This window comes from Diabrotica virgifera, chromosome 5, assembly GCF_917563875.1.
Source record: "Diabrotica virgifera virgifera chromosome 5, PGI_DIABVI_V3a".
Lineage (NCBI taxonomy): Eukaryota > Metazoa > Arthropoda > Insecta > Coleoptera > Chrysomelidae > Diabrotica > Diabrotica virgifera.
In genome coordinates this window covers 251,030,682-251,174,609 of record NC_065447.1, presented here as the reverse complement: position 1 = coordinate 251,174,609, position 143,928 = coordinate 251,030,682, and the positions used below count along the sequence as shown (strand labels likewise).

Below are 143,928 nucleotides of genomic sequence, written 5' to 3'. Positions count from 1 at the left end.
GTGTATAAATAGCCGTTTTTTGCCGTTTTTGCGGTTGTGCAGCATTGTAATATAATTTTTCCTCTAGAAACCATTCTAAAGCATAAGTCTTAATCTTTTAAATATCGTTGAGTTTTTATAGATATATTATTTTTTATATGATTGTATGATTATATGTATGTTACAATGAAAAACCTAAATTCGGAAATCCCAAATTCATAAAACCTTATTCCAACAACCTCAAACCTTACAAACCAAATCAAATAAGTCCGAATCTATCAAGCTCACAAACCGACATATTCCAAACCTAAGCAATCCCCAGAAACCACCCCTTTAGTTCAGAAACGGGCGAACCTTCCTAATATTGGAAACCGTAAGATTAATAATTGATTATTGTATCTTATCAAAATAATCACATGTAGTAATTGTGGTTAGTCAGCTTTGGGTTTTACTACTCTTCGTGAGTCTTTGCTGCGTGTTTGCTGCGTTTACTATTGTCTTCCATTGGTTCCGATCCTGTACTACTATTTCCCATGGTCTCACTTCCATCTTCTCCAGGTATCCTCTGACTGCATTTTCCACTTTTTTCTAGGCCGTCTGGTCTTTCCCAAAACACATTGCTAATCAGTCTGTCGTCATCACTGCGTACTACGTGGCCTGCCCATCTTAGTCTATTGGCTTTTAAAAATATCTCACGATGTTTCCCTGCTCGATGAGAGTCTAATTTATTGTTGTATCTGCTCCTCCATTAAATACTTATACTTTAAGGTGTTATGCGTACTATTTTAAGATAGAAAAAACTAACGGTTCTACATAACCCCAAAAATGATTAAAAATCGCTGTTGGGTTAGAATATCATAGAAACCAGAGCCAATTGAGCACTGTATAGCTCAGTTTCATATTCAGCACACCAAAAACCTCCGGAAAAGAAGTATACTTACTGTGTTTTCTGGATCACAATCTTGTCGGCCTGCGTAGGAATCTATACCATGCTTTTAGATGCGATATTTTTTAAATGTGGAACAATAAATTACTTTTTATACCGCTAGAGTACAAGAAAAATTAAAACTTCTTCTTGTTTTTATTTTAAGCCAATTTCCGTTTTCTTTTTCAAAACTGTAGCCTTAGTTGGGATTCCGATATCCAACTTTCATACCAGCGTTTGTAGAATCTTCCGAAGAATTAAAACTTGATACAATACCTATCTTGCCTCTTGGTATCTCTAAAATAATGCCAAAGTCACCATATTTAGAACTATAAATTTAGAATTGGCAGTTTTGTTCTCCTTCTTCTTCCCTTTTCAGGTGTCGTTGCTTCCTCCTTTGCTACTTCGTATGTATTCGTATCTTAGTCTCTTCGTAGTAACTTTTCCTCAAAGTCTTTCAGCACTCAATTCTTAAACACTCTTACCGATTCCTTATCCTTTAACTTCTACTACTTTATTTTCTTATGCCCTACTTGCTTTTCTTTTCGTCACCTTTTTCTTTTATCTTCGCACACACTATCACCGGTCGTTGTTCGTTGTTGACCAGCTACACACTCACCCTATCAATCACCTTACAATTGGTTACTTTTTTAGCTGGCTTCTTCTACACAGCACAAAATTGATCTTACTTTCCCTTTCACAGCTATAATAGATAACATACTGGTTTTTAGTCTTAAAGAACGTATTAATGCAAAGAAAATCACCCTATTCCTTTCATCTTTTCTTATATCCATCCCCCAAAATCCATAAACTCTTTTTCTACCAATATGTCCATACAAATTTTATACCATACATGATAAATTATAAATCTATCTAGTTTTAGGGGAAAAACTCCTAGTAGCATTTTGAAAACTCAATACGACTAGCTTCGAGAGTACCTACATGATTTCAAAGAACAAATTTATAATAATAATAGATATAATAGATGTGTAGTAGCTTTTTTACATTTAGAATATTAAATATCATTTTGGTAAAATTAAGTGTATATAGTATATGGTCTTGATAGTAGTGCGCCGAAATAAAAATATCCTGCAATATTTTGAAATTGATATGTCATTTTATTAAAACCAGAGTAAATGAAAGTAACTGCTCTCGGGAAAAGATAGTCGGGTTTATGAGGCAAAACCATACCATTTATAACGCTTTGGCAAATTTAAAATTAGAAAAAAGCTCCAAAATTATACGTATTTTTCTTTCAGGTATTTATTTTTGATCGGAAGGAACCTATGCAACTTTATCTTAAGTGATTTCATGCAACAAACTTCAAAGTGCAATTCCTATTAAGTATAAAATGTCATTTCCTCATTTCAATAATGAAATTCAAACAACAGTTTCACTTGAATAAAACCTATTAACCAGCGTGTAATTCTCTACGGACACACGCTACCGGATTTTTAACCCGATAGTTCAAAGTTTCCGGCATTACACAAAACTTCACAAATTTCCGTGAAGGTTAAAGACACTTGGGAAAACGGTTGTTCCATGCTACGGCTCTTTCTCTATATCAATAAGAAATAAGGCGGTTGAAAGTAATTGAGATGATGTATGTTAGACCAGGGCGCATCTGTAAAAATATTACTACATTTGGACGTTGAGAGGTGACTCAAATTTTTTTGCAGAAATTGCTTGAAAATAAATCAAATAATAATATTTGAGTTATCCTCCCTCTCAAAAAGGTCCGGAACATTGTTTAAATAATCAAAATGTCATAAAATTAAGGAAAAATTCGATTTTTTTCTTCGTTTTTTGATTATAACTTTAAAAGTATTCATTTTCGAGAAAAGTTGCGCTGATATAACAGTTGCGTAATTAAATTTCCTACAACATAGCATTAGTTAAAATTTTTAAAAACTGTCACCCTTGTTGCAAAATAGCAATAATTGCGAAAAAAACAACATAAAAAGAAGTATTCGCATAGGACCTTCATGTTTTAACCAGAAAAACTATATGATATAATAAAACAACACTGTGAATTTCATTAAGATCGGTTTTATAGATTTTAATTTTGTAATCCAGCTTTCGCAAAAAATATTTATTTTTTCAAAATGTTGCAGGACTGAAAATAAAGCAGACAGCAAATTGATTTTTTTGCATATAGAAGAATACTGTTCCATTCATTTGTAATTTGCAGAATTAAAATCGGTTAACTATCACGGCGTCAGGAATTTTTTTAAATAAACATTAATTTTTGGTGCCACGCGCAGGATAGCGGATAGTTTGCTCTGATTGGGCATTCCAATGACCTTTGATAATGATTGATAAATTTTAATTTTTAGTACATTTTGATATAAATAAATAAATTTGTTTATTGCAAAATAAAAACACATACTCGCTTCTTTGAAATAACACTTTTTTTAGCAAAACCTTTCTTTGTTCATATATTTTAACTTAGAGAATAAAAGTTTATTATTTTTAAACACATGCAATTGTTTAACAATATTTCACAAACAATAATCAAATTAGTTTGATTTTTGTGGAATTAAAATATTAAAATACAACAAAATATAGAGTATGAAAATAATATATTAGATAAAGATTGGCAAAAATTTTGGCGGAAATCAACTTGTGTGAATCAAACACCGCTGTTATGCGCATAGCACCAAAAATTAATGTTTATTTAAAAAAATTCCTGACGCCGTGGTAGTTAATCGATTTTAATTTTGCAAATTGCAAATGAAAGGTACTGTATTCTTCTATATGTAAAAAAATCTTCTTTTTTCATATATTTTAACTTAGAGAATAAAAGTTTATTATTTTTAAACACATGCAATTGTTTAAACAATATTTCACAAACAATAATTAAATTAGTTTGATTTTTGTGGAACTAAAATATTAAAATACAACAAAATATAGAGTAAGAAAATAATACATTAGATAAGGATTGGCAAACATTTTGGTGGAAATCAACTTGTGTGAATCAAACACCGCTGTCCTGCGCATAGCACCAAAAATTAATGTTTTCCGCAAATCGCCAGGAAATTTTGACATTCCTGTCAAAATTTCTTGAAGAAAAAGTCAGGACTTCCTTACTGTAAGGAAATGTCATTTCCTTACTGTAAGGAAATGATATTTCCGTACAGTTGTTAGTGTTAAATTTATAAGCGTCAAGTTTGACAATTCAACCTCAATACGTTTCCATAGTAACCCAAGTAATTTTATTAGGAACTTCAAAGCACCATTTATTTGGGAATAAAATTATCGCGTTTTTTTTAAATCAATCAATATCTGTCGAATTTTAAACGATTTGCGGAAAAATAGTATGTTTACCTCGTAGGAAAAGCCACATTCCTGGACTCTGTGTTGCTAAGTCTCGGCTTGCGCCTCGACTTAGCAATCTTCACAGTCGTCCAGGAATGTTAAGCTTTTCCTACCCTGTAAACAATGTACTATTATTTAAAAAAATTCCTGACGCCGTGGTAGTTAATCTATTTTAATTTTGCAAATTGCAAATGAAAGGTACTGTACTCTTCTATATGTTAAAAAATTTCAACTTGCTGTCTGCTGTATTTTCAGTCCTGCAACATTTTGAAAAATAGTACATTGTTTACCGGGTAGGAAAAGCTTAACATTCCTGGACGACTGTGAAGATTGCTAAGTCGAGGCGCAAGCCGAGACTTAGCAACACAGAGTCCAGGAATGTGGCTTTTCCTACGAGGTAAACATACTATTTTTCCGCAAATCGTTTAAAATTCGACAGATATTGATTGATTTAAAAAAAACGCGATAATTTTATTCCCAAATAAATGGTGCTTTGAAATTCCTAATAAAATTACTTGGGTTACTATGGAAACGTATTGAGGTTGAATTGTCAAACTTGACGCTTATAAATAGAACACTAACAACTGTACGGAAATATCATTTCCTTACAGTAAGGAAATGACATTTCCTTACAGTAAGGAAGTCCTGACTTTTTCTTCAAGAAATTTTGACAGGAATGTCAAAATTTCCTGGCGATTTGCGGAAAATGAATTTTTCCGCAAATCGCCAGGAAATTTTGACATTCCTGTCAAAATTTCTTGAAGAAAAAGTCAGGACTTCCTTACTGTAAGGAAATGTCATTTCCTTACTGTAAGGAAATGATATTTCCGTACAGTTGTTAGTGTTCTACATAAATGATAGAAAAAACTACAAAAAACCTCAATACGTTTCCATAGTAACCCAAGTAATTTTATTAGGAATTTCAAAGGACCATTTATTTGGGAATAAAATTATCGCATTTTTTTTAAATCAATCAATATCTGTCGAATTTTAAACGATTTGCGGAAAATAGTATGTTTACCTCGTAGGAAAAGCCACATTCCTGGACTCTGTGTTGCTAAGTCTCGGCTTGCGCCTCGACTTAGCAATCTTCACAGTCGTCCAGGAATGTTAAGCTTTTCCTACCCGGTAAACAATGTACTATTTTTGCGAAAGCTGGATTGCATAATTTATTTTGCAAAATCTATTGAATCGATCTTAATGAAAGATACAGTATTGTTTTATTATGTCATAAAGTTTTTCTGGGTAAAATATGAAGATCCTAAGTGTAGCATAAATGGTTGAAAAGCGTAAAATGCGAATACTTGTTTTTTTTTATGGTTTTTTTTCGCAATTATTGCTATTTTGCAACAAGGGTGACAATTTAAAAAAAATTTAACTAAGCTTATATTGTAAGAAATTTAATTATGCAACTTTTATGTTAGTGCAACTTTTCTCGGAAGTGAATACTTTGAAAGTTATAATCAAAAAACGAAGAAAATAGTCGAATTTTTCCTTCATTTTTTGACATTTTGATTATTTAAACAATGTTCCGGACCTTTTTGAGTGGGAGGATAACTCAATTATTATTATATGAGTTAATTTCAAGCAATTTGTGCAAAAAAATATGAGTCACCTCTCAACGTCCATCTCAAAACAGATGCGCCCTGGACTATGTAGGTAATAGGTCGATACGTCGAATTCTATATTGGAGCAGTATTGAATTGTGTTTATTTACTATATATGTTAAAATAACATAATAAGGTATAAATAAGTGAATAAGGTAAAAAAGTGAAATTCCTGATAAATTGGCAAAAACTGATGAAATATATGTGAAGTAGATAATTAGTCTTCTTCAACCTCTTTGCATCCATTCCTGGACAAAGGCTTCCCCCTGAGTTTTCCACTCCACTGTCTTTTGTGCTATTTGATCCTAGTTTATCCCCACTTTTCCTATGATGTCGTCTAGCCATCGCTTTTGTGGTCTTCATCTACTACGATTGTGTTCGCGTGGTCTCCAATGTGCAATTTTTCTCATCCAGGTTTCGTTGTTATGCCGTGCTGCGTACCCAATTCCATTTCATTCGAATTCTTCTATTCTAAATTCAAAAGATGCAGTAGAAATAAACAAACCAAGACACTTTAAATGCTACTAGGAGCACTCCGAATCATAACTTACAATGTATATACATTGTAAATCCCAAATCATGATTTTCAAAGTTTATACATTCTAAATTATGATTCGGGAGTGCTCCTAAGAGCATTTAAAGCGTCTTGGTTTGTTTATTTCTACTGCATCTTGATTTTAAATTTAGATAGGTTATTTCTGCCGTTTGATTCTGTTTGCCTAGCTTGATCTCGTGACCTAGGTATATTTACTCTTCGACACTTTCGATCTCATTTCAATCTAAGTCGATGGTTATATTTTGATTTGTCGTCACTTTTGTTTTATTTAAATTCATTTTTAAACCGATTTCCTCAGATTCTTGTTTAAGCTTAATTTGAATACCGCATTGTTCCCTATTTAACTGCTTGAACACATCTAATGCAAGGGTAAATAATTTTACTGTCTCTCTGTCTAACTCCTCTCTCCGGTCTTATTTTGCTTGTTGTTAGATCTTCTGCTATATTTATTTGGATAATAGCAGTGTCGTATATGCATTTTAGGAGTACTGTCCAATACCAAATATTCAGAATTAATATCCGATATTAAACAGTATATTTTTATCACCCCATACATCACACGAACCAATTTGTTATCATATTTAAACATGTGCGGGATATTTCATTTGTTTAATTGTTGCAATTTATAAACAATATTTTGGCAATGAACATTTAATTTAGCTGACTAAGTAAAACCTTTGTTCTTTTGTCGTGTGGGCTATCACCCAATTCATGTTGCCAACAAGAGATAATACATTTTAGAATCATTCTCAAGAATCACTTCAACCAGGCCAGAAGTGCCTTTAACTTCAATCACTAGAATCAATATGTAGCATCAAATAGAGTCTTCAACTAATTCGCGTACAAGCAACATACCAGTACACCAAACGGTCTTTCGGGGTTGTAGGGTTTACTACCCTGGTGTCAGTCGATATCAATAAAATTGCTAAGTGCTATTGGTGTTTCAATTAACTGAAGATCATCCTCCACTGAGCCCGAAGATTAGACAAGTACTCTATATCTGGAATTAATCGTTGCGTTATTCATTTCTTCTAATATGGCCCAGAGTTCTATGGAATCGAATCATCATCATCATCATCATCATCATCATCATTCAACCCGGATCTATCCACTACTGGATATAGGTCTCCCTCAGTATTTTTCATGCATTTCTGTTTTGTGCTCTTTGCATCGAGTGGAATCGAATGCCTTATTGTAATTCACAAATGTCAAATGAACAGGTTCATTGTATTCGTTACACTTTTCGAAAGTGTCCTTATTGTCTATGGTACTGTAACCTTTACGAAATATCACTTGTTCAACAGGCTGGTAACTATCGAATTTATTTGATAGTCTGTTGGAAATTATATATTTTGGTAAGCAGTTTAAACAGATGTGTTAACAGGCTTATTTGTCTTTAATTTTCAGGCCTGTGTTTGTCTCCTTTCTTGTGTAGTTAAATTACCTGTACATTTTATCAAGAGGTTGAAATAGTACTCCCAAAGAGGCAACTGTTGATTAAAATTTTAACTGCATCCAAAGTAGTTTGACCACCAGCTGTAATCATCTCTTTTGTTATTGCGTTGTCTGCAGGGGTTTTCCATTTTTCTTCTGTCTTAAGACATTTATAACTTCCTCGTTAGTAATTTCTGGTAGTGTTTCAGATCCCACATTTAGTATTCTTCGTTCCGTACCGAGGGTTTCCTCGTTTTGCTACACTACAGTTTTGCGTGGGCAGATCATCTTATAAGAATTAATAATAACAAAACACCTATCAGAACGCTTAGTGGAACTATGGTTGCCAGTTGGAACACCCAGGAATCAGTGGGTAGACGAAGTGAGAACAGATGCTAAAGAGATATTAAGGATGGATAAATTTAGGAGAGCAGCCAAGGAAATAGATGCTTGGTGACGGATGCTGGGAAAAGCCAGAGCCGGACTTGGAGACAGGAGAGAGAGAGAGAGAGAGAGAGAGAGAGAGAGAGAGAGAGAGTCTTTATTTATGTCATTGTTTTTTCCAATTTTTGCTGTGTTATTATGTTTAGGGATTGTTTGCAGTCTTCATCAAATTAGTTTTCCCTCTTTTTAATATGTTGAGCTGTTGTATACCGATGCTCTAAAATTAATTCTTTGAAATATAGATCACTAGGTATGGTAAAACGTGAAAACTTGAAACTCCGTTATTTACTAAAACTTGAAGAAAAAAATCTTCTGTGTAAAAGGTACATTAGTTTACACAGAAGATCTTTTTCTTAAATTTTTGATAATTAATGGTATACAGCCAGCTACAGGAAAATATTTCCTTATGGATGTTATTTACTATTCTTTATGTTGTACTGAAGCTTTTTCCTTGTGGCATTTTTATAATTAACTATTTATGTGTTATATGTTTATATGTTTTAACAACACCCGATTTGGGCGTCGAAACGTTAATAAAATTATTTTTTTCAATTTAATTGTGGCTTATTTCCTATCTAAATATTTAATTACTATTCTTTATATTCCATTGGCTATTCTCTATGCCATCACAAAACACATTCCGAAATATCAATTTTGATCATCTAATTGTAAAAAACGGTACCTTTTTCCAAGTATTAACATATCAGTTTCTTATATAGCCCGCAAGGTACAAAGTAAGCTGAATTAAGATTATGATGATGGTGAGGGATGGTAATCTGACAAATTAATATTTATAGTTTCACAGATATTACGAAGAAAAGTAAAATATATCAGATTCATGCTAATCAACTGTTCAAAGATCCCCTTGAAATTAGTTAACTCACTTCCTTCACTTGAATGTGATGATATCTGTGAAATTGCCATTACCGAAAACCTTCTCTTTCCATTTACATTAATCAGTTTTATATACTTGTTAATTAAAAGTCGACGTTCTCTAGTGAACACGCTTTAACGTGACTGCATACGGCTTTTATCGATTTGCCAAATAATAAACGTTGAATTTTCCAAATCAATACCCTGTCAAATCAACAATGGAATGCCAGTTCGGCACCTCTATAAAATTGAATAGACGTTGTTGAACATCTCATTTACCTGCAAATCATTTTACACCGATTTTTTCATTCTCTACCGAAGAGAAAAATGTTAAAGTTTTTAATTTTTATTGTTTGTGTTACAGTTTTAAGCTTGTATGAAGTGCATGGACAACAAATGATGTTGGGGCGCTTAGGTATGGGAATGCAACCATTGGGTATGATGAACATGGGCTCAGGTGGTATGGGAATGCAGAAGATAAGGATGAGTCGTTCTGGATCAGGAGCACCTATGATGGGAATGGGATTTTCAAGCATGGGACTGACTGGCATGCGTGGGGGTGGTGCTGTGATGTCAAGAACTGGGTTTTCTAAAGTTGGGATCATGATTTAAAATAAAAAGTAGGAAGTTAATATGTACGGTTTTGTGATAATATATAATGTTCTATTTATTTTTTCAGTAACAAATGAAATATACAAGTATAAATTGATAAACTATATTACATATTTAAATTACATTATTGTTATAATTTATTATTTCTAATATTTTTTTATTAAATTGTTCGTGAGTGTATTTGATTTTTATTTTATGTCTAAAGTCGGGCCGGCCTAAAAAGCGGTAAAGTCAGACTTAAAAGGGGTGGAAGTAGAAAGGTAGAAATAAAAAGTAGAAAGAAAGAAAATTAAAACATAAAACGTAGGCATGTAAATATGTATTTTCACTTATATTTGGTAAACCATATTGATATTCGTCGGCTTACTGCCAAAATATGCTAACTCCACTAAACCTTTGAAAAATATATGTATTAAATTTTAGTTTGAAATGAAAAATCGTCTGAAATTAAAAATGATTTAATACCTAACTGAAAAATACTAAAGTAAATAACATTGCAAACGAAGAACTTTGTAAAAAAATTGTTAAAATTAGGCGAAAATTAAAAAAAAAAACACGAAAAATATTTCTTGCGACACTTGATCAGTTTTGACTGTACAAATTACAGAGCTTTATAGTCCCTGTGTTCTTTTAACTGATGAGCAGAGGTTTGAGATGTTTTTTGAGTCTATGGGACGATCTTTATCCAAAAATCTTCCTCTGCTTCTAAGTTTCTGGTTATTGCCAACTCATACACCGTTAAGTTTTGGTACAAATCTTACTTACATCACTACTTGGAATCTGCAATACGCATTGAAGAACAAAGCTTCAGCACATCAATTTACTCTCTCTATGGAATCTTCCTCTATCTTGAATTTTGGCCCTGTAACAATCGTCATTTCGCATAATGTGACTTTTGTAATTCTATTCCAATTGGTTCTTTTTCTCCAAATCACCTGTCTTATATTTAACACATATCGAACATCTAACAAGAAATAAACCATCTTCTCCCGTAAAAGACATGAAGGCAAAAGTTCAACTTCTTTGCATACACAAGTTGATTTTATAAAAAAAAGTCCCTACAAAAACTCTTATTCTATTATTTGTAAATTCAAGAAAATTTAGTTTAGAGTCTGCTTATTGGTTCTTAACATTTCCTGCTTTTGCTCTTCCGCGTTCAGGAATATGAAATTACATCTATACAAATTATTATCTTCACATGCGAGAAGAGCAGATCGTACAAGATGGACATCAAAGATTCCGGATTGGAGCCCAATAGGAAAGAGAAGAAGAGGTAGACCCGAAGATCATGGAGAGATGAAGTGGACGAGGTCATGGAAAGACGAGACAGGACAGAGATGGAGAATGGCAGAACAGAAAGGACTAGAGACGTTGGCTGAAAGAAGGAAATATGCGACAGCTGTAAAGATCCTTATATAGATAGACAAATTATTATTTACGCACAATATCGTAATACGCTAGCGACAGTAATCATATAAAATGTGTGCATTTATTTATACAGATATACAGTGAGCACGTAAAGGTTGGAATAAATTCATTTTCTCGAGAATGGACGATTTTGAAAAAAAAATCCCGAAACAGGTCAATTTTTATTTTTAAATTGCGACTTTTTGGCATATACAGAGTGGGCCAAATAAAAGGAGCCACCCCGATATTTGGCAGTATTTATTAGATTTTAAGAAAATAAAAAAACAGGTCAATTTTTGATCTAAGGGAGACACATTTTTACGATACAAACATCTGTCATTTGCCAACTCCCTCCCTTCCACTTCCCCCACCCCTTATTTTTAAATAGGGAATAGGGGTCTTGTGCTAGCTCATTTGAAAGGTTATTCAATTCTCTATTCAGTAATATCAACATCGACTTAAAAATGTATACAGGGTGTCCAAGAAAAATTATTTTGAATTAAATTAATTGACACAAAAAGAAGAATGTATGTAATTTATTTAACTCAGAACACATTCTACTGCTGACAGAAAGCAGAAAAAAATGTTTTTTGATAAATAGACACTGCTTTTTGCTTAATTTTAATGTTCAAGCTTCCACCCATCTGCCTCTTGGTAGGTTGAATATTGAATTTAAGCAACAAACAGTGTTTATCAAATAAACATTGTTTTCTGTTTTTTATCAGCAGTAGAATGTATTCTGAGTTAAATAAATTACATAAATTCTTCTTTTTGTGTCAATTAATTTAATTTAAAATAATTTTTCTTGGACACCCTGTATACATTTTTATGTCAATGTTGATATTACTGAATAGAGAATTGAATAACCTTTCAAATGAGCTAGCACACGCCCCTATTCCCTATTTAAAAATAAGGGGTGGGGGAAGTGGAAGGGAGGGAGTTGACAAATGACAGATGTTTGTACCGTAAAAATGTGTCCCCCTTAGATCAAAAATTGACCTGTTTTTTATTTTCTTAAAATCCAATAAATACTGCCAAATATCGGGGTGGCTCCTTTTATTTGGCCCACTCTGTATATCATATTAGTAACGTCACCCTTTTGGGCGTGATGACGTCATCGATGATTTTTTTAAATGAGAATAGGGGTCGTGTAATAGCTCATTTAAAAGGTAATTCAATGCTCTACTCAGTAGTATAAACATTAATATAATTATTTATACAGGGTGTCCAAAAAATTTTTTTTTAATTAAATTTAATGATATAAAAAGAAGAATCTGAGTAATTTATTTTTGTTCAAAATACATTTTACTGCTATCAGAAAACAGGAAAAAAATGTTTATTTGACAAATAAATATTGTTTTTTGCTTAAATTCAATATTAAAGCAGCCACCCATCTGCCTTTTGAAAGTTTGAACATTAATTTAAGCGAAAAACAATGATAATTTTTCAAATAGACATTTTTTCTGATATTTGAGAGCAGTAAAATGTATTTTGAATTAAATAAATTGCTCAGATTCTTCTTTTTATACCAATAAATTTAATTCAAAAAATTTTTTTTCGACACCGTGTATAAATAATTCTGTTAATGTTTATACTACTGAATATAGAATTGAACCTTTCAAATGAGCTATCACACGATCCCTATTCTCATTTAAAAAAAATCATCGATGACGTCATCACGACCAAATGGATGACGCCACTAGTATGATATATATGCCAAAAAGTTGTAATTTAAAAATAAAAATTGACCTGTTTCGGTATTTTTTTCTAAAATCGTCCAATCTCGAGAAAATTAATTTATTCCAACCATTACGTGCTCACTGTATGTACAGTCTACATGTAGTAGGTACAGCGAAAATAATCTAACTGGCACTTGTCTTGTTTTGGCAGAACGAGAATATTGTAAAAGATAAAATATTAGACACACAAAGAGGTGTCAGGCAGGGTTGTATACTGTCCCCACTGTTGTTCAATTTGTATTCAGATAGAATATTTAAGGAAGCGCTGCATAATTTGGAATGGGGTGTGAAGCTTAATGGAATTCTGATAAATACAATCAGATATGCAGACGATACAGTTATTTTAAGTGATGATATGAATGGATTACAGCACCTTTTAGATGCCATTGACACAGTGGGAAGAGAGTTTGGCCTAAATATAAACTGTTCAAAAACAAAATACATGGTATTTAGCCGTTTGGCCCATCAAGATTCACGTTTATATGTTGATGGTCATATAATTCACAGAGTACCCAGTTTTAAATATCTTGGTTGCCATATTACTGAACAACTAGATCCAGATAAAGAGATAAAATGTAGAATCGAGATAGCCCGCACGACATTTTTAAAAATGAGGTCATTCTTCTGTAATGATACCTTGCAACTTCAACTTCGAAAGCGCATGATTAAATGCTACATTTGGTCAGTCCTCTTGTATGGTGTCGAAGTATGGACATTAAAAATATCCACCATTAACCGTTTGGAGGCCTTTGAAATGTGGCTGCACAGACGTATACTGAAAATACCATGGACGGCTATGCTGACAAATGTGGCAGTCCTTAAGAGAGCAAATGCTACCCGCGAGCTGCTTGATAACATAAAATATAGAAAGATGGCCTATTTTGGACACGTAGTAAGGGGAGACCGGTATAATATTCTTCAACTTATTATGATGGGTGGTAAAATCGAAGGACGCAGAGGAATTGGTAGAAAGCAGGCCTCTTGGTTGAAGAATATCCGGGAGTGGACAGGGATAAAGAAAGCAGAACACCTATTTAGAATAGCTCGAGACAGAGACAGTTTCGCCATGTTAATCGCCAACGTCAAGGGGACTTGATAGGGCACGTTAAGAAGAAGAAGAATAAAATATTATTTTATTGTATTAAAATCTGTTTGTACTTATCTTGTTTTGTCAGTCCATTCTTTGAGAATTTTATGAACAAAGGCGTACTTAACTAAGAATCGACAAAAGGTGGAGTTATCTTGTTTTGACAAAGACCCGACAATATTTTAATGTACTGAAAAATACATGTTAACAAATAGTAATATTGTGATCTTGTCGAACATTCAAAATATACTTACAGTATTGATTGATCCTTGAAATTTATAACTTATCAGTAGTAATTACTAAATTATCGATTTGTTTCCCGAGTGACACTTTGACAGTTTTAATTAAGTGACACTTTGACAGTGACAGTTTTTTTAGTTTTTAATTATGTCAAAGTGTCACGAGGGCAACAAGTCGATAATAATTTTAGAGATCGAGTGTAATTCGCTAAGATTATTTCATAAATGAAACTGTCCTTTTAAATCATTTTAACTAATATTATATTGATATCTTCACCTGAATATTTGCTAAACCTGTTTCTTGGTGTTCTCTGTGACAAGTTGTAAAACATTAATTGTCATTATTGTCACTGAATATATTTTTGCGTAGAAACGAAGGACATCTGACGTAAAATACTTGACGATGGGAAATTATCAAAAATTATCGGGTATAATATCACAAGAGAGTGAGAATAAATTGAAAATAATGCGACAGCTTTTCGAAAATTTGTTGTCTGGCAATAGACACGACGAGTAGTCTAAGAGCTAGAGCCGAAAAATCATCGTCATAAGTAATATGGAGTTTGGCATGTGAAATGTGTGTATTGTTTATTGATAATTATGACCCCTTTCAGGCTGACACCTCAGTGGATACAGGAAGTAGCAATAAGGGATGAAAGGGGAAAGTTAGTGTAGTCATTAAAGGATTTCACCTCCTATTTTGTTAAACCTCCATCGATTTGCATGAAAATTGGTGACTAGTTAGAGCATACCCCAAGAAATAAAAATGATTTGGTGCCAACTTGCACTTTTACCCTGCGGGTGGATACCACCCCATCTCGGAGGTAAAAACTATTTTATTAAAAATAACCCCACAAATCGATAGAGGGACAAATTATAAGTAAAATTTGTTATATCATGTTATTAAAATAAATCAATACTGTTTGAGTTATTAAAGATCAAAGATTTGTCTGTTTAAAGAGCACATGCGTGAAGTTACGGATGATAAAAAGAACATATTAATTCATTGTATGTTACTAAAATATTATTTTTATATTATTTCGATATTATAAATTTAGCAAAAGTGTATTCGAATATGTCAAATGTACCCATTATTGGACACCCCCCCGTTTCTGGACATTTTCAGTTTATATTGATAGAAAAAATTTCATTAAATATCGAAATATTATGAAAATAATATTTTACTAACATACAATTAATTAATATGTTCTTTTTATCATCCGTAACTTCACGCATATGCTCTTAATTAGGCAAATCTTTGATCATTAATAACTCAAAAAGTATTGATTTATTTTAATAACATGATATAACAAATTTTACTTAAAATTTGCCCCTCTATCGATTTGTGGGGTTATTTTTAATAAAATTGTTTTTATCCACGGGAAGGGGTGGTATTCACCATCAGGGTAAAAGTGCAAGTTGACATCAAATCAGTTTAATTTCTTGAGGTATGCTCTAACTAGTCATTAATTTTCATGCAAATCATGGAGGTTTAACAAAATAGGAGGTGAAAACCTTTAATGACTGCACTAACTTTCCCCTTTCATCCCTTATTGCTACTTCCTGTATCCACTGAGGTATCAGCCTGAAAGGGGTCATAATTGTCAATATACAATGGACACATTTCACATGCCAAACTCCATATTACTTATGACGATGATTTTTCGGCTCTAGCTCTCCGTCTAGAGAGTCCGCAGGGCTCGAGTGGCTATTGCCCAATGACAACAAATTTTAGTAAAAATGAAGCATTATTTTCTTATTTATTCTTACTGTCGTGTGATATTCGTAAGATTATTTTTTAATACGTATATTATGGATATTTTCTTAAATGTGACAGTTGTCAAAACTAGGAAACTGGTTGTCATTAAACAGAAACAATCTACTTAAAAAATTCTATCGGTAATTTTCTACAGTAGATAATTCTCAGTATAATTTTAATCTGATTGGACAGAATTAAGCACGTGATCAAATATCTTACTCTACGATTGGAAGTTAAAATCATTTTAACAATCATTAAAAATAATCGCTGTAATTTTTATTTCTTTTGCTTTCTATTGGACAAAATCTCCTATAAATGAAATCATCAAGAATATTATTTAATATAATTAAAATACTTTATATTTTGTCGTATCCTGTTATTATAGGTCTGGATCTCGCGTATGAAAAAAAAGTTGATTAGTAGCAAGCTGAAAATTTGTTAAAAGCTTAAGGGTGTCTAGTCGGATAAACTTTGATATATGGGAACACTGGAACATGGGCAGTTCTAATTGTGGAACAGGTAAAAAATTTGGAACGGTCCAACCACGAAAACGGCACATTTATTTTGTCCGACAGAGTAGGCTTAAACTCTCCGAACAGAGATTAAACTCTCATGCAAAAATCAGACTGCTATTTATCACCTGTCATAATTCCTGTCATTTGACATATTCTACATGTTCCACTCATTAAAACGCCCATTTGGTGATAAATAGCAGTCTGATTTTTGCATGAGAGTTTAATCTCTATTCGGAGAGTTTAAGTCTGTTCTGTCGGACAAAATACATGTGCCGTTTTCGTGGTCTGACCGTTCCAAATTTTTAACCTGTTTCACAATTAAAACTTCCTCTGTTCCAGTGTTCTCATATATCAAAGTTTGTCCGACTAGACACCCTTAAGCTATTAACAAATTTTCAGCTTGCTATTAATCAACTTTTTTTTCATACGCGGGATCCAGACCTATTAAGTTTAATTATAAAATGTAGGAACATCATAAATATTTTATTAGATAATTCGAAATTGATTACTCCGTCTAATCCAATTCCAGCAGCCGAATCTTGAAGGTGTAAGAAACGAGTTAACCTTTTCGGCCGTAATCCAGTTACTCCAAGACCCTTATAATATAAAATATGCAAACAGTGCGAGAGACCTCAATTAATGGGAGTAAGGAGCAAGAACACACTTGTTAGAGTTCCTGAGCAGAGTGAGTGCGCCGAAGAGGTCCTGCGTTGTGATCTTCCTGCGAGTCCTGCGACTGGAACAGCAGGAGAACAATATCAACCCAATAGTGTGCATGACACTTATTACGCCCTTTAATATAGAGATGGAAATTTACTGCTATTCAAAATGAGAAAAACAAAGAATCTTTCTAGACAGTTAATACAAAAAGAAACAAATTAGTATCCAGTTTGCAATTAGTCTTATATATTCCGCTTATTCTGTCTTTATTAGGCCGTGTATTCTTCTGAAAATTTTTCTTTAACTTATCCATAGTTTTTCCTCCTTTTATTCATAAGAGACGTATTCGTTCATAAGGACGAAATAAATAGAAGGCTGGAAAATCCAATAAAACAGGAAATAGAAGAAGGATGTCAGACCCCCAGACAGTCACATCGGAAACAGCGGAAAAGTGTACAGGAACAAAAAGAAAATAATCGTTTCGTTTTGATTCAATTCGAGTCTCCTCATCCTCTGACACCTGATGTTTCGGAATCTATTCCTTGTCAAAGAGGCTTTACAAGAAGACTGAATTGAACCACAACGAAACGAAGAGGAAGTGCAAATATTAAAATATTTGTACCGGAGTATGGTTAGACTATCCTCTAACGGGGAATGATGAAATTAGTGAAATAGGAACAGTGCATATAAAGGGACGTCAAGACAAAATAGGGCAAAACTATAACGACACAAAGAAAATACCCACAATACGATCGAAAACTAATAAAACTATGGCCAGAAGAAGGGAAGTTAAAATAATTTGCAGAAAGAAGGAAAGGTAACAGCTAGAAAACCAATTGAAAAACATAGAAGAAACCTGCATAAACAAGTAAAAAATTTCTAACAAGAAGTTAAGAAATCCAGAGAAACTAAAAATGATAATACAAAGTATAGCATAAACAAAGAAGTTTAAATCTAGGAGAAACAACAGAAAAATTAAACTGATAAGCAGAATCCTTAGAACATCTCTTAAATACAAACCAGCAGAAGGACTAGAGGTACATAAGAAAGGACACGAAGATGAAGGGACATGCGAAGAACCAACTTCAAAAATATAATAATATCAAAAATACCAAAAAGGCAGGAGAAAGTTGTATCCTAGTTAGGATTTTTAAGGAAGGCGGCGAAAGACTGAAAGAAAAAATATTTCGTTTGACATCAGCAGGTTGGCAAAAGGAAGAAATGCCCAATAAATGGAGTAGCGGTCTTATATGGTCTATACCTATATAAAAAAAGACGAGAAAAAAACCGGAGTGCGAAAACTATAGAGATATAGCTATTAGAAGTAGTCTATAAAATACTTGCGAAAATTATTAAAAAAAAATAATGAAATATGATAACAAAGTAATCGAAGAAAGAATACCAGAGAGGGTTTAAAGCAGGAAGAACAACTACTAATCAAATAAGTATGTAAAAATTAATGCAAAATAATAGCTATAAAAAAATGAACAAAACTTAGGATTATAGTTATTTATGTACCAAGTCAGTAAAATGACTCTTTATCGAACGAGTCTGATATTACGAGAAGAGCGAGCGTAACGAGCGAGGCGAGTAACAGACGAGTTCGATAATTTTATCGCCATCATATATTTTTTAAATTTAATGTCGTCCGAACCACTGGGGTTATAAACGACAACAATGGAAAATACATATTAAAAATAAAAAGAGATTGTAATATTAAGTAAATACATATATGTACTAACAAAAAGTATACCTGAAAAATTTGTGATACAATTAAATGTCTTTTATTCCTATTTCCGTTAAAAACTGTATGATATTGTTGATATTTGTATTGTTTCTAAAAAGCTCAGATATGTCCCTGGGAAGGTTGAGTTTACTTCTCGTTTGCTGGTATATTTGACAAATCGGTTAAGATATGTTTTATTGATATAAAATAATATTTGCCAACATAATTTGATATTGGTTTTAACACTTACTTGCAATTTACAATTTAAGAACTTTTTAAATTTTAGAAGTCATAATAATTTCATGACAGTGGTGACAGATTACTTGCAAGATGGCCGCTTTCGATTTCTAATAGATAGTTATCAATATTGAATAATTTCTAAATTGGTAAAGTTTTAATTTATTTTATATGAATATAATTACAAAATACTACAGAAGTTCACTTTTTGACACAAATTTAATTGATAATATCGCAAATAGCTTACAATATTTTTAATAATTAAAGTAAATAAATTGTAAGTCCTCTCAAATACTCGCCATTCGATTACTGCCATCGACCACTTACATTCAATCTCGGTTACACCTTTATATTTATAATAATAAATTTATCTTTTTCTATGATATTTGTAAAATTGATTTTGTAGTTCGTATTATCTTTTTTTAATTAATAAAAAGATATCCGAGAAATCTAAAATATATAATAATTACTCCAATATTTTGAGGCACAACACCATGGGTATCGTCAGGTCACGTGATATTGCCCGTGCAAATCGCTGCGAAAGGGGGCGCAAACAGCTATCGCTCTTTATCACACCGCAGCTTACCTATGGCGCTTTTCATTCACATGCACGTGTATTTTTTTTTTATTACCTTACAGGTAGAAAATCTCTGAAAAACCTGTCTTTTTTAGAATATTTATTTTTATTATTAAAAATACCCTGGCAAAATAGCAATTGCACCCCCCTGTCCGGAAAGAAAGTACATAGCTATAGATGTATAGTTGTGTATTTTATACTGGTTAATAAATAGTATGTATAGATTCAGATGCAATCCCCTGAAGTTCAGATGCACCCCCTAAAAATAATCCATGCAAGCATCTTACATAGTTAAAACCACTAGAAAATCGCCTGACTTGTTTATTTTCTTTATACTTGAATATTTAAGTTTACTTTAAAGTCAGCTCAAAGATATTTTTTTTTAATAACAAGTTTTACCTTTTTTTAAATTTGGGGGAATTTTTGGGGAAAATAACCGCTACCCTTCAGCCAGACCGGCATTTTTGTATTAGGCTATCATGGAAGAGTTACCTGAAAATTTTTCAGATTGCCTAAAATACCTACTCAAAAATGTCTCACAGCTCTCATGCTATATGTTGCGCATAGATTTGTAAATGCTTCTCAACAATGCATTGATGGCTGTCAACTTGTGACATTTTTGCTGTCATTAAGAAACGAAATATATAAGAAAATGGCAGAAAGAAGGCATGTATATATACATGTAATTGTACTAAATTACCATTGTAAAATATTATAAAAAGAATGTAATATAATGTAAATATTCTACAGTCCATTATTAATAAAACCAGCGAACACACATATCTATAAACATATATAATCAGACTACACATATAAACGGGCATACGACTCGTTAACTTAAAGGATGCTATATGAGGGTATGAGAACATTAGAAATACCAGAAAAGCTTGTAATACTAGTGAGAATAACGCTTAGGAACACGATAAATAGATTAACAATTATTTAAAACAAAAGAAGGAAAAAATAGACAAAAGATTAATGTAAGAGAGCAGAGCGATACTGAAAGCAAAAAATGTGTCAAGATCAGCTAAACTGCGAGTGTACGAGATAGTAATCAGGCAGTGATGTATTGTATGCAAGGCAAACGAGGATGATGAATCTGCAGAAAGAAAAGAAAGTAGAGATTTGAGAAAGAAAGGTGCCCAGAAAATTTTTCGGAGGAATATAGATGGCAGACAATATTTGGAGAAACCGAACAAATTAGTAAAAAAGATGATATATGTCAGGGCTGGCCAAATTGTGGCTCGCGAGCCACATGTGGCTCTTTGAAGGATTATTTGTGGCTCGCAATAAATGTACCTGATTTCCTTTTAATTTTTTTAGTTGCAAAATGTCTTAAATTACTGACAACAAATATAAAAGACTGAGTGTAAGATTAGGACTTGGACAAGGAGAACCCTTATGATTGTTGTTATTCAATTTGGCCTTAGACTATGTAATAAGTAAAATATCATCTGAGCTTACAGGAGGATTTGCGAATCCAGAATAAAAACAATTTTTGGCCTTTGCTGAAGATATACGGAATGGGACGTTTCGATGCCGCCGGTTCATCGCCGGCCGTTTCGATGCCGCCGGTTCATCGCCAGTCCATTTCATCGCCGTCATATCTCGCATTTCCTAGAATTCCTCATTAATACTAAAAATAACTAATAATTGTAACTGTCGAAAATTCGGAAATATATCAGATAGCGATTAATTGACTGGCAATGAATCGGCCGGCATCGGCATCGAACTGGCGGCATCGAAACGGCGGCGATGAAACGTCCTAGACCCGAAGATATAGAGGTGCAGTCGCTCATTCTACAAGAGACGTGAGAGAGGTGTTTTCACAACTCGAGGAAGAAAAACGTAGTCTGAGCCTTCGAATAAATGAAGAGAAGACGAAATACATGCTAGTAACCAAAAATCCAAGACCAAGAGTTAGGCAAAACATACCTATTAATGACCACAACTTCGAAGTAGTAAAAGAGTTTAAATATCTAGGGGACATTATCATCTGTAATAACAGATGGCAAGCACATATAAAAAAGTCTCAGCAAGAATAGCTGCGTGGAATAGAGCATTGTATTCCCTATCGTCATTATTAAGACCTAAGCTGTTAAAAAGATAACCTAAATAACGACTGTACAGCCAAAATTATTCGCCCTACATGGACTCTACATCAGCGGCAAATAAATAACCTGCTGGTATTTGAAAGCGAAGTTCTCAGAATGATATTTGGCCCTCAAAGAGATGAATTGACAGAAGAGTGGAGAAGGCGCCGCAAAGCTGAATTGCGGACTGTGTATGGTACTAAAAATATCGTCAGACACATATAAATGCTAAGATAAGATAAGATGGGTAGGTGATGTGGTAGATCAGAGGAAGACAGAGTGTTAAAGACAGTGTTTTTGAGAGACGATAGAAGTTCAGTAGGCCGTCCCGAAAAAAATTGAAGGATGATGAAGAATCGAACTATCCTTATCCTGAATTAGTAAAGGCTGCTTGTAGAATTATTTGCGTATTTGAAACAACGATGTGAAGCATTTTATTTCATTTTAAAAATCGTGAAATCCAAACAGCGAGAGAAAAATTTATTACCTTTTTACACTTTTAGATAATTGTTTAATTGCGGCTCGCGAAAAATTTCAAATTTTAAAAATGGCTCGGACTATCAAGGTGCTTGGCCACGTAAAACTAATAACTACAGCAAAAATACGCGTCCAAAGAGCTAGATGGTTTTGTCACGTTATGCGACTGCCAGAGAACCGAAATTTTACAACAATACTGAAAGAGGGAGAAATGGAGAAAAAATAAGAGGGCGTCTAATGAAGAAATGGTTGGAAGCAGTAAAGCAAGACTTGTCAGAAATTTTCGTGAGAGATTGAAGAGAATAACCAAGTTTTTGGAATCCAGGGGTCTACAAGTTCTGTAGCGCTGCTGTATATACAGATTGTTTAGTCGTATTCACTATTGATTCATCCAGTCATTCGTCTTTCTACAGTGGAAATGCAGCTCACTCATTCTCGTAAGCAATGTTCTCATTCAGTCGCCTATACCTAATCGAAAACTAAACGTATTGTATCTTATCATCTAATACTTGCTAAAGATTACTTTTTAATGGTACCAATTAGATGTCTAATTAAGGTATACTTTTTCGACCATCTAGTTGTATTTTTTTTTCATTCCACGACGCCACGTTATTATTTTGTAACAATAATTAATTATTGTAAGTAACAATTTTTCATTTATTATTTGTTCCTATTTCTAATTTGTTTGGTTTTAATTTTTTGGAATATCCGTAATAAGCTAGAACTAGTTAATAACCTACTATAATTTAATTGTTATTTGAATGTATATTTAATGCAATTATATAAAAAAAAAGTAGATAATATTTTATCGAAAACCACAACCCCTTTATTGTATAACTGCGGTAAAACTATACTAATAATAACATAATCAATTGATTAGAGTGTTCGTAATGTCTTTGTTTGCGTCTGTTGCAAAAACATTACCTAATCGAAAGCATTTAACGACAACAATGAAATCTTATCTGTTTTGCAATATGTACTGTAATCAAAAATGATTCACCTAATCCACAGGAGTGGCGCATATCCTCTCTATTATTATTGGAGTAAAAAACCCGACAGTTCCAAAATACCCATCCCTATTTCCCCATCTCTAGCCGTTCAGTGTGGTCGATCGTAGTGGAAGGAGACGCACCCTTCTAGTTTATCTTTAGTTAAATAAAAAAATGTCTATTAGATTTTGTTAAAAATACCCTTCTAAACGGACTTTGTTAGTTCCCTTTCTAGTGACCATCCTTGTAAGTGTTTGTTTTTCAGGATTTCTCTCAAGATGTCGATATCAGAGGAGGAAAGAGACGAGTGAGTAGAAAAGTCCTTTACATATGTTAAATGTAAATAAATGTTGTATCCTGATACTCCCTCAGGAATATATTGATTAAAAGTTATAAAATTTTATTAAAAAATTATCCTAGTACTTATTTATTATTAATAGAAAATATATATTATTTATTATATACCAAAATTAATTATAAGGGCTCATAATATTAATAATATTATATCAATGCTGTCTCCCCCTATTTGGAGGTTTTTTTTATCGCAAAGATACAAAAAATCTCAGTAGTTTGTTGATCACTGTTGTATTATAGGTGTAAACTCTTTTATATCATATTAATTAATTTTTTGTTCTCCTTTGGACGCACATTCGTTGCCAAATATTGTCAATGAATCTGAGTTGAGGTAATTGATTCGCTACTCTAATCTTTTTGTCACGTTTTCTTTGCACCATGAGGACATTTTTTTGTTGTATTTTGTCTGGTTAACCGCGAATGTGTATCCACTCCTCTCCCATCTTTTCCATTGTTTCTTCTTTCGCGGTCCTTTATCTACCTTATTTTCCTTCATTATATAACTTACTTCGAGACGTAATCTACTTCAGTTCGAGAATCCAATAGAGGAATCAGATGTAAAGGCAAGTGGCATCTGGGTAATTGATGTATAGGTTTTGTGTTTCTATTCCATCATTTTGATATTACCTAACTTGATCCACGTTTCTTCTTTAGATGCTTTCCTAACTTATTAAATTGATCTCTATCTTTTGCGGTTCGTAGTAATGGATATGTGTCCATGTCTTCCAATTTCTTATATTTCTTTCCTTGATCTTCTTCTTCTTTTTGTGTAGACATGACTCTGTCTGGTTTTCAATGTGCCTCCAGTAATTTGTCATTCCTACGTTTTCGTGGTCTTCTCACTGATCGGTAACCATCTCTCCTGATTCCTATTAGGGAACCGTCTCTCGCCGTCCTTACTACTATATTTGTTGTCATTCGACTTATCTGGTCATTCCATTCTACTCTTCTATTTTTCACCCAGTTATTAATGTTGTCCACCTTGCATCTCCGTCGTGTATCTGCACTTCTAGCTCTATTCCATAGTATTTACCATCGAATTTTCGAAGTGTTTTATCTCTGCTGATTCTAGCATTATTATTCTAGCATTCTTACCTTCTTTGCTCCTTGATCTTTACCTTCATAATGGGACGTATGTCATACTGCTATTATATGTCGGTTTAGACCGTTCTCCGTTTTCCAACTTCCAATCGCCACTTCGTCCAGTCGTTCCATAGGTACTATCTATATTCCTTTTATCAGCTCTTTCTGTACCTATTCCTTGTTTCCAACTTGTTCTCGGTCTACCTTGTTTTCTCTTTCCTTTTAATTTCTATGTTAGTATTTCCTTTGGTACTCGTTCCATATCCATTCTTTGTATATGTCCGAACCAACTAAGTGGTTTTGTTGATAAATCATCTGTGATTGTTCGTTTGATTCCCATTCTGCTAGTTTATCTATGATGTTTTTGTTAAAATTAACCTTCTAAACGGATTTTCTTCGTTCCCTTTCTAGTGACCATCCTATAAAAGTGTTTGTTTTTCATGATTTCTCTCAAGATGTCGATATCAGAGGAGGAAAGAGTATCCTGACACTCCCAGAGGAATATAATGATTAAAAATTTTATTAAAAGTATATCCCAGTATTTATGATTATTACAAATTATCTAATATATTATGGTAGATATATTTTATTTTTTATTATACACCAAAATTAATTATTAGAGCTAATAATATAATATATCAATGCTTTCCTCCCCATTTGGAGGTTTTTTTGTGATCGCAAATAAACAAAATTTCTGAAAACTTTGTTTACCGATTCGTTTTTTAAAATATTTGTAAACTCTGTTTTAGCATAATCATTAAAATTTTGTTCTTCTTTGGTTGCCAAATATTGGCGATCAACTTAGTCGTGGTAAATGATTAGCTGCAAATCTTTTGTTAACACGTTTTCTTTGGAAATTTGTTTTGTTGTGATTTTTGTGGTTCTTAACCGTGAATGTTTATCCATTCCTCTCGAATCTTTTACATTGTGTTAACCACGAACAGTTTCTTCTTCCAGGATCCTTTTCTCCCAATATTTCCCTCCTTTATATGACTTTAGAGACGTAAACTACTACAGTTCGAGAATCCAATAGACGAAGAAGACATTCTACTGACAGATCCAGTTACAGCTATTATTTCTCGGTCATTTTCATAATTGTTCTTATCCCCCTCCCTTTTTAAGTATAGTATTGAGATATGGTGTTTTCCATTCCATAGGAATATTTCTCTATTCCGTATTCTTCTTCTATTCCGTAGGTATTTATGAATTCTTTGTACGTTCGTGTGTATTTGTTCGTACAATTTGTTCGGTCCGTACTTAAAAAATTCTCAAGGTACCTATATCCGCTGTTTCGGGGGTTTGTTCTTCTTCAGCTGTTCACATACGTTTTTAATTTCTTCTGACTTTTATTAAAATTTCTTTGAAATACTCTTACTAGTCTTCAGAATTTAGATGATGTCTTTATTATTTTCTTTTCTCAAATATTTTATCAATATCTAGCTTTCTGTGCGTCTTGTTCCTCCTAGATATAGATTGACAGTTTCTTTCCCAATTCTCGCCTTTTTCTTATGCTGGGGTCACAGTAACTTCTAATGCCCTTAATTAACGCATTATCTGCATTACAGAGATGGCAAATAATGCGTTTATTAACGACATTAGACGTTATTGTGGCCCCAGCATTAGAAATTTTGCTTCGTACGTCTGCTTGTTATTCTGTATATGTTATTTTGGTACAAAGGTCATAAAGTTTGACAATCCAGTAATTTAGAAACATATAAACATATTTCTGCTTAATTGAAAACTATGTATTATTAAACAATAAGTACCCTTTTTGAGGATCAGTCATTGTATAGTCACACATTAACATCATCATTCTCTTTGCCTTATCCCTAGGCGGGGTCGGCTTCCCTAATTGCATTTCTCCACACAATTCTATCTTGGGTCATATCAATGTTAATCCCCTTTACCAACATGTCCTGCCTTATCGTCTCCCCCCAGGTCTTCTTTGGTTTTCCTTTCCTACCCCTTCCAGAAATCTGCACTTCAGCTATTCTTCGTATTGGGTAATTAACGTCTCGACGTTAAACATGACCAAACCATCTTAACCTATGCTCTCTCATTTTGGCATCAATTGGTGCCACACCTAGACTTCCCCTAATATACTCATTTCTAATTTTATCCTTCTTTGTCACTCCACTCATCCATCTAAGCATTCTTATTTCCGCCACATGCATTCGTTGTTCCTATTTCTTTTTCACTGCCCAACATTCAGTTCCGTACATCATAGCCGGTCTTATGGCTGTTTTATAGAATTTTCCCTTCAGCTTCATTGGAATTTTTCTGTCACACCACTCGCTTCTTTCCGCTTCATCCATCCAGCCCTAATTCTACTGCATGCATCTCCATCTATTTCTCCATTACTCTGTAATACCGATCCTAGGTACTTAAAACTATTGCTTTTCACAATCATTTCACCATCCAAAGATACCATTTTATTTGTAGTAACTCCATCTTTAAATGGACATTCCAAATACTCTGTTTTTGTCCTACTAAGTTTTAAACCTTTTTCCTACAGAGCTTGTCTCCACTGTTCCAATTTTTGTTCTAAGTCTCTTTCACTATTTACTATTAACACTACATCATCAGCATACATTAGGCACCATGGAATGCTACCTTGCAGTTTCGCTGTTATCTGGTCCAAAATGCATAGTGTGTAGTCACACATTAACAATCTACAATATCGATGATATAATCTATAATCTATAATCTATAATCTACTGTTGGTATGAAGGTCAGTTACACCACCCTTTTCAAAAAACTTCTGCTGACATTATAAATTATATAAACCGTTTTTGTTATATTTCAACGAAGAATTAGTACCAGCAACCTTGATTTGAGTCGCTGTGACCACAAACCTTAACGAGGCGTGAAGTTTAATACGACACACAGTATAAACTTTCATACATTTTACTTTACTTGAACGGGTACTTCTTGATCAGTTCCGGAGTTTTCTAAGTAAATATGCTTATTTAATGCGGTTTGGTCAGTTGGCCAATAATCACATTTTAATGAGACCTTGGCAATAATAACTTTGCGGATTATGTATTGATTTAATAGAGAAACCATGGTGTTGAAAGTGATTAACTGTTTTTAATTATTCAGTTGTTGAGACAGAAAATTATATAACGGGATGTTCACTTTGTAGTACAACAATTAATAGCGTAATCTGTTATTATCGTTATAAGCTAGACTGATGTGTCTTTGATGTAGAAATAATATTGATTCCACAGCAATGAAAAAAACTTGAAGATAATCGTATTGCATCGCGGTAAATAAGCTTATTTTTCTTAGATACTGTATTGTCGTGCTGGAGCCGCAGGACTCTTTATGCGTTGGGAGTCAAGTACTACCCTAACGCTATCCCCTTAGCAGCTTCCTGCTCAACCTTCGCGCAATTCGCTTCGCTCATTCTGCAAACCTTCACAAGCGTGCCTCAAAATTGTACTTTTAACACTTATCTTATTGCGTCAGTTTAACTTTCAGGACATAATATTTCCTTAATTAAGTTTTTTCCTTTTCGTCCAAAAATTCATCGTAAATCTCAATAGCACCTCTGAATGCTTTAATCGAATCTTATATAGGGTGTCCCAAAAGTAGCGGAACGGTCGAATATTTCGCAAAATAAACATCGGATTGAAAAACTGAAAAATACGTGTTCAATCATTTTCAAAAATCTATCCAATGACACCAAACACCAACCCCCACTACACCCCCTGGAGGTGGGGTGGGGGGTAACTTTAAAATCTCAAATGGAAACCCCCAGTTTTTCTTGCAGATTTGGATTCGTTACGTAAAAGTAAGCAACTTTTATTCAAGACATTTTTTCGAACTGTGGATAGATGGCGCTATAATTAGGAAAAACGATTTATCCTGATACCATAGGTAAATTATAGAAACGGTCTAATATCTCGAGAAATACACTTTCAAATGAGAAACTAAAAGAGAGGTTTTTAATATTTTTCGAAAACCTATCGATAAACACCAAACATGACAATCCAACCCACCCCCTGGAGGTGGAGTGGGGGGTAACTTTAAAATCTTAAATAGCAACCCCCACTTTTTATTGTAAATTCGAATTCGTCATGAAAAATTAAGCAACATTTATTCGAAACATTTTTAAAAATTGCTGATAGATGGCGCTAATAAATCGTATTTGTCCAATTAAAGCGCCATCTATCAACAATTCTAAAAAATGTTTCGAATAAATGTTGCTCAATTTTTCAGGACCAATCCGAATCTGCAATAAAAAGTAGGGGTTGCTATTTAATATTTTAAAATTACCCCCCATCCCACCTCCGGGGGGTGGGCTGGAGGGTCATGTTTGATGTTATTCGATAGGTTTTCGAAAAGTATTAAAAACCTTTTTTTTTGGTTTCTCATTTGGTAGTGTATTTCTCGAGATATTAGACCGTTTCTATAATTTACCTATGGTATCAGGATAAATCGTTTTTCCCAATTATAGCGCCATCTATCCACAGTTCGAAAAAATGTCATGAATTAAACTTGCTTACTTTTACGTAACGAATCCAAATCTGCAAGAAAAACTGGGGGTTTCCATTTGAGATTTTAAAGTTACCCCCCCACCCCACCTCCAGGGGGTGTAGTGGGGGTTGCTGTTTGGTGTCATTGGATAGATTTTTGAAAATGATTGAACACGTATTTTTCAGTTTTTCGATCCGATGTTTAGTTCGCGAAATATTCGATCGTTCCACTACTTTTGGGACACCTTGTATATTCTCTATGTGTGTCGTGGAACGAATCTTATGTATTCTCTTCCATAGTGTCGTTATTATATTCCTCATTTCTAGCTTGTTGTTTCTTTGTCATCGGTGAAGAGACTGGCTTATAATCATCTAAATGAAACACAAAATAAAAAAATATGAAAAAAATATTTTTAAGAAACGCTTTTCTTTAGTTACGAGTGACTAAAATTAAACATATTATAAAAAAATCAAATAAAAAGCAAAAAATAAAGAAAATTGAAAAAATCTAACACATTCGTCAAAGAAAAGCCTGGCGCGTCTTCATCAAATGAACGGTTTTCGTACCACGCTTTTCTTTAACGAATTTGTTAGATTTTTTTTTATTTTTTGTTTTTTATTTGATTTTTTTGATAAAATGTTTAATTTTAGTCACTCGTAAATAAAGAAAAGCGTTTCTTAAAAATATTTTTTTCATATTTTTTTATTTTTTACTTTTTAGTCTTACACTTTTCAAACATTAAAATATATCGTCATGTTTATTAAAATATATATAAAACATATGATGTACAAACATGAAAAGTAGTCGGAATCGGCAAAAAATTTGAAACTTTATTGTTTATTTATGAAGCATAACGTAAACAATTAACGTAAAAAGTGAAATTATGTATAGTTCATATAATTAGCTACAATCTGTAAAAGTTTCAAGTTTCTTTTTTATCTTTTTTTTTATTTAAACAATTAATAAACAAAAAAATGTTTATTAATTATTCGTGTATTGTTTCCGCGAATGCATATGTCTGCAAATTTTTAGTAATTTGCATTGAAGAAAAGGCAGTCAAATTAACGTCCAAAGATTTGACCCAAATGATTAAACTAAAGAAAATCGTTTAATTAATTAATACGACAAAACGAATTCTAATGTTAATTGTAGCACAAAACGTCTCTACCGGTGGTTTTTCTAAGACAACGATAAAAACACGAATTTTTTGAATTCGAGTTTTGGTTGAAGTTTTGTTTCGTATCGTATTGAAACTTGACACGAATAAACGCTGATTTATATAGGGTGTCCCGAAAAGATTGGTCATAAATTATACCACAGATTCTGGGGTCAAAAATAGGTTGATTGAACCTCACTTACCTATATACAATAGTGCACACAAAAAAAGTTACAGTCCTTTGAAGTTACAAAACGAAAAACAATTTTTTTTTCATATACATATCGAAGACTCTTTTTCATTGAAAATGGACATGTGGCATTCTTATGGCAGCAGCATCTTAAATAAAAATTAAAGTGAAATGTGTGTACCCCATAAAAATTTTGTGAGGGTTTGGTTCCCCTAAACCCCCCCAAACCTTTGGTGCGTTCCAATTGAATTATTAGTGTGGCACCATTAGTTAAACACACTGTTTTTAAAACATTTTTGCCTCTTAGGACTTTTTCGATAAGCCATTGTTCACGAGATATTTTGAATATTTATCGAATCATATCGAACCATAAAAATTTTGTGAGGGTTTGGTTCCCCTAAACCCCCCCAAACCTTTGGTGCGTTCCAATTGAATTATTAGTGTGGCACCATTAGTTAAACACACTGTTTTTAAAACATTTTTGCCTCTTAGGACTTTTTCGATAAGCCATTGTTCACGAGATATTTTGAATATTTATCGAATCCGCCACATATTTGTATATGTGGTGGATTCATCTACTACTACTTCTACTATACACAATTCATCATCCCATCCTACACAACACAAATTAGCAGCCTACCATAGCATGATACATAGACTGACAGAAATTCCCATGACAAAAAATAACTTCGAGATAGAACTAAACATCATTAAACAAATAGCAGTAAACAACGGCTATACCGAACAAACAGTTAACAAAATTTTAAACCAAAAACTCCATAAGAAAGCCCTGAAATTAGTGTATCCACCACCACAGAAAGAACCCAGTACCTTCTGCTCTCTCACATATACTGGCAAGATAACACCAAAAATAGCCAGATACATAAAAAAGAAAGGAATAACACCAGCTTTCAGAACTAGCAACAACTTAAGCAAATATATTAAGAACAATAAAAGCCGAAAGAGAAAGCAACTACAGAGTGGTGTATACAAACTAACTTGTGGTGACTGTCCGAAAACGTACATCGGTCAAACTGGCAGAACTTTTGACAAACGGATAGCAGAACACAAAAGGGCTTTCAACAATAGAAAAACAGACACTTCTACTTACGCACTTCACCTTTTAGATCATAATCATTCTTTCAATGAAGAGTTTCAAATTCTGCATATTCAAAATAAAGGCCTTAGCTATCTTTTTTAGAATCTATGGAAATTAATAAACTGAAAAATACAGATATGATTCTGAATGACTAACTCGAGACAAACAGCTCCCCACTCCTCAACCTCTTCAGTTAAAGACTTAAAAAGGCAAGCACATTGTAAACTATATCACTTGAGAAAGGCACTCTGCCGAAACAGCTGTAGTCACTTAGTTGTAATAAATTTTGTGGAAGTATAGAAAACAAACGTTTTTAGTGATTTATTGCTAGTTAAAATGAACTTCCATCAAGTAACGGTCGAATCCATCAAATATTTGTATATGGTTACGTACGATTATAGAGATCTGTTGTTAATAATCTGAAAATGTATTATTTATAATTTACATTTTTAGGTATATTTTGAAAAAGAAGCCACAACTCGATAAAAGGTGACTTATCAAAAAAAGACTAAGAGGCAAAAAACTTAAAAAAACACTGTGTTTAACTAATGGTACCACACTAATAGTTTAATTGGAACGTACACAAACATTCGGGGGGTTTAAAGGAACAAAACTCCCTTAAAATTTTTATGTAAATATATTAAAAAAGAAGCCGCATCTCGATAAAAACTCGCTTATCGAAAAAATACTAAGAGGCAAAAAAGTTTTAAAACCGTTGTGCCTAACTAATGGTACCACAATAATGCATTTAATTGGAACGTACACAAAAATTTTGGGGGGGTTTAAGGGATCAAAACACCCATAAAATTTGTATGGGGTGGAGAAATTTCACTATAATTTTTTTTAAGATGATGCGCGCGGCTGATTTTTCTCGCGCGCGGGTATGGTAACACAGTGAAGACGGGTAAAAGCGAGAGAGATCGTTCAAATCTGGCAGTTGCGTCTACTACTTGTAGCAAAATGTCGTCTTCCGATGATGATATAATTGCGTTAGATTCTGTTTTGACTAAACTGAAAAGAAAGAGAGTTGATGTACATCCTATTAATCGAGAAAGATTAATTTATGGAGAATATCATCATCTATTTAAAAAATTAAAAGATAATGAACGATTCTTCCAGTATATGAGAATGACTCAAGAGACTTTTAAATATATTTTGGAGAAAGTGAAGTATCGTTAAAAACAATATTAAACGCTCAACTTACAGTCAACCAACAGAATATCGAAAGAGTTGAGAATATACATATCTGGGTACGAATTTAAATAGCGAATGGGACTACTCAGAAATTAAACAGCGAATAATAAAAGCGAAAGCAGCATACTTTAGAATGAGACCCATTTTCAACAGTCGAGACATATCATTAAAAACAAAATACCGTCTGTTGAAATGCTATATATTCACAGTTCTGCTCTACGGAATGGAAGCTTGGACACTAACTGTTACATCTATGAATCGGCTCGAAGCTTTCGAAATGTGGTGTTATAGGAGCATCTTACGTATATCCTGCGTTGACCGAATTACTAACGTGGAATTCCTGCGTAGAATGGGGAAAGAGTGTGAATTTCTCATAACCATCAAAACAAAAAAATTAGAATATCTAGGACGTGTAATGAGAAATCAAGAACGTTACGGCCTTCTCCAACTGATTCTCCAAGGGAAGGTATGTAAATGGTAAAAGAGGACCGGGAAGAAGACGCATTTCCTGGCTTCAAAATTTACAAAAGTGGTATAATACCACTACCACTGAACTGTTCCGCGCTGCGGTAGACAAAGTCAAGATAGCCATGATGATCGCCAACATCCGGAACGGATAGGAACTTTAAGAAGAAGAAGGAGTATCGTTAATTAAAAACTGGTGTAATTTACATAAGCAGGCTATCCTTCCGGAAGAAAGGCTTGTTATAACATTGAGGTACGTAGTTTTGTTGTAAATTTATTTTTCAAGTACTGATTTAGTTAATAGTTAATACTGGAATGGTTTTAGAAATACCTAAGTCACACAAAATTACGGTTTCAATAAGATTGCCTTTATTACTTTTGTTTATTATAATGTACAATTATTTATAAAATTAATCCATGGAGAACTATTAATTCTTATTATAAAAGAGCGAATAAACTAAATTATCATTGCAGAAAACATTAAAACCGCGAGGAAAAACTAAATTCTCATTCTAGCAAAAGCGGTCAGGCGGTTGGCCCGCGCGGACCTGCTTTGACTATGTTCGTGTACATTTAAAGACGTGCATTCTTTTTGAAAACGTTTAAAAGCGGGTCCCGCTAGCGTTGCCCGCTAGCGGAAACCGCCTCCACTGTGTGCGCCGACTAAGAATGATACATGTCCATTTTCAATAAAAAATCGTTAATAGTTTTCGATATATTGAAAAAAATCTATTTTCATTTTGTAACTTCAAAGGGCTGTAACTTTTTTATGAGCACATTTGTACTAAGGTGAGTTAGGTTCAATCGAACTATTTTTGACTCCAAAATGTGTGGTATAATTTATGACCAATCTTTTCGGGACACCCTGTATAGAAACAAATATATGAACGTTCAAAATTTAAAACTTTATTGTTTATTTATGAAGCATAACGTAAACAATTAACGTAAAAAGTAATATTATGTATAGTTCATATCATTAGCTACAATCCGTAAAAGTGTCAAGTTCCTTCATTGTAAAAAATAAGAGAATTTAAGCATTTTCCGTTAAAATCGTTTTTTTATTTAAACAATTAATAAACAAAAAAAAAATTATTGACTATTCGTATATTGTTCGCGCGAATGCATATGTCTGCAAATTTTCATTCATTTGCATTGAAGAAAAGTCAGTCAAATTAACGTCTAAAGATTTGATGCAAACTATTGAAGTAAAGAAAGGCGTTTAACAAAGGAGAAATTGGAAGAAAATATAAAACTCAGTAATATTTTTTTCATTTCTAATAAAACATATTTTTGCATAAAATATACTCTTAAATACTAATTCAGTCGAACACTTAGGGACATCACAGGTAATGGCACATTTTTTACTATATCATAGTATTATCAGTATAACAAATATCTATAAAAAATAATAGAAAATATATAATTTTAAATAATAACGCCTTAAACTCTTGATGGTAATCCGAACATCTCTGGTTCAAAATGCTCAAATGATTCTAGAACTTGGGTAGCTTTGCTTCTAATAGGATGGTCTGGATGCAGGTCTGGGTTTGGTACCATAACAACTTGCATACCTGCGTTCAGCGCAGCTTGTACTCCATTGGGAGAATCTTCGAAAACAAGACACTAAAACAAAAATGTTCTATTTACTATATTAATTAACTTAAACCCAAACAAAATTAGTATAATTTAATAGGTATTTTCAATACGAATTCTGGGACAGAAAATGCCATGAGATCGACAGATTATTAGGGAGCTCAACATCTAGAGAAGCCTGGAAAACTGTAAGAACCCTCAAAACTAATAGAAACGAAAAAGTAACGATATACCCAATTGGACAAGAATCGTGGAAAAACTATTATGCAGACTTACTAACTGAGAAAAGAGAGAAATTTAAGAATGTTAATTACGACCTCCAAATGACTCAGAATAACTGTGATCCATTTACACTGAAGGAAATAAAACAAGCATTATCGAAAATGAAGAACAATAAAGCTCCTGGGCAGTGGGCCCGAATGTATATCCGTGGAACTCTTTAAATTTTCCCCGGATGTAGTATTGGAAAACTTGACGATAATATTTAGTAAATACCTGAATGGAGAAAAGATACCATTACAGAGGACTCAGTGTTATAGCTTCCGCAGGTAGACTGTATGGCAGAATACTACGAGATAGAATAGAAAGTCAATATGCGGACTGGGAGGAGCAGAGTGGTTTTAGACCAAGAAGATCGTGTATTGATAACCTGTTTTGTATAAAACAATTAATTGAAAAATCACTAGCATATGGGAGTCAGCTACATCTAGTATTTATAGATTTGAGGAAAGCCTATGACAGTATCCGATAAATAGACTTTGGGAATCTCTAATAGAGAACAATGCACACCCACAGTACATTAATGCGGTGAAAAGTTTTTACCAAGAAACAGTAGTTATATAAAAACGAGAGATGGACACTTAGAATACTTTCAGGTTAACAAGGGTCTAAGACAGGGATGCTGCCTGTCCCCTACCCTCTTCAAAATTTATATAAACACGGCTCTGAAGAAATGGTTCAGAAAATGTAAGAAAATGGGAGTACAAATAGAAGAGGGTAATCTGACTACTTTGTTGTTTGCTGACGATCAGGTGGTTCTAGCGGAGGATACAGAGGACGCTGCTTATATGGTTCCAAAACTGATAGAGGAGTATGAAGATTGGGGTCTGGAAATAAATACAAACAACACAGAATATATGACAATTGGCTGCACAGGCGAAGACCTAGACTTAGAAGGTAAAATTAATAAAAAACACTAAAGAATATAGATACATACCTGGGAGTTACATTGACGGAAGATGGAAACGACGAAACAGATATACAACAAAAGTTAGGTAGAGGAAGAGCTATCACAAGTCAGATAAACTCATTACTATGGAGTAAAGATATACGAGAAAGTACATAAAAACAACTATATAAAACGTTTATTGAAAGTACAGTTACATATGGCTCAGAAATCTGGACAATAAATAAGAAAATGCAGAACCGAATAAACGCAGTAGAGAACAATTTTTGGCGAAGATGCTGTAGATTAACATTACACGATCATGTAAGAACAGATAGAATAAAAGAAATTATGAAGATTAACATTACACGATCATGTAAGAACAGATAGAATAAAAGAAATGATGAAGGTGGAAACAACATTAACGGATACGATAGAGAGAAAACAACTATCCTGGTACGGACACATGAGAAGAATGAATGATGAGAGATTAACGATTAAAACCTGGAGGTGGATCCCAAAAAGAAGAAGGAAAAAAGGAAGACCAAAAAAGTTTGTGAAAAAGGGATCAATATAGCCATGAACAGAAGAAATATAGAAATAAATTCATGGCAAAACAGAAAACAATGGCGTTCGAATTGCGATAAACGGCCTATGATGATGTAAAACAGTCGCTATATATAATATATTTTCAATACTTTTCAAACGAGATATCACTTGCTATAAGGTCCCATTTAAAGTTATCGGTCAAAGTGGCTCTGTAACATCATATGTCACTATTACGTCACCTGTTATGACTATTTGAGAAGCCTATGTCCGTTTATTTCCTCCCTCCAAATTTCATGATTATAAGTACCTACCTTTAACCGTTCAAAAGATACCAGAGGGGAGGGGACCTTTTGACTAACACTGTATAATGAAAATTAACTGCTGCAAAGTTTGTTAAAGTGAAACTAGAGATCTAAATCGTGCAGAAAAAGTGAACACAACGCTTTAAATGGTCCCAGTAGGACAATTCCACAAATGTCCTTTATATTACCTGGAGATACATTAAAACTTTTTATTACCTGTGAGGGATGTGGTTTATCTGGGAATCGTGATGCACACACTAAGAATATATCTGGAGCAGGCTTGTTGTTTTTGACTTCTGGGTCTGAACTGCCACAAACGACATGGCGGAATAGATTTATTAATTCCCTATGAGGTTTTGTCTTCATTTTCATTATTGGCTGAAACAAAATAAAATAATATTAGAAATACAGTAAAAGCACGGTTTGTTTACTCGATATAAAGGAATAGATTTATCATCATCACAAACCGTGTGGTGTCTACTGTTGGACATAGATCTTCCTCAGTTGCCTCTAGTGCTACTAATAGAAGGTCTTCCTCAATCTACATTTGCCTTAAATCTAGGTTGCTACTTCATTTCGCGTTTAGTCCAACTACCGCTATTCATTTTCGCCACGTGTATGTACATATAGCTTAATTTTGCTTTATATGTATCCTTCTTCAGCATTTATAATTCAACCTCTTAACCTCTATAATCCCTATTCTGATTCTTATAATGATTTGCTTGATCTGGATTTTGAATCTGCCAAAGATCCAGCAACTTTCAAGCTTTTCAAAGGTAGTATAAAGATAGGTATGTCGTCTAAAGTATGACTTACAGTTGTTGATGGTCTGTCTGTTCCTTGAAAATTTACTGACTCTAGTAAACTAACAACTAATTCAATTATTACTAAAGATAAAAATGTAGGAAATTATTTAAGCGATTGATTTACTATTATTTTAACTATATATTCTAAATAGAAACAATTGTATTAAGATTACTGCACTAGATCAAATTCGAACAAGATCGCAAGAGAAAGGGTATTTTCTCCAAGACAGCCATACCAGAAGTATTTATTTTTGAAGTTATACTTCTTTACCGGCGATAGAGGGTGATTTTTTTATATGTTAAAACCTATCAGCCCGGCGCATGCGCATTATAACTTTGTTCTGATTGGACGTTCAAATGACATGTCAAAAATTATCCGATATGGCAGCTGTGGTTTGGAGGTAAAGGTAAAGGTAAACAAATGTATAATATATTAGTTTTATTGTTGTGAGGACAGAAACAAAAAAGTTTATAATATTGTAGTGACTTTTAAATAGTTTTTAAAAGCAACAGGTACGTAATAATTGTTAATGTATCATGGATATAAACCTACCTATTTGATCTGCCAAAATACATAGTATGTAATACTTTTATTTATATAATTTGATTACCATCAAAATTTCTATCAATATTCACCTAATATATTGTTTTTTTACTCTATGTTTTGTTGTATTTTTTCAATTCTAAATCATTTCAATTCAAAATTAAAATAATTTGATCAATTTTCAAAATATCAAAATAAAACAAGTTTAATCCGTTTAGTTAGTCGATCTTCGTAAATAATGACACATAGAGTCCGTGGCTAAGCGGAGAAGGCGAATGAATTCCAATACCAACCGCTCTTATCAGCGCTGGTTCGAGTCCCAATAGAAACTTTCTTTTTTGTTTTTTTTTAATACATTTTATGATTGTAAGTATATTTATTATATAATTGTATTTTCAGAAAATACGTATTTAGTTAAAAAAATTTTCGACAATTAATGTTCAGACATCATTTTGTGTTTGTGTGTGTTTTATTCTTTTATTATTTTAATTTTTGGCACTGTTCTAATAAAAATGTTTGAGAAGTAGTAAGTATAAATTAGTTTAATATTTAAACAAAATATAAATAAAAAGTATATTAATTTCGTTTAAATCGTATAATAGAAGTATAACTTCTTACGTGCGTACAAAGTACACACACATTCTTTTTTTCTTAAGAAAATTACCGGCTCTTCCAAGAAATTCCCAGTGACATATGGTCAAGCTTTCTCTTCCCATCGAAATATATAAATTTAAAAAGAGCCTAAAGAAGCTTTCGATCTACCCCCGGTGTAAAAGGGTGAACTTTTCTATACATTTTCTATCAATTTCTTAAGCTGCGACTTTCACGAGTTAGCGAAAAGTAGATAGTTTAAGAGAGCAAATACTGCTTGCGAGCTGCTTGATAACATCAAATGTAGAAAGATGACTTATTTTGGACACGTAGTAAGGGGAGCCCAATATAATATTCTCCAACTTATTATGATGGATAAAATCGAAGGACACAGAGGAATTGGTAGAAAACAGGTCTCTTGGTTGAAGAATGTCATATAGTACAGTGGTTCCCAACCTTTTTTTTCTGGCGACCCACCTTCTCATGTTTTTTTATATTCGCGACCCATCCCCCACCCATTATGATATATATGTACGTTATTCAGTTACTGTAAGAGCCACGCCGCGACCCACCTGCAATCCGCCCGCGACCCACTAGTGGGTCGCGACCCACCGGTTGGGAAACGCTGATATAGTAGACAGGAATAAAGAAAGCAAAGCAACTATTTAGAAAAGCTCGAGACATAGACAGTTAGACCATGTTAATCGCCAACGTCAAGGGACCTTGATACGGCACGTTAAGAAGATGAAGATAAACGTTGTAAACATATGAACTTACCTCCCTGGAAGATGTAGCAATAGCAATAGGTACATCATGTTTGTGGAAAAGTTTCACAACATCTTTAACTCCAGGCAACAACTCAGGCCTCTGTAGCTCTATCCATACTTTATCTTCATATTTCTTTAGAAATTCTGCTGGAGTCAGAGGCAAATTTAGATCTGTTACTATTATTCGACAGGTTTCAAACTCTGGGGTGCCCATCACTTTAGATTTCAGATCTTTCGTGTATGTTTTTCCGTATTCTCGACAGATATCAGCAGAGATCTTTTCGTATATCGATTCTGATTCTAAAATGTAAAAATTAATAATTAATTATAATAAATAAATTAATTAAATATGTACGAGTAAATTTAATCAATTTCTAGTAATTATTTAAATGTTAATTTTGTAATGGAAATTGTAGATACGTAGTTTATTGTAGTCAATGTAAATTAATGGATGAATGAATTAAATTATAATGAATTCATAATTACGGATCAATTCCGATGGTTTTGTTCTACTTTTATATTGGTAAATTGCTGTACGGTAGGAGGTTCGAAGTCGCCTCCTACCGTAGTGGAATATTATTATTACATATTTTCCTACTATTCTTCTTCTTCAATTTGGCGACTTATCCCGGGCCGTTATAACAACCCGTTTTTCTTCGTTCCGTCCATTGTCTTTTTCTTCGTTACATCTCCATTCGCTACTATAGTGTTAACTTTTTGTGTCATATTTTTGCTATTTTTCCTTTTCCTTTTTCTTAGACGATTGTTTATACAGGGTGTCCAGAAACTCTACCGACAAACGAAGACAGGAGGTTCCTCATATAATTTTAAGACAATTTAACCCATTTCACGTGGTCCAAAAATGCTTCCTAAGGGAGCTAGAGTTCTTTGAAGATGGCGTCATGTAATTAGTTTTTCTTAAATACCTCCAGAACGCTTCTATTTAGAAAAACATAAATTTGTATACTTATTTACTTTCCAGAAATAAATCGATTCCATCCATTGAGAATTTCTAGTACCGGTCATAGGCGTCCGTTTTGGGTAGGGCAACGGTTATTTTATCGCATAACTTTTTTATCTTTAACTTTTATGCATTTCTGACACTGGATTATTAAATTGTGAAGTATTCTAGTACTAAAAGGTACTCTTGTTTTAAATCGGTAGGACACACCGTTTTCTAGAAAAATCGATTTAAAAGTTTTTAGTTTTGGGAATTTGAAAAAAAAAATTTAAAATAATTAAAAAGAAAAACAATGTATTTTACCAACTTAAAGGAAGACTAACTTTTAGTACTCGAATATCTTATAATTATCTATAATCTGAATAATCTAGTGTCAAAAATACTTAAAAAATTAAAGACAATAACTGTTATCCTATAAAATAACTGTTGACCTACCCAAAACGGACGCCTATGACCGATACTAGAAATTCGCCATTAATGAAATCGATTAATCTCTGGAATGTAAATAAATATACCAGTTTTCATCTTTCTGAATAGTTTTTTTAATCTTTTTTTTTTTGAAATTCAAAGAACGAAAAATTTTCAAATCGATTTTTCTAGGAAACGGTGTATCCTATAGACTTAAAGTAAGAGTACCTTTTAGTACTAGAATACCTCACAATTTAATAATTCAGAGTCAAAAATGCTTAAAAATTAAAGACAAAAAAGTTAGGCAATAAAATAACCGTTGCGCTACCCAAAACGGACGCCTATGACCGGTACTAGAAATTCGCAATGGATGGAATCGATTCATTTCTGGAAAGTAAATACACATACAAATTTTCGTTTTTCTATATAGAAGCGTTCTGGGGGTATTTAAGAAAAACTAATTACATGAGGCCATCTTCAAAGAGCTCTAGCTCCCTTAGGAAGCATTTTCGGACTAGGTGAATTGGGTTAAATTGTCTTAAAATTATCTGAGAAATCTCCTGTCTTCGTTTGTCGGTAGAGTTTCTGGACACCCTGTATAAATCCGGTAGTTATGATTTTTTCAATATTTCTTTTGTTTTTCAATATCTTCTTATAATGTAGAGATCATCTCCAATCTTTGTGGCATTCCTTAATTTTAATTTTCCTTCACGTTTATTTTTCCGTTCCTTCTCTTATTATATCGTCATTTATGTTCATTTTTAATCCTGATATTATCAGATCTATCTTACTGACTGTATTTCGTTATGTGTTCGATTCTTTCCTGCAGTTGCTTTACTTCACTTTTCAAGTCCTGATTCTCTCACCTTAATTTCTTTAATTGCTTATTGTTTTCAGCTTATTTCTTCTTGTCTTGCTTTATTTGTTCAATATTTCTTGATTCTCCCCGTAAGTTTTTCCATCATTCTAATCATAACTACATTTGTATCTGTTTCATCTTCTTAATTTTTCTGTGGTGTTCTCATTGTTTTTTGCTTCTTCCAAAGCTGTAATCTTTTTTCCTCTCTTCCGTTTATCCTGTTCGTCAGTTTCTATTTAGTTTCCTGTTTCGTTTTTATTTATTTTATTAATTAATTCATTTATTGTATTTTAATTATCTATTTCCTTATTTACTTGATTTTGGTTATCAATTTATTAATTATTATCTTCTTCTCTTCTTCTTATATTGTAGATCTGTCGATCTGTTACTTCTGACGTTGAAGTATTTCTTGAGAGGTAGACTGCCAGCTATCTCTCCATCTGTTTGGCGGTCTCCCCGGCAGGGCCCATGTTTTTAGGGTTACTGGCGCCTGTCTGCAAAAAGGATTTTGGCGCCCCTTAAGGCATTTTGGATCATGTTTTTTTATTTATTTTTTTAAGGTAGGTAAGTAGGTAAATACTTGAAATAAAGCAAATAACTGAACATCAGAAGTCATATAGTCCATTCACTCACGGCAAAATATTGCAAAACATCCGAATTTTAAAGAACCGCTTGAACAGGGCCGCGCCGTCCACGTGTGCAATGTGTGCGGCGCACACAGGCGCCAGCAATTAAGGAGCGCCACTAGAGTTTTCACAAAAATTTTAGGCGGATCAAAATAACACTTATCCATTTTTTTCAGCTTCTACCAAACGTTGGGATATCATAAAGCAACACTTTGCAAGTCTGGCTTTAAAGCATTTTCTAATACACGCTGGTCCAGCAGAATTGATGCTTTAAAGCCATTATACAAAAATTTGTCATTTATTTTGCTTTATGTAATATAACGCATTAGCATAAAGATCGTGATTGAAATTATCAAGCTAGATCTTTAGGAGATAAAATATCAACATTTACATTCATATGCTCAGTTGTTCAGCCTACATACATATGGTATAAAGTTCTGATGAAAGTTAACTTCGTTAGCAAAATTTTTCAATCAAAAACAATGAATATGCTGCTGGCATTAAATGATTTACAAGAGATAAAAAAATTGTTACTAGAGTTTCGGACAGATATCAAATTTAATGATGTTATTGCTTCAGCAAATGAAACTGCAGAGAAACTGGATGTGGAGCCCAGTTATCAACCAACCAGGTTGATTAGGAACATAAAGACGAACCGATTTTGAATCCTAAAATGTCATACAAAGTTAATTTCTTTCATTGTGTTCTCGAGCAAGCATTAATTTGGAAATTTGGAAAAAAACTGAGATTCAATGATCATCTACATATTATAGAGGGAGACGATTTTTTAAAGAATTATATGAATTATACAGCTTCAGCCTTTGTTAAAAGAATTAAATAATGATGTTTGTAAAATTTTAAAATTTATATTTTTAAAGGTATTAACTGTTTCTTCATCTTAATGTGCCTATCCGTGACGAATGTCGGCCATCATCATGGCAATCTTTATCTCAGCCATATCCGCGCTATTCATAGCGGAAAAACTGCACAGATGTTGTATTAAACCAGGTACTGAGGTATTTTAACCAGGATGTTTTTTTCTTGCTGGACCTCGCTTTCCCAAACATTTTTCTTTGCACGATGGCTTGCAGTGGAGCATATCTGGAATAATTTCGCATAATGTGTAGAAAGTATTCTAACTTCGCGATTTGATGGTGGCCAGTACCTCTCGGTTCTTCTTCATTTTTCTGAGGACCTTCTCATTTGTGACCCGGGCAGTCCACGGCATTTTAAGAACTCTACGGTATAGCCACATTTCAAATCTTCCAATTTTCTGCACATATCTTTGTTCAAGGTCAATTATTCAACACCATAAAAAAGGACAGAGAAGACGTAGCATCGCAGCATTCTTACTTTTATACCAAGAGAGAGGTTGTGACTCTTGAAGAAAGTCCCCATACGGTTGAAGGTGGATTTAGCTTTTCCATTGCGCTCTCTTATTTCTTATTCTGATTCCAGTAAGTGCTGGAAGGAGCGAAAAGTAAATTTTTCTGAAATAGATATTTATTTTCAAGTTTACCTGTATCTTTAGTTATTTATGTTGTTACGCCAAATGTACTTACTTAATTATTTTAGCTTTGTTTATTTTCCTGTTGCGTATATGAGAATTTTTAGTTATTTTTGTTTGGTTACAATAAATAATTATATATTTTCCCATTATTTAATTTAACGAGACGATTTAAAAAAATGCGTATTTTTGGGCGCCATTAAATATTTTGCACACAGGCGCTAACACTTGCTGGCGCGGCACTGCGCTTGAATTGACATAAAATTTGGCGTACACATAGCTAACATGTCAAAGAAAAAAAAGTTATATTGCGCCGATGTGTGCTTTAGCCCTGGATGTGATTTTCACCACTTCTCGGGGATGAAAAAACATACGTTCAATAAAGTCCGGAATTGGATAAAATTACTAATTTTAAGCAACTCTCGTTCTATAGATTTTTTTCACTAAATCAATAGTTTGGAGTTATTTGCGAGTAAATATTTTTATTTTTCAACAAAAAAAAAACACGGTTTTTTGCAAATAACTCAAAAAGTAAGTATTTTATCGAAAAAAATATTCTTAACAAAAGTATAGCTTAGAAAAAAGTGAAAAAAAATGGTATATCGATGTAGTCTTTAGACCCAGTAGCAGCAGAGTTGTAGCTAACGAAAATTAGGTTCTGATTTGTCAAATTCCAAATCAAATATTTTAACGTGAAATAACCAAAAAATCAAGTACTTATCGGAGAAAACTCATTATAAATTTTTTAAAGTGTTTAAAAAAAGCTTTATTTTTTTGGTTTTGTTTTAAAGTTTCTAACATCAGATTTAAGTTATGCTCAAAATAATGTTTGGTAAAAATTCGCGAAAATCACCCCCTAATTAGCATCCTAAATAAAATTAATCGTCACCGCTTCATCACAAGTTATTTTACTTATCACAAGTTACTTTACAGGAAAACAAAAATTCGAAAATATTCAGAAAAGCAAACCTTACATTTTTTTACTGCTTGACATTTTTGTTATCACTAATAATTTTTAAATTATTTTGAAAAAAAGGAATTTTTTCAAGATTAACAAATCAAAAATGAGCACTTGAACCGATAAAACTTACAGATCATATAAACAATACATATTAAAGTTAGTGGTAAAGCGGTAACGATTAATTTCATTTATGATGCTAATTAGGGGGTAATATGTTCTTTATACGATATATGTTACTATCTTTTTTACAAAAAAAGGGACCAACTTTATTTTGAGCGTAACTAGCTTTTTTGACAAACAAGTCTGGCTAATTGCATCTGCCAAAGCCATTTTTCAAAAAAAAAACTTACTTTGATGCTATAAACTTTTTTAAAAACAAGAATAAAGCTTTTTTTAAACACTTTAAAGAGGTTGTACCTACAACTATGCTTCTACTGAGTATATAGACTTCATATTCAACCATTTTTTTTCACTTTTTTGTAAGCTACATTTTTGCTAAGAACATTTTTTCGATAAAATACTTAAATACTAAAATAGTGCTTTGAGTTATTTGCGAAAAACCGTCTAAAAACGGGGTTTTTTGTTGAAAAATGACCATATTCACTCACAAATAACCGGAAAAGTATTTACTTAGCTAAAAAACTCTATAAATAAAAATTTGTTTAGAGTTAGCCAATTTATCAAATTCCTGACTTTTCTTGAACGTTTTTTTTTTTCACCCCAGAGAAGCTTTAGGAGAAGGGGTGAAACTCACTTCCAGAGCATAGCACACATATCGGTACAATATCACTTGTTTTCTTTGATATGTTATAGCTATGTGTATACTAAATTTCATTTCAATCCAAGCGGTTCTTTAAAATTCACGGTAAAAACCGTGAGCAAATCGACTATTATTTGTAGATTAAAATATCAAAATGAAACAAACAGAATAAAATCATAACAAAATAAATTAAAATGCCTGATTTCTGACATGTTCTCGCAAATAGGAATCGGCAGTAACTGGTTGATATACTAATAATATTTCGTGTGTATTTCTTCTTCTTTGCAAGTTCATGAAATCTTTTTCTTGCGGCTGCTGCGCGAAATAATTCTTCTAATTAGTGTTAGACCAGGGAGCATCTGTAAAAATATTAGTACATTTGGACGTTGAGAGGTGACCCAAATTTTTTTGCAGAAATTGCTTGAAAATAAATCAAATAATAATATTTGAGTTATCCTCCCTCTCAAAAAGGTCCGGAACATTGTTTAAATAATCAAAATGTCAAAAAATTAAGGAAAAATTCGATTTTTTTCTTGGTTTTTTGATTATAACTTTAAAAGTATTCATTTCCGAGAAAAGTTGTACTGACATAAAAGTTGCGTAATTAAATTTCCTACAATATAGAATTGGTTAAAAATTTAAAAAATAGTCACCCTTGTTGCAAAATAGCCATAATTGTGAAAAAAACATACAAAAACAAGTATTCGCATTTTACGATTTTCAACCATTTATGCTACACTTAGGACCTTCATCTTTCACCCTGAAAAACCTTATAATACACTAAAACAATACTGTAAATTTCATTAAGATCAGTTTAATAGATTTTGCAAAATAAATTTTGCAATCCAGCTTTCGTAAAAAAATTCATTTTTTCAAAATGTTACAGGACTGAAAATAAAGCAGATAGCAAGTTGAAAATTTTTTTGCGTATAGAAGTGTACTGTACCTTTCATTTGCAATTCTGCAAAATTAAAATCGATTAACACCACGGCGTCAGGAATTTTTTAAATAAACATTAATTATTGGTGCTACGCGCAGGACAGCGGATAGTTTGCTCTGATTGGGCATTCCAATGACCTTTGATAATGATTGATACATTTTAATTTTTATTACATTTCGATATAAATAAATAAATTTGTTTATTGCAAAATAAAAACACATACTCTATCCTTTGAAATAACACTTTTATTAGCAAAAACTTTCTTTGTTCATATATTTTAACTTAATTAATAAAAGTTTCTTATTTTTAAACATATGCAATTGTTTAAACAATATTTCACAAACAATAATAAAATTAGTTTGATTCTTGTGGAATTAAAATATTAAAATACAACAAAATATAGAGAAAGAAAATAATATATTAGATGAAGATTGGAAGAAATTTTGGTGGAAATCAACTTGTGTGAATCGAACACCGCTGTCCTGCGCGTAGCAACAAAAATTATTGTTTATTTCAAAAATTTTCTGACGCCGTGGTAATTAATCGATTTTAATTTTGAAAATTGCAAATAAAAGGTACAGTGCACTTCTATAAGCAAAAAAAATTTCAACTTGCTATCTGCTTTATTTTCAGTCCGGTAACATTTTGAAAAAATGAATTTTTTTTGCGAAAGCTGGATTGCAAAATTTATTTTGCAAAATCTATTGAACCGATCTTAATAATGAAATTTACAGTATTGTTTTACTGTATCACAAAGTTTTTCTGGGTGAAATATGAAGGTCCGAAGTTTAGCATAAATGGTTTAAAAACGTAAAATGCGAATACTTGTTTTTGTATGGTTTTTTCGCAATTATTGCTATTTTGCAACTAGGGTGACTATTTTTTAAATTTTTAACCCATTCTATATTGTAGAAAATTTAATTATGCAACTTTTATGTCAGTACAACTTTTCTCGGAAATGAATACTTTTAAAGTTATAATCAGAAAACGAAGAAAAAAATCGAATTTTTCCTTCAATTTTTGACATTTTGATTATTTAAACAATGTTCCGGACCTTTTTGAGAGGGAGGTTAGCTCAAATATTATTATTTGATTTATTCTCAAGCAATTTCTGCAAAAAAATTTGAGTCACCTCTCAACGTCCATCTCAAAACAGATGCGCCCTGGACTATGTGGTTCCACACCATTGTCTAATTTTACGCAACCATGAAAGTTTCTTTCGACCAATGCATCTCTTTCCCTCCACTTTTCCTTATATGTATTATAAGGCGAAGTAGATTGATGGTATTTAGGTCCTTTAATTGTATGGTTGAAGTATTCTGCTTTTCTCCTATTTTTCTCCTATTTATACCTAATCCTATTTAATTTCTCAACTTTTATTTTAAAATTTATTTTTGTTCTTTTTGCATTTTTTTGTGAATTTTTTTGGAATTTTTGACCCCAGGTTTTTTTTCGCCCCTACAGTATAGCGCCCGTGTGCATTGCACACTTTGCACATATGGTAGCGGGGGCCCTGCTCCCCGGTAGACCTTTGTCAGCTGCTTTTCCTTCTAGCGCAATTATTTATAGTCTGTGCTCCTCCATTCCTTTTACAGGGCTGGACCATTCTCTTCGTCTTTGCCTATCCCATCTTACTTAGTAACATCTTGCACGCCACATTGTTCCCTGTGTTCCCATTGTTCCACATTAATTATTATATTATAAGATAAATAAATATCAAAAAGTGTTAATAACTTACCAATTATCACCCCGTCCAAATCAAACAAAACATGCGTAACTGGGAAAGCTCGTGGTTGAGAACAACCGTCGTCACCAAAGATTTTATCTTCGTCGAAAGTCATTTTTATGTCAGAGAAAATTTCTCGGTTATCGCAGATTCCTCTCCACGTTCTAGATCGATTATTTACAGACGGGAACGATGATGGCCCTTTGGAGATTGATGGCTTTCAATACCTGGAAAGGGAAACATAAGGTTGAGTTATAGAATCTGTGTCAGATGAAAATCTCGATAGGCGCATCGATTAACTCGTAGGTCTGGATCCCGCGTATGGAAAAAAAGTTGATTAACAGCAAGCTGAAAATTTGTTAATAGCTTAAGGGTGTCTAGTCGGATAAACTTCGATATATGGGAACACTGTAACAGGGGCAGTTTTAATTGTGGAACCGGTTAAAAATTTGGAACGGTCAGAACACGAAAATGGCACATTTATTTTGTCCGACAGAACAGACATAAACTCTCCGAACAGAGATTAAACTCTCATGCAAAAATCAGACTGCTATTTATCACCTGTCATAATTCCTGTCATTTGACATATTCTACATGTTCCACTCATTAAAACGCCAATTTGGTGATAAATAGCAGTCTGATTTTTGCATGAGAGTTTAATCTCTGTTCGGAGAGTTTAAGTCTGTTCTGTCGGACAAAATACATGTGCCGTTTTCGTGGTCTGACCGTTCCAAATTTTTAACCTGTTCCACAGTTAAAACTTCCCCTGTTCCAGTGTTCCCATATCTCAATGTTTGTCCGACTAGACACCCTTAAGCTAATAACAAATTTTCAGCTTGCTATTAATCAACTTTTTTTTCATACGCGGGATCCAGACCTATCGGCTCAACTCGGAGAGACAGGTAAGAATATTAGAAAAATGCCCGGAAGCTATTTTCTGTGGTATTTTACTTATTTAACTCTGGAGAGAAAATGAAATTAAAGCACTGTGTGAACTTTTTACCAGAATTTATTACCCTGGGATATTATCAACTGATTGGTTAAAGTTGACATTTGTCACAATACCAAAGAAACCGCGTCCAAAGACATACAGTGATTATCGGACAATAAGTCTGATGAGTCACGGTTTGAAGATCTTTCTGCGAGTAATACACAGCAGAATTTGCACGCTGTGGGCGGACAGAATTAGCAATACTAAATTTGGGCTTAGGACTGGCTTGGGTACAAGAGAAGCATTATTTAGTACCTATCAAAGTAGGAATACAGAGATGCGGAGATATAAATCAAAATATGTACATCTGTGCAATCGATTTTGAAAAGGCTTTTGACAAGGTGCGACATCACCAAAATGCTAGAAATATTGGTAACAGCTGGAATTGACGATAAAGAGTACCTACCTTTGCATATACCTACGACTGCTTAGAAAAAAGTTACAGAACAATGTTTTCGAAATAATAGGGAAAATGACCCAAAAATGCTGTGAGTGGCGAACTTTGAAAAATCATATTTCGGATATTATAAATCCCAAAGACTTCTACCAAACGTAATTTTAAAGAGGAAGGATAGAAGTTTTTTCTGTGCCTATACCTATATCCCCGTGGAATAAAGTTATGGGCCAAAAAACAAAATTGCTTTCTTTCGTGTTTTTTTTTGCATTTTATTTTTTTTTTAATATATTTTTGTACAAAAAATATTTTTGACTTTAAAAGGTGATATTTCGATAGTAAATTTAATCTGGAATAATTTTTCTGTAGACGTGTTTGCATCAAAAGTGCGTAGAACTCACCCTAATGCACGAAAAATTTATATCGAAAAAATCAATGTTTTTCGATATACTCATCTACAATTCACTCAATTTTTGTCGTAGAAAAATTTTTTTCAAACCAAGTTCTTGGGAATTAGATAACCTACAATTTCATATTTAAACATTTTTTTCTACAACCGTGAAAAAATGCAATTTTTAGCACTCCAGACGAGCGTTAAAAATGCTACTTTAAGGCACTAGTGCTTTAAAATTTTTATGGCACTGCAATTCGTTTTGACCGTATAGGCAATTTTGATATAATGTCAAAAAAATATAAAAATGGAATGCCAGTCAAGTTCAAGTAAAAGTTGTTGTAGATATTGTCCTGTAATTACGTTTGTAGAAAAAATATTGTATGATATGCGTGTTAAAAAGTACATTTTTAAGGCACTCATGTGAATTGCGGAACTCGCTATCGCTCATTCTGCAAACTTTCACATGCGTGCCTTAAACGTGTACTTTTAACGGCCATTTTTTTTCCAAACTACATAAATTCGTTATTCGCTTTTAACTCCATTTTTTTTAAACTAATTATTCTAAGCCGGTCAAACTTCTAGAACCTATTCATAATACATAAATAAAGAAGACCGAATAAGGTCAATGACTAATTTTAATTAGGGTGGTGATTAGGGGGTTGCTTCCGATCACTTTTTCGCTGAAAAGATTGGGACTGACATTCTTTTCATTATAAGTCACTTAATTTTTAAGCTAGAGACTTTTTTATTTCTGGAGATAGATATTTTTAAATATTTTAAATTAGTTTGACAAGTTATCCTCGAAGAATGCGTAGTTTTCCCGTCTTTTGACTTTGAATCTACAATATTTAACATTTGGCGAAGAAGAGCTAACATATAATAAAGTATAGCTCTATTACTGTTGGTCTTAAAAAAAAAACAAAAAATCGGTTTTGTTTATTTTTTCAAAAGGTACATTTTTGTTACGTAAAGTTGTTTTGATAAAACAAAAACTTTTGGAATTATTAACAGAAAACTTATTAAAAACATTTTTTTTATATAAAAGTAACACTTTCAATAGCGAATAAATTGAAAACTATAAATTTTATCAAAAAAATATATAGATCGTTTTTTGCTTAGAATGAATATTTTTACCAACTTTTGCGGTCAAAATATAATAAAAAATTTCCACCCCCGAGATGGGGTGGCAACCACTCCCATGGTAAAAGCGCCTTTCGGTATCGTGTAGATTTTGATAATTGGACTATCCACTACTTATTCTCAAATTTTCAAGCAAATCGATCCATTCTGTAAAAACTGAGAGGTTTTGTCCTATTTTAAGCTTCATTACTTGGACTAATAAGAAATTTTTTACAATTCAAATGGAATCCCTTTCTCTTTTTAGTGGTACTTTGAACTTTTGACCACAGCTCTGAAGATGGATTTGTAAGCCGAAAGCGCTCAACTAGGAAATTAAAAAACTTTACAACCTTCAAAAATACTTTTCTTTTCCCATTCTTTCAAATGGAATTGGACTATGAGAATTAGCTCATATTTACAATGAATGACACACATTAATTTAAATACATCTTAAAATCAAAATTATCTACTATTTACTCATTTAAAAACAACAAGATATTTGGGAAGATTTGGGAAATATCAACACATTTGCGTAATATTTAGTGCTTACTTTATCATAATTTGTCATTAAACAAGTTTAATACACTCTTGAAATAAATTACATACTATAATATAGTTTATAGAAGATAAGATTTGATTACCTTGTAATACGCCGAAGAGTTTACTGGTGACTAAGTAGTGTTAAGGAACAAACCCGATAATGGAGAATCGCATTGACGTCAAAGATGTACTGATTCTTTATTATCGATCTATATATAGTAACTATTTATGTTAAATATTGATAAAAGATACGAATTAGGTTGACAAAAGTAAAAAGTCTATTGCAAATGTCATAAACACATTAATTAATTGTGTTCATGCATTTTATACACTGAAGTCCAACAATTCAGCATTGAATGGGGAAGTCCAACAACTATTATATGGCTTTAAACGACTAAATGTCCTTATCTACATATATGGGCAGAGATCGATTAAATGAATTCCAGAAATATCAAAATTAAACATGTATTGTTAGTGAAAATATTGCTTACATGTCAATAAAGGATTGATGATTTCTAAATTACTAGAAAGAAACGTTCTTTTTTTCTGCATAAAGAAAATAATGACGATGGAAACCAAACAAATATAATTTTCAGTGGATTACAACCTTAAGATAGCAATTACACAATTTAATCATAAAGATCTACATAAAATAACCTGGATCTCTCCTGATGGGAAAATGAAAAACTAAATATACCATGTTCTCATATAAAGAAATCACAATAGATTCGTGACTGATTGCAGAAGCTGCAAAGGAGTAGACGCCGACTTCTTCTTCTTAGCCTTCTATCGTCCGTGTTTCTCTATCGTCCGAGGCTTCTTCCAACTCCCTCTATCGGTTTCTATCCTGATTAACATACTTCAAATTTGTTGCAGCTATTCTTTTAATACCATCAATCCATCTCATCTGTGGTCTTCCTCTTTAGTGTTTACCTTCGTATGGTCTCCAATGTTGTATTGTGGCGTCCCAACGTCTAGCAGTGTGGCCTGCGAAACTCCATTTAAGCTTGTTTTATTGTTATGTCCTCGAATTTTGTTTTTGATCTTACCCAGTTGTTCCTCTTTTTATCTGACAGTCGTATACCTAACATTGCTCTTTCCATTGCTCTTTGTGTTGTGGCTAGTTTATTCATATTTGCCTTGGTTAGGGTCCAGGTTTGACATCCATATGCCATGATAGGAAGGATGCACTGGTTGAACACTTTGCTCCTCAAGTATTGGGGTATTTTGCAGTTCTTAGGTATCAAACTGTTTTTTAAAACCTTCACATGCTAGTCTTGATCCTCTAGTAATTTTCGCACTTTGGTTCTCTTTGTCAAGTTTCAAAATTTGGCCTAGGTAGATATTGGGAGCTGCCTGCGTGCTTCTTCATCATAATTTGAAGTTCCTTGAATGTATTTGCTATAATCACAATGTCGTCAGCGAATCTGAGGTGATTTAAGTTGTTGCCATTAACGTTAATGTCATAGGCTGATCAACTTGTAGTTTTGAACGCCTCTTCTAGGGCTAGGTTGAAAATATGTAAAAGATTTGGCAATATTATGTCTCCTTGTCTCACTACTCTGTTAATAAGGATGTGGTTTGTATTTTCGTCTAGCGCAGAGGGAAAACGAAAAATGTAAATATGGAAGTAATAAATACAGAAAAAAGTATAAAAATAATAGTCTCCCGTTTTATACCGCTCGTGGCTTTGGGAGTATAGCAGGGTACTCTGCTATATCTAGAGCCTACGGTATGCAAGGAAGGTAACAGGGCCAGTGCTACGCTTCAACCGCCTATTATTACCCCTGGTTTTACCCAAGGTACTCATTTTATTCAGGCTGAGTCGACCTGGGGCCTATAAACATTTTAAAAATGTCTAGTTGTTCTTGCCGGCGGTAGGATTTGAACTCCAGACCACCGGCACGTGAGCCAAGCACACTACCGCTTAGCTACGCCGGCCCTTCAGAAAAAAATAAAGAGCAATATAAAACTAAAAGGAGAGAAACTAAACGATTATGCAGCAAATAAAGATTTTGCATAAATAAAGATGGAATGCTACTACGGATGTTTAGTTGACTTGAGTATTTCGACGAACTATAAAGGCTAAACAGAATCAGAAATGAATGAATGGGAAAAGTATTTTTGTGAAGAGTGTAAAATTTATTAATTCCTAGCTGAGCTCTTTCGGCTTACAAAGCCATTTGTACCACCAAAAAATTTTTAAACATTCCTTATGCAGTTTTTTGACAACTTGATCGGGGTTTGAATTTTTATATTTAAAAGTTGTAAAAAAGGTTTAAACCATCCACAACAGCACATGGGACTTTTACAAAAAATACATTAAAAAATTAAAAATAATTGTTTGATCATGGTAGGGTTGCAGAATTCTATGTAATGAAATTTCTTTATAATTTTAAAACTAAGAGTTTGATCTATTTCTAGATAATATTCAACCGAAACACTCACCTCGTTTGGTCACAATGTTTACCTTTACAAATGCAAACGTATTTTGGTCTTTAAAACAATGTGCAGCCCAATTTATTAACATTCTTGATAGGAATCAGATCAAAATACTCCCTCTTATCATTGATAAACACCACTAAGTAAGGCTAAGGTCACACGGGCGATAATTTACCGCGCCGTAAGAGCAGTAAACCTGACGAGGCATTGGTTGACTAACTCCTATTTTATCTACAATTGGTGGAGGAGTTAGTCAACCAATGGGTTTACTGCTCTTACGGCGCCGTAAATTATCGCCCGTGTGGCAAGAAAGAAAGAAAGAAAGAAAGAAAGAAAGAAAGAAAGTAATTAAAACTAAACATAATGTTAAAACTAAGACTTAGATCAATTTTTAATATTTAACCAGAAGACTCACCTGGTTTGGTCACAATGTTTACCTTCACCAATGCAAACGTATTTTGGTTTTTAAAACAATGTGTAGCCCAATTTATTAACATTCTTGATAGGAATCAGATCAAAATACTCCCTCTTATCATTGATAAACACCACTAAGTAAGGCTAAGGTCACACGGGCGATAATTTACCGCGCCGTAAAAGCAGTAAACCTGACGAGGCATTGGTTGACTAACTCCTATTTCATCTACAATTGGTGGAGGAGTTAGTCAACCAATGGGTTTACTGCTCTTACGGCGCCGTAAATTATCGCCCGTGTGGCAAGAAAGAAAGAAAGAAAGAAAGAAAGTAATTAAAACTTAACATAATGTTAAAACTAAGAGTTAGATCAATTTTTAATATTTAACCAGAAGACTCACCTGGTTTGGTCACAATGTTTACCTTCACAAATACAAACGTATTTTGGTCTTTAAAACAATGTGCAGCCGAATTTATTAACATTCTTGATAGGAATCAGATCAAAATACTCCCTCTTATCATTGATAAACACCACTAAGTAAGGCTAAGGTTACACGGGCGATAATTTACCGCGCCGTAAAAGCAGTAAACCTGACGAGGTATTGGTTGACTAACTCCTATTTCATCTACAATTGGTGGAGGAGTTAGTCAACCAATGGGTTTACTGCTCTTACGGCGCCGTAAATTATCGCCCGTGTGGCAAGAAAGAAAGAAAGAAAGAAAGAAAGAAAGAAAGAAAGAAAGAAAGAAAGAAAGAAAGAAAGAAAGAAAGAAAGAAAGAAAGAAAGAAAGAAAGAAAGAAAGAAAGAAAGAAAGAAAGAAAGAAAGAAAAAAAGAAAGAAAGTAATTAAAACTAAACATAATGTTAAAACTAAGACTTAGATCAATTTTTAATATTTAACCAGAAGACTCACCTGGTTTGGTCACAATGTTTACCTTCACAAATGCAAACGTATTTTGGTCTTTAAAACAATGTGCAGCCCAATTTATTAACATTCTTGATAGGAATCAGATCAAAATACTCCCTCTTATCATTGATAAACACCACCTAGTAGTCACGCGGCAAAGGTTGATTTTCACGTAGCGCGTGAGAAAGTTAGATACGTTATGTTTTTTTCAGAAAAAACATCACTAACGTATTAGTAAAAGTGTTTACATAGTCAACTAACAACAGAGATAGAAACAGAGATGAAAAGGTGTCCTTACTTTCTTAATTTTTTGGAGCACCGATAACCAATTTTTTTTACAAAAATAAATAGCAATATAAAATACTGTAAGATAAAAATAATTGAAATAATTAATTAGTAATTATAATTAGTTAATACAGATTGGTAATTATAAATTATAATCTCATATCTCCTCGTGTGCGATAAATTAACAAATAAAATAAAATGCAATTCACTAAAAAACGTAATGAAAATGAACAAAAAACTAAAATAACAATTGGCAGAAATAGAAGAATGCCAGAAAAAAACATGATAGTTTTAACATACACAAAAAAATTAAAGAATTAACTCACAGCAATAGAAAAGGAGAACCAGGAATGGTGAAAAATACAAATAGGAAACGTATGTTGATTACTAACGAAAAATTAAAGAGATGGGTAGAATACATTAATAAATTGTTAAAAAAAAAACAAAAAAAACAGATCAGATGGAACTAGAAGTAAAAGATGATACGGTTTTATAGATATTAAAAGAGGATATTAAAAAGGCATTAAAAGCAGCAAAAATGGCAAAGCAGTTTAAAGGAAATGATTAAACCTTAAACATTATTGTAGACTTGTTTAACACAGTGTACAAAACAGGACTCATACCGAAACAATAGTTACTATCCACCTTCTGTGCTATCCCTAAAAATACAAAAGCTAAAGATTGCAGTGAATACAGAACAATATTATTAATAACTCATCTTCTCAAATTATTGTTGAAAATAATACATGGTCATATAAATAAAAAACTCAAAGAAGGAATAGATGATAGTCAGTTTGTGTTCAGAAACGGACTAGGAACCAGAGAGGTGTTATTTGCTTTTAATGTAATAGCTCAAAGATCATGAACATAAATGTGGATGTGAATGTTACGGTGATTTTAAAAAAGCATTTGACAAAGTGGACATGGACAAAATTAGTCCAAATTCTAAAGAACAAAATCATAAACAAAAGTGAGTTGAGAATAACAACAAACCTTTGCTGGAATCAAAGGGCACAAATTGTAATAGATAACAAGCCCAGTTCAGAAATTGATATCAGGAGAGGATTTAGACAGGGATGTATTATGTTTTCATGAGTTTAAAATCGACGAAGACACATGGAACATACGCAGAGTTAAAAACACAAACAAAATTGCTAGGTCTGGAAATTAACACAGAAAAAACAAAAAAAAAATTACTCAGACGAGAAGAAATGTAGTGCCACAAAACATTATACATCAAGATGACATTGAAACGCTTGGAAAGTTTACATACCTGGGAGTAGAAATATATGCCGACGGATCAGAAGATGGAGAAATACGGAAGAGAATAACGCAGGCAAACAGAGCTTATTTTGCCCTCTCCCATATATTTCGGTCTAAAAGTGTCCAGCGAAATACAAAGATGAGAATCTATAAAACTTTAATTCGACCAATAAGCCTGGCAGTGAAGCCTGGGTCCTGAAAGAAACACCCAAAAACAAACTCGACACATTCGAAAGGAAAGTACTGAGGAGAATACTAGGACCTGTGAGGGAAAACGGAATCTTCAGAAGTCGATACAACAACGAACTTTATCAACTTTATAAGGAAGCACCCCTGTCAGACTTCATTAGAATACAAAGATTGCAATGGGCCGGACATGTGATAAGAATGGGAGAGGATAGGCTACCAAAAAGAGCAGTGAATTCTAGAATGCAGGGAAAGAGACCGGTTGGAAAGCCAAGAAAGCGCTGGGAAGACACAGTAAACAGCGACTCACAAGCCCTTTTAGAAGTCCGTGTATGGAGAAGAGCAGCCACAGACTAGCAAGGGTGGAGGCAAAGAATAAAGGAGGCCAAGGCTCAATTTGGGCTGTAGTGCCGTAGAAGAAGAAGAAGAAGAAGACATATGGGCTTTAAATTACAATTTAACACCACATTTTATACTGCACAGTTCTTGTACTGATATGTAAGTACCAATAATGTTATTATCATATTACTGACTACAGCAGTTAACATTAGATTAGCACTGGTCTATTCGAGCACTTTTTATAACACCTTTATAAATTCCGATATCACCAAATTCTATAAATAAAGTTCTTCGACCAATAAAACTGACACATCTAGGTTTCACAACGTCAAATAAAACTTATTCTACGAATAAACTCAAAATAAGTTATTTCTTCATTATCGACCAAATAAATATTTAATCTTCGAATAAACTGACCTCACTTTAAATATTGGTAATTCGTCAGTTTAACTTAAAATTATCAAAATTGTATTACAGTTAAACGTGATTCTATTAGACGATGTGAATTTTGTATACCTACCTAATATATTTATTTTGATTATTATCAGAGAAGAAAAACCTTTTTATTGAATTTGATGATATGGATTTTAAAGCTAGATTTAGATTATCTAAAAATGTAGTAGATCAATTATAACACTTGATCGGTGAGCAATTACATTCTTTAAGCAACAGACCAATAGATGTGCGAAATCAATTAATATGTATTGCTAATTATTGCTCTTCGTTTTATTAAAGCATACTGTAGGCAGGGCCGGCGATAATGGGCAAGCAAGGGATGCACTGTAGGCCGGCGCCCCTGTCTAATTTAAAAAAAAACTAAGGACAACAGCTGCTAGTTTTGCAGGCAGGTATGTACCTTATGCCCCAGCGCCAGGACTGACTGTATAGTCAAAAATCAACCCAAGATCCTCAAATCCTAACCCGATTGAGCATTTGGATTCCCTTAAATTCCATAAATTAATTTATATACTATTATTTTATTTAATAAAAGTATTATGGTCTACAACCAACCACTGAAAAAATTTTCCGAAGTGATCATAATATTATTTTTTAATCATAGTTTATAAAAAATAAACAAAAACAAAGAGTATATTGAACCATTTTATTTACCTCTAGAAACAATGAAAGTAGACGTGTTTATATTTTCGTGGAAGATTTATTTTTATTTCAGTTTGTACCATTGATAAAGTTACTCTATACGTATATTTTAATCTACATATAAACAATCTGTTTATATAGTGATAAATAAAAATAGTTTAGTAAAGATTTTAAAACTGTAAGAAATATGCCATATTATTATAGTAACTTATAATGTAAAAGTTTATAAACCAAAAACTTTTTAATATTTTTGATTTTTTGTATAACACGTCGGTCAATAATACGTCCCGGATCTAACTGGTAAAACAACATTATTTGCAAAAATTATTCTTTATTAGTCAAAATAATCACCTTGGGCAAGGTCAAAATATAATAATTCCAACACTTTTCTAATTTTTCCATGTCGTTCTTGTAAAACGATTTATCTTTGCCTTCAAAATAGGCATCATTTTGGGTGATTACTTCCTCATCACCACGGAGCACTTTTAGGTCGGAAAAAAGGTGATAATCGCTGGGGGCCAGATCTGGACTACACAGTGGCTGCCTAAGCAATTCAAAGCCAAATTCGTGCAATTTTTGCCATCGGTTTCATCCACATGTGACACGGTGCATTATTTTGGTGAAACAACAATTTTCTCTTAAACAAATGAGACCTTTGCTTTGCGATTTCGGTATACAAATGCTCCAATAAACCAATAATAGTCCGGATTTTTTGCACAATCTTACTCAAAAAGGACCCCTTTTATCAAATTTGGTTCTTTCTATCTGCTTCACTTGATAGTGGTTCTATCTCGACTGACAGCGCAGGTGATCTCCTTGGTATGTGCTGTCGACATCGACCGCGACTTAACTAGTGGCATCTACCGCGACCTACACCTCCACCGCGACTTACTTGTTCTGTGCTTACCCTTAGGTAGTGGCTGTTGATTGGTTGAAATAAAAATAATTACACTTTTATAAAAAAGAACTTTTTTATAATACTTAAAACCTTTTTATTATTTATAGGCAAGAATATAAAATAATTTAACGATAAACGATTTAACGATAACATGCTTAAAATTCCAAAAATTACACTCTAATAAAAAAGTACTTTTTATAATATCACGGTTTTGTTATTGTACATACATATAGGACACAACATGACATGTTTGGAAAGAATAATTAACTTATAAAATATGATTTTTTAGTAGGTGTATTAACTGTTATTTATAATTATGATTCCAAAAATTACACTAGTATAAAATAGTATTTTTTATAATACCACGGTTGTTTAAAATGGTATATATAATTTTAAGTATATGAACTTTTAATTATTTATTAAAACAATTAAAAAAAGATACGCAACAGCTGAATTCCAACTGGGGACCTCTCGATCTGCAGTCTAATGCCACTAAGGTACCATCAATTTGTAGATATCGATTTAACGTACTTTAAAATATCATTGCATTAGTCACATTTTGAAAATAGTTTGAAATAAAAAAAAACGATTTATCCATACAGTGTGATTGGTCAGTGGGGTAAAGCTTTGTAAATCCGTTTTAAGTAATAGATAGTAATAAAAGTTAATAACAAAAATTGTAGCCAACTTTGATTACAGATTGATAATCAGCAATCGTAAATTGTAAGTTTTAGACAATTATTCAGTCATGGCTTACTTAAAATTTGGAAAGATTTAGACCCCTAATTATTAATAATTTTGCTCTGAAAAATAATATTACATACCTAGAAAACTAATAAATTTACGCATAGGGAATGTTATACAAAAATTATAGTATGGTAATGGTACTTTTCGATAATGATATAAAATACAGGGTGTTCTATTTAAAATTACTGAGAAAATAAAGTATTTGCGTTTTGACTCACCCTGTATTCAATATAAAGAAAATTAGCAAAACAACCATTTTCGAAAATTTTGACAATAAATAAAAAATATGAAGTCAATAAACCATTGACCTTGTGCTTGCTTTTATTTATACAGGTAGTTAAACTTGTTACGATTTTCATATAAAATTGGTTATAACTTTGTAAATACCCCGTATAACATACCAAACCTTTATATTTTTGTAATCGAAAAGTTACGAAGATTTCGAATATAAAATAAAATACAGGATGTTCTATTTAAAAAAACATAAGTTTGGTCTGCCACTATGTTATCGAACACCCTGTAACATTCTAACTAATTTTGTAATGTGAAGCTCAAAGTTCGCTACAATTTTTGTTATTAAGTTTTATTGCTATACGTTACTATAATGGATCTACGGAGCTTCACCCCACTAATTATTAATCACCCTGTATAATAGCAGTAATCTATTGCATTGTTAGCTAGTTCTAAGCTATCCTGAAAATTTCAGGTGTCTAGGTAGCCTAGAACTATTTTTAAATTGGATTATAAAGTTTGCGGAGTCCGTGACACCAACCAAGCCAAGTATATAAAAAGGTTTTAATAATTCCTTGCGGGTCCTAAAATTCAGAGGTCATAACCTTTCCGAGTTTGTTGCGTCTTTGGTGGACGACTTTCTCCATGTGCTGTCCACTCAGATGTCTGCCGATTTTATCCCGCAGAAAGTGATGGATCCATAATTCATCCATTGTGACTGACGACTGATGCAAAAACGCAAACTTCCGATTAGACATGTCCAAACAGAGCTGAGATTCATCATTTTTGAAATTATTGCTTAAGTATAATGAGGAAGACGAAGATATAATGCTCTGTATAATTTTTTAATAATAAGTACATATTATTTTCCCCTGTCTTTATTTGATGTCTCTATTACCTTTTAGATTTTACTTGGAATATTTTTTTTGCCCTTCGCTAGCTGTTTTCATAGAAACTTTATGCTTTTTTCCATTGCCACCTGATATTTGATTTTTATTATATCGTATGTATATTATGTATTATTGTATTTATATTATATATAATATAGAAAATTGATCGGCATCAAAAAGAGAAAATTTTATTAAAAACCGTAAAAATGATTTCAGCTCAGCTATTGTCAACCAATAACAAAAATAATCTGATAAAAAGAAAATCAATACGAGAAGAAATTGTATTAGATATTTCCACGAGATTGGTCTCGATATTCTATATTTGTAATCTTAATATTATTGACCTTGATTTATATTTGAAATATAATTTAAGATTTAGGGCAGATACTATTATAATATTCAAGCAGTTTAAACCTTTTTTTTACAATTTAAATACAGCATTTAATGATCGAGTGATTCCGTTGAATGAACGTTTTACAAATGATATTGTACATCAAATTCAAGCACATAGGCAGATTCTAGAAAAATCACTAGAATATAAAATATACCCACCATCTTTTCGACAACTTCAAAGCAGCCTATGACAGTGTTAAAAGAATTGCATTATATAATGCAATGGTAGACTTTGGGATTCCATCTAAGATGGTTAAGTTGACCCAACTAACAATGCAAAATGTAAGCTCGTCCGTTAGAATTCAAGGAGAAAACTCGACGTTCTTTGACATTAATAATAATGGTGTAAGACAGGGAGACGCGCTGGCATGTCTCCTCTTTAATATTGCCTTGGAAAAGGCAGTCAGAAAAGTAAATATTAAAATGAATGGAACTATTTTTAATAGTTCGACGCAAATCCTCGCATTCGCTGACGATATAGTTATAGTGGGCAGAAGTATGAGAGCCATGGTTCAATGCCGAGCTTGTGGACGCGGCAAATGAATTAGGACTTGTGATAAACGAGGAAAAAACCAAAATATGTTGGTTTCTAAGAACTCACGAAATATTCAACAGACAATTTAAATACCAATAAACAACCATACCTTTGAGCAAATCAAAGAATTCACATATTTTGGATCGCAAGTAAACTCAATAAACACGACAAGTGACGAAATAAAAAGACGCATAGCAAATGCAAACAGACCTGTTCACGGTCAACAAAAACATTTAACAAATAAAAATATAAAACGTGCATAAAGCTCAATATATACAAGACCTTAATAAGACCGGTTTTGATATATGGGCCTGAAATGTGGACCTTATCTCAAAATGATAAAAACCTTCTTGGTATTTGTGAGAGAAAAATTCTTAGAAAGATTTTTGGAGCCGTAAATGAAAAGGGATATGGCGTCGAAGATACAACTACCTTAAACTGTATCAGTTATACACCGATCCAGATATTGTAAAATTCGTTAAAGTGCAGAGACTTAGATGGGCTGGACACATTGCTAGAATGCCAGAACACGAGTGCAGTAAGAAATTAACTTTTTCAAAACCAGAGGACACAAGAAGTAGAGGAACGACCACGAATAAGATGGATTGATGATGTGGAGAAGACCTAAAGATTCTAGGGGTCAGAAGATGGAGGGAAGTTGCCAGGAATCGACAGGACTGACAGGAGTGGCGACTTCTTATTGCGAGCAGGCCAAAATCCACAACGGATTGTCGAGCCACTTATGATGATGATGAATCTTAATATTATATTGTCCTTGATTTATATTTTAAATATGTTTTAAGATGTAGGGTAATTTTTTTTTCAATTTAAATATAGCATTTAATGATCGAGTGATTCCAATATAAACACGAGCAAAAACACTTAAAAAATTGCGATTATTGATCCACTTCAGCTCGTGTTTCGTTAAAATATTCCAAAAAGATATTTCATATTGCAAAATATATAAACAGTAAACACATTTGTGTTCTCTTAGTTTTTTTTCTTTGATAACAATTTTATGATAATCTCACTGATAAGTACTATTTACATTCGTTGTAGATTCATCTGTTCATGTGCATATTTTCCTCCTTAATATTTACAAATTTGGAATGCCCACTTCTAATAAATATGTACTTACTAAAATAGTTTAATTAAGACCATGGCATTTAGCACAAATTAAATCGACCTCCACACTTTTGCCACAGCAAAAATGACCACAATATGGAAGACTGTCAAGTTTCAATAGCCTTATAGATGAGGTTAATCAAGTGCTTAATATTCCCAATACTGACCTAAGGATGTGAATCTTGGACCCTGAGAAAATCGGAAAGAATAAAGATGGACCCCAGTGAAATGTTCTGTTGGAGAGGAATGCTACGAATTCCTTGGACAGACCATAGAACAAATAATTCAATTTTAAGAGAGCTAAAAGATAGCCAACGACTCTCCAGTAAAGTCCATCTCCAACAATTAAAATACTTTGGACATGTTATGAGAGCAAACACAGAAAACTTGGAAAGATTCATTATACAAGGAAAGGTGGAAGGCCGAAGATCACGAGGAAGATCCCCAACAAGATAGATCGATCAAATTACTGGAATATGCAAAAGACGTGTTTGTGATTCATGATCCCAGATATAAGTATGAGCTCACAACCTCAAACCGGTCAATTGTGGTTATGTGTGGATGATTGATATGTAGTCTATCCACTATCATGATCTTTGTCTTTGGTATGTTTAATTGCAGACCAAATATTTGACTTTCGTTTTCAACCAGTCGTATAAGATCAATCAGATCTGCTTGACTATTTGCAAGAAGGGCTGTGTCATCTGCGAAACGTAGGTTGTTTATTTTATGACCATTTATTGAGATGCCTTTTTCTCATCCTTCAAGTGCTCTTCTCATAATATGCTCTCCATATATATTGAATAATTGTGGAGATAGTATACATCCCTGTCTGACACCCCGTTCTGGATGAAATTCGTTTGAAAGTTTGTCAAGCACTTTAACTGATCCAGTAGTGTGTTCGTATAGTTCAGTTATAAGCGAAATAAGCAGGTGTTGGGGTACGCCTACTTCTTTTAGTATTCGCCATAAGTGTCTCCACTTGACCCTGTCGAACGCCTTACGATAATCTATAAAGCATATGTACAGTGGAATATTGAATTTCCTAGATTTTTCGATTATCTGTCTTATATTCAACAGGTGTTCTCGAGTACCTCTACCTTTGGTAAATCCAGTTTGCTCTTGTGGAATTTCTCTTTTTGAAGGAATGTTTTTAGTCTCTTATTGATTGTATGTAGCATTATTTTACTGGCATGTGATATAAGAGAAATAGTTCTATAATTGTCGCATTTATGGAAGCTGCCTTTTTTATGAATTGTCGTTATTGTAGGTTTTGTCCAGTCTTCAGGCCATTGTTTAGAATGCCACATTTAGTTACAGAGTAGATGAAGTAATTTTACGCCAGTTTGTTCTGTGGCTTTGAACATTTCGGCTGTTATCATATCTGGACCTGGTGCTTTATTATATTTGAGCTTACTAATCGTGAATTTTACTTCATTTTGAAGTATATCAGGTTTTTCTTCCACCTCGTCAGAGATTTGGTTAACAGATTCTTGGCGTTGATCATCTTTATATAGGTCCCTGCAATACGATCTCCATGTCTCTGCTATATCTTCTCTGTTTGTTCTCAGAGTTCCAGTGTTGTCTTCAATGGCCCAAGTTCTGGCTTTAAAGTCTCTTGTTAAGTAGCGTATTTTTCTAAATCGATCTCATGCATGAGTTAAATGCAAAAGACCTATGCATGAGTTAAAAGAAATGACCAGGGACGAATCTTTGGATACGAACAATACACGACATCACGTCGACCACTACACTCCCTCCGGGGGTCAGGATTGAAGAGAGAGAAATCGACCTAGATTTTGCAACTTTTTGCATTGTGTTCAAGATAATATCGTTGCGATAATATCGGTTGGAAATGCGTAGTTGCATTTCAAAATGCATAAAATGCATCCAAAAGTTCATAAACATGTCAAAATAATTGTATTAAAGGCCAGATTTTGTTACTCGTTGATTTTTGGGATCGCTGAACTAGAATACGCCATCAGAACCGACTCCGGTGCACCTCGTCCCCAAAAAACCTTCCAAACTCCAGAAGATAACATGACTTAGCAGTTACTGTGAGCACCAGGTGCTCCAGGGTTCGGTTATGATGGCATATTTGTGTTCAACAGCCCCAAAAATGCTCCGTGTATTCTGTTTGCATCATTAGCACTTTGCATCAGGTGCATCAGCGACCCGACCCCAAAAATCCCCGAGTAATAAAATCTGGCCCTTAATATACTTTTCTTGACATATTTATGCATTTTCAAGTGGCGTGCTGGCCATATAAATGAATCGGTGCAATCACCGAGAGGCCGCGGCCTCTTGAGGCCGGTCAAATAGGATTTTTCACAAAAAAATTTAGACGTAACAAAAGAAATATTTTTTTAAATTTATAATCGAATGTTAATTTTGTTAATAATATAGGCGCTTAACGCGCGTTTTAATAACACACGATTACTAATACGGATGGTGTTCACATGCTAACCCGCGTTTTAAATCATTAAAACGCGCGTTGGCATGTGAACGGTGTCAAGTAGTATGTAGTTAATGTAAATAAATGAATAAGACTCTATACATAAATAGATTGCTACAGATAATCTTTATTTTCATACATACAAGTATGTATATTTATGGTTTTCCAATTTCCTTCAAACATGTATGAATTCTGCAGAATAAAAAACGGAAAAACGTCTTGCACATTTTTGACCGAATTATTGGAAGTATCGAAAAACAATTTGATCAAGACAAATCGTTTTATGATGATATAAGCACTCTAATCCTAGAAACTTTGATACAATGAAAAATGGTATACAGTGGTACCTCGACATACGAGGGTAATTCGTTCCGCAACCTTGCTCGTATGTCAAAGCAATTTTCCCCACTGAAATTAACTGAAATGTCATTGTTCCGTTTCAGTCCCAAAAAAACACCTCAATAGTTACTCGTACACCTTGCCCATGTTTTTCAATGATTTCACGTTCTTCGAACCCATGGTTATAAAACTAAATGTGAAACAACTTTATTAAAAATACTTCGAAAACAAGCAATGCCGACAGACTCAGGTCTAGGTCTATACATAAAGTACCTTTAACGACATTTAAACCATTTACTGAAAAATAAAGAAATTTTTATCCTACCATATCTGCCACTGCAATTAGATAAAAACTTGTGGATTCTGCTGATAAACGATATTAATAATATTATAATATTTAATAATTATTATTATTAAATAATAAATAAATTCTGATAATAAATTTTATTAAAAAATAGGATTTGGCAAAATACTGAAATTATAGAACATCGATTTAATAATGAATATATTCAGTCACAGAAAATATGAAGGATGATATTATTAATCTAAGTGATAATGAACATGAACTAACAAAAGACAATTTTGTTGATATCGTGAAAACTTCACCTCCGATATCATTTATTATTTGTAAGATTGCTTATTGTTAAATAAAAAAATATAGCAAATTATAAAAAATCAATGAGTCCAAAGTTTTATGTTTGATTTAAAAATAATTTATATTTTTGTTTTTTTGATTTTATAAATAACAAAATAAAACATCCTGATTATAGAAGGTAACATGAGGAAGGGAGGCCCCTTTTCTATAAAATCACCGGGCCGCTTGAAAAGTTCCAGCACGCCACTGGCATTCTCCGATCCATTTATGCACTTTAAAATGAAATTATGCATTTCAACCAATTTTTCTATTGTAGACTTTTTCTTGACATCATCCTGAACACAATTCAAAAAGTTTCAAGTCTCTAGGTGCTGTATTTAAAAACCAATTTATTCCGGTGTTTTAATGCTAAATGCTCTGGCCTAATTGTTGAACTTAGGACTCAAAACTTATATTTATTATAACAATTGGATTTTCCCTAGAGACTGATAAGATATTATATAGTCATGTTTTTAAAGAACGTTTCAGTAGATTTTCCTAATATAGGTACTTATAGTTCAGAGAAATAAGGAAAAAAATAGCCTGTTGGTGACACAACCCCCTCCAGGCCGAAACCAAATTTTTTGAGTAGTGTGGACATCTATAATAATCACCTATATGTTTCCTGCAACCGATTTTGATGATATACATAGTTATAAACAATTGAAGATCAAAAAACGCTAAATTTTCGCTTTTTTCGTTTATTGCCAAATGGCTAAGCATTTTAAACAAATTTGGAAGTAAGAAACTCATAAACCATATAAAAAACTTCAATATGGCTCCCGCTGAATATATCTATCCTTATTGGTTGCTTAGAAAATTGCAAAATAATTCATAAATTTTGAGTTTTTATAAATATTCATAACTTATCTAAAAATGAACTTAGAATCTTATTATTATGGGAAATACTGGGACTTCTGGTGCTTAAATTACACACTAAATTTCATAACAATTGGTCAAATAGTTTAAAAGTTATTTAATTTGTTTATCCCAAATTAATTTTTTTTGTAACACTATAAGTCAGAAAATGATGAAGTTACAGTAATACTTTGGATAGTTTATGAAAGAAGAAGATTTATGCTAATAACTTAATTAAAAAAGAATGACAAAAAATAATTCTAAATATCGCAAAATTATTTTGCAAGAACATGTCGATTTTTTGCTTATAAACAATTTGAATAACTTTTGAACCATTACCCGTAGAAAAATTATTTTTCACATTTAGAAAGACTGAATTTTTATACAAATTTAAAAAAAGAAAAAATTGTCCTAGGACAGTTAGGGACGAAGTTGCCGCCCCCCATTTTTTAATTCACAGCAGCTTTCTTTATAACAATTACGAAATCAAATTAGTCACATTGGAAAGAGCATACTTCAGAGTTTTAATGTACCAAGTATAAAAAATATATACTTTCAAACAAATCGTCCACAAAACTTCAAAATGTGACCCTTAAAATCGGCCGGCCTCGAAACTTAAGAGATCGATGAGAAGGGGGAAGGAAATGTTAGCTGTATCTCTTGTTCTCGCCTATGAATTTCGACGTTTCTTTTTTTTTAATTTGTATGTACTTTTTTGCGTACAGTACGAGTATGCATTATTTAAATAAATTAATTGTTATATACACCATCAAATTTGTTTAAACAATTTTTTTTCATTTTTTTTTAATAATATTTGAAGTAATTTTAATCACAAAACGTACATATTTATGAATAATATAATAATACATAGTTTTTTTAATAAACTTATATTGTTTATTTTTTTAATAGTATTGGTCTATGGAAATCAGAAAATCTCAAATAAACTAGGTTTTATTTTTTTAGTAAACATGCCATTAGATGAATGAAAAACTGAAGTTACAGAACCACCAAAAAAGAGATAAACGTAATTGATTGGGGTTAGAAATTAAGCTAAGAACCGTTAGTGCCGATCCGATCAACAGATCTTCTTTATATCAGATATTTTATTAAAATAAACTATCTGCTCTTGCAAAACTGGTTGCACCGAGTACTTGTTAGTACAGAGATATAAAGAGTTTATGGACTTCGGTTATCAAAACCTCAATCTTTCGCTATTATCTATTTTGGAGTTTCTTTTTTTAATCTGCATGTACTCTTTGCGTACGTTACGGATATGTTTTTTGTTAATAAAGTGGTTATTTAATTAACTATGTAAATTGTGTAAACAATTTTTGGAAATTCTTTTACGATATTTTTAGGATGACTTTGTTGGCAATTATAGGAGTGGACTTGACTTTACAAAAACTTATAATAAATGGGTAACTGATAATTGTTACGTTTTTCATAAAAATACAAGTATTCCTAGATAAACCTCCTTTAATTTTATTTTAATAGTCTTGCTATCATACCAAAATGTATGAAATATATTTTGTTTTTTTGCAATCTTAAAATTATAACTTTCAATGTTGTAAGATACAATTATTACAATATTGCAGAAAATTTCTGAAAATAATTTTGTTCTTTTTATCCTCTCTCTAATTTTGTTACATTTCATTTTTCGTTTATCTAGTAGCATGTTTATCAAGAAATAAATCCTAGTTTATTTGAGATTTTTTATTTTCAATTTAATATTATAAGCCAATTTTAGATTTAGGAATAATTGAATAGGATTAGTAATATAATAATTACAGGGTGTAACAAAAATACAGGTCATAAATTTAATCGCATATTCTGGGACCAAAAATAGTTCGATTGAACCTAACTTACCTTAGTATAAATACGCACATACAAAAAGTTACAGCCCTTTGAATTTACAAAATGAAAATCGATTTTGTCCAATATATAGAAGAGATTTTTTATTGAAAATAGACATGTGGTATTTTTATGGCAGGAGCATCTTACAAAAAAATTATAGTAAAATTTTGACACCCCATAAAAATTTTATGGGGGTTTTTTTCCTTTAAACCCCCCCAAACTTTTGTGTTCGTTCCAATTAAATTATTAATGTGGTACTATTAGTTAAACGCAATGTTTTTAAAACTTTTTTGCCTCTTAGTACTTTTTCGAAAAGTCAGTTTTTATTGAGATATTTTAAATATTCCTCAAATCCACCACATATTTTTGTATAATATGGTTAAGTACGATTATGAAGACTTGGTAATCGTATGAAAATGTATTATTTATTAGGCATATTTTGACATTTTTAGGCATATTTTGAACCATATTAAAAAAGAAGAGACATCTTGATAAAAGGTGCCTTATCGAAAAAATACTAAGAGACAAAAAAGTTTTAGAAACATTGTGTTTAACTAATGGTGCCGCATTAATAGTTCAATTGGAACGTACACAAACATTTGGGGGGTGTAAAGGAACAAACCCCCATAAAATTTTTATGTAAACATATTAAAAAAGAAGCCGCAACTCGATAAAAACTGCCTTATCGAAAAAATACTAAGAGACAAAAAAGTTTTAGAAACAGTGAGTTTAACTAATGGTACCACAATAATAATTTAATTGGGTTGTACACAAAAGTTTGGGGGGTTTAAGGGAACAAAACCCCCATAAAATTTTTATGGGATGCAAAAATTTCACTATAATTTTTCTTTAAGATGTTCCTGTCATAAGAATGATACATGTCCATTTTCAATAAAAAATGTCTAATAGTTTTTGATATATTTGAAAAAATCGATTTTCATTTTGTAACTTCAAAGGGCTATAACTTTTTTTATGTGCACATTTGTATTAAGGTAAGTTAGGACCAATCGATCTATTTTTGGTCCCAGAATATGTGATTTAATTTATGGCCTGTATTTTTGTTACGCCCTGTATAACTAATATGTACGTTTTACAATAAAAGTTACATCAAATATTATTAAAAAAATTGAAAAAAATTGTTTAAACAAATTTGATGGTGTATAGAACAATTAGTTTATTTAAATAACACATATTCGTAATGTACGTAAAAAGTACATACAAATTAAAAAAGAAACAACGAAATAAATAATCGAGAACCAGAGATACAGTTAACAGCTCCTTCCCCCTCTCATCGCTATCCCAAGTTTCAACGCCGGCCGATTTTAAGGGCCACATTTTTAAGCTTTGTGGACGATTTCCTTGAAAGGAAATCTTTTGTATACTTGGTACGTTAAAACTTTGAAGTATGTTCTTTCAAATGCTGCTAATTTTATTTCTTAATTGTTATAAACAAAGCTGCCGTGAATTAAAAAAAGAAGGGGGCTAACTTTGTCCCTAATTATCGTAGGACATTTGTTTTTCTTTCTAAATGTGTATAAAAATTTAGTCTTTCTAAATATGGAAAAATAATTTTTCTACGGGTAACGGTTAAAAAGTTATTCTAATTGTTTATAAGCAAAAAAATCGACATCTTTTTGCAAAATAATTTTACACTATTTATAATTATTTTTTGTCATTTTTTTTAAATTAAGTTAATAGAATAAATCTTCTTCTTTCATGAACTGTCCAAAGTATTACTGTAACCTCATCGTTTTTTGACTTATAGTGTTGCAAAAGAATTAATTTGGGATAAACAAATTAAATAACTTTTAAACTATTTGACCAATTGCTTTAAAATTTAGAATATAATTTAAGCACCAGAAGTCTCAGCAATCCGTGTAATAAGAAAGTTCTATCTTAATTTTTCCATAAGTTATGAACATGTATAAAATCTCAAAATTTATAATTTATTTTGCAATTTTCTAAGCAACAAATAAGGTTGGACATATTCAGCGAATGCCATATTGAAGTTTTTTATACGATTTATGAGTTTCTTACTCTCAAATTTGTTTAAAGTGCTTAACTTTTTGGTAATAGACGAAAAAAGCGATAATTTACCGTTTTTCGATCTTCATTTGTTTATAACTATGTATATCATCAAAATCGGCTGCAGGAAACATATAGGTTAATAATATAGATGTCCATACTACTCAAAAAATTTGGTTTCGGCCTGGAGGGGGATGTGTCACGAGAAAAATCTTATTTCTCTGGACTACTACGATTATACCCTATTGTACATCTATTTATAAATTTATCAAATGAGCTTAGATAAAAGCAAAAAAATAAAATAGCGTAGAACACGCAGGAAAAACGTAAATATAAACAAGACTTGAACGAACTAAACAATGAAATAACATATCTAGCAATAAAAACAGGATGTACGGCAACTCAAATAATATTTATCAGATACCTATTATTAGAACGTGACAACTGAAGAAAAGCATGAAAAAGGGTCCTATGAAGACGCAAATACCAAAAAGATATTTCGAATAAAAACTAAAAGGGAATAGAGATATCAAATAGAGAGAGGGGAGAATACTATGTATTATTCAGAAATATACAGAGTAGAGTACTATCTTCTTCTTCCTCACTACAAGCATTAAGCAATTCCGGATATTCATTGGCGGATTAGTACCTACCCCTATAGAAGATTGTCACACCATCTTTTACGTAGTCAGTTTATGCTTTTCCTAGCGATCTATCTTCTTTTTGGTGATTTTATCTCTTGATATTTTCATCAATCTTATCCATTGTTTTTCCTATTATATGGTATTCTGAAATTTTTCTTATATTCTCATTTCCACGAATCCTTCAAATAATGGAAGAATTCAAGGTATTGATACAAAATATAATTTACAGAGAGAGTCTGTAAAGTGGAATAAATTCAATATCTCAAATACTAATTGTTTTTTTGGAAAATGCTCAGACCCGTCGATTAGTATTTCAAATTGTCCTTTTTGACATTCAATAATAATGTATACAGGGTGTCCCAATTTAGAGATATGACGTCATCGTCGATTTTCTTAAATGGCAACACTGTCATTTTGATAGCTAATTTGATAGGGTTTGTAAAGTTATACATAACTGCAAAATATAAAATTTTTATTCTCTACCATTTACAAGATAATAGAAAATAACAAAGTTATATCTGTAATTTGGAATATATTCAATAATTAAAATACTAACTGTTTTTTTGAAAAATGCTCAGACCCGTCGATTAGTATATCAAATTGTCCTTTTTGACATATAATAATAATGTATACAGGGTGTCCCAATTTAGAGATATGACGTCATCGTTGATTTTCTTAAATGGCAACACTGTCATTTTGATAGCTATTTTGATAGGGTGTGTAAAGTTATACACAACTGCAAAATTTCATATTTGTATTCTCTACCATTTAGATGATAATAAAAAATAACAAAGTTATGAAAAAGAAGTAATCAACTAATAATTGAATTTAATTATTTCAATAAATTAAGCAAAAACTCATAATGTTGCCCTCAATTATTGTCAAATTGTCAATGGGCAACGTTATGAGCATTTGCTTAATTGAAATAAATAAATTCAATTATTATTTGATTACTTCTTGTTCTTCATAACTTTGTTATTTTTTATTATCTTGTAAATGGTAGGGAATAAAATTTTGAAATTTTTCAGATGTGTATATATAACTTTACACACGCTATCAAAATAGCTATCAAAATGATAGTGTTGCCATTTAAGAAAATCAACGATGACGTCATATCTCTAAATTGGGACACCCTGTATACATTATTATTATATGTCAAAAATGACAATTTGATATACTAATCGACGGGTCTGAGCATTTTTCAAAAAAACAGTTAGTATTTTAATTATTGAATATATTCCAAATTACAGATATAACTTTGTTATTTTCTATTATCTTGTAAATGGTAGAGAATAAAAATTTGATATTTTGCAGTTATGTATAACTTTACAAACCCTATCAAATTAGCTATCAAAATGACAGTGTTGCCATTTAAGAAAATCGACGATGACGTCATATCTCTAAATTGGGACACCCTGTATACATTTTTATTGAATGTCAAAAAGGACAATTTGAAATACTAATCGACGGGTCTGAGCATTTTCCAAAAAAACAATTAGTATTTGAGATATTGAATTTATTCCACTTTACAGACTCTCTCTGTATATTTTATTATAATTTGTATCAAAATAAAAAGGGGATCTATTTAATATACATAGGTAAATAGTTTCAAAGTTTAAACAATCAAACAGACACAATGACGATGAGGCGTGTAGATGCAAAACCGGACATGTCACATTTTGGTCGAAATGAAACTAACACCTGGGCCCAGCGTTGCCACATTTTATTTACGAAATCTACTGCATGTTTGGCCAAAATCTACTAAAATCTACTAAATAAAAAACTAAAATATACTAAAACTTTATTAACATATTTGTATAAATAATTTATGATTTTTTATAATAAAAACAACAGCTATAATTAGAAATTTATGTGAATTTGATGGCAGTAATCGATTATTTATTTGAGTGAACTTAAAATTTTTTTTGTTAATTATTAAAAATATTGTACAAAATGTACGCTATTATTAATTAAATTTATGTCAAAAAGTGAAATTCAGTAGTATTTTGTAATTATATCCATATAAAAACAAATCAAAACTTTACCGATTTAGTAATTATTCAATATTGATAACTATCGATTAAAAATCGAAAGCGGCCATAATGTAAAAGTCATCTGTCATTTGTCATATGAAATTTTTATTTTGTCAATAATTCAAAAAATCTTAAATTGAAAATTACAAAAATGTAAGTAAATTCCACTTCAGGAATTAATGTCTAAAATTCTAATTAAAGCATTCTTAAATTGTTAATGTAAGTAAATTCCATTCGATACAATAATTTCACAGCACAAAATAACTATAGTAATGATCAAATAGAGGTTATGTTTATATTTATATGTTTACTAACAAAAGCAGGACGCACAAATTGGAATTGGAAAGGAAGTAAGTAAAGTAAGTAAGAGCGGAAGACAAAGGAAAAGGAACTAAGTCGGAAGCCATTTCCGGTTGTTTCCTGTTTCACACGTGCTCACATAGAGTTATATATTAGCATAGAGAGAGTATCATTCAGAGCGAAGTGACGACACCATCTTTTTTATTTGGATTAGTGCTGTTTCACTCTTACGCATAGTAAAGCTGTTACAGTTGTCCTCCCCTTCCGTGCCTATACTCACACTGAATGTCATCACAGATTCTCGATACAATGTGTTAGAAAGAGATGCCGAAAACCAGTCCATGAGACTTTGTCGTCAGGAAGCGCGGAAAGTAGGCTCACTCTATGTTAATATATACCTCTATGCGTGCTCATAACGATGAAAGAAAAGCGACGTTGTCAGCTTTTTTTTGGAACAAGAAAGCGAAAGCCTTAAAATTAATTTAAAAGTGTGATAAATACTAAAAAAATCAAATTTCATTTTATTCATAACAAAATGTTGAAATCTACCAAAAATCTACTAAAAAATATTGCCTACTAGAATTCTTACAAAAATGTCAAAAATCTACCAAAAAAGTAGAAATCTACTAAATGTGGTAACGCTGCCTGGGCCCTGGGGCCTGGATTCTAATTCATTTCGACAGTCGCAATTTCATTTCGACACCGCCATGACAGCAACTGGGGATATTAACCTTATCATGTTGAGACTGCTCAGAATTTGGGTTGGCGCTTCGGTTTCTTGGATTTTGTTGATAGTCTGGGAAAATTATCGAAATAATAGTACCATTTTTGGGAAAAATTATTTACCAGCTATTTTATTGCTAAAATCGAATCTTAAGATTGCATATATTAGCAATATGGGGTATGACAAGTCCGCAGAAAGTGTGTTATTTTATTTATAAACAAATTAGCACTCCTAAATCTTCTTTTTTTTTCAATTAGTGGTCTGTAACTCCTATAATTTTTCCTTTGAGCCAAAAACACTCAAATAAAAATTCACCGTAATTTAGTTCTGCACAAAGTTATTTTTTTTCCGATTTCCTTCAACAAAAATTTTACTCAGAAAATCCGAGTTTTCCCAAAAAATCTGCCATTTTCAATTAAAATTTTAGGGAAGTACCTAATTATTTATCAATAATTAAATAATTGAAGACATGAAAGATTTATTATAGTAGATTATACAGAGGGGCTAAATTATGGAATAAATTCATTTCTTTAAAACGGACGATTTTGGAGCAAAATTCCGAAAGAGGTCGATTTTTATTTTTAAATTACAATTTTTTGGCATATATTTCATACTAGTGACGTCATCCATCTGAGCGTGATGACGTAATCGATAATTTTGTTAATGGGAATAGGGGTCGTGTGGTAGGTCATTTGAAAGGGCGTTTAATTCTCTATTCAGTAATATAAACATTAATATCATTAGGTATTTATACAGGGTTGCCAAAAAAAAAATTTGAATTAAATTAATTGGCGCAAAAAGAAGAATGTATGTAATTTATTTAACTCAAAATACATTGTACTGCTGTCAGAAAATAGAAAAAAAGGTTTATTTCACAAATAAACATTTCTTTTCGCTTAAATTAAATCACAAACAGCCTCCCTCCTACCTATTGGCAGTTTGAACTTTTAATTTAAGCTAAAAGCAATGTTTATTTGCAAAATAAACATTTTTTTCTATTTTCTGACAGCAATAGAATGTATTTTGAGTTAAATAAATTACATGCATTCTTCTTCTTGCGTCAATTAATTTAATTCAAAATTTTTTTTGGCCTCCCTGTATAAATATTGATATTAATGTTTATAATACTGAATAGAGAATTGAACGCCTTTGTAAATGAGCTACAACACGAACCCATATTCCTATTTAAAAAAATAATTACGTCATCACGCTCGGATGGATGACGTCACTAGTTTGAAATATATGCCAAGAAATTTAATTTAAAAATAAAAATCGACCTGTTTCGGGATTTTTCTCTAAAATCGTCCATTTTAGAGAAAATGAATTTATTCCATAATTTAGCCCCTCTCTGTATATCAGGAGACCGGCGACAATCTAACCAATAGTTTAGCAATAATTAAAATGTTAATTAAAAAATTTCGGTCGAAATAATAACCAGAAAGATTATGATACACCAGAATAACTATGATTTTCATATAAAAAAGCACTATACCTATTCAACGTACCTTACAGGATTGAAATTGGACCATTTGAGCGGTCTCAGGAATGTTATAAAGAAACAATTTTTTGGCTTATAAACAAATAGAACCCCTCAGAAAATATTAGATTAAATTAAATTAAATTAACGCTGTTCAAAAGAGCACGGCTTCTGTGTCCTTTTCGAAGAAAAACAAATTGAATTGCGAGGAGTGATTCCAGGTATAACCAGTCAAATTTGACCGGCATTTGCGACAGAGTTATAAACAACAGGATTTTAATCTTTGAACCATTAGATACCTTTTAATTCCGGTCCTCTTTGTACATACAAATTTTCATATCTTCAAGACACTCATAACAAAAAAGATTTATGTCACTGTCACCAAATTATTTAATTATTGATAAATAATTACTTCCCTCAAATTTTAGTTGAAAATTAAAGATTTTGTTTGGAAAACCCGAATTTTCCGAAGAAAATTTCCGTCGAGGGAAATTGGAATAAATTATCAATGTGCAGAATTAAATTACTGTCAATTTTTATGTGAGTGTTTTGGTTTAAAGTTAAAATTTTCGAAGTTATAGAGCAATATTAAAAAAAAAGATTTCGGAGCGCTAATTTGTTTATAAACAAAATAGCACACTTTCTGTGGACTTTGCACAGCTATATTACTAATATAGGAAATCTTAAGATTTGATTTCAGCATGTCCAGCAATAAAATAGCTGGTAATTAATTTTCCTTGTTTTTTACTAATTTTCCCAGATTATTACCTCACATCTTTCATTGAGTTGATGATTCATGTTGTGGACATTCTCAATTATTATGTTTCTAATTTAATACTATTCTATCTAATTCCTCAAAACAAGCAAATTTCAATTAAACCCAGCTATATTATAATACCTTTTGATTTAGTTTTCCTTGCAAGAAATAAACAAAACACATCTAAACTAAACCTAACCTCGCTTTTGGCCATTCATTCATCTCCGTGTCAAATAATTTCGACAGTCGCCATATTGAAAGCGACTTGTTTTTGGTCGAAATTTGATTTAGAATCAGGGCGGATTTTGCTCCAAAATCGTCCGTTTTAAATAAATTAATTTATTCCATAATTTAGCCCCTCTGTATAATCTACTATAATAAATCTTTCATGTCTTCAATTATTTAATTATTGATAAATAATTAGGTACTTCCCTAAAATTTTAATTGAAAATGGCAGATTTTTTGGGAAAACTCGGATTTTCTGAGTAAAATTTTTGTTGAAGGAAATCGGAAAAAAAATAACTTTGTGCAGAACTAAATTACGGTGAATTTTTATTTGAGTGTTTTTGGCTCAAAGGAAAAATTATAGGAGTTACAGACCACTAATTGAAAAAAAAAAGAAGATTTAGGAGTGCTAATTTGTTTATAAATAAAATAACACACTTTCTGCGGACTTGTCATACCCCATATTACTAATATATGCAATCTTAAGATTCGATTTTAGCAATAAAATAGCTGGTAAATAATTTTTCCCAAAAATGGTAATATTTCGATAATTTTCCCAGACTATCAACAAAATCCAAGAAACCGAAGCGCCAACCCAAATTCTGAGCAGTCTCAACATGATAAGGTTAATATCCCCAGTTGCTGTCATGGCGGTGTCGAAATGAAATTGCGACTGTCGAAATGAATTAGAATCAGGCCCCTGTGTTCATTATAACCTATTGCATCAGTCTACAATGAAAATTCGTTGCAAAACACGTCTTTTACCGTAAAATCTTACAATCAAATATTGATTGTAGTTTCAAAAGCGGACAAAGCCCAAGCGTCTTGGTTGCAAAATCGTACATCGACGTTCGACCAATGGACTGCAATCACATGACGTAGCGCAGCACGTGTCTGTTTTGTTATAGGGCTTTTCATTCACAGTCATTTGTTTCGAGCTTCTGTCATGTGTCACATAATATTAATTTATCTACGTCGTACGTTATTGGTATGTGTGGTATGTACCAATGATACAAACCAAATACGTATGACGTAGATATATTAATATTATGTGACACATGACAGAAGCTCGAAACAAATGACAATCGATGAAAAGCCCTATTCCCGGCAGCGTGATCATTACTAGTTTCGAATCATAATAGTTACGTTCAGGCCCGACCAGAGGGGGGGGCAGGGGGGGCAAAATCCCCGGGGCCCGGGGCCCAAGGGGGCCCGGGCCCGGCCGTTAGCAAATTTAAGGATCCCCCAAACCGACGCGAAAGTTTTGCGACGCGAATTTTCCGTAGCGGAACATTCGCAGGCGGAGCGGTAGCGGACAAGGGTTCCCCATATTGACGCGAAAGCCGACGCGACTATTCGCCATACAAATGTGAACAAATTATATTTTTAAATCGGCCAACAGGTTTAGGAAATACAAGACATCAAAAATGACCAAATTTTTAAGTGGGCGTAATCTCTATGCAAGCAAATTAATAATAATATTATAATATATGTATAATGAAAACTTATCATTTTCTCCTAATTCTGACCCTATACTATTCCAGACTTTACCTTTTTTTCTTATATTTTTATAATCTTTGTCCGTTAAATCATATATTACAGGATATTGTTTAACAATTTCAATGAGTTTTTCTGTAACAACCATTTTAAAACACGCGAAACTACAACGGTAGCGGAAAAAAACCGTGCGTGCAGCGTTTCATGAAAGGAACGCTGTTCTGCCGCGACCGTTGCGGATTCCGCGCTAAGTGGTGTGAACACGTTCATAATCCGCCGTGTCTATCGATTCGCCGCGATTCCGCGTAGGTTGCGGTTGCGAAAGTTTCGCGTTGGTTTGGGGGATCCTTTAAAAAAATTCTGTTGCCTACCAGTATCCGTTGCTCAGGCCGAGAGATCATTTATAGACCAGGGCGCATCTGTAAAAATATTAGTACATTTGGACGTTGAGAGGTGACTCAATTTTTTTTGCAGAAATTGCTTGAAAATAAATCAAATAATAATATTTGAATTATCCTCCCTCTCAAAAAGGTTCGGAACATTGTTTAAATAATCAAAATGTCAAAAAATTAAGAAAAAATTCGATTTTTTTCTTGGTTTTTTGATTATAACTTTAAAAGTATTCATTTCCGAGAAAAGTTGTATTGACATAAAAGTTGTGCAATTAAATGTCCTACAATATAGAATTGGTTAAAAATTTAAAAAATAGTCACCCTTGTTGCAAAATAGCAATAATTGTGAAAAAACCATACAAAAACAAGTATTCGCATTTTACGTTTTTCAACCATTTATGCTACACTTAAGACCTTCATATTTCACCCTTAAAAACTTTATGATACAGTAACACAATACTTTAAATTTCATTACGATCGGTTAAACAGATTTTGCAAAATAAATTTTGCAATCTAGCTTTCGTAAAAAAAAATTCATTTTTTCAAAATGTTACAGGACTGAAAATAAAGCAGATAGCAAGTTGAAAATTTTTTTGCATATAGAAGTGTACTGTACCTTTCATTTTCAATTTTGCAAAATTAAAATCGATTAGCACCACGGCGTCAGGAATTTTTTTAAATAAACATTAATTGTTGGTGCTACGCGCAGGACAGCGGATAGTTTGCTCTGATTTGGCATTCCAATGACCTTTGACAATGATTGATACATTTTAATTTTTATTACATTTCGATATAAATAAATAAATTTGTTTATTGCAAAATACTGTTTTAATTTTCTTCCTTCCTGTGTCAATAGCATGAGTGTTCACTATTACATATCCCAGTTTATGAGTTATCAGATTTTTGGGAATTTTCGTTCAACTGGGTTTGGGGGGGGCCGGCCGGGTCTCATCCCCGGGGCCCGGCCTGGCTCTGGGCGGCCCTGGTTACGTTACAGTGCTTTGTTACAATATTTTTGAGGATTACATTAAACCGTACATCCAAAAACAATATCGTTGCAATGGGAGTAATAAATTATTATTCTTCTGCGTCAAATGCATTGCCTATTACTAAAAAAGGTAAAAATATATCCCAAATTACTCCAGCAGAACTGCCAATCGGTGTTCTACTGAATTTTAAAAGGAAGAAGGATATCGAGACATTATTATGCTGTCATTTTGGTAATGATTGGTCATCTATGCCTGAATGTGATTTTACAAAAACATTCTCGATAGTGGTCAAGACCAACACACCACTGAACATAACGATAATGATGATAACAATCCACCATGCGAATATTTAGAAGAAAAATAATATTCCATGTTTAATATAAAAATTGTTCTTTTTTAACAAAAAAAACACCTTGTATATTTTGCCTTTTTAATAGAATAAACTGTCAAAGTAAAAAAATCTCATTATTAATTTTCCCATCGCTTTTGTCATATAAGTTTCAAAGCAGGACATATCCAAATTTTTGTTGCAAACTCGGACGCAAGTAACCTTAATAACCGTGTAGATTATTAATCAGTAAAGATAGGCTAATTCTTCTTTTCAGTTATAAAAATTTATGTGCAATCTTCCTCATAGTAAAAAAAAAACGTTAAAAATACCCATCAAGTTTTATTCTACAGGTTTTTGCATTTTTCTCTAAACTACTTAACTGTGACATGTCTCCGGTTTTGCATTTACACGCCTCATATCCACTAAAACCCTTTCTAACGTTCATAGACTTGTTAGGTTTAAGAGAAATATAAAAATAATATCATGAATGTGTATTGTTAATAATTTTCAAATTCTTGCCCCTTTATTCTTTTTTCCGCCTAAAAATAGCGCCACCTAGTCGACACGGAGTTCAAGCTCTAGGTTATTTTATAGAACTCTGCGATATAAACATTGAAAAGATTCTTTTTCTAGGCAACCATATATACAGTTACCAGATTTTATAGAAGGTACTACTAAATATGCAATCTAACATACAACAACATAATCACTCGATTACAATATAAATATAAATAGGTCTGCAATCAAACTGTCACTGATTGAAGTCATTAATTAATATTCAGCTCAGCGGTGTACTATTGTTGGAGATGTGTACTTAAATAAACAAGGGATCCTTCCATAAAACCGCTAAATCCAGTGGCGTAGCGTAGTGGGGGCGGCAGGGGCGGCCCGCCCCTGGCGGCACTTTTAAGGGGCGGCAAAATTTAACAATAAATAATAAAAATATTTTGTAAATATTTGAATTAGTTTATATTTTTATCGCAACTACAAATTCGGACTGATTGAAAGGAGCACGGAATTTTTCATTAGATACTTATTTTTTAATGTTGTTCTGAAGCTATTTTCTTGTGCCATTTTTACAAAGTAAAAGTCTTCTACTTTAAAATGTATCATATGTATCTGAATTGCCGATATAAATGAGTCAAATTAAATAAATTATTAGAAGAATTTTTTTACTAAGCAACAACATTTTTGTTTATGTTAGTAGTATTTTGTATTTTGACATCGAAACGTTCATAAAAATACTTATTTTGTGACGAATTCGGTGAATTCCTTTTCTTTGAATGATATTTTGTAGCGACTGGCAACAAAGTCTATACTGACTTGTGGGAATTCCCCTTTTATGACTAACAATCAGCCCAACGTTTTTCGGCACTTTAGAACGTTGCTATTCTTTTTTTTCCTCATCGACGCATCGTTGGGAATTTCTGATAGCAGCTACAGGCAAAAGAAGGATTCAAGGCGATGCCGTAAATGTGACATCATTACAAAAGACATTCTCGTCACTTTGGACTTTAAAAATACTGACAGAGGCAGGTGAAAGCTTAAACACTAGGACAGATGCAGGTGCTTTACTAGTTTCGCTGCAGTCATTTTCCTTTCTTTGTTTTTTGGGCCTAGGGCAGCCGGTGCAACATGAAGTGAATGATACACAAAAATATTTACAAACAAGGGGACTTGACATAAGATTGTGCGCTCAGTAAAATGCTTTGCAGATGCTATTGACAGAGAAAAGAGAGGAATTGGCAAATGGTGATGTTTGTTATGCAAAAAAATGTATGAAGAACTTGGAATTTCCATAAAACCTTGGAGGCGCATAACAAGAAAGCATATTTTTGATGACGGAACTAGAGATGCTAACTTGTCTTGTGAAAATGAGTTGAGAAGAAAGCTGTCTTCTTCGTTAGATATAGTTATTGTAGAAATTCCTAAGCGTTTTCAACAGCTACAGAATTTAACTGATAAGTTTGTTTATCTAACGTCGGCTATATTATTAGATCCAGACAACACTGAATGTAGAAATGTAGACTACGCATCTGACGAAATTGACGAGCAGGGTTTCAAGCTATAAAAACTTCGACTGCGGACTTTCGTTGCTGCTACAACAGGCAACGAAATTTATTAATGCAGATTCACTTGAATTATTTAAATTTATTGTTAAATCCAAGCATTTTAATAATATTCCAAATATTTTTCACAGTAAGCAATGACAGCTGTGAGAGGAGTTTTTCAAAATTGAAGTTGATTAAATAGTTATTTATGATATAAGTGTTAAAAGTACACGTTTAAGGCACGCATGTGAAAGTTCTGCAATTCACATGAGTGCCTTAAAAATGTACTTTTTAACACGCATACCATACAATATTTTTTCTACAAACGTAATTACAGGACAATATCTACAAAAACTTTTACTTGAACTTGACTGAAATTCCATTTTTATATTTTTTTGACATTACATCAAAATTGCCTATACGCTCTGAGCTTCGCTGGTTTCGCTCCTAGCGGTTACTAATTCAACTTTCACCGGTAATTTTTAAATTTATTATTTAATTGTTATCGTTTAATATTTACAACGCTAAAAAGTAATTAAATTGTAATAGATTTTTTTAAGATTTTGCTAATCATTTTGACGTTCTATTAATGAAATATTAATTTCTTACTTCGGATACTTTCACAATTATCATGTAGATGGCGTCAAGATTAATTTATAAGTACATATTACAGAACATTAAAAAACGCAAATTCAGTATTTAAAACGTAAGTATATTTAAGGTAAAAATATATACCACAGCTTTGATCAACTAATATTTTTTATAATTAATGTTTTTAATTTTAATTTTAAATTAATCACTTTGACATTTATGTCAAATTTCCGGTAAACGTTTACAGACTTGTCACTACTGGCGCTCACGAATTTATAAATATCCCCTCTACGTACGAGCTCACAGCGGATACGGTCAATACAAACTGCAGTGCCATAAAATTTTTAAAGCAGTAGTGCCTTAAGGTAGCATTTTTAACGCTCGTATGGAGTGCTAAAAATTGCATTTTTAACACGGTTGTAGAAAAAATTATTTAAAATCGACAATGAATACTCTAAGACTAACTAATTTGGCTATTTTGTTTATTGAGCAAGAGGTGTGTGATGCGATAGACATTGACGGTGCAATAAAAGACTTTGCTCTTAAAAAAGTAGACGTATAAATTTTTAATTGAAGACGGAATTTTGTTTTTAATTCTAACAAATATGTACTCATATGTATCGTTCTAGTTCTAATCAAAAATTGATTTTATTTTTTATTTTGTCGATTGTCAAGGTGTACCTACCTACCTAATCTTAAGTGATAGGTAATACCTAAGTTATATCAATGTATCTAATTGGTTAAAGTAAAAGAATTTTTGTATAAATAAACGTGATTGTAAAACTTAGATAAACTTTTTTATTTAAAATCCAACCTGTGTAATGCAAAATAATGATGACTGTTTTCGCCGAAAAGTTCTCTATAATTAATGTATATAATGTATAGAGTACACAATAAATTAAAATACCCAAATAAGAGGGCGGCAAAATTGTCTTCCGCCCCGGGCGGCTGACACTCACGCTACGCCACTGGCTAAATCCCTTGTTGATAGAATGGCATGATTCTTTATGTAATTTTCAAAAAAAAATGTGTATTAAACAATTGTTCTAATAGTCAAAGTTTTAAAGTTTTCAACGTAATAGAAATATTAAAAATATTGAAAAATATTAAAAATATTCCTAAAAGATATTTAATTGAAAACTTATTGGACCATTTTCCTGTTAACACCTCCATGGCTTCTAAAAATTGCAAGCCAGATCCAGATGGATGCTGAAGCGAAGAAGACAAGAGGGAATTCAAAAACTTACAATTCACGACCCCGTCTGTTCAGCTGGTAAATTCCAACGGAAAATGGACCTAGTTACTTACTATTTTATAACGACATTAAAGTTAAAATAAAACATTTATCACATCATTAAACCTACTAATAACAAAACCGAAATCCAGATAAGCTTTTCCAATGTCATTGTCGCATCAACATAAACAAAAATAATGAGCGACGTTATCCTTATCACTGGTCCATCAGTTATGTAACAGAATAATCAATGTTTCGTCACAGTTGGGTAACAATCTGGAGCAAAGTCATGGTCAGTTAGTTTATGTTGTTATGTCCTTCGAATTTAAAGATACGCACGCAAGTTTTCTACGTAGGGTTTGATATTTATTTTTAAAATATAAATATCAAAATAAAATATTACGATAAACTATTAAAGAGGTATAGACCAGGGATCCGCAACCTTTTGAGTCGAAGAGTCAAAAATTACAATTTACAAAATTTCAAAGTTCTTAAAGAGTAACAAATTTTTTCTTTTTCTTCTTCTTCTTGACTGGCTTTACAACTAGAGGTTAGTCTTCGCTGCATTACATTCACTATAGCCCTCTATCTTCAAAGATCTTGCTCTTCAATTTCCCACTGTTTTACCCCGATTCTAGATGAATCGGCTTCATCATCATACTTCCATCTTTTTCTGGGACGGTCTACTGATCTTCTACCGTCTGGTCTCTCAAACAACACTCTCTTTAACACTATGTCTTCCTCTGATCTTACCACATGACACCACATGACCTGCTCATCTTCTTCAGTTAGCTTTTATTTATCTGACGATGTTTTCAGTACCATATAGAGCCACCAATTAAGCATTGTAGCACCTTCTCCACTCTCCTGTCAATCCATCTCTTTATGTCAAAAATGATATTTGGCCCTCTAAGAGATGAAGAGATAAATTGACATTTTTTGTTGCCAACAATAAATAGTACTTACAGAAATGAAGTGTTTCGGTAAAAAAACTCTCTTCTTCTTTTCTTCTTCTTTTTCCCTTTAATTCATCCAATTTTGAACATAGACTTCCCCCAGTTTCGCTTCTGTTTAGTGCTTTCTGTTTCCAGTGCGATCCTCCTATCTTTTTAATGTCGTCTCCCCATCTCATCTGGGGTCGTCCTCTTGCTCTCTTTCCTATCCATGGTCTCCATTGTTGTCTCGTGGTATTCCACCTATTGTCCGTTTGTCTAGCGTTATGACCTGCGCAGCTCCATTTTAGTCTGGCTATATGTTGTCCTGCGTCTTTGACTTTTGTTTTATTTCTTACCCAGTTGTTTTGCTTTTTGTCTGATAATTTTACTCCTAACATTGCTCTCTCCATGGCTCTTTGTGTCTTCATTATTTTATCCATGTTTGCTTTGGTCAAGGTCCATGTTTGGCATGCGTATGTGAGAATTGGGAGAATGCACTGGTCAAACACTCTCGTTTTTAAGTATTGCTGTATTTTTTTATTCTTTAGGACCCATTTAAAAAACTCTCTATTTATTCATTTATATTTCCTCAAGTAGCTTTACCTACGCGGCTGTGTTAGTGGTAGCTCTGAAAGACAATGTCTCTGGAAGTGTCTCCTGATCTTATTACCACAAATGGTCGCATTGCTCCTGTAGAGATCCTTTCCCAAGTTAATTTGTTTCTAACTTGGCTGCACCTAGCGTTACCAGGTGTCCCGATTTGCGCGGGACGTCCCGATTTTCAGGGGTCTGGGGACGCGTACCGATTTGTACCTGATCGGGACACTAAATGTCCCGATTTTCACCCAAGAAAACCTATTTCAGGAGGACTTGCAGTGAATTTTATAACTATATGATATAAAAACAAGGCACTCCTAAAAGTGGCAAAATCGAATGAAAAATATAAGTTTAATAAAAAATTAATAATTTACTTAATCTATGATTTTTTTTGTAATTTCGTCTGATTAGGTGTTATTATTATGTAGGATTAAAAAATACAGATTATAGAAACACCTTGTGGTCCAGTAAATGAACGGGAAATACGGCGATACCGTGTAATTTTCAGGATCAACTCCGAATTGCATGAAAATTTGGACAGTCACCCCTAGTTGGGAGTGAAAAACCGCTCGTTTAAAATAAGTCCGGAGATGGATAAATTGACTAATTCTAAGCAATTTTAGTTCTATAGAATTTTAACTTAGTTAATACTGTTCGAGTTATTTACGATTGAAAATGTTTATTTTTCGACACAAAAATCACGTTTTCAGGCGATTTTCAAAATAACTCAAAAAGTATTTGATCGAAAAAAATATTCTTAGCAAAAATGTAGCATAATATGAAAAAATGAAAAAAATTGTGAACTCGTAAAGTCTATAGACCCAGCAAAAGCAAAGTTGTAGCTCATGAAAAATACGTTATTATTCGTCAAATTCCAAATCAAATATTTCAACGTGAAATAACCAAGAAATGTCGGGGAAGCCCAATTAAAACTATTTTAATAAAGCTTTATTTTTATGTTTTAAAAAAGTTTCTAGCATCAAAACTAAGCTAGTTATGCTCAAAAGTAAGTTGACTCCTGTTTTTTGGTAAAAATATCGTGAAAATCTCCCCCTACTTAGCACCCTAAATTAAATTAATCGTTACCGCTTTACAAACAATTTACTTTACTTATGTATTTTTAACATGGTTGAAAGGGCCTGAACGAGTCACTAATCACGAGTGTATGCAAAATATGAACAGCCATATTTTAACCAATTTTTGTCTTACAGAAAAACAAAATGAATCTATCATATTTATAAAAGCAAAAACTGCCTACTTTTTACTCCTTGAGATTTTTGTATCCCTAATACTTTTTGAGTAATTTTGAAAAAAGGGCATTTTCCAATACTTTAGTAAAAATTTTTTTATTATAAAACCATTTTTTTTTTTCAAAACTAAGCACTCCCAACTGGTAAACCTTTCAGATCGTATAAACAATACCCATATAAAATAAATGGTAAAGCGGTAACGATTAATTTTATTTACGGTGCTAAATAAGGTGAGATTTTCACGATTTTTTTTTACCAAAAAAAGGAGCTGACTTTATTTTGAGCGTAACTCGCTTAGTTTGAATGTTATATAAAACAAAATTAAAAATTTTTTTAAACACTTTAAAAATTTTAATATGTTTTGCCCGAGAATTGCTTGATTTTTTGGTTATTTCAAGTTGAAAAATTCGATTTGGAATTTGACGAATAAGAACGTATTTTTAATGAGCTACAGCTTTGCTTTTACTGGTTTTATAGACTTTCTGAACATACAATTTATTTTTGCTTTTTTAAAAGCTACATTTTTGCTAAGAATATTTTTTTCGACAAAATTGCTCGAAAAGTAATGACTTAGTTTAAAAATTATATAGAACAAAAGTTTTTTAGAGTTAGTCAGTTGATCTATTTTGGGACTTACTTTAAACGCACATTTTGTTACCCCGAGAAGGGGTAACTGTATCTGTCACCCCCCATAAAACAACCAACGGTACAAGTTTAACTTTCAAGTAGACGGTACCTAAGTAGAACCTAAAACCACATTTTCATACAATTCGGAATTGACTCTGAAAATTACACTCCAAAACGGTCATTTACTGGGCTATATTGTTGTTTATTTGTCCCGATCTACAACCCTAAATCCCGATTTGTTTTTGCTTATGTACCGATTAAAAACAAATCGGACCTGGCAATACTAGCTGCACCGTATACTGATGACGACCAAATAGTTAAAAATACATATTTACGATTGCCTTCCACCTATTTATCTATCTTCCTTTGTATTCACGTTGCGAGTTTTTTGCCAATGATTCTCTCCTTGCATATTATGTTTACAGTAGTACTCGCTTATTCAGCATCCTTTAATATAGTAAGACGAAAGAGATGATCCAATATGGTTACAATCCCAAACGTAAGAAAGGATTTCGATCGAAACTTCAAGGAAACTGGAAAGGCTCGTGCACAGTCCCTTAGAAAATAAAGGATCCAGTTTTCGGCTAGAAGTTAACCCAAGGTAGTAGTATATATTGAGAGATTAGCTCCATACCGTAGATCTGATCCACCCTATAGGCTTCAGTCGATCCCAGATAGACAGGTTATTCAAAGCGAATAACTATGAAGGAAGAAGCAGTATATTTGAGAGATTAGCTCCATACCAAGGAACTGATCCATCCTGTTGGCTTCAGCCGATCCCAGATAGGCAGGTTATTCGAAGCGAATAACTATGAAAGAAGGAGCAGTCTTACGACGTTTCCGTAAAATTTATTCCACATAGAAACAGATTTATTCAATTAAAGTTGTTATCAGGTACTGTAATATTGTTTGTTGTTTTCTATAAAAGGGAAAGTCAATAAAAGTGTAACAATACCTTGTTTTAATGAACTTCATAGGAATTAGATAAAATAAGGTGCTTATTTCCATTTTTTGCCTTGCGATTAATTAATGCTTAATATTTTATGCATGCGCTTGTTAAATCTTCTTTTTCTTCAATTGCCGTGCAGAGGATCATGCAGAGGATCTGTTAAACCATTCTCTCAGGTTTTTAAGCCATGACGTTCTTCTTCGACCTGGCCCACGTCTTCCGTCTACCTTGCGTTGTATTAATAAATGGAGTATATTATATCTCACTGGGTGTCGCATAACATGGCCAAAATATTCAAGTTTTCGATTTTTAACTGTTCTGACGGCTTCCAGGACTTTTCCCATCCGGTGCAAAACAACTTCGTTACGAACTCTATCCATCCAACCATTTGTTAAATAAAGTTTATTTTAAAGCCAACAACCTCCTTGTATTATGCTGTCATTGGGATCATGTTCCAACAGTTTCTCGTTATGGAAAGATCTTAAAATGTGCGGCATATATATTCTACCAAGCTTGCATACCAATAACAGTCCGGCAGATATTAGAAAATGTGTCGACCCCATGGGATCACCATAGTCTGGTAAAGCAAAATATATGTTGGACCAGGACCAATATGGTCTGCTAAGGAAGAATCAGTATTGGTCTGCTATTCGCGGTGTGCAAGTACTTGGAAGGGATACGCGAAAATATCGTGCGCGAATAGCGGAGAAAAATTGCAACTTTCTTAAATAATTCATATTGTCAATTGAAATTGTCACATTTCATACCTATTGTCGTTTAAGAAGAAAAATTATATATTGCTCCACAATATTGATATGATATGATATGCAATTATTATATAAAGGTAAATTTAATTAATTGTATTTTGCTTGCAGTACTGCATTTTAATAACTAATTTTATTTACTACATACAATTATTTACTGTTGTTCTGAAGCTATTTCCTTGTGGCATTTTTATAATGAACTATTTTAAATGGGAAATAAGCCACAATTTTACCAAAAAAATGAATTTATTAACGTTTTGACGCCCAAGTCGGGTGTCGTTGTCAAAATACAAAATAATACTAAATAAACAAAAATGTTGTTGCTTAGTAAAAAATTCTTCTAATATTTTATTTAATCTGACTCATTTATATCGGCAATTCAGGCATGTATTATACATTTTAAAGTAGAAGACTTTAAAATGATATTGCAATATTGTAATATTGTTTAAGGATTTGACGACTTAGATATTAGTTCCCCATTTCGCAAACATCCGCTAATCATTTAAACAAAACATAATGAAATCATTTTTGTAGAAGAAAAAAATTAAATAGGTACCTAAAAAAATAGTTTTGAGTTTTTGTAGAAGAAAAAAATTAAATAGGTACCTAAAAACCTAGTTTTGAGTTTTTCTCAAAATTTTTTGAGATTGGGATCAAAAGACCACTACACAAATTGTAGATTTTTTTATCGCCCACAACTTTTGCGTTGAATTTTTTTAAACGATGCAATGTTTAGCCAGAAATTTCAGAAAACCATTTTCGCCCTTAAAACCAATACTGCAACAACATTTTTGTTTATTTAGTATTATTTTGTATTTTGACAACGACACCCGACTTGGGCGTCGAAACGTTAATAAATTATTTTTTTTTTTGTAAAATTGTGGCTTATTTCCCATTTAAAATAGTTCATTACAATTATTTACGTTTTAATAACATAACCTATATCTTATTTTTTCTTCTTAATATTTTTTGGGACTATGGCCTTGACAATTATCCAGTAACCAGGACCATATGATTGGCCAATTTAATTAAAAGTGCGAATAAAAGTGCAGAGCGTAGAAACCAGGTGTCGCTTTTCCGAACTTGCACGGTCCCAATAGGGCCAACATGGCAGTGTCAGTGAATGTACTCTGTTTACATTAAAGAACCATTGAAGGAACCATTGAAGAAACAAAAAAATACGCTCCACTGCAAATGTATGCCGTAACAAACAACGTCCAGGTATCAATTACGTACATTACATATCGACGTCCGATCGATTTGTAGAAGTTATAATCATAAAAATTGTTGCGAAGGTTATTTAGATCAAAATAGGAGGTTTTTGCTTCAAGAATGTACATATTTCTTAATGCAAAATTCTTCAATAATGACTCACGATTTGCCACGGAGGTAATTTCAAAGAAAAAGTAGTTTGTTAGGGGAAACATGATTTAAAAAAAAAAAAAATACATACATCAATTTAAATTGTACTTTTAAGAATGACAGCGTTATTATGGCTCATAATTAGAACTCATAATTACACAATAGCAAAACTACACTAGCTAATACCAACTTATATTTTTAACAGTTATATCTAGAAGGTTGGTTTCTTAGCAGTAAAAGTCAACTAATAACATTGAAGATAATTAACACAAAAATAGTTTCTCCGAGAGCTTTTAATATCATTGATTTCACTGGAAATTTACCTTTTTCATCAATTTTCTCATCTTTTCAACCTTCCTTAGATATTTACAAATGTTTCAAAATCAAAAATAGCCAAATCGATCCAGTCGTTTTTGAGTTGTTATAAAAAAAATAAAATGACGATTGGCACATATGGATATTTGTTACAGATCAATTGATAATATAATTTAACAACGGAAAAATTAATAAGTGTGTTAGTAGTTGTGGTTGTGGTAGTGTAAATAAATAATATCAGGAATCATTCCACGAATCAACAAATACATAAAATACCAATATAAATACAATATTATTGCTAGTAGATTAACGTGAAAGTCCACTGATTAATTTGGAAAACACCGCCGTAGCGAATCATATTTTTGATATCGGTAGCTCGTTTTTTCCTACTGCTTAATCATCGGATCCTCAAATCGTAAAAAATACTTTTGTCACATATTCCAAAAAATGTGAAGACAATATTTTTAAATATTCTGATAACAACCGTTAAAAAGTTTAACAATATCAATTAATTGTATTGGGGGAGGTCAGGGTTGAAACTTGAAAATAAAATACATAAAAAAAATAATTCAAAACCGTGATAGGTGACCTGATACACTTGACAGCAATATTTTTAAAATTAAGTGTAAGTTCGAATAGATTACATTAACGTAACATAATTATATGATTCTAATTTATTACATACAACCTTTATTATACAGGGTGGTTCTTAAGGGGATGGGTACGTATTTTCGGCTGCAATGCTATTCAAATGGTGAATCATTTTTTTTTTTCGAATCCTAAGAAAACTAATAAGTATTTTTGAAAAATTTAAACGCAGAATGAAAGACTACGTTATTACCGAGGGCCGAAAGTCCCTGAAAACTTCTATAATATTTATTTTAATAAATTACAGGGGTGAAAAACTAAGAGAAAGTGTAGTGTGATTTTTAATTTCAAATATCTCATTCAAAAGAACCTGTTTATTTATTCTAAGGGATTTTCGGCCCTCGATAATAATTTAGATAATAATAAAAGTTGAATTAGTAACCGCTAGGAGCGACACCAGCGAAGCTCAGAGCCTATACGCTGTGAGCTCGTACGTAGAGGGGATATTTACAAATTCGTGAGCGCCAGTAGTGGCAAGTCTGTAAACGTTTACCGGAAATTTGACATAAATGTCAAAGTGATTAATTTAAAATTAAAAGTAAAAACATTAATTATAAAAAATATTAGTTGGTCAAAGCTGTGGTATATATTTTTACCTTAAATATACTTACGATTTAAATACTGAATTTAAGTTTCTTTAATGTTCCGTAATATGTAATTATAAATTATTCTTAGCGCCATCTACACGATAATTGTGAAAGTATCCGAAGTAAGAAATTCATATTTTATCAATAGAACGTCAAAATGATTTGCAAAATCTTAAAAAAAACGATTACAATTTAATTAATTTTTTGCGTTGTAAATATTAAGCGATTACAATTAAATAATAAATTTAAAAATTACCAGTGAAAGTTGAATTAGTAATCCGCCAGGAGCGACACCAGCGAAGCTCACAGCGTATACGCTCACTGACTTTCACTGGTAATTTTTAAATTTAATATTTAATTGTTATCGCTTAATATTTACAACGCAAAAAAGTAATTAAATTATAATCGATTTTTTTAAGATTTTGCTAATCATTTTGACGTTCTATTGATAAAATATGAATTTCTTACTTCGGATACTTTCACAATTATCGTGTAGATGGCGGTAAGATTAATATATTAATTTATAATTAGATATTACGGAACATTAAAAAAACTTAAATTCACTATTTAAAACGTATTGTACATTTAAGGTAAAAATATATAACACAGCTTTGACAAACTAATACTTTTTATAATTAATGTTTTTAATTTTAATTCTAAATTAATCACTTTGACATTTATGTCAAATTTCCAGTAATTGTTTACAGACTGGTCACTACTGGCGCTCGCGAATTTGTAAATATCCCTTCTACGTACGAGCTCACAGCGTATACGCTGTGAGCTTCGCTGGTGTCGCTCCTGGCGGATTACTAATCAACTTTCACTGGTAATTTTTAAATTTATTATTTAATTGTTATCGCTTAATATTTACAACGCAAAAAAGTAATTAAATGATAATCGATTTTTTTAAGATTTTGCTAATCATTTTGACGTTCTATTGATAAAATATGAATTTCTTACTTCGGATACTTTCACAATTATCGTGTAGATGGCGGTAAGATTAATATATTAATTTATAATTAGATATTACGGAACATTAAAAAAACTTAAATTCAGTATTTAAAACGTATTGTATATTTAAGGTAAAAATATATAACACAGCTTTGACAAACTAATACTTTTTATAATTAATGTTTTTAATTTTAATTTTAAATTAATCACTTTGACATTTATGTCAAATTTCCAGTAATCGTTTACAGACTTGTCACTACTGGCGCTCGCGAATTTGTAAATATCCCTTCTACGTACGAGCTCACAGCGTATAGATTGACAATATATTGATTGTTTCCCACCTTTAGACGTATCGGACGAATTTGAGAAATGCCACTGTCACAGTGACAGTTTTAGTTGACATACTCCTCTGATACGTCTAAAGGTGGGAAACAATCAATATAATGTCAATTTATATGTTACTATCGCTAGATTTAACAACTCTACTAGTTTTATTTCTTTTTTTGCATGAGAGTTTAATGAAAGGGTAACAAATCAATTGTTACGGACAAGTTCTGTCGGACAAAATACATGTGACGTTTTCGTGGTCTGACCGTTCCAAATTTTTAACCTGTTCCATAATTAAAACTCCCCCTGTTCCACTGTTCCCATAGATCAAAGTTTGTCCGACTAGACACCCTTAAGCTGTTAACAAATTTTCAGCTTGCTATTAATCAACTTTTTGAAGTTATACTTCTTTAGGCACGAGGGTAAATTTTTATTTTACTGGGCGCATGCGCACACCGACAGTATGGTATAAACGTTATACGGGATCTGATTGGGTGTTAAAGTCATCTGTCAATAATTGTTCAATATGGAGATTTTGGATAAACAAATTAATGTTGTGTATATTCATATTAGTTTTTATTGTTGTGATGGCAGAGAAAAAAGTTTATAATAATTGTAGTGACTTTTTAAATAGTTTTTAAAAGCGACAGGTACGTAATAATTGTAAATGTTTCAGTATCCTAATAAAAAAATTCATAGGTAGGTACCTACCTATTTGGTAGAACCTGCCAAAATAGTATGTAATGCTTTGATTTACATAATTTGATTACCATCAAAATATCTATCAATATTCACCTAATACAGTAAGGTCTCTTTTTATGCGGATTATGTTTGTGCGATTTTGAAGTTATGCGGTTGGTATTTCATTCAAAAATGTCTATTATTAACAATTAGTACAATTAATATTAACTATTCCCATCCAGTAGTCTGAGAGTTTGCAATTCGGGTATTCCCCTTGTTACATGATGTACCATGCAGCTATTATATCAATCTGAATTTCGCATTGAGAGGTATTAGGTCTGGATACCTCGTATATAAAAAAATTGATTAATAGCAAGCTGAAAATTTGTTAATAGCTTAATCTAAGCTATTTGTCTAATCGGACAAACTTTGATATATGGGAACACTGGAACAGGGGAAGTTTTAATTGTGGAACAGGTTAAAAATTTGGAAAGGTCATACCACGAAAACGCCACATGTATTTGGTCGGACAGAACTTCCAATATTGATTTGTTACCCTTTCATTAAACTCTAATGCAAAAATCAGACTGCTATTAATTTATCACCAAATGGGCATTTTAATGAGCGGAACACGTAGAACATGTCAAATGACAGGTGATAAATAGCAGTCTGATTTTTGCATGAGAGTTTAATGAAAGGGTAATAAATCAATTGAAAGTTCTGTCGGACAAAATACATGTGACGTTTTCGTGGTCTGACCGTTCCAAATTTTCAACCTGTTTCACAATTAAAACTTTCCCTGTTTCATTGTTCCCATATATCAAAGTTTGTCCGACTAGACAACTAGACACCCTTAAGCAATTAACAAATTTTCAGCTTGCTATTAATCAACTTTTTTTTCATACGCCGGATCCAGACCTATATAACCTGTAATTGTTTTGAAATTAAATTTAAATGTTGCTGATTTCAAGTTGCAGTATAATAAACAGCACATTTTGATTTTTGGGTTGAAACATTTAATTAAGTGTCGTAAAGTTTTATGTTCCATTAGAAGAGGTTTTTGCCATCTGAATATCGTTAGTCTGCGTTTTTAAGTTCTTCTTTAAGATTTTATTTGGCACAATGAAGAAAAAAAAACATCGAAGACACAATTTTTGGTGGACAAACGTCCACCATTTTATGTGATTTTACAAAATTACGGAACGTATCCCTACTTTTTCATTGCAAGTAAAGTCTTTTTTATGCGATTTTTTATATGCGGTTTTCTGAAGAACGTATCCACCGCATGAAACGAGACCTTACTGTATATTGTTTTCTTACTCTATGCTTTGTTGTAAGTATTTAATATTTCAATTCTAAATAATTTCAATTCAAAATCAAAATATGTAATTTGATTTAATTCAGAACTGTCAAAAGTTTAATCCGTTTAGTTAGTTGATCTTCGCACATGATGACGCATGGTCTCCGTGGGTAAACGTTTAAGGTGAATGAATTTCAATACTAACTGCGCTGATAAGCGGGTTCGAACCCCAATAGCAACTTTTATTTTTTTATTTTTTTATACATTATATGATTGCAAGTATATTTATTATATAATTTTTTTTTCAGAAAATACGTATTTAGTTAAAAAATTTTCCGACAATTATTGTTCAGAAATCATTTGTGGCATTTTTCAATGTGTTTGTGTTTTATTCTTTTATTATTTTAATTTTTAACACTGTTTTAATAAAAAATTTTGAGAAATAGTAAGTATAAGTTTAATATTCAAATAAACTGTTTAAAGTATATTAATTTCTTTGAAATAATATAATAGAAGTATAACTTCTTACGTGCGTACAAAGTACACACACACACACACATTCTTTTTTTTCATACGCGGGATCCAGACCTATATGCTCTTAAAACTAAAACCCATTAATAATATCTAACTAGCGAACCAAACTATAATAACTTCTAAAATAATAACTTTTGCTTCACTCTCCCCTAAAAGAAAACTTTCAGTGTACAGTTTTACACGTACTTACACTGCGATTGAGAAAGGTTTGTTTCTTTTGCATCAGCTGCTATCTGTTTATTAAGTTACATGTGCGTAGTCTGACAGCCCCGGTGTTTCATATTTTTCTGTTGATTTTGATAGTTTTCTGTTAGTTCGTGAATGTGAATATTGTAGTGAGTACTGGAAGCAAATACGCTTCATTATATCGATATTATGCGAATATTGACAAGTAAACTAGTTTGGATAATGTGAAGGGTGAATCAAACAGATATTTTAAGGTTAGATTGGTTAGAATATGCGGTACACAGGGCCTTACTTAGCCAGTTTGTATTTTGGCAAAATTAATTTTTCTGGGTTTTCCAATAAAATTTATCAAGTTCAATTTTCAGTTAGTATTTTATGATTACAATGTTTAGGGTCTCACTATCTATTCTCGCTATATTAGAACAATATTTGAAGTTGAAACAATCTGTAAGTACCTATCTCTAAAATGTTCTTCTACTTTATAATAGTGATGAAAATTGTTACTAATGTGTTTAAAACGAAAACATGGTATTCTATCTTGGCTCATAACAACCTGGGTCAAACTGGGTCAACCTCTTCACAGATTTTTCGTGATCTAAGCGTCCCATAAAAAAATAAAATTTACCACGTACCTATACTGCCGTCCTAAGAAAGAAGGCAGTATCTCCACAAATGTAAGTTTCGAGATAATGCAGATTTTAATAAACGGGGCTGAGCCACCATGAAAATATTTATGGATTTTAGAATTGTTTAATTGCGTTGTAGTTCTTTTTCAGATCATTGGATAAGTTTATTTTTTTATAAGATATTTTTATAAATTTTAATGAAAATGGCGGTTACTGCTTTTAAACAAGGTATGTTAATACACACTTGCTTAAAAGTAGTAAAATTAGTCAAGCAGTTGCTGGATTAAAAAGCAGTATTTCCATTTTTTCTGTAGGAGATACTGCTTTTTAGGCTTGTATAAGATACTTACTGCCTTTTAACTAAGTAATGCCTACCAACAAGTTGAGTTACTGCAATTTTAATACTCTACCAGACCCAGGAATGAAGGCTTACTGCTTTGTTAGGTAGGTATATTAATAATTGTATAATAACCCATATAAAAGAGCAAACTCGAAAATTGTAAAAATTAGAGATACTGCCTTCTTGCTTAGGACGGCAGTATAGGTATGGCCCAATAATATTTAGTTGCGTTCTGTTGTTGGCCAGGATGTCTCTGGTCTTCGTATTTCTTAAATTCTCTTCTCGGCCACCTCCCCCAGTATGGAACTCCATATTTGACTGCATAAAAAACATGTAAGATTTGAAACATGTAAGATTGGATCATCTTCGTTCCGAGAAGATTTTCTTAAATTTTTCTTTTCTGCCGTTTCCAGGAATTTACTTTTAACTCAGCGATCCTTTATATTGGACGATTATCTAGATGTCGAACGCGATACATAACATATTTTCTCCCATTTTCGCATCAAATGGTGCCATCTAAAGTTCTCCTAATAAATTAATTCTTAATATTAGCTCAACCTGCTGGATAACTTGCTTTGTTTTTGTTGTACTAAACTATAAGTTTTTAAACTATTTACTCATCAAGAACTTGTCTTCACTTTACCAGTCTTTGTTCTAATTTCATTTCAATATTGTATACTAACGGCACACTGTCACTATACATTATCATTGTCTCATCTAAAATTAACGAGAATACGTAAATACTGAACACTGATGTGTGGCGCAATGTTATTTTTACACGAAATTTATTAGATTCTCCCTCACTAATCCAACGCTATACTGGATTTGATAATGTGTACATGATAGTCCAAGGAAACGTCAAAATCCATGAACAAGAATCGGAGATATAGTTTATAGTGCGAATTTTAAAGTAGATTCTCCTCCACTACTTCATCCTGAACGAATTGGACTTCTCCATTTTGAAGCTTTGTAGACGACTCTGGTCAAAGATAATATTTTTCAAACTTTGTTTATTAAAACTTCAGTTCTTGATTTCTCAACTGCTTTTTAACTTACTTGCTCAACTAATTTTTATTTTGTAAATTTGTGAAAAAATAAATATGAAAAAATAATTTTGTCCAAGCAATAGCAAAAAAATTATTCTAAATATAAGTAAAACATAGTAACGTTTTTGCAATTAAGTTTTGCAATGTTGGACATGGTTTTTATAACTGTCTTTAAAAATTATTTTAATAGAACAACTTTCTACTATTGCTTATGCACTTTTAACACTTTCCACTCAATATCAAGATTTTCGGTTCATTTTTTAAAATAGATAGGTAGTTATTAACATTTATTGAAAATTAAAAATTCTTAGTTTTTTTTTTACGGTTTTCTAAGCAGTAAATTAGTATCGACATTCATAAATCACCATTTTAAATCTTTAATCGTGTTTATCAAATAATTACCTCCAAATTCGTTCAAAATAGTCCAAGTAATGAAGCTTAAAATAGGACAAAACCTCGCAATTTTTACAGAATGGATCGATTAGCTTGAAAATTTGAGAATAAGTAGTGGATAGTCCATGGGTCAAAATCTATGTGATGCCGATAGGCCCTTTTACCATGGGGGTGGTTGCCACCCCATGTCGAGGGGTGGAAATTTTTTATTATATTTTGACCGCAAAAGTTGGTAAAAACATTCATTCTAAGCAAAAAACGTTTCATACATTTTTTTGATAAAATTAATAGTTTTCGATTTATTCGCTATCGAAAGTGTTAGTTTTATATCGAAAAAATCAATGTTTTTAATACGTTTTCTGCTAATAACTCCAAAAGTTTTCGTTTTATCAAAACAACTTTATTTAACAAAAATGTACCTTTTGAAAAAATAAACAAAATGGTTTTTTTAATTTTCTTTAAGACCAGTAGTAATCGAGCTATACTTTATTATATGTTAGCTCTTCTTCGTCAAATGCTAATTATTGTAGTTTCAAAGTCAAAAGACGGGAAAACTATGCATTTTCGAGGATAACTAGTTTAAACTAATTTAAAGTATTTAAAAATATCTATCTCCACAAACAAAAAAAAAGTCTCTAGCTCAAAAATTAAGTGACTTATAATGAAAAGAAGGTCAGTCCCTATTTTTTTCAGCGCAAATGTGATCGGGAGCAACCCCCTAATCACCACCCTAATTAAAATTAGTTATTGACCTTATTTGATTTTCTCTATTTATATATATTACTAATAGGTTTTAGAAGTCTGACCGGCTTAGAATGATAATTTTAAAAAAAATGGAGTTAAAAATGAATAACGAATTTTTGTAATTTGAAAAAAAAAATGGCTTTTCTTCAGAATAGAAAGATTACCATCAGACATACGAAAAAATGTTTAACTATAAAATTGTACCTTATTTAATTCTCAAGAAGTTGTATTGCAAAAAATTTTTCTACGGCAAAAATTAAGTGAGCCATTGACAATTAAAACTTGTAATAACATGCAAAAACCACCTTTACCAACCCTTTCAAAGTCACCTCTTTTTGCGGCTGAGGATTTCAAAAAGATTTAATATTAATAGGCTTAATAGATCTTATGAAAACTTACAAAATTCTTTTTTATCAGACTTTCTAAGATTAAAAATAAAAAAGTTACGGTTAAAAAATCAATATATTTTTTTGAAAAAAAAAGGGAAAATCCCATTGGAAGCATAATAATATAAGGTAGCGGTGTTTTTAGTCATTGGTCTTATTCATTCTTCTTTATTTATGTATTATTAGTAGATTCTAGAAGTCTGACTGGCTTAGAATGATTAGTTTTTAAAAAACTGGAGTTAAAATCGAATAACGAATTTTTGTAGTTTGATAAAAAATGCCATTTTCTTCAGAATAGAAAGATTGGCATCAGAGATACCAAAAAATGTTTAAATAATAAATTGTAGTGTATTTAATTTCGAAGAACTTGGTTTCAAAAAAAATTTTCTACGGCGAAAATTGAGTAAATTGTAAATGAGTATACCATCGAACAACATTGATTTTTTAGATATAAAACTAAAACTTTTGATAGCGAATAAATCGAAAACTGTTAATTTTATCAAAAAAATGTATAGAACATTTTTTGCTTAGGATGAACGTTTTTATCAACTTTTGCGGTCAAAATATAATAAAAAATTTCCACCCCACAGATGGGGTGGCAACCACCCCCATGGCAAAAGCGCCTTTCGGCATCTTATAGATTTTGATCCTTGGACTATTCACTACTTATTCTCAAATTTTCAAGCAAATCGATCCATTCTGTAAAAATTGCGAAGTGAAAAGCTTCGGTTCCTGGACTAAAATGGTTTATTTCTTACTAGATAGTACTAATAGGCGAGTTAAACTAGTAGACGAAAGTTCTTAAAATGGTGCATTTTTGGTATTAAGTAGTCTAGTAATTTAAAAAGTCCATCGAACTCACTGCAGGAGACATACAGGTTTGGGTTATCGAAGTCCATAAAAACAGGTCTCGATGGACAGATATCTGACCGGGCCACAGTCACGGAATACCTTAGTTGTCTAACTCTCTATGTACTAAGTATTACATACGCTGTTAAATCCTTAATGATTTTTTAAATGAACTGTCCTTGATATAACATTCTGGATCCTCCTGTTCTTCTATTTTGAAATATACGTGGGTGGTCAGATAAGTAGTCTCTAATAGTAGTAGCCTCTCCGCCCAGTGGTACCGCTATTGCAAGAAAAATCTGCTATCATCACCTATCATAATAATACCTTCTTGTAGACGGCCTATGTTAACATCTCACTTGAATCGGACTCGTAATTCAGTTAACATATCAGTCGGTAATTCGACTCTCGTTTTTGGAAGGGAAATATTGCAGTGAAATCAAAGGGCTCTTGTATGTTGTGTAAGGTGACTCATCTTCTTCGATAGTGACCGTAGTGACCGTCAAAAATTGATCACAAGATTTTCAACGTGCACACACATCATTATTTGATAATCCACGTCCACATGCCGCAAAAACGGCTATAATGGATGATAACGTGAAATAAATTCACGATATCGTATTGTCAGACAATCGACTGAAGGTGCGCAAGATAGCTGAGACAGTACTCAAAAAATCACGTGGTTCATATCATGCATGAAATTTTGGGCATGAAATTTTGGGCGATGGGTACTGCGTTTGCTCACTCCTGACAATTAGCATAACTATGAGACTCCTTCAGAGCAGTGCCCGATGCTGTTTAAGCGTAATCCAAATGTGTTTCTACATTGTATCATAACCTTCGACGAAACATGGTTCCACTGGTACACACCAGAGATCAAGGAACAGTTGAGACAGTAGACGTCACCCCGTGAACGTGCTCCGAAGAGGGCACGGTTGCACGGTGGTAATTGGAGTAAACTTACTTTTAGACAAACTGAAAATATTGGACTTTTCGTTAATAAACTGCTTTCTGGCTGCATCCCATATCTCCGGATTTTACAATATATAATCACAAGAGACGACGAAAGTAGGAGAAAGCAAATAGAGGACGCTTAGGCCACGCATTTACCTTCCCTTCGTCAAGGAAAAGGACCGAAAGACAGTTTCTAAATACTCAAACTGAGTAAAAATTAAAAAGATAAAAAAGATCAAGGCAGGTTTTGTTTATATTTGATTCAGAGGCTTTTCGTTTCTGGGGCTTTTCGTTGTTTTCCTCGTAATACGAGAGATGTCGCTGAATTGCGTCTCAGAGGTGGGTTCATTGCATTGCGATGGTTTGCCTTAAATTGGCAGAATTGTTTGTATTTCCTTCAGAGTTGAGACTTCTGAGCTTCACCGATGAGGCATAAGGATGCTGAAATAGCTATATGGAGATGGTGGTCCAACTCTGAATCAAATATAAACAAAACCTGCCTTGATCTTTTTTATCTTTTTCATTTTTACTCAGTTTGAGTATTTAGAAACTGTCTTTCGGTCCTTTTCCTTGACGAAGGAAAGGTAAATGCGTGGCCTAAGCGTCCTCTATTTGCTTTCTCCTACTTTCGTCGTCTCTTGTGATTATATATTGTAAAATCCGGAGATATGGGATGCAGCCAGAAAGCAGTTTATTAACGAAAAGTCTTGGATTTAAAATATTGTTTATTATATTTTTATTTCAATTATTCTAATTGTTTAAAAGGTAGTAAACTTTGCATCTGGGGCTTTTCGTTGTTTTCCTCGTAATACGAAAGATGTCGCTGAATTGCGTCTCAGAGGTGGGTTCATTACATTGCGATGGTTTGCCTTAAATTGGCAGAATTGTTTGTATTTCCTTCAGAGTTGAGACTTCTGAGCTTCACCGATGAGGCATAAGGATGCTGAAATAGCTATATGGAGATGGTGGTCCAACTCTGAATCAAATATAAACAAAACCTGCCTTGATCTTTTTTATCTTTTTGAAAATATTGGGTTAATTAACTTGATAATTAAATTGACAGATACACTACCGACAAGCAATTACTTTACTTCATTCAAGCTGCGAGAGATAAAATACTGAAACACTGTAACAAAACTAATTGGATATACTGTATAGTTCTTATTTTGGATGCTCGTCATAAAGTAGAGGCATTTTCCTCTTCATCTTAGAGAAAGCTTCTACAATCAGTACAAAAATTTGAAGAAATATTTAAAGCTTACTATTTTATTAAATCCCAGAATGATCTACAGAATCCAATACCAGAGCCAGCGCTTAGTCTGAAAAAGAAGATAACGAATTTGATTTAGATATTACTTACCTACATATTTAAGAACGCTGACAACGATAACTTACAATCTTGGAAGTATGAAATTGAAAAATACATAAATGATCCTAGATCAGAATATAATGGTCTGAGAATATACTTGATTGGTGGAGAAGACACGAAAATATCTACCCGTCATTGTCGAAAATGGCCAAGGATTTTCTTGGAACGCCAGCAACATACCTGCGGAAATGCTGTTTTCAAGAGCAGCTTTAACAATAGCAAAGCCAAGAAATCTGCTAGGCGTTGACTCCATGAGAAGTGTTATCTGCCTTAATTCATGACTTATCAATTCCGATTTAAAAATGTGCTAAATTTGTTATTTAAAATAAAATCTAGTTTGCAATTTTATTTTCAACGGGATTAGGTACCTAATAAGTATCATTAATTATTATTTTTAATTTCCATTTTTGTAAATCGTTTTAGCAAAAAAAGTGCTCAATAAATTAAAATATATTATGTTAAAATAATGATATCTTTTTCACAAATAAATACGTTTTAAAGTTTTCATTATTAGTCAAGATATTTCAAGATTTCTTGTTTTCTTGACAAGAAATCTTGGTATTGATATATAATTTCTTGTCTTGTCTTGAAATCTAAAATTACTTCTTGTCTTGATCTTGTCTTGAAATCAAGACAAGATCTTAAAATTTTCAAGAAGTTGGCGATCCCTACTCACACTTCCGCCGTTGCCATGGCCAAATTGGTCGAAATGAGCTACGAACTGCTGTCCCATCCACCGTATTTTCCAGACTTGGCCCTGTACGACTTCTTTTTGTATCCAAACTGAAAAAGTCACTCGTCGGGCAGAAATTAAAAGTCAAATGAGGAGTTCATCACCGCCACGGAAGCCTACTTTGCAGACCTCGAGAAAAAGTATTTTTCAGACTGGTTAAAGAAGTTGGAGCATCGCTGGGTCCAGTGTATCGAGCTAATAGGAGACTACGTTCAGAAATAAGTCACCATTTTTCCAAAATTTTCGTTTTTCTTTTGAAGGCTAAGTACTTATCGGACCGCCCTAGTATTGTAAGCATTACGTTAGGTAATTGACTCTTGTTGCTAGCCCATTATTTAATATATATAGAATGAACGTAAACAGTTGATTGCCGAATATATTATGTACTTCATAACGTTTTTTATCATTGTATCATGTAACGATAATCGTGATAACGTTGTGTAGTATAGGTCAAGAGTAAAAAATTTTTCGTGTTCTGCATTGTGTCGTCGAATCCTCTTCAAACTTAGTTCAAAAATGACCACTCTTGAAGTTATTCCTGCCACAACAAATGGTGAAACTAACGAAAAGGAAGTGCAGTAAGTTTGATAGTTCATTTTGGTTTATTAGTTTTAGCTAAGAATTGTCGGTTATCGTCAGTTGTTTTAGAAATTACTATCATCACCTGTCTTTAAATACATCACTTGATACACGCCTCTTCTGATCTACTTTTTCGAATCTTTTAGATACCTACTCTCTAGAACTAGAGTCTAGAGCTAGATCAATAAATAATTATCTCTAATGTACTTTCACCATTTTAAAATCTTATACTTGTTTAAAATTGACAAAAAACCTGCCATTTATCAGGATGGGTACAGGTACACGTACTCATCACCAATTTGCATAAATTTGCACTCGTACATAGTACATACAAAGTTGCAATCACTAGTCTAGAGTTAGAGACCAGGACTGTTTCGTGGCCGATCAAAGTCCATGGAGTTTCAGAGTGTATTCTCATATATCTTGGCCCGCTGAATTCGAATTTAAAACTTCCTTTGGTGTTGGAGGTGACGGGAATTGGTTATAAACAATTTAATTGTTTAAATGATTATAATTCGTAAAAACATTTTTGCACAATACAATTTCTTTCTTTAAAAAAACCTTTAAAATTATGTTTGACAAACATTGATTCAACAACATTACAAAATTACGGCATTTAGGCGATTGTTCAGTTGTTACTGTTGGCTGTACTTTAAGTAAAATAACTTTATAATAACTCAAATTAATGGAAAAACTACCAGATTTAAAACTAAACCTATTTCTTTTTTTTTATAAACTCTAAAAGTATGCTAAATGTGCAGTCACTCGAGCGCTTTGGCGACCTATTGGGTTGTGAAGAGTAGGTCCTAAAACCAAAAAAAGTTAAGTAAAGTTTTCCATTTCAGTGAGGACTTTCCATTTTTTAATTAAATTTTCCATTTCCAACAATCGTTTTTTTCGATTATAGCGCCATCTGTCTATAATTTAAAAAATGTTTCGAATAAAAGTTACCCATGATACATTAACAATTATTACGTACCTGTTGCTTTTAAAAACTATTTAAAAAAGTCACTACAATATTATAAACTTTTTTGTTTCTGTCCTTACAACAATAAAACTAATATATTATACATTTGTTTACCTTTACCTTTACCTCCAAACCACAGCTGCCATATCGGATAATTTTTGACGTCATTTGAACATCCAATCAGAACAAAGTTATAATGCGCATGCGCCGGGCTGATAGGTTTTAACATATAAAAAAATCACCCTCTATCGCCGGTAAAGAAGTATAACTTCAATAAATAAATGGAAATATTTCATTATTTGGATCGTTATATTAATTTATTATAATTATTTAAGTAAAAAGAAAACACTTTTAAAAATTATTTTATTAAAACGTAATAACTACCTACCTAAAACTAGGTACTGGAAAAATAAATAATAAATAAATCAATACAAAATAAACTACAGCTAGATGAAATCATTGATGAAGATCCTAAAGCTAAGAGAATCAACATTTACACAGATAGCCAATCGGCTATTCTGGCTGTAAAGAACCCTCTCACCGAATCAAAACTGGTGAGAAACTGCAAAGATCTCCTCAATAACCTGGCAAAGCACAATAAAGTGTCTTTAATATGGGTGCCGGGTTATGAAGGGGTGCATGGGAACGAACGAGCAGATAATATGTTAGCGAAACAAGGCTCGAAAGAAACTTTTGAAGGCCCAGAACCTTTCTGTGGCATCACTAAAGATGCTATGAAAAACGAGGCTCAGAAATGGCTGATAAAGAATCATCAAAATAAATGGAGAACCACTTAATTGCAAATCTAGACTAAAAAAATAACCAAGAATATTGACAAAAAGCTCTCGAACACTTTGATGAACCTCAATAAACGAGAGATCAAAACGGTCACTGAAATGGTGGCTGGACATTGCCGTTTAAGAAATCACCTATACAAACTAGGTAAGGTGAATGAACCATGGTGCAGAAAATGCGAAATGGAAGAAGAAACTGCCATACACATACTATGCCATTGCAGTGTGCTGGGTGATGTAAGGCAGGACTTCACTGGTCAAATGAGGTTTGAATCAGAAGGGATCCTAAAACTACCAATAAGAAAACTGTTGGCGTTCGTTGAGGCCACAGGACTTATTAAAGTTTAAGGAGAAGGACAGGGTTTGGTACAAAGGTCTTATGACCAAGTGCCAAAGACTAATGAGTCTCGCCTGAGTTAAGAAGAAGAAGAAGAAGAAACTACAGCTACATTAATAGTATATGCGCAAAATTTCTGGTCAATTCTTTTAAAATGCATTATTTTTTTCGAGTCCTGAGCAAGTGAGAAAGCTAATGAGTATTATTTAAAAATTTAAACGCAGAATGAAAGATTACATTATTACCGAGGGCCGAAAGTCCCTAAAGACTTCTCTAATTTTTATTCTAATATGTTACAGGGGTAAAAGGAAAAGAGAATATTATGTGTGATTTTTAATTTCAAATATCTCATTCAAAAGAAACATTTTGTTTATTCTAAGGGACTTTCAGTCCTCGGTAATAATGTAATCTTTCATTCTGCGTTTAAATTTTTCAAAAAGATTTATTAGTTTTCTCAGGATTCGAAAAAAAATAAATACGTTTAAAGATTATTGGTCCGAAATTTTGCGCCTACGCTCTTTTAACAACTAAAGATTTATTACAACTAAAACAATAAAAATGTATTCGACAGTCTTGTAGTTATTAAGGTATCAAAGTTATTATCCATAATACCCGTGGTGCGTTCAACGTTAATGCCCGACTAAATAATTTTTATAGGCAAAAAATTTTGAAGGATTTTGGAGTTAATTAGTAGATATCTAGATATTACTAGTTTCAAATAAGTAGATTTTTCTACAAAAACTATTAAAAATGCATATTTCTGCACAAATTTATTAGCTTTCATAAGTTTAAAGACTAAAAACTAAAAACTCATAAATAACATCGGACGGCAGACGGTTTTTGAAATTTGAATTGGATTAGTATGCATCAAGTGGATGCACTTGTGCATTCAAATTCTAAACAAAAGAATCGGCACATGTCTCTTTTGTCAAAAGATGAAAAGTATCGGATGTCACTAACATTCATCTAGTATAGGCTATTTATAAAAATTTGGGTGAAACCAAACAAAATTAATGTGTTGTTGGTGTTGGGAATATATGGATGAGAAAGTTTTAGTCGATGGTAGATACACTGAAAAATATCCGCAAATATCCGATTTATTTAAAGATACGAAGAAGATACGACAAATCTCAAAAAGGTACGCAAATCGGATAATTATCTGCCGATTGGCAACACTGTTTCACAATCAAAAACTTGTCAGGATGACATGTTCCACAATTAAAATCACGTCCCACAATTAAAACTTCCCCTGTTCCAGTGTTTCCGTATATCAAAATTTGTCCGACTAGACACCGTTAAGCTATTAACAAATTTTCATTCTTCTTCTTCTTCTTCTACGGCACTACATGCTCAAATTGAGCCTTGGCCTCCTTGATTTTTTGCCTCCACCCTTGCTTGTGTGTGGCTGCTGTTCTCCATACACGGACTCCTAAAAGGGCTTGTGCGTCGCTGTTTACTGTGTCTTCCCAGCGTTTTCTTGGCTTTCCAACCTGTCTCTTTCCCTGCATTCTAGCATTCAGTGCACTTTTTGGTAGCCTATCCTCTCCTATTTTTATCACTCACATGTCCGGCCCATTGCAATCTTTGTATTCTAATGAAGTCTGACATCAAAAAAAATTTAGAGCAAAAACCGTGAAAGAATGTACTATATTTTGTGTACACAAACATTGGTTGGAGTTAATATATGTACATTGGCAAATAAAATGTATAAGGATTTCTAATAATTTCTTTCTGTACTTCTCCAGTCCTTTCTATCCTGCCATTCTTCATCTCTAAGGTCTCGTCTTTCCATGGTCTCATTCACTTCATCCCTCCATGATTTTCAACGGCTGTCTCTTTTTCACTTTCCTATTGGGCTCCAAACCGAAATCTTTAAGATAAATCTTCTTTATCTTGAGCCGTTACCACTTGGTCATCTGCAAAACTTAGTACATACAAGAAGTCGTCATTATCATTATTGGTGCTCAACATTATTTTCACGTATATATTTCAATCAAAATAATTACATTATCAGTGGTAAATTTTTTATAATCTACTTATATCGGGGCTTTTTATAATCTTATTCAATAGCTGGTTATCAACTTTGAGTATTAAAAATTGATTGGAAGAGTTATCTTAATCCCAATTTTATGAGTACATATTAAAAAATGTACCGATGACATTATTATGAAATAAATTATTTTTTGGAGAATAGGCGACTTTCAGGACAAATCTCGAAACAGGGTGATATTTATTTTTAAATCACGTATTTTTGGCCTATATACATATACCATATTAGTGACGCTATCCATGTGGGGTTGGTGACATAATCGTTGATTTTTTAAATAGGAATAGGGGTCGTGTACTAGCCCATTTAAAGGTTATTAAATTCTCTACTCAGTGATATAAACATTAACATAATTATACGGGGTGGCCAAAAAAATATTTATTGTTTGAATTAAATTAGTACAGTAAGAAGTATGTATCTACCTAATTTATTTTTCACTCAAATTAAGGTTTCAACTTCGGTACAAAGAAAGAGAAGACGACAATCTTCAAGTCGTCTATAAATTCTTATGAGATATTAATAGTTCAAGGTTTTCTATCATTATTGCCACAAAATTCTTACGTTGCTCTTGCACTGATCAATTCCATTGTTAATTTTACCTCGTCTAACATGGCTCTACCAAACTAATTAAGATCAATAAGTCAGAAATTCGTATTTATGATTGCCTTCCATCTTTTTGATGCATTTTTTACAAGCTGTGCCGTTTTTCTTAAACTGTATGCTCCATTCCTCCAAAAAAACGTAAATGTTTATTTTTTTAATGATATACCTTGTACCAAAAATACAGGTAACAAAAATACAGGTCATAAATTTAATCACCTATTCTGGGACCACAAATAGTTCGATTGAACCTAACTTACCTTAGTACAAATGTGCATATAAAAAAGTTACAACAGTTTGAAGTTACAAAATGAAAATCGATTTTTTCCAATATATCGAAAACTATCAGATATTTTTTATTGAAAATGGACATATGGTATTCTTATGGCAGTAGAATCTTAAGAAAAAATTATAGTGATATTTGGACACCCCATAAAAATTTTATGGGGGTTTTGTTCCTTTAAACCCCCCCAAACTTTTGTGTACGTTCCAATTTAATTATTATTGTAGTACCATTAGTTAAACACAATGCTTTTAAAACTTTTTTGGCTCTTAGTACTTTTTCGAAAAATCAGTTTTAATCAAGATATTTTGAATATTTTTCAAATCCACCACATATTTGTATATTATGGTTAAGTACGATTATGGAGACTTGGTAATAATATGAAAATTTATGTATGATTTACATTTTTAGGTATATTTTGCACCATGTTAAAAAAGAAGCCACATCTCGATAAAAGTTGCCTTCTCGAAAAAATCCAAAGAGCCAAAAAAGTTTTAAAAACACTGTGTTTAACTAATGGCACCTCAGTAATATTTTAATTGGAACGTACACAAACATTTGGGGGTTTAAAAGAACAAAGCCCCCATAAATTTTTTATGTAACATATTAAAAAATAAGCCTCAACTCGATAACAACTGCCTTATCGAAAAAATACTGAGAGGCAAAAAAGTTTTAAGAATACCACAATAATAATTTAATTGAGACGTACACAAAAGTTTGGGGGGTTTAAGGAAACAAAACCCAATAAAATTTTTATGGGGTGCACAAATTTCAGTATAATTTTTCTTTAATATGTTCCTGCCATAAGAATGCCACATGTCCATTTTCAATAAAATATCTGTAATAGTTTTCGATATATTCGAAAAAATCGATTTTCATTTTGTAACTCAAAGGGCTGTAACTTTTTTTATGTCCAAATTTGTACTAAGGTAAGTTGGGTTCATTCGAACTATTTTTGGTCCCAGAATATGTGATTTAATTTATGACCTGTATTTTTGTTACACCCTGTATATTTTCTCTATTTTCCATAATCTATTAACTTAAATAAAATCGTAAAACTGCTTACCCTAACTTTATTCACTTGTAAGTCTTCACAACCCATTTAATTATATTACGTTTCCCAGGGGCAACAACAGTGCATATTATGCGGTTGTGGATTCGTCAGGTTTTCCAATCTCGGTCTAGTTTTTTTCATCTCGGTCTAATCCGTGAGATTTTTTCGAGCACAAGGAGAACAATTTCTTGGATTTGATGCTAAGGGTTTTCATAAATCTCCTTGTTGTTTGAAGTCGCCGATTTCTGGTGGTTTTTTAATGTGATATAGTGTGGTTTTCTTAAAAGTTTGTGTGAAATTCTCCATTTCTCAACGTATTCTGAAGATGCAAAGCCCGTTGCACAGACAGTTGCAGGGTAAGTCACAGTAAGTATAAAGGTCAGGAATATTCTCTTACTGAAAAACACAAATCTTTGCATTCTGTCTTCAGAACTTTTTGTTTTACACCCCGTTTTGCCAAACTCTACACAACGTGGTTAGACCACTACTTAGTAAAATTACCACCGCACTGATCGTAGCTCCGTCTGAAGGCTAAAAACGCTTTAGTACCTGTATGTTAAATTCCTTTGAATCGTGTCATTTTACCGACAATTAACATATTTTGAGAGAAATTTCGCTTTCTCACGTTGCGTTGACTCCCGTCTTCAGTCTTTATATTTCTGCTACATTGTCTATTTCGCCAAGTGCGCATCAACACGCTCCGTCGGATTTCATTTTAAGAGCGGTTGAGCTTAAAGGGTTCGTATGTTCCATTTGCAGATCCGTAAATTCTTATCCCTACGCCGTTTGCTAAAGTGGTTGTGAATTAAACAGTCCTGCTTTTCCTCTTTGTGCTTTCATAACAATAAGTTTTCAAGGAAAGAGGGCAAAAGGTTAACCTCTTGGTCAACCCCCTTATCTTCGAAGGACCGGTTCTTCCGTCCCGATTGCTCTGACTGTGCTTATCACAGGGGTTACGCTTTGTTTACATGGGCGGTTTGCCAACGTTTGACGCCGCGGTTTACCTGAAAAACCCAACCGCCGCAGTTCAAGTTTGTTAGAAACAAATGCAACCGCTCAACATCGTACACATGCAACCTTTCCGTCGTCAAATCGCGGCGGTTGTAAGTTTACTAGGGGAGGAATGAGACCGCCAGTCAATCGCTCTCATGTGTACGAACCGCGGCGGTTGGGTTTTTCAGGTAAACCGCGGCGTCAAACGTTGGCAAACCGCCCATGTAAACAAGCTGTTTAGTTACCACAATATTTATCAGAATTGCTCAGGTTACTGGGGTTCATCACGTGGAGGTGTCGCTATTGAATAGGAGAGTCGTTAACAGAATAAAGGGGATAGGTGCAAAATTTCGGTTCCGATGCTTTTTAAATGTATTTATTTTTTTCGAATCCTGAGAAAATTAATATTTTTGAAAAATTTAAACGCATAATGAACGAATACATTACGGCCGAAAGTCCCTTAAAATAAACAAAAAAATATCTACTTACTAGTTTTCTCAGGAGTCGAAAAAAAAATGAATGCATTTAAAAGGCAATAGAGCCGAAATTTTGCTCCTACACCCTTAAGGAGTAGGCGCAAAATCTTGGTCCAATGCTATTCAAAAGCATTCATTTTTTTTTTCGAATCCTGAGAAAACTTAGTAATAAGTATTTTTTAAAAATTTTAAACGCAGAATGAAAGATTACTTTATTACCAAGGCAAGTGAATGCATTTAAATAGCATTGGACCAAGATTATCGCCTACCAAGTATAAAAGTAAAAAAATACCAAATCGTACAAAAAAGTATTTTGCCGCCGTAAACGTATCATAAAATGGATAGGTACTGTAAAATGTGTTTGGTAAGCTTAATTGTGGCTAGGGTGGTGCCACATGACGCCACATAGCTGGTATAGGGACAAGAATCGGCCGAAAGGTTAGGTTTTGAAATTTCCATTTTTGGGCAACTATTTATTTCAAATAATACCCTGTGCCTGTGAGTCGCCTGTAAAAATTTCATACACCATAATGATATAAACATTAGTGTATGCACCTTAATCTATTTTTTTTATATAAATCCCATACCATGTACATATGAAGAATGTTTACAAACTTTGATTTTTTAACTGCTTGCAAAATATATATCATTTTGCAATAATTAAATTTGACCTCTATCAATATTTGTGGTTGTTAATATCGAGGTGATCATACATGATACAGAAATGGAAATTCCACATATTTAATGTGTTTATGCATTTGAAAAACATCATAAATGAAATAGGTATGGGAATCACAAATGGATTTAATTAGTAAAGTAGAAAAAACAACTGTAATGGAAGAAAATAATACCAAAGAAAATGGTTTTGTCAGGTTAGATTAGCGTGACCAAATCATACATATACATACCCACGGAGGGCTTGGTGACGATACCCTCCATCAACAGGGGTCAAGGGGCCTCCATCGAGAAGTAATAATTACTGAAACATGCTCTTTTTTAGCTAATTTGAAACTTATAAATCTTTTTAAACTTACCTACAAAAAAATAACTTCCTATATGTTGATGTGTCTGAGGTATGTGGTATGTTAAATGATTATAATCTTAAAATCACAGTACTTTTTTTGCAAACCTATTTTATAATATTTAACAAAACTTTGAATTTGATTATAGTGATGAAACAAGGCTTTGTCTTTAATTTAATTTGTATTTATTGTGAAATCTGGTGAAAATAAATTAATTTTTATTTCATTAGACAGTTTATTTAAATTTTAATTACCCTGCCCGCAAACGCTCAAATTAATGATTTTTAACCATTTTGTCAGGCATGTAACTCCTATATGACGTAAGTCTACAACTCCAAATTTTTACTCCTAATTTTACTTGCTAGGGGCTAACATTCAGCCAAATTTCAAATCTTTTCATCCGTGTCCATCAGAAATATAAGGGGTCAAACTTTGAATATTTTCAAAAAATTACATGTTTGAGATTTTTTTTGAAAAAATTTACTTAAGTCTGAAAGCTCAAACTTTTTTTATTTAAAGTATATGTACGTATGTCTTTTCCAGAAAAAAATTACAAACCATTATCAGCTTGCCTTATGCTGTTAAAAAAATGCTGAAAATGGCATTTTAGCTGTTTACCTTTTCAAACTTTGAGGTTCATTTACGGCCTTAAGGATATTCTACAATTAGTAGTTTGAAATTAAATAATGCTATAGGCCGTTTTTTTAGAGCATACTTTTCTAAAAATTTTTTTTTGATTTATTGTTCTAGGATAAAGCTCAGTGAAAATATTGGCTAAAGAGCGAAGCCCTGTTTTCCGTGAAAATGATCGATACGCTTTAACAAAAACGGCCGTCATCGGCAAACTAAATTTTTAAAAATAAAATAAATGATTGAAGTTTAAAAAGTAGAAAAATAAAAAATATTAAAAATAGTCAAGCAACCAACTTAATTTATATTGGACCACTTGGCATGGATTGACTCTAAAATTATGTCACTTTTCCCTATAATTTACCGGTCTTCACCTTCAGTATTTAAAATCTTCTTCTTCTTTCTCACGATCCTTAGTACTCTAGGGCGTCAGATGTATAGTTATCTCTTATCCATTTCTTCCATGCATTTCTATTGGTGGCCAAGTTCTTCATATCTCTTATATTCATGTCTCTCTTTTCACCTATCAAATCATGGATTTGGTCCATCCATGTCTTCCTTGGCCTTCCCTTTTTTTTGTTTCCTATTTTGGCTTCATATACCTTCAAATAAATTTAATTTCAACATAAAATTCTGCCTTGTACCCATCTAAAATAGTAAATTGTATAAGATGCCACCAGAAAATAGCTTCAGAACAATCTATCTATCTATCTAATCAGCCTTAAACGCCCATTGCTGGGCATATGCCTCCCCTGTTAATCTCTATTGGTCTCTATTCTGGGCGATCTGCATCCACTCCTTTCCTGCCGTTTTAAGGTCGTCCGTTGATCTCATCTGCGGTCTTCCTCTTTTTCTTTTCTGTTCCCATGGTCACCAGTGTAGAATTCGCTTATTTCATCTTTCATCTTTTTGCCGCAGAGTGTGGCCGGCGAAGTTCCATTTAAGTTTTGCAACCTGTCTTGATACATCGTTCACCTTTGTTTTTTCTCTGCTCTATGGGTTTCTTTTCCTGTCTTTAAGACCGATACCCAGCATCTGTCTTTCCATTGCTCTTTGTGTTTTGGAATTCCTGTCGATGTTCTTTGTGAAAGTCCATGTTTGTGAGCCATACGTGATAACTGGTAATATGCACTGGTTGGATACTTTCTTCGCATATTAGATTGAGGGTATTTTTATAAGTGAAAAATAATTTCGACCACCAAGTAATCATTTAACCAATGTTCGACAATCAAGTAATCTGTTAACCGAGGTACACAGTAGTACCAAGCGGCGCTGCTAGGAGAACACTCCAATAATGCATCGCAGATTACTTATATGAAACGTGGTTATTTTGTACTCTAAAACCGAGTAAGGTATGACAAAAAATCTATATATTTTATATTTTAGAGGTATTTTTTATATTTTAGGTATTTTTTATATTTTAGAATATATGATAGTTTACCAAATGATGCCCATGCTAATCTAGTTCTTCTTTTTATTTCTTCTGTTTGATGTTTGATTGTCTATGTTCAGCGTTATTATCTGTCCTAAGTATATGTATTCTGCCACCTGCTCTAATTTATTCTGTTTGACTACTATTTTTAATTTGTCTTCTTGGTTTGTCGTCTTGGTTTTACTATAGTTCATCTCTAGACCTACCTCTGTCGCTTTTTTATCTAGTTCCTCAACCATTTTCTGCAATTCTTCCTTCCTTCCTTCCTTCTTATTGGTTACCAGGACTATGTATATCATCTGCTATGTCAAGTAGTTCAAGAGCTCTCCATTTATTTTTATTCCATATGTTTACCATTCTATTTTTTTGTAAATACATATGTCTTCCATAGCCTGATTGAACAATTTTGGCGATATTGTGTCTCCTTAATTCTGATTAATATTCGTTCTATAAAATATAAAACTGATGAATTATTTCTATTTCTAGAGGAATTAGGGTTTCCACCGATAGTTGCGGTTACTGAAAACTGGCTTGAAGTCAACGAGCCTTTTTTGTAGAAAAATATTCCACTATTGCTAGGTATGATCGTCCAAGTTCAGCTCATGGAGGCACCCTAATTCTTTCTACAAATAATGATTTTTCTCTGGTAACAAAATATGACTTTCTATTAAGTGAAGCATTCTTTGAGTTTTCCTTAGTTTACAGTAAGAACCTTAATCTTTATATTATTTGCATTTATAGATCCCCTTATAATTCTTTGCCTGACTCCTCTTTCCAATTTTATTGGTTCTGTAGCGTGTCCCCGTCAATTTTATTGTGGTACTCGCGTCTTTGTATATGTTTGTTACTAAGTCCGTGTATCTGTAATCAATTCTGCCGTTCTCTTCTGTAGTGAGTTTTTGATGGCCCAATGTTCTATGCTGTCAAACGCCTTTTGGAAGTATATGAATGCCATGTATAATGGGATTTGATATTCGTTCAACTTTTCAATTCAGAACAATATTAAGATAAAAACGAACCATTTTCATAGAGATAAAAGAAACCAATTTCTAATTATGTCATAACTTTAAAATATCTAAAAACTTTGCTAAATATAATCAACCGATATTCGCATAATTTCGATAAATATTCCAAGGACTAAGCACTAGCTTAACGTTTATTGATCAGTTTATTTATCAGCAAAAATAGAAAAAAGGTGTTACTGAATCATTTATTACACCAGTGATAACGTTTGTCAGTATTTTGCGGTTGTGTATTTAAGAAAATTACTCTAGTTGATTAGAATATTTATACTAGTTGAAGAATCTGTGATAAATCATGTATACGAATGGGAATGGTGTCTGTTCTACCAATGGTCAACATAAACATTTAGATGTTCCTGGACAAAAGGAACATCACGAAGATGAAAATGGAACAAATGGAAACGACAAAGAGGCTACCAGGTGAGTGGTATGAATCTGACATCACTTTGTTAATTGTTAATTAAGTAAGAACGAACTAAAGGAAATTTAATCACTATTTGGCAAGAGTCCTTTACAGGGTGTTAGTAAATAAGTATGAAAAACTTTAAGGGATAATTCTACATGAAAAAATAATGGCAGTTTGCTCTATAAACATATGTCCGCAAATGCTTCGTTTCCGAGATACAGGGTGTTGAAATTTTTATTTCCAACTGCCAATTTTTTTATTGCTCTAAGACCGGTTGAGATATGAAAATTACATTTGGTGGGTTTTAAGAGTTAGTTATTGCGCATTTTTTGACAAACAAATAACAATTTTGTATTTATCATTGGCGCGCCTACGGGTAATGGTCTGAATTTTTTAAAGAAAAAAATGATACGCCACTGAGATATTTCAAATTAAAACTTATTTTTGTATTCCACGTTTAATTTATGAAAATAACCTTTCTTGTATTTTTTTCATATAGTGCACCGTTTTTATGCGAAAAAATAAAACATCTTCGCGCGTATTTTTCATTTCTTAATACATTAGCAAGAACTCTCCAATATAATAATACCAAAGTAGAACAATAACAGAAAATATTACTAAAAAGATTTTAACTAGGTGCAAAGCTACAACAAATGTTCAAAATTACCTCCTTTAAAGGTGACAGAATAATTTTATATTCACCATTGGCGCCCGTTCAGGTAATGGTCTGAATTTTTTAAAGAAAAAAAATAGTACGCCACTGAGATATGTCAAATTAAAAACCATTTTTGGATTCCTCGTTTAATTTAAGACAAAAAATCGTTCTTGTCTTTTTTTCATATGAGGCGCCGTTTTTATGCAAAAGCGTTTTGATGTTTTATTTTTTTTTATAAAAACGACGCCGCATATGAAAAAAAGACAAGAATGATTTTTTATCGTAAATTAAACGAGGGCTTCAAAAATGATTTTGAATTTGACGTATCTCAGTGGCGTACTATTTTTTTTTCTTTAAAAGATTCAGACCATTACCTGTACGGGTGCCAATGGTGAATATAAAATTATTTTGTCACCTTTAAAGGAGGTGATTTTGAACATTTGTTGTAGCTTTGCACCTAGTTAAAATCTTTTTAGTAATATTTTCTGTTATTGTTCTACTTTGGTATTATTATATTGGAGAGTTCTTGATAATGTATTAAGAAATGAAAAATACGCGCGAAGATGTTTTATTTTTTCGCATAAAAACGGTGCATCATATGAAAAAAATACAAGAAAGATTCTTTCTCATAAATTAAACGTGGAATACAAAAATAATTTTTAATTTGAAATATCTCAGTGGGGTACCATTTTTTTCTTTAAGAAAATTCAGACCATTACCCGTAATCGCGCCAATGATGAATACAAAATTGTTATTTGTTTGTCAAAAAATGCGCAATAACTACCTCTTAAAACCCACCAAATGTAATTTTCATATCTCAACGGGTCTTAGAGTAATAAAAAATTGGCAGTTTGAAATAAAAATTTGCCTTGAGACATGAACCTCCTCTTGCCTTGAGACGTCAATCTCTTCTACTTTCTCATGCTGCATCAACATCGGCCAATCCCTTAAATCCCGTTCATTCCTTAGTTACTACAATACACTCTTCTTCCAATAACAATGCCCCACATCTTATTATAAAACCTATACCTCAATTAATTACTCCATTACTTAAAGATATTGACCTCCGCCGGACTAGTTCCCTTGAGCTAAACATCTTCCTTCAATAGACATATCACTCACTATCTTTAACAAACAGGACTCTACTAACATTCTTATAAACAAAGCATTTTTAAAAATTACACAGAAAAAGTTATATGATTTAATTCTCTTTACCGATGCTTCTAAAACTGTCACTGGTGTTAGCTGTGCAGTCACCACTAAACATTAACTTGTAAGATCCTCTCGATTACGCTTAACATGCAGTGTTTCCCTCATCTCCCTTCAAAACAAACATAAAATTGTCATTGGTATAGATTCACTTTCATCTATCCACTCAATCAATGCAATTTTCAGTGACCATCCATGGTTCAAAACATTAATGACATATATACCAAAATATCTCTACTCACGATGTATCAGTCTCTTTCATATGGCTGCCTTCTCACACTGGAATTTCTAGTAATGAAGCAGCAGATCATTTTGCCGAAGAAGCTACCAAGCACATTGCTGAAATAACCATAATTCAACTAGCTAATGATCTAAAACTCGTTTTCAAAAAGTCAGTAGAGAAGGCAAAGCTTATGACAACAGAGCAAAACATCTTCAAAACAGAGCTCTTCGTGAACTCCAACCGTTTATTGGTCACATCTCCCTGTACTTCCTAATTTTTTGCTAATTTGCATGGTGTATTATACTATCATATTATATTATTATACTATCGTTAACGTTATAGCATATTATACTATCGTTAACCCAGGACACAGCAACCAAACTTAGTGGCCCAAAGAAGAATGGAACGGTCACTACCTGAACTGACTCTCATAGACAGGGTCAGAAACGAAGAAATCAGAAGGACAGGCGTCACAGATTTCATAGAGTGAATAGCATGGCTGAAGTGTAATTGGGCGGGCCATGTAGCCAGAATGAAGGACGGGAGGTGGACCTAAAAAATTACAGTGTGAAGACCATGAGAAGACAGAAGAAGTAGAGGTAGACCACCAACACGATGGACAGTCGACGTCAAAAGGGCTGCTGGGAATTGGGTGTAAGAAGCCCAAGATCGACAGAACTGGAGGAAATTAGGGGAGGCCTATGTTCAGATTTGAACGCATAAGGCTGGATGATGATGGTGTATTAGTTATCGTTCTTATTTTTTGAAACATCGGCCTCATTATCAGAATTTTTGGTTTTATACTGAATATTTTATAATTAACATCTATGATCACATTCCACTATTATCGCCTATAAAATAGTTTATATTATTAAGCAAATATAAATTATTATTTTTATTATTGCAAAAGTGTCGATTTGTTATATATTTATGGTGTTGCAAGAGCGTTATTAAACGAAGTTTTTGTTTAAAAAATGCGTGTTGAGTTGCAAAATAAATAATATTCTGATGTAATAATAATATTTTGATTTCATTAAGGTTCTTGAATAATTTTATCTTGTTCCATTGATCCATTTCTTTTTAGGTGGGGTTGATAGGGACATCATCATTCTCTATACTTATCTCTTATTTTAGTCACAGTCATATCACATGTTTTAAATTATTTTTGAACCTTTTATTTTTTTTTCTTCGGATATTCGTAAACGTTAGCAAAAATCGTTAAAAGTAGATAACTTTGGAGATCCATATCTTGCTTAAAAGTAGTCCTATAATAGAACATCCCACAATAGACCAGTTTAAAGGTAATTGATGTTTGGGATGAGTGGTGAATTTTGAAAAATGGTATCTCGGATACTATCAGTCCTAAAGACTTCTACCATACGTCATTTTAAAAAGGAAAGATAGAATTGTTTCAAAAAACAAAATCGTGTTCTTTTGTGTTTTTTGCTTCGTTTTTTGAATGTATTTAAAAAAAAATTATTTTTTACATTATAAAGTGATATTTCAATATAAAATTTAATTTTGAACAATTCGTCTGTAGGTGAATATGAACGAAAAGTGCATAGAATTGATCCTAATGCATCCTAGTGTATAGGGACTAATTTCACCCCTTTTTTTATTTTCACCCCTCCGCGTTTTTTTTATATTTGTGTCCATTGAACATCTGACACAGTAAAACCCCGTTCCTTTTAGTCCTCTTTTTTTGACATCATCAATAGCCTATTACAAATGGCGAGATATTTTATATTATATTAATATATAAGAGGTAAGTGGTCGTTTTTCATATTTTTTACCCAATCATACCTCTCCAACAATCAGAGCATTAAATACTAATTTCACTTTTGGTGTTCCAATGAATATCTTCAGAATTCTTTATTTACTTTAAAAATAGACATCGAAAGTTTGCTTACTTTTTAAACTAAAAGAAACCAATTGGAAACAGTCATTGCACTCCTTTGGAACAAAAACAACGGAAATAACATCAAATTTATGTAAGAATCGGTTTGAAAATTTAACAAAAAGTGCAGATATTATGTCGCTTCGGTGAATTCGATATGACAAAACAGTCTGATATGTTATGGTTTCGATGGAACTTTATTAGAAACAATATAATAGTATATTATGCAACGAGCATTTAATGATGGTCATTATGAAGCGAGTATGAGGGATACGAAACGAGCCGCCTAGCGGCGAGTTAGTTAGTTAGAGTACGAGCTGCATAATGATAATTAAATGCAAGTTGTATACCTACACGATTGTTCACACTATGATCATTTACAACAAAAAATATATTCAAATTTATTAATTTTGTAACGCAAACAAATTGAGTAGTTTGTCAGTTTGACAGTTTGTTTACATATTGAGAACTGTCAAAGCTTATGTATTTGACTCGCCATTGGTCACTGCGCGTGCGCCACCTTTATCGCAAATGCCATATCGCGATTATATAGGGCTTTTCATCGATTGTCATTTGTTTCGAGCTTCTGTCATATGTTGTATAATCTGTGTATAATATTAATATACACGGATCATACGACATATGACAGAAGCTCGAAACAAATGACTGCGAATGAAAAGCCCTATTGGTTAAAACTCTGTATCGTAAAGAAAATCTGTATTCTTTTTCTCATGAGCATCTTTCAGTGCGTCACAGTTTTCGATTTCTTTCTAACGCAATAAATTGTATGTGACAGAAAAAAAGGCACGTCTGTGATTAGAGACATTTATAACATTTATTCTAGTTGTCGAACATTGCGCTATAATCGAAAAAAAAATTATTTGCGAATTATACGAATATAATCTGTACAATTTATAAGACTATACAAATCAAAGAAAATACCGTTTTATAAATGCAATAAAGATATGTCAAAAAAACGTCAAAAGTGAAAACCAATATTTTAAATTTCTCCGAAGAAAATATTAGTTTTTAGCGTTTTTTTTTTCATTAAAGTTCTACTGTAGTTCACCTACGATTCAGACGTGTTTATCGGCAAGAGTAAAACCAAATTAAACAATATCCGATTAAAATTGTGTCTTAAAATAGTTGTTCAAATTTGGTGGTATATAAGGAAGTTTGGATAGAGTGTTCAAAACCAATTAAATGGACCTGCAAGTCGGGGGGAAACCCCCTGACCCTGTACCCCCAGATATACCTCAAAAAAAGATAAGTTTAATTAAAGATGTAAGTATGGATATTTATCCAGTCGGACAGGTGACAACCTTTAATAAAAATAACATTTGTAATGAAAATAATCCGGTAAGTACTGATAATAATTTATTAATTAATCAAAATTCGTCAACAAATGATAAAATCGACAATATTATGTCAAAAGAAAGAGAGGAATTTGTGTATGTAAGTACTGATTTAGGGCCATACCATATTTATGTTGAAAATAATACAGCTGAATTCAAAGGCAAATTAAATGCTCTCAAAATTGGAGATATAATTCTCTCTAACTTCCCGCAAATAGATAACAAAATTATTAGTATTGATTCTATAGGTCGGAATAGGATTAGAATCAAGTTAAAAGATTATAAATCAGCGAATTTTCTAATAACTCATAAAAACGATAACATTTTTGTTAAAAATAACTTTGTATTGTACATTCCAAAATTTATTCTCCATAGACAGGGCGTCATTAGAGATATTGAACAAGACTTTTCGGATGAATATATAAAAGGTAAAATAAAACCATTTGATCAACATTGCAATTTTGAAGTTTCTAACGTCAAAAGAATAAACCGTAAAGTAGAAAAAATTACAGATGAAGGTAAGTCAATAGAATATGTTGCTACTAAGTCTTGCATTGTTACTTTTAAATCCCAAATTTTGCCAAAATATATTTCTATTAATAAGGTTATTAAGGAAGTAGAACCCTACAAACAAAAGGTACTATTATGTTATAACTGCCTCCGTTTCGGCCACCTAGGTAGTCAGTGTAGAAGTAGACCGAGATGTAGTAAATGTCAGGAATCCCACACCACAAAAGATTGTACTAGTACTGACTACCTACCACGTTGCTTTAGCTGTCAAGGAAATCACCTTACAACTAATTTATCTTCTTGTCCAGAATTTAAAAGGCAAAAAATTGTGAAGGAAACCATGAGCTCTTCCAATGTTAATTTCTTTGATGCAAATAAACAGGTCCCAAAAAATACATACGCCAACATAGTCGCTCTTAATACCTCTGCCATGGAAAATAGTGTAATTTCCTCGACAAATTATCCCCAACGGATTCAATCTGGACTTACCCCATCTAGCATAATACAGTCTCATTCTTCTCAGCCACAATTCTCGCAGACCCAGAATTTACAACCCAAATCGTATAAAAATAATTTCACTAATTACATGTTTTCTTCTCCTACATCTTCAAGCCCAAACAAAAGGCACAGGCCAATTAGCCCTAATCCCATTGAAATTTCAAGACAAGAAATTCTTTCTCAACCAAACTCATCTTTTGTCTCGGGAGGAATTTTTAATAGTCAACATTATTTAAAAAACTCAGTTGGAGTAAAATCACAATCAGAGGAATTAAATTCAACAATAAGTTTAGTTTTAGAAGTAGTTCTCAATATTATAAATAATATAAAACAAACAAACAATTTTAATGTATCAGAGTCAGAAATAGTTCAATTAATTAGTAATCATGTAAACCAACCCTTGTCTTCAAATTCGCAGACATCACAAATATGAATATGCTGCAATGGAATTGTCGTTCAGCAGTAGCTAATAAAGTAAATTTAGAATATCTGCTATATCAAAATCAAATTTCCATAGCATTACTCTCAGAAACCTGGTTTAAATCAAAATACTATTATAATTTTAAAGGTTATAATTGCTTTAGATCAGATCGTGCAGACGGGTATGGTGGAACTGCAATTTTATTAAAATCAAACATAAGATGTGAAGAAATAAATCTTAAAAATAGACATCTTTTCACTCATAAATGTATTTCAGTTCAAATTTTTCGAAACAAAAATCCTATTACTATTGTATCAGTATACATTGAACCAAAAACCCAGATATCTGAAAGACAATGGTTGGAATTCTTTACAGATATTCCTAAGCCTTTTATTATTGGTGGCGATTTTAATGCCCACAGTATCGCATGGGGCTGTGAAATTGAAGACAATTATGGTAAAAAACTTTTAGAAAGTATTGATCATTGTAATTTGATATGTCTGAATGATGGGTCGCCCACATTAGCAACTAGTAACAGTCCATCTGCTATTGACTTAACATTTTGTACTCAAGATCTTTCAAATTTTTTAACGTGGAGTGTCTTACAAGATCCTCATGGATCCAATCATCTTCCGATTATCATAAACATGGAAACAGATAATACAACTTCATCTCCAACTGAAAACTTTCATAAGATCTGGAATCTTAACAAGGCCAATTGGGACTTATACACCTCTGTACTAGAAGCTGAAAATTCTCCCGGTAATTATCAACAGTTAATAGCAAACATCAATAAAGCAGCCAATTTAGCAATACCGAAGTTTTCATCTAACGTCATACATAAGAGACAAATCTCAAACCAATGGTGGTGCGAAAGTTGTAAAACTGCTGCTGATAACCGTAAAATTGCATACGGAAAATATAAACAAAACCCTACAAGGAATAATTTATTTGAATTTAAGAGACTTGATGCTGTCGCAAAAAAACTCTTCAAGCAAAAGAAAAAACAGAATTGGATAGAGTACTGCGAAAGCCTTAACTCCAAAACAAAAATCAGTGAAGTATGGAAGAAAGTAAACGCCTTTAAAAACCGCAAACAGTCCAACAAGTTTCCAATAAATCCAAATTCAAGCTGGCTAGATGAATTTCATAATAAAATATCTCCTCAGTGGGTACCTTCCCAATATTTTCCAGAATACAGCGAAACAGTTTCAAGGGATAAGTTTGGCTTAGAACAACCATTTAAATTGTGGGAGTTAGATCGAGTACTTAGTCAACAAAATAGCAGTGCTCCAGGTAAAGACAATATTTCATATTCCATGATATACCATATACCACTTCAATATAAAATATCATTATTACATATTTTTAATGAAATTTGGAATGACACGTCACAAATTCCAGAGAGTTGGAAGGAATATATTCTAATACCTATTAAAAAACCTGGAAAACCAGAAAATTCTTATAGTTCATATAGACCAATATTCCTAGCTTCTTGCTTCCTAAAGACGTTAGAAAGATTAATAAAAAATAGAATTGAACACTGGTTAGAGCAAGAAGATATTTTCCCAAAATCTCAATATGGATTTCGAAAATCAAAATCAACTCAAGATGCGATAACTTCCTTAGTCTCATCTATACTAATAAACTTTACTGATAATGCGTATACTATGGCTGCTTTTCTAGATGTCTCTTCTGCATTCGATACCGTTAATTTGGACATTATGTATAAAAAACTAGTAGACATTGGTTTTCCCATCAACTTAGCTAGATTTCTGAGGACACTGTACACTAATAGATGGACGGTTTTAAAAATCAACAATTCCATCTCCACTCCACGTCTTACAAATATAGGACTACCACAGGGTAGCATATTAAGTCCAATGTTATATATTTTATATAATATTGATTTAGAAAATTGTATTAATAGCACAACAAAGATTATTCAATATGCTGATGATGTAGTAGTTTACACATCCCACAAATCATTGGATATATGTAAAAATAATTTTAATGTCTCAATTAAGGCTGTTCTTAATCACTATCAAAATATTGGTTTAGCAATATCAGAATCTAAAACAGAAATTTGCATTTTCTCCAGAAATCGTCAAATTCCACAAGGTCATTTGGCAGTAGGTCAAATTCAATATCCTATTAAAAATTGTATAAAATATCTCGGTACTTATTTGGATAGAAAACTTCTATGGAAGGATCACATGCATCATATCATAAAAAAGTCTGAAAATGCAATGAATATTCTACGAGCCTTTTGTAGAACTAATTGGGGTGCCGATCCAAATATAGCACTTTTATTTTACCGTACTATGATTCGTCCTATTTTCGATTACAGTTGTCATCTGTATGGAACTGCTGCAAACACACATTTGAATAAATTAGAAATACAAAAAAATAAATGTCTTCGACTTTGTCTTGGATATTTGAAGTCTACACCCGTTAATATAATGGAAGTTGAGGCGATAGAACCACCCCTGGAATTTCGACGACAGTTTTTAAGTGATAAATTTATTACTAGAGCTATAGGAAAAAATACAAACTATCTGCAGGATATACATAAGTTATCAATTTTAGATCTAACTCATAAATATTGGACAAAGAAAAAATGTCCCCTTCTTGTAGATAGTTACTTGAAAATATCTCAATACCGAAGTACTTTCTATACTTATGAAAATCAAGTTTCACCTATGTATTCCCATGTATTAGAAGAAATTTTCTCAAAACAAATTAATACTTTTTTTTATGGATATTAATTTAAATCCAGCCGTTTTTCAATCATTTATACTTCATAAATGGCCACATTATCAGTTTTACTATACAGATGGATTCAAAGTACAAAACAAAGTAGGATGTGCAATAATCAATATTCAAAGTGGATTTAAAAAATTATTCAAATTGCCTTGTGAATCATCGATACATAAGACACATATTTAGTAACGAACCCTATAGCTGCATAATATTTACAGACAGTAAGAGTGTCGTTGATAGACTAACTAACGTACATAAGTACCAACAACTCAATCATATAGAACTGGAAATTATGACTCTTTATAATAAAATTGCAAATTTAGGAAAAAACATCATTATATCATGGATAAAGGGACACGCAGGCATTAGGGGTAACGAAATAGTAGACAGGCTAGCCAAATCCGCCCTAGAAATAGGCGAAGAACTTCCCATGAACTTACTACCCATTTCGGATATTGATATTATTAGTAGACGACACCAAAAAGAAAATTGGCAAAGGTATTATCGAAACACGAGAACTGGTAGTAATTACAAACAAATGCGACCTGAAATTCCCATTAAAAGATGGTTTCATTCTGTATCAAATCGCCATTTCATAAGAGTTATAAATAGATTGAGATGTAATCATGCTCTTACCCCCCTTCATATGTACAGTCTGGGTCTCACAGAGTCACCTAACTGTGAGTGTGGAAAAGAAGGTAATCTACTACATATTCTCCTCGAATGTTCACATCAATCAGTAAATATAAACAAATTTTATGATAATCTTAATATATTAAAAATTCCACTTCCCGTCTACCTGAACAATTTGATTTTTTCCGAAGAGATTAATATATTAAAAACAATTTACGAACATATCAAAAATTGTAAATATAGATTGTAGCAATAAAATTTACCCTGTATTTAAGAAATTTTGTTAAAACAAAGCAGGCATGTTTGTTAAAACAAAACAAACATGTTTGTTTTGTTGTTATTTTGTTTTAAATCCTGTAGATTTAAGTAATTATTGTATATTATAATTGAAAAAAGAAAAGAACAAAAAAAAAAGAGAAAAAGAAAAGAAAAAAAAACAAAAAAAAATAAAAAATGCAAAAAAAAACAAAAAAAATAAAAAAAAAATAAAAAAAAAACTAAGAAGATGTAAACCTCCGCGAGGTTGAATCGGGTTTACGTCTTAGCGTAGTAAAAAAAAACAATTTATAAAAAATAACAATAAAAAAGTTAATAAAAAAAACAAATTAACAATATAAAAAAAAATGCAAAAAAAAATACAAAAAAAAAATAAAAATTTACAAAAAAAAATGAACCACCAAAACAGAGTATTATTTAGATAATAATTGTAGATAATAATGTTAGATTGTTATGTATTTAGAGTTAGAAATACAGAAAAAATTCCTCTGATTGAAAAATCAAATTTGTTTGTTTTTAAAATAACAAAATGTCTGGCTAATTGGCTCGGCCAAGGCCATCAAATTCACTCAAAAAAAAAATGCAATAAACACAATTGATTTGTTTTTATGCCAAATTGCAAATAAAATGTGACAATTGTCAGATTTAACTAAAATGTCATGTTAGAATAAATGTTATAAATGTGTATTATCACGGACTTGCCTTTTTTTCTATCATTTGTGACGCACTGAAAAATTCTCATGAAAATGACTTTATCATATTGAAGTTCATTATGATACAGGGTAGTGAAATCATAATTGATATATTATAGTATGAGAGTAGAAAAACATGTTTTATTTTAACTTTGCTGGCAATACGCGTAAGAAAATAAAATAATAGGTACGATTGCATTCCTTTAAAATATAAATGATAAACTTCTCCAATTATATCATTTACTTCTTCTTCTAATGGTTCAGAATGTTAGCGGCCTTTATTATAATTCGGGCTCTAAAGTCTACAATTTAGAACCATCTTCTTTTGCTGTTATAATACAACAAACAATGGACAGTGTTTGAGGCACATAAACACTGAAGAGAGAAAGCGCATTATGTATGTCAGTGATGTAAGTTGTCGAAATGGCATCAGAAATGAATAGGTCGAAATAACCTCTCAAATTTCAAAGGAGAAGAAGAAATTCTCTTACGGCATACACCAAATTAATGTAGTATTCGCCTTCTTATATTCATCCCAAAAGACCTAGAATACGGTAGCCTACAAGAATATTTAAGATATTTTTTTTATTTACAGATACCCAGATGGATCCGTACGATTACGAAACCCCCACATCGAACTTATGGACCAAGACATTTTATATCATCTAGCTCTGGGAAGCGAGTCTCACGATCTTATTGAAATGTTCGGTGATATCAAAGTGAGTTTTAAAGATTTTAACATGAAAATTTGGCATTAGATTAAAAGTTTGTGTTTTTTTCAATAATTGAATATACAAAATAATCGGTATTAGATATTCGAATATCTTCTTATATTATAATCGGTTCATAACGTTCTACGACGTCTTCCGATTCCCAATCGCCATTGTTCTCTATCGTAACACATATCTTCGTTCAAGCCTCTTTCTCTAATTTCCCTATGAATTGATTCTATCCAGCTTTTCCTATGTCTTCCTCTTTTCCGCCGTCCTTTTGGTGCCCATCGTAGTACTTGATTGGGTAATCTTACGTCTTTATACGTTGTACGTGGCCAAACATCTTAGGTTCTTTGTTTTTATATCGTCAATTATATTATGCTTTACATCCATTATCTACAATATTCTTTCTCCAAAAGTCCATTTCAGTTGTTCTGAGAGTATTTTCGGATTTTTCTTGTTGCCAAATTTGCTGCTATATGTTATAATTATAATGCTCTTAACAATGCTGTTATAGATGATATGTTTATTTTCTTTGGAAATACTTTAGTCCCATAGGATTGTGTTCAATAATGCGATAGCGTTTCTTCCATGTGTGCACATTTCTTTGATATTCTTGTCCAATGTTCCATCTTGTGTAATTTTAAGCCCCAAGTATTTATATTCCTGATAGTGATTAATAGTTATTTCATTTTCCAACGCTAGATCCTGCTGTATACCTCCGACGCACATATATTCCGTTTTTTTTTGTATTCACTTCTAAACCCCAGTTCCGGTACACTTCTATGATTTTACGGGTCATATATTCAATATCAGACCTAATCAGACCCAAGACATAGATAGAAGGATTGATCTAGGCTGGGCAGCATATGGCAGAAATATAAATATGCCGAAAGACATATTCAGCAGTGAAATTCCTTTAAGCCTTTAAAGAAAAGTATACAATCAATGTGTTTTTCCAGTCATTATGTACGGAGTTGAAACACTAACATTAATCAAAGCAAGGGTGTCAAAGCTTAGAATAGCATAGCGGAAAATGGAAAGATCCATTCTAGGAATTAGACGGATCAAGTGAGAAATTTTGAAATAACGCAAAGATCGGGTGTACAAGATATAATAGATAGTTTCGTCGGACATATAGCGAGACTGCAGGATGACTGGTGGGCAAAAAGATTGTTAGAATGGAGACCTTGCATGGACAAGACAAGCAGAGGCAGACTATCAACACGCTAGACAGACGACATAAAAAGAATACGTGGTAGATGGATGCAATTAGCACAAGATGGAACTTCCTGGAGACGAGCTGAGGAGGCTTATGTCCTTCAGTGGACAAAAGAGGAAGCTGAATGATGATATTTATTATCGTGATAATCCTGGACCATGAGAATCTGATCATCCGCAAAACATAGAGTGTACAGCATGTTATCATTTAGCGGTACACCCATATTCTTACATTTCCTGTTCCAGGATTTCAAAAGTTGCTCCAACTATATTTTAAATAGCGTCGGCCGTCGGCGATAGATAGCAGCGCTGTTTCAGACCCTTATCCGCTTCAATTCCTGACGAGATTTCCTTGCCTAGCTTAATACGTACTTATAATCTTATTTGGAATGGTGATGAACTGTAATGTACTATTATTTTTTCTGGGATGTGCCCCAGACTTAAAATATACTTTTGATTTTGTTTATTATACCATATGAAGTATTGTTGAAGATTATTGTATTGTCCAAGTAAAAAATACTGTAGAATAGCTTTAAGCCGGTGAAATATGATATTCTTCAAATATAGATGTTAGGTCAAACGTTTAAGAAGCGGCCCTTTGAAAGCATCTGTGTTTTTACAGCCAGACCTCCCGCATATCTATTCACAAGTTTCGTGCAAAACATTAGTTTTAGTTCGGTAGCCTAGCAGTGTATTAGTACTGGAGTGTACGTGTGTTAAGTGATACGAGTGTTTTGTTTGCTGTAATTATTTTGAATATTGGTTTAGTATTTCGTTTGGACAGTGTCAAGTGTTGATTATTGTAATTTAATTAATGTGAATAGTGATGTGGCGCCCGTGAGATAATGTAAATATCGCGTACGATAACGCTGATATTGTAGAAATTGCCAGTGCTAGTGTGAATGTAATTACTAAAAAAAAAGAGCTCGTAAAGAAGATTCGAATGCATTTAAATGCAGAAACACAGCAAGCAAGTATGTTTGAATGTATACAAAAATCTACGTACGAAATTCGGCTTCGATGAAACACTATTGGCACAAGCCACCTCTGATTTAACAGAAATTCCACTTTCTACTGTATATAAAATAGTTAAAAATGAACCCTATCATCGCAAGAAATGATGTGACTACAAATTTTCAAGACCTTTAAATCATTCACTTGTAAAACTATTGAAAACCACAATATACGACTGCTACAAAAGCAATGAAATACCTACAATAGAAATAATAAGAAAGAAATTGGAAACAACCGGTCGAAATATGAACTGCTGTGAGAAAACTCTTCAAAATTGGATAAAAAAAATGGGCTTTAACTTCAAAAAAATAAATAAACGTCAAGTAATTATGGAAAGCCAAAGAATAGTCAACAGATGTTATAGGCACCTAGAAGAAATTACTAAATATAGGCAAGAAAATAGGAGAATTTATTATTTAGATGAAACTTGGTATGATACCCACGATACAGTAAAGAAAGGATGGACAGATATATGGACAAGAATATGGAAGCTGACATTTTTGAAGATTGGTTTGAAAACTCGCTGATCCCAAACTTGGAGAAAAACAGCGTAATAGTGCTTGACAACGCTTCCTATCATTCCCGACAGCTCACTAAAATACCAAATACATCTTCAAAGAAAGCTGACTTGCAAAATTTTTTAATGAAAAATGATTTGTATTTCGAAGATTTTTACACAAAAAAACAACTTATTGAAGTTCTACATACGAAGTAATTTAGAAAATTATACGCTCTAGAGAGTATTGCCGAAAAGCATGGACACACTATATTGAGACTTCCCCCTACTTTTGTGTTTTCAATCCTATTGAGTTAATTTGGGGACAATTAAAACCAAGTATAAGGCGTTCAAATAAATTTCCTAAATTTGACAAAAAGGTAATTGAGATAATTAAAAAAGAAGTAGCCAATATTACCAAAGTAGACTGGCAGAAAAGAATCGCCAAAGTGATCAATGTGGAAGAATATTATAAGAAGATTGGGCACTTCCACATAATTGGTGGGAATAAATTTATTATTGAATTGGGCGATGATAGTGACGAAGAAAATACGGAAGAAGGAGAAAATGAGTTAAGTGTATCAGTATTTTAATTGTTGTGTTGTGCAATTCATTTTCCAAGCATAAGTGTACTAATGAAAAGACTCGGTTAAAAAAATATTTTTATATTTTGTATTTTTAATAAAAAAAGAGCGGGGACATGCTTGCATTTTGTGCTGAATTTTAAAAGTTTTGAACTGTATACCTAAAGTAATTTTAGATCTAACTGTGTTTTTATAAAGTTCTTTTAGTATCAGTAATTCTAACAATATCAAGATTAATTATAAAAGCTATTCTACATCAGTTATTAATGCAAGCATGCGGTAAGAGGGAGGTCCCTGTGAGGTTAAATGTTATTAAAAAATTGATAAAATTAATTTTAACACATACAATATTATGTCTTGCTTTAACGGTATTTACCTAAGTATAAATAAATATTTTTAACTACATATTTAATTACCAGAAAACACCAGCTGCCGGCCTAATATTAAAGAAGAACAACCCAAAGAAAGCTACAAATCTTACCTATTACACTATATAGATTGCTTGAACAATACTATATAAAATTATGAATTATTATTATATCTAAACGTGTTTTACTATATTTTTAGTTCGTGTGTATGGGAGGAACACCAAAGAGAATGGAAAATTTTGCCGAATATATCATGAAAGAGATTGGCCATAAATTACCAACTGGAACTCAGTTAATGGATATAAGTCAGTATTCTTATCGCTACAGTATGTACAAAGTGGGGCCTGTATTATCTATTAGTGTAAGTACCACAGCTTTATCTTTCTTCCTCTTCATTTCTGTTTTCCTAATTGACCAAGTTTTCTCATATTTCTGTTATTTTACGTACATCATAATTTCTTCATATTATGCTTTGTATGTCCACTTACAAATATTTCAATATTTTAGCACGGCATGGGTGCCCCATCCATTGGTATCCTTCTTCACGAAGTGATAAAACTAATGTACCACGCGAAATGTAGGGATCCAATTTTCTTTAGGATTGGAACGTGTGGAGGCATTGGTCTTGAAGGAGGTACCGTAGTCATTTCTGACGATGCAGCTGATGGAATGATGAATAAATATTATCAAGTGGTAAGTTATTATATACAAGGAAAACATTCTTTAATTATGTGATTGTCACTCATATTGAAGTTTTTTCAATGGGGAATCTTCAATTTATATAAATTATGTGTTGTTGAGTAGTTAAATCATATTCTGTATTAATATTTTTATTTGCATGAATTGTTTTTAGCCAATTCTTGGAAAAATTACTAAAAGACCTGCAAAATTGGACAAAAAACTAGTTCGGGAACTCAAAGCCTTAGCAAATTCTGAAGATCCTTATGACACCGTGACGGGTACCACCATGTGTGCTGATGATTTCTATGAAGGTAAGTAAACTGGTCAAAAGTGAAGTATATAGCAAAATTAATATTCCAAAAGAGCTTTCTGTAGCTTGGATGTATGTAGAACAGTCTAAAGCAAAACGTTTAGTCAGCCTCTTTATTTCGATTTCTAAAATTTCATCAGTATCTTTTAAAGAGTGCCTAGCAAAGTCTGCTGAAAAGTTAAAGATAAGAAACACTTTTATTGAATAGCTCTGAGATACAACGTGGGGAACAACGGTCTCCACTCTTTAGCAATTGTTTTCTGGGTTGCCAAATATTGTGCTCCAATCTGGCTGACGTGTTGAAAAGGTAGATGCGCAGCTGCAGAACACTTTGAGGAGGATTGCTAAAGTAATCAAAAAAACTCTCATAAGCCATATTTCATCGTTTCATATGCGAAGTGTTGATTCCCTTGTAGGATAATAGAAAAAGATCATGGAAAGAGGAGTCTGCCTATTCACGAAGTAGAGAGAATGCAAAAACTCACCGACTTTACTCTAGAAAGCCCCACCAAGAAGCAGTATAGAAGAGGCATTCAGTATTAGCAACGTGTGGCCTGCATGCTAATACAACATGTTTTGGATACCCATATACCACCTGAATTGGACTTACCCCACAGTGATGTGTATTGATCATAGCAGATGCGTATATTCCTTGTATTGTCCTCATGTAGAAGTATTTTACTACTGGTATCATCTGTAGTTATATCCAGATGGATATTAAAAACAAAAGAGAGGACACTCTAATTTTATTGCAGATACAAGAAGAATATTTTGATGATAGTTTAATTATGTGAGTATTCAAATACAGTGGAACCCCGATAAGTCGGCCCCCGATAACCCGGACCGATTTTATCAGACAAATATTTCAACAATAAAAATGTATGTAATATAATGTTTGAGAGATAATGGGTATTTGTGTAATTTGAACTACATATACCATAGTAAAAATGACTCATGGCACACCACATTTATTGTCGTGTTATCGAAAACAACAGGCACCTACAGTGGCGTGCTGGAACTTTTCAAGCGGCCCGGTGATTTTATAGAAAAGCGGCCTCCCCTCCTCATTTTACCTTCTATTATCAGGATATTTTATTCGTTATTCATAAAATCAAAAAAACAAAAATATAAATTATTTTTAAATCAAACATAATAAAACTTTGAATTCAATGATTTTTTAATTTGCTATATTTTTTTATTTAAGAATAAGCAATCTTACAAATAGTAAATGACATGTATGACAATATTGTATGTAGTAAGGCAGAAACCATAATTTCCTGTATAAATATAATATTAATTTGATGTAAAATTAAGATAAAAGTAAAATAAAATTTTGAGAATTTTTCAGTTATGTATTAAGTTGGATTTTTGTAAATCAATTATACAAGAGAGTACAAATACAAGTACAGTGCAAATACCTTGATTTAATAATATTTAAAATGTTAATTCAACACAATAATATAAACATTCATTTGCAATTATTTTAAAAAATAATTACTTAACTCTCGATCAATAATTTTCGCATTAAAGTAAATTTTTGAGCAAATTCGTAGATTATTATTTCATCATTTTTAAGTTCATTCAAAGTTTCTTTTTCTATAGCCGTTAGCATAAATGTTTCCAACTGATCTTGTGTTAAATTACTTCTTAACCGATTTTTTATGCATTTCAACGTTGAAAAGGTTCGCAAGATACTTGTGTCACTGAAAGAGTTAATAAATGCTTATATACTATTTAAATTTGGATAAGCACACTGATATAAGTTGTACTTATGTAAAACAGCGTAACAGTAAGCTATACAATCTTTACACTTTTTAGTACCACACGGAAGTGAAGTTTTCACGATATCAACAACATTATCATTTGCTACTTCATGTTCATTATCACTTAGATTTTATCATCCTTTATAATGTCTATAGACTGAACATATTCATCATTAACTCGATCTTCTATAATTTCAGTATTTTCCAAAATCCTATTTTTTCGCATTATAGATTTATCAGCAAAATCCACGAGTTCTTCTCTAAAATTGCAATCGCAGATATGGAAGGATAACAATTTATGAATTTTTGAGTAAATGATTTAAATGCCGTTAAAGGTATACCATTTTTTATTGTATTAACATTTCTAGGATGTAGAGTAATTATATCATCATAAAACGATTTGTCTTGATCAAATCGTGTTTTGATACTTCCAATAATTCGGTCAAAAATATGCAAGACGTTTTTACATTTTTTATTCTGCAGAGTAAGTAGGTACATGGGTACATACATGTTTGAAGACAATTGGAAAACCATAAGTATGAATAATATAATATAACCATAAACATGAATATAATAAATGAAAGTGAATATAAATATAATAAATATTTATTATGAAAATAAATATTATCTGTAGCAATATATTTATGTATAGTCTTATTTAATTACCTACCTTGTTTTTGAAATGTTTATTAATAGATATTATTAGCAAAATTAACATTCGATTAGAAATTAAAAAAAAAATGTTTTTTTTAGTTACATCTAAAAATTTTTGTGAACCTATTTGACCGGCCTCTCGGTGATTGCACCGATTCATTTATATGGCCAGCACGCCACTGGGCACCTGTAGTATCCTTTATTTATTTGAAACTGTCTTAGCATTGTTTAGAAAAGACTAAAGACCAATAAAATTATTTTTTTAATAGTCATCACTGTTATTAAATAACATAACATCAGAGACGGTATTGTGTATAGTAAAGTCATATTGTTGGCTTCCGTTCTGTAATCGTTCGTAAATCTATTCAGATTTTGTGTTTGCGTGTTTTTTTGTCTACATAAGAGCAACAAAACGTAAAAATGTTGTAGTGACAATGGAAAAGAAACTAGAAGAAGCATTAAGTAGAATTGATAAAGGCGAATCTTGCAGCATCATACGGTGTCGGTACATCTACAGTATCGGATTGGAAGAAAATTAGAAGTAATATCGAAGAATTTTGTTTCAAAATAATAACAAAAGACAGTTTGGACAATCGGTGCAAAGCTAATAAAGCTAAAAATAAGACTCTCGATGAGGCTTTGTATGTGTGGTTTTGTGCAGAACGCGAACGTGGTTTACCAGTGTCTGTGTGACAATTATAACGGAGTTTATCTGTAAGCATACCATATTTTATTAATTTTTACCATTTTCTCCGGCTAACCCGGATTTTCGATAACCCGGATTGGCCGCGGTCCCGATTAATCCGAGTTAACGGGGTTCCACTGTAAATGAAACACATGAAGAAGGAAATTCAGGGTTTGAATAGTAGATCGTCTTGCAAAATATCCTGTACTTTGATATTGTTTTACATCTTCATGCTACTTAACAATCTTTAGAACTGGAGAAATGTAGAAAGACTGCACAAAACGTTTTCTGTGAAAATATTAAAACAAATTTTTCTTTTCTCCTTGACCAATAACCTATTGCAGTGAGATTTAGATTTCTGTCCCACTTATTTTGTATATTTAAAATTAAGATGGTCAATCATCTTTGAACCTGCAATATTTTTCTATAAATTTTAGATAAAAGAAGTTACTACCCTATTAAATAATTCGTTAATTGGTATAATAATTTTTAGGCCAAGGAAGATTAGATGGAGCATTCTGTGAATATACCGAAGCTGAAAAAATGGAATACTTGGAACGGTTAGTAAGCAACGGAATCAAAAACATTGAAATGGAAGCTACTACATTTGCTGCTCTTACTCACCACGCTGGAATCAGCGCCGCAATTGTTTGCGTCACTCTTCTGGATAGATTAAAAGGAGATCAGGTAAGCTCTTTTTTTATTTCTCTCTCTCTCTCCTATGGCACTGCAGCCCAAGTCGGGCCATGGCCTCCCCTAGCATCCGTCTCCAAGTATCTCTGTCCCTGATTTGCTCTTCTCCAGTTATCCACCCGCATTGGTTAAAGACCAAGTCTACCATATGCGGCCCAGGAGAGGATAATTCTTCGTTTCAATTCGCATGTTTGATTGTCTCTCGTGATTCGTATTTCATGACCAAGATATGTGTACTTTTCCGCAAACTCCATTTCGCAGTCGTTAATGACAATGTTTTCACTGGGGACCAGATTTGTCATTAGCTTTGTCTTAGATTATTTTAATTTTTAACCCAACCCCCAACCTGAGAGCACACATCTTGAATGTCTAGCAACATTATTCTAATATCCTTTAAATTGTCTGCCAGTAGAACTACATCGTCTGCGAAACGCAAGTTTGTTAGATTTTGTCCATCTATATTTAAACCTTTCTCCCTCCAATCAAGCATTTTAAAGGCGTATTCCAGAACGGTGATAAACAGCTTAGGTGACATAGTATCGCTCTGCTGCACTCCTCTGCCAATTCGTATGGGGATGGTATTCTCGTGCAGCTTCACTATTATTTTAGTGTTAAAAAAATAATCTCGAGGTGTCAAATCCGGGAATCTTGCTGGCCATTCGATAGCACTTTTTGGATCCTACCTAATATTTATTACTTTCCAGGTGGCAACTCCAAAGGAGGTACTTACCGAATGGCAACTCAGACCTCAGATACTAGTAGCCCGATACATCAAGAGGTATTTACAAACCAAAGGCCGAATATCATTCGACGGACATGGATCTATGGCTGTGAAGAGTCCAAGACGTTTCAAACTTGTTCAACAAGAATCCCAAACGTTTGAATAAACTAATTTATTTGCATTTAGATGTTTGTGGGCATAAGATGCTAATACCGGACGTCTCATAATATAGAAAATATTATAATACTGACTTTATAAAAGTCTTTTAAGGTGATAATCTTAATATTTATTATCATGTGTACATTGTGCTTGCAGGAATGTAGTTATTATATTTTAAAAGTGATTGAATATGGGACGTCCGGTATGTTAATTTTTCTTCTTGAGTTATGGAACTTGGATTCTAAGATTTTAAATCATTCAGGATTTGTACTAATTAACGGAAAACGCGGAGATACTGTTAAAGATTTTCTGATACTGTTACACATTGTTCTTCCAAACCTTTAAACGATTAACTGATAACTATAGACAACAAAAGATGCGTGGAAGTGTATGCTAAGTGCAGTTTGAGGTCTCGTCACAATGGCACTTAGAAAGAATAGGTCTCCTGGAATTATGCAGGTAGTACGCAGACATTGTTTTTAAGTCAGTTACGAGTTTCTCTTCTACTGTGTGATAGGCTGCTGTCAGATCGACGAAAGCAGCCCCTGTTATGTTTTTCTTTGAAGCCCTCTTCAATATGTTCTATTAATGGTAGGGATGTTCGATATTCACCAAAGTATCGATACGTATTGTTAGGTTCTGTATCGATACCCTATGATATCGTAATCAAAAGTATCGATATTGCAAGTATCGATACAAAATATCGACATCTTTATTCTGACATGTACGCATGCGCAGTATGGTGTCCGTCCCTTATTTTTGTCCTGTAATAAAATGCAGACCACCTGGCCCACCCACCTATAATATTCAAAGAAAATAAAGGACAAACTTTGGAAGGAAAATAAAGGACAAAGAATTCTCCAAACCGGTGTTGCAAAACGTATTGCATAAAATAAGGAGTTGAATTTTCGATACGATATTATGATTCAGTGTATCGATACACAGTATCGATACCAACTAATGTATCGATACAAAATATCGAGTATCGAAATATAAAGTATCGATACCTCAAAGTATCGATACGTATCGAACATCCCTAATTAATGGGAAGACTTGACCGGTGCAAGATTTGCCGGGTCTGAATCCTCCTTTTTGTGGTATGAGGTGCTTTTCCACATTTTTTTCTTTTCTGGCCAGGTTGAGTCTCTCGTATACCCAATTGGAAAAAGTGACACAATAGGGAAATCGGTATGTAGCTACTGGGATTTTCCGAGTCCTTTTTGGATCCTAAGATCCATTTTTTGCTCCTTGGCATAGATTCTGTATTTTTGTTGACTGTCATTCACACCTGCATCTTTTCCGTTTTTTAATCAGTTCATACCTTCGTGGAATGTTTTTAGTATAAATGGAGTTCCTAGGTGGTGTGTTTCCTAGAAATAGAAATAAAAATAAAACGTAGAATAGCAATGACTAAAACTACTTTTATGATAATGAAGTTTACAATAATCATCTCAGTTATAGTCTAAGAGCTAGTGAACCCTCCGACTAACGGTCGTCCTGTAAGGCTAAAAATTTTTTTAGTGATAATTCATAGCACACCAAGGATAAAAACCATGACCTGGCAGGCCTCAGCGGTGCACGTGTATCTACCAGGTGAATCGAAAAGTGCAAATTTAGGGGGTAAAATAAACTTTCCCCTGTACGGTTTAAATTTAAGTATGTGTTTGAGTAAGTCATTCAGAAGAAATGTGTACAATGACAGGCGATTCTGAAGAGCATAAGACCTTGCCAGGCGAGGGGAAAGATTAGGGGTTTTTCCTAAAATGATTCTTTTTGCATCGAACAATTTTTTTTAGGTTTTTTGAATCATTTCAAACAGAAAACGTCTTTAGTGATTTTTCTCTTAAGTTATTAGTTTTTGTTATATGAGCGATTGAAAATTTTGAAAATTGAGAAATCGGCCATTTTTAACCCTAAATCGGACATTTATCTAAAAATTTCAATGTTGCCAAGGTACGTAGATATTCTTTAAATATTGATTGATGAAATCCCGAAGAGTTTTTTGCAATAAAATATCGAAAACCCCTTTGATTTTTTAATTGCTAATCAAGCGTGTGCGACACTGTAGTATAAGTGAGGACGTTTGAGTTTGCATAAATTCATTATCTCGAGAATAAGCAAATTTCAAGAGAAATCCTCAGACAGGTCGATTTTTATTTTTGAATTAGGACTTTTTGGCATATATATAATACTAGTGACGTCATCCATCTGGGCGTGATGACGTAATCGATGATTTTTTTAAATAAGAGTAGGGGTTGTATGATAGCTCATTTGAAAGGTTATTTAATTTTCTATTCAATAGTATAAACATTAACATAATTATTTATACAGGGTGTACAAAAACAATTTTCTTCTATTTGTCAAATTTAATCAAAGTTAATTTAATAAAAAAAAATTTTTGTACACCCTGTATAAATAATTATGTTAATGTTTATATTAGTAAATATAAAAATTCAATAAACTTTCAAATGAGCTATCACACAACCCCTATTCTCATTTAAAAAAAATCATCGATTACGTCATCACGCTCAGATGGATGACGTCACTAGTATTATATATATGCCAAAAAGTCCTACCTAATTTAAAAATAAAAATCGACCCGTCTGAGGATTTCTCTTGAAATTTGCCCGTTCTCGAGATATGAATTTATGCAAACTCAAACGTCCTCACTTATACTACAGTGTCGCACCTGCTTGATTAGCAATTAAAAAAACAAAGGGGTTTTCGATATTTTATTGCAAAAAACTCTTCGGGATTTTATCAATTAATGTTTAAAGAATATCTACGTATCTTGGCAACATTGAAATTTTTAGATAAATGTCCGATTTAGGGTTAAAAATGGCCGATTTCGCAATTTTCAAAATTTTCAATCGCTCATATACAAAAACTATTAACTTAAGAGAAAAATCACTAAAAACGTTTTCTGTTTGAAATGATTCAAAAAACCTAAAAAAAATTGTTCGATGCAAAAAGAATAATTTTAGGAAAAACCCCTAATTTTTCCCCTCGCCTGGCAAGGTCTTATGCTCTTCAGAATCGCCTGTCATTGTACACATTTCTTCTGAATGACTTACTCAAACACATACTTAAATTTAAACCTTACAGGAGAAAGTTTATTTTACATCCTAAATTTGCACTTTTCGATTCACCTGGTAGATACACGTGCACCACTGAGGCCTGCCAGGTCATGGTTTTTAGCCTTGGTGTGCTATGAATTATCACTAGAAAAATTTCTAGCCTTACAGGACGACCGTTAGTCGGAGGGTTCACTAGCTCTTAGACTATAAGAACTAAGACAAAGAATGGTTAAGTGCTATGTTTGGTCCGTACTTTTGTATAGTGCAGAAGTGTGGACGCTAAAAGTATCGATCATGAACAGAATTGAAACATTGGAAATGTGGATTCATAGGCGGATTCTGAAGATACTTTGGACAGCAAGGAAAACTAATGAAGAAGTACTAAAGAGGGTCAACAAAGATAGAGACCTGCTAAAGACTGTTTAAACATCGAAAAATGTCTTACCTGGAACATATAGTGAGGGGAAGTCGATATAAAATATTACAACTGATCTTTAAATGCAAAATAGAGGGCCGTAGAGGTGTAGGAAGAAAACTTGTTTCTTGGTTAAAAAACATTCGTGAATGGACTCAGACAAATGCAGGATAACTATTCCATATTGCAGAAGATCGAGAAGCCTTCGCAACGGTGATCGCCAACGTCGGATAATTCTGATATGGCACGTGAAGAAGAAGAAGAAGGTGGTGTGTCTCATGATTCAGTCTTCTTCTAGTGTTTGGCTCTTTATATAGGTTATTAGTTCTTCCATTCACAAGGAGTTAAGTAGCGACTTGGTTTGCTGTAACCTTGATGATATAAAGTGAAAATGGGAAAGATATGCAAAGCAGAACAGTGTGTATTTTCTTCCTTTATGCCGTATATGTTTCGATTGAACGGATAGATGGACAAAAACTATTTAGAGTTGGACAAACTTGTGGATGTACGCATGCTTTGCAAATGTCGTGTTTGTTACAAGATAATAGTCCACAGTACATCGTCCTTTTTGTAAGATGATTACAAAAGTCTTAAAATGGTCTTAACTGCTTCGTTAGAGCGAGTCTGCCACTTTCTGAAACATTTCAGAGTGCAGGTTGGACGTGTTTCCGCGTCATTACAATATTGACGTTGTCGGACTAATGAAACAAGGCTGTAAATTTGTCGGACAAGAGATCGGCAATATTTATTAATTAAATATAAGTATGTACCTATTTTCAATTGAAAATTAAGAGTGAATAACAAAACTACCGCGCTAGAGTGGTCAGATAAAAATAATTTATTTTATTTTAACGTATAATCTTTTGATTAAAATTAAAATTTTTATAGTTTTGCAATAACAAAACCTAACCGCGCTGGAGCTACAGGCATTTTTAAGACTTTTGTAAGCATCTTCCAAAAAGAATGATGAACTGAGGACTATAATGTCAAATCTCCATTAGCAGTGTCTCCGATGTTATAATACATATTTCAAATTTAGATTATCTAGTTTATTTTTTTTTACATTTTACAAATTTCAATTGTTAACAATTTTACTATTTTAAATAACTAAATACTGATTGCTTTAAGTCAATTTTTCTAGGTAGTACTTCAAACATTCCTAAATAATAATTATTTATTTACATATTTTAGTTGTTTTTATTGATAGTAAACTTGTAAATACATATTCAACTCTTGTTGTATGTATCAACTGTTCTAGGGCTTTTGATGATCCTTATAGATGAAGTGTTCTTACCATGTACTAACTCTTCTTCTCTGGATTGTCCTGTTTTTTAAGAATTTAACTCTGTTGTCGCTAAAAATGGCTAAATATTTATTATCCAAACATATCATACTGAGACTACGTTGTTCACAAAAAATCAGTCGAGACCACTTATATAAACTCATAATATTAAATGTAGCTATTGTTATTACTTAAGTGAACGCAAACAGAGCCCAGAAGAGCAGAAATATCTTAGCATGCTTTTTCATTACACCTTAGAGAACCGTCAGAAAAATCCTAATTAGAAAAACTAGGTTTGTTCCAACCCGCCACAAAAACCGTTATTGAACGGTTACGAGTATGCACAGTAACGAAAAATGTGTTATTTACTGCGCCTAATTATTCGTTATTGTGCATGCGCGTAACGATTCAAGAACGGTAATGTGACGGGTTGGAACAAACCTCTTGTGAAATCAAATTGACATTTTATGATTTGTAAAGTATTAAGTTAGCAGCAAGCGTCATTTAAATCTAAATTCCTCAACCTCTCCTACTCTAATTACGATTTTTTTGGCGTCTCGTTACTACACTTCAAACAGGGTTTAGGTTAAAATAAATGAGAATTTTTATTTATAAATTATTTTATGTAATATTAAAAGTTACATGCTTGTTTTTTATTTTAATTTATTTTTAAAAATAACTATTAACATTTTTATTGCAAAATTCTTACGACACAGAAAGGAAAAAAGAATGCTAGAAACAGCAGAGATGAAACTGAGACAAGATGAAAGCAAAGACAGTAAGGGACAAATAGTACAGGACAGGATGTACAAATACATGACGGAGATGCAAGGTGAAAAATATTAAGGACTGGATAAGAAACAGAAGAGAAGAATAGAACAATCACATAAGCCGACTGAAAACAAAGTAAATAAGACGGTGAGAG

At 32.5% G+C, this 143,928-nt stretch overlaps 2 protein-coding genes across 10 annotated transcripts; one reads left to right on the top strand and one right to left on the bottom strand.

The window, feature by feature from the left end:
• Window positions 1–23,289: 23,289 nt before the first annotated feature.
• Window positions 23,290–143,652, top strand: LOC114338064 (uridine phosphorylase 1). 6 transcript variants are annotated; one of them, XR_007698156.1, is made up of 9 exons: window positions 96,986–97,102; window positions 116,775–117,049; window positions 128,763–128,886; window positions 132,763–132,924; window positions 133,071–133,256; window positions 133,417–133,555; window positions 137,150–137,343; window positions 138,054–139,689; window positions 141,518–143,652. XR_007698156.1 is itself a non-coding variant. In XM_050651101.1 (8 exons), exons 2-8 carry the CDS (start codon window positions 116,925–116,927, stop codon window positions 138,234–138,236), a joined length of 1,113 nt encoding a protein of 370 aa, XP_050507058.1. In that variant the 5' UTR covers window positions 96,986–97,102; window positions 116,775–116,924; the 3' UTR covers window positions 138,237–143,652. The 6 variants fall into 6 exon arrangements, 5 of the variants coding, with proteins under 5 accessions (XP_050507062.1, XP_050507058.1, XP_050507060.1 ...); XM_050651101.1 differs by having other exon boundaries at window positions 138,054–143,652; XM_050651103.1 differs by having other exon boundaries at window positions 97,004–97,102; window positions 116,787–117,049; window positions 138,054–143,652.
• LOC114338065 (pseudouridine-5'-phosphatase) lies at window positions 34,537–55,779 on the bottom strand. 4 transcript variants are annotated; one of them, XM_050651110.1, is made up of 5 exons: window positions 55,547–55,779; window positions 48,354–48,568; window positions 39,604–39,893; window positions 37,102–37,263; window positions 34,537–34,899 (listed from the first exon to the last, which is right to left on the bottom strand). In XM_050651110.1, the coding sequence occupies exons 2-5, from the start codon at window positions 48,454–48,456 to the stop codon at window positions 34,717–34,719; spliced, it is 738 nt and encodes a 245-aa protein (XP_050507067.1). In that variant the 5' UTR covers window positions 48,457–48,568; window positions 55,547–55,779; the 3' UTR covers window positions 34,537–34,716. The 4 variants fall into 4 exon arrangements, with proteins under 4 accessions (XP_050507067.1, XP_050507068.1, XP_050507070.1 ...); XM_050651111.1 differs by lacking the exon at window positions 55,547–55,779 and adding an exon at window positions 55,034–55,137; XM_050651113.1 differs by lacking the exon at window positions 55,547–55,779 and adding an exon at window positions 54,637–54,744.
• Window positions 143,653–143,928: the final 276 nt, after the last annotated feature.

Bases quoted from the DNA above. Each gene is read 5' to 3' on its own strand.
- LOC114338064 (XM_050651101.1), top strand. From the start codon at position 116,925: ATGTATACGAATGGGAATGGTGTCTGTTCTACCAATGGTCAACATAAA. The intron at 117,050-128,762 runs GTGAGTGGTATG...TTTTATTTACAG, and splicing joins AACGACAAAGAGGCTACCAG to ATACCCAGATGGATCCGTAC. The intron at 132,925-133,070 runs GTAAGTACCACA...TCAATATTTTAG, and splicing joins GGCCTGTATTATCTATTAGT to CACGGCATGGGTGCCCCATC.
- LOC114338065 (XM_050651110.1), bottom strand. From the start codon at position 48,456: ATGACTTTCGACGAAGATAAAATCTTTGGTGACGACGGTTGTTCTCAA. The intron at 37,264-39,603 runs GTAAGTTCATAT...ATTTTGTTTCAG, and splicing joins TTGCTACATCTTCCAGGGAG to CCAATAATGAAAATGAAGAC. The intron at 34,900-37,101 runs GTAATAAAAAGT...TTTTTGTTTTAG, and splicing joins ATAAACCACATCCCTCACAG to TGTCTTGTTTTCGAAGATTC.